This window comes from Cryphonectria parasitica (assembly GCF_011745365.1).
Source record: "Cryphonectria parasitica EP155 unplaced genomic scaffold M406scaffold_2, whole genome shotgun sequence".
NCBI lineage: Eukaryota > Fungi > Ascomycota > Sordariomycetes > Diaporthales > Cryphonectriaceae > Cryphonectria > Cryphonectria parasitica.
Window position 1 is genome coordinate 5,396,606 of NW_024468910.1, and position 131,114 is coordinate 5,527,719.

General features: G+C 46.0%; 28 protein-coding genes across 28 annotated transcripts; 14 read left to right on the plus strand and 14 right to left on the minus strand.

The window, feature by feature from the left end:
* Positions 1-758: 758 nt before the first annotated feature.
* On the plus strand, positions 759-1,721 carry M406DRAFT_327741 (uncharacterized protein; the record flags this gene model as incomplete). The annotated part of the gene is made up of 5 exons (XM_040920247.1): positions 759-811; positions 908-1,203; positions 1,301-1,354; positions 1,415-1,526; positions 1,604-1,721. 5 exons carry the CDS (start codon positions 759-761, stop codon positions 1,719-1,721), a joined length of 633 nt encoding a protein of 210 aa, XP_040780326.1.
* A 458-nt stretch (positions 1,722-2,179) lies between these two features.
* Positions 2,180-5,529, minus strand: M406DRAFT_75846 (uncharacterized protein; the record flags this gene model as incomplete). Its single annotated transcript, XM_040925908.1, has 4 exons — positions 2,180-4,112; positions 4,190-4,906; positions 5,111-5,118; positions 5,338-5,529. The coding sequence occupies 4 exons, from the start codon at positions 5,527-5,529 to the stop codon at positions 2,180-2,182; spliced, it is 2,850 nt and encodes a 949-aa protein (XP_040780327.1).
* Positions 5,530-7,108: 1,579 nt separating this feature from the next.
* Positions 7,109-7,736, minus strand: M406DRAFT_65641 (uncharacterized protein; the record flags this gene model as incomplete). Its single annotated transcript, XM_040924940.1, has 2 exons — positions 7,109-7,411; positions 7,494-7,736. The coding sequence occupies 2 exons, from the start codon at positions 7,734-7,736 to the stop codon at positions 7,109-7,111; spliced, it is 546 nt and encodes a 181-aa protein (XP_040780328.1).
* Positions 7,737-9,028: 1,292 nt separating this feature from the next.
* Positions 9,029-12,651, plus strand: M406DRAFT_287505 (phosphoribosyl transferase domain protein; the record flags this gene model as incomplete). Its single annotated transcript, XM_040918742.1, has 1 exon — positions 9,029-12,651. One exon carries the CDS (start codon positions 9,029-9,031, stop codon positions 12,569-12,571), a length of 3,543 nt encoding a protein of 1,180 aa, XP_040780329.1. The 3' UTR covers positions 12,572-12,651.
* Positions 12,652-13,094: 443 nt separating this feature from the next.
* Positions 13,095-14,138, plus strand: M406DRAFT_52507 (family 8 glycosyltransferase; the record flags this gene model as incomplete). The annotated part of the gene is made up of 2 exons (XM_040924481.1): positions 13,095-13,903; positions 13,982-14,138. 2 exons carry the CDS (start codon positions 13,095-13,097, stop codon positions 14,136-14,138), a joined length of 966 nt encoding a protein of 321 aa, XP_040780330.1.
* An 830-nt stretch (positions 14,139-14,968) lies between these two features.
* M406DRAFT_65644 (uncharacterized protein) lies at positions 14,969-16,261 on the minus strand (the record flags this gene model as incomplete). Its single annotated transcript, XM_040924941.1, has 4 exons — positions 14,969-15,265; positions 15,328-15,819; positions 15,890-16,149; positions 16,195-16,261. The coding sequence occupies 4 exons, from the start codon at positions 16,259-16,261 to the stop codon at positions 14,969-14,971; spliced, it is 1,116 nt and encodes a 371-aa protein (XP_040780331.1).
* A 1,450-nt stretch (positions 16,262-17,711) lies between these two features.
* On the minus strand, positions 17,712-18,827 carry M406DRAFT_65645 (uncharacterized protein; the record flags this gene model as incomplete). The annotated part of the gene is made up of 2 exons (XM_040924942.1): positions 17,712-18,038; positions 18,069-18,827. The coding sequence occupies 2 exons, from the start codon at positions 18,825-18,827 to the stop codon at positions 17,712-17,714; spliced, it is 1,086 nt and encodes a 361-aa protein (XP_040780332.1).
* A 456-nt stretch (positions 18,828-19,283) lies between these two features.
* M406DRAFT_52603 (uncharacterized protein) lies at positions 19,284-20,390 on the minus strand (the record flags this gene model as incomplete). Its single annotated transcript, XM_040924483.1, has 2 exons — positions 19,284-20,108; positions 20,178-20,390. The coding sequence occupies 2 exons, from the start codon at positions 20,388-20,390 to the stop codon at positions 19,284-19,286; spliced, it is 1,038 nt and encodes a 345-aa protein (XP_040780333.1).
* Positions 20,391-21,562: 1,172 nt separating this feature from the next.
* M406DRAFT_337596 (uncharacterized protein) lies at positions 21,563-22,912 on the plus strand (the record flags this gene model as incomplete). Its single annotated transcript, XM_040921272.1, has 2 exons — positions 21,563-22,585; positions 22,658-22,912. 2 exons carry the CDS (start codon positions 21,563-21,565, stop codon positions 22,910-22,912), a joined length of 1,278 nt encoding a protein of 425 aa, XP_040780334.1.
* A 210-nt stretch (positions 22,913-23,122) lies between these two features.
* M406DRAFT_52448 (uncharacterized protein) lies at positions 23,123-24,826 on the minus strand (the record flags this gene model as incomplete). The annotated part of the gene is made up of 3 exons (XM_040924476.1): positions 23,123-23,674; positions 24,069-24,657; positions 24,762-24,826. The coding sequence occupies 3 exons, from the start codon at positions 24,824-24,826 to the stop codon at positions 23,123-23,125; spliced, it is 1,206 nt and encodes a 401-aa protein (XP_040780335.1).
* Positions 24,827-28,915: 4,089 nt separating this feature from the next.
* On the plus strand, positions 28,916-32,809 carry M406DRAFT_52479 (family 1 glycosyltransferase; the record flags this gene model as incomplete). The annotated part of the gene is made up of 1 exon (XM_040924479.1): positions 28,916-32,809. The coding sequence occupies one exon, from the start codon at positions 28,916-28,918 to the stop codon at positions 32,807-32,809; it is 3,894 nt and encodes a 1,297-aa protein (XP_040780336.1).
* A 1,498-nt stretch (positions 32,810-34,307) lies between these two features.
* On the minus strand, positions 34,308-35,387 carry M406DRAFT_75855 (uncharacterized protein; the record flags this gene model as incomplete). Its single annotated transcript, XM_040925909.1, has 3 exons — positions 34,308-34,576; positions 34,638-35,038; positions 35,098-35,387. 3 exons carry the CDS (start codon positions 35,385-35,387, stop codon positions 34,308-34,310), a joined length of 960 nt encoding a protein of 319 aa, XP_040780337.1.
* A 1,090-nt stretch (positions 35,388-36,477) lies between these two features.
* M406DRAFT_337600 (uncharacterized protein) lies at positions 36,478-38,040 on the minus strand (the record flags this gene model as incomplete). The annotated part of the gene is made up of 1 exon (XM_040921273.1): positions 36,478-38,040. One exon carries the CDS (start codon positions 38,038-38,040, stop codon positions 36,478-36,480), a length of 1,563 nt encoding a protein of 520 aa, XP_040780338.1.
* A 2,717-nt stretch (positions 38,041-40,757) lies between these two features.
* On the plus strand, positions 40,758-43,651 carry M406DRAFT_75857 (uncharacterized protein; the record flags this gene model as incomplete). Its single annotated transcript, XM_040925910.1, has 6 exons — positions 40,758-40,848; positions 40,933-41,318; positions 41,511-42,333; positions 42,363-42,521; positions 42,733-43,217; positions 43,289-43,651. The coding sequence occupies 6 exons, from the start codon at positions 40,758-40,760 to the stop codon at positions 43,649-43,651; spliced, it is 2,307 nt and encodes a 768-aa protein (XP_040780339.1).
* Positions 43,652-44,242: 591 nt separating this feature from the next.
* Positions 44,243-45,480, minus strand: M406DRAFT_220882 (uncharacterized protein; the record flags this gene model as incomplete). The annotated part of the gene is made up of 2 exons (XM_040915578.1): positions 44,243-45,311; positions 45,416-45,480. Coding segments are annotated over 2 exons (1,134 nt in total), but the record flags the coding sequence as incomplete, so codon positions are not given.
* Positions 45,481-47,348: 1,868 nt separating this feature from the next.
* On the minus strand, positions 47,349-51,040 carry M406DRAFT_96027 (uncharacterized protein; the record flags this gene model as incomplete). Its single annotated transcript, XM_040926317.1, has 4 exons — positions 47,349-50,109; positions 50,177-50,345; positions 50,430-50,668; positions 50,744-51,040. 4 exons carry the CDS (start codon positions 51,038-51,040, stop codon positions 47,578-47,580), a joined length of 3,237 nt encoding a protein of 1,078 aa, XP_040780341.1. The 3' UTR covers positions 47,349-47,577.
* A 1,098-nt stretch (positions 51,041-52,138) lies between these two features.
* M406DRAFT_75860 (uncharacterized protein) lies at positions 52,139-53,420 on the minus strand (the record flags this gene model as incomplete). Its single annotated transcript, XM_040925911.1, has 3 exons — positions 52,139-52,619; positions 52,681-53,171; positions 53,256-53,420. The coding sequence occupies 3 exons, from the start codon at positions 53,418-53,420 to the stop codon at positions 52,139-52,141; spliced, it is 1,137 nt and encodes a 378-aa protein (XP_040780342.1).
* A 965-nt stretch (positions 53,421-54,385) lies between these two features.
* Positions 54,386-64,014, plus strand: M406DRAFT_85893 (uncharacterized protein; the record flags this gene model as incomplete). The annotated part of the gene is made up of 9 exons (XM_040926070.1): positions 54,386-55,050; positions 55,397-55,628; positions 55,743-55,802; positions 55,884-57,702; positions 57,886-58,926; positions 59,419-61,409; positions 61,496-61,774; positions 62,044-62,636; positions 62,688-64,014. Coding segments are annotated over exons 1-9 (7,977 nt in total), but the record flags the coding sequence as incomplete, so codon positions are not given.
* A 3,198-nt stretch (positions 64,015-67,212) lies between these two features.
* M406DRAFT_75862 (uncharacterized protein) lies at positions 67,213-68,091 on the plus strand (the record flags this gene model as incomplete). The annotated part of the gene is made up of 1 exon (XM_040925912.1): positions 67,213-68,091. The coding sequence occupies one exon, from the start codon at positions 67,213-67,215 to the stop codon at positions 68,089-68,091; it is 879 nt and encodes a 292-aa protein (XP_040780344.1).
* A 207-nt stretch (positions 68,092-68,298) lies between these two features.
* Positions 68,299-71,438, minus strand: M406DRAFT_75863 (uncharacterized protein; the record flags this gene model as incomplete). The annotated part of the gene is made up of 4 exons (XM_040925913.1): positions 68,299-68,547; positions 68,841-69,297; positions 69,358-71,102; positions 71,160-71,438. The coding sequence occupies 4 exons, from the start codon at positions 71,436-71,438 to the stop codon at positions 68,299-68,301; spliced, it is 2,730 nt and encodes a 909-aa protein (XP_040780345.1).
* Positions 71,439-74,931: 3,493 nt separating this feature from the next.
* On the plus strand, positions 74,932-75,942 carry M406DRAFT_250667 (kinase-like protein; the record flags this gene model as incomplete). The annotated part of the gene is made up of 2 exons (XM_040916714.1): positions 74,932-75,725; positions 75,777-75,942. Coding segments are annotated over 2 exons (960 nt in total), but the record flags the coding sequence as incomplete, so codon positions are not given.
* A 1,272-nt stretch (positions 75,943-77,214) lies between these two features.
* Positions 77,215-78,008, plus strand: M406DRAFT_355267 (uncharacterized protein). The gene is made up of 2 exons (XM_040923127.1): positions 77,215-77,621; positions 77,680-78,008. The coding sequence occupies exons 1-2, from the start codon at positions 77,424-77,426 to the stop codon at positions 77,905-77,907; spliced, it is 426 nt and encodes a 141-aa protein (XP_040780347.1). The 5' UTR covers positions 77,215-77,423; the 3' UTR covers positions 77,908-78,008.
* A 3,506-nt stretch (positions 78,009-81,514) lies between these two features.
* M406DRAFT_327760 (uncharacterized protein) lies at positions 81,515-83,273 on the minus strand (the record flags this gene model as incomplete). Its single annotated transcript, XM_040920248.1, has 2 exons — positions 81,515-81,590; positions 81,652-83,273. The coding sequence occupies 2 exons, from the start codon at positions 83,271-83,273 to the stop codon at positions 81,515-81,517; spliced, it is 1,698 nt and encodes a 565-aa protein (XP_040780348.1).
* Positions 83,274-100,471: 17,198 nt separating this feature from the next.
* Positions 100,472-100,666, minus strand: M406DRAFT_249532 (uncharacterized protein; the record flags this gene model as incomplete). Its single annotated transcript, XM_040916619.1, has 1 exon — positions 100,472-100,666. A coding segment is annotated over one exon (195 nt), but the record flags the coding sequence as incomplete, so codon positions are not given.
* Positions 100,667-110,097: 9,431 nt separating this feature from the next.
* On the plus strand, positions 110,098-110,589 carry M406DRAFT_223209 (uncharacterized protein; the record flags this gene model as incomplete). Its single annotated transcript, XM_040915642.1, has 2 exons — positions 110,098-110,263; positions 110,345-110,589. Coding segments are annotated over 2 exons (411 nt in total), but the record flags the coding sequence as incomplete, so codon positions are not given.
* A 7,820-nt stretch (positions 110,590-118,409) lies between these two features.
* M406DRAFT_58513 (uncharacterized protein) lies at positions 118,410-119,763 on the plus strand (the record flags this gene model as incomplete). The annotated part of the gene is given in 3 exon segments (XM_040924606.1): positions 118,410-118,680; positions 118,698-118,846; positions 118,919-119,763. Coding segments are annotated over 2 exon segments (568 nt in total), but the record flags the coding sequence as incomplete, so codon positions are not given.
* A 3,928-nt stretch (positions 119,764-123,691) lies between these two features.
* Positions 123,692-125,365, plus strand: M406DRAFT_327761 (uncharacterized protein; the record flags this gene model as incomplete). Its single annotated transcript, XM_040920249.1, has 3 exons — positions 123,692-124,906; positions 125,007-125,028; positions 125,148-125,365. The coding sequence occupies 3 exons, from the start codon at positions 123,692-123,694 to the stop codon at positions 125,363-125,365; spliced, it is 1,455 nt and encodes a 484-aa protein (XP_040780352.1).
* Positions 125,366-125,650: 285 nt separating this feature from the next.
* Positions 125,651-128,443, plus strand: M406DRAFT_327762 (P-loop containing nucleoside triphosphate hydrolase protein; the record flags this gene model as incomplete). Its single annotated transcript, XM_040920250.1, has 5 exons — positions 125,651-125,969; positions 126,117-126,717; positions 126,784-127,787; positions 127,821-128,248; positions 128,321-128,443. 5 exons carry the CDS (start codon positions 125,651-125,653, stop codon positions 128,441-128,443), a joined length of 2,475 nt encoding a protein of 824 aa, XP_040780353.1.
* Positions 128,444-131,114: the final 2,671 nt, after the last annotated feature.

Below are 131,114 nucleotides of genomic sequence, written 5' to 3' on the forward strand. Positions count from 1 at the left end.
GCTATCGCTGCAAACCTTTTGAGCTCTTCGACAAGACAGTGGCTGTGTCGGAGAGCACCGGGATTTTGTTCTGCGGTGCTTGCTGTCGGGACCCGAGCGAGTCGACGCATGAGAATAGCGACGAGCATCTTGATCGTTGGAGTGAGAGCGATGATGATAATATGTAGATCTATTCGAGGTTACAATTGATAGATAGAATCTATGCAGCTTTATTGCAGACATAACTATTCCCACCTGTGTTGGACGCGTATAGCAGGTAGATCTTGACCCTTTCTTGCTGCAGAAGTAACTGGAAGCACGTCAAATGGCCACTCTTGCGCTGCTGCCCCAGCTGGATCGACTGCAGTATGTGATCAATCTCGTAGCAGCAGAGATCTTGTACCACCCAACGCGCTTTTGTAGGCTATTTCTCGGTTGTTGGTCTTATTATCGCGTCTGGACGCTCCCGAAATGATTCACTTTCAGCTCGAGACAGGTATATTCCGGCGACCTGGCCTGACCCAACTCCGCGCAATGATCTCGGGTTGATGGAAGCTTGTAGCCCATGGTCGGCGTGACTCAGAAGGTGAGCTCGACGACGTGTTTGTTAGACAGCATTCAGCCTTGTGCGAATGCCTGGTATAGATGCCTGTTTTGAGGACTTAAATATTCTGCGCGCCCTCCTCGTGAAGCTTCTTGAAAAGGATGCTATCATACACACAGCCCATCCCATAACGGGGGAAGCCACGGGAGACTCTGGCGAGGGAAAACAAAACAAAATGTGTGCTGTCATGCTGGATCCCAAATACCTCGCCTTTGTGCGCATGTCGGAGTAGGATGTCATGTAACATTTCGTACCCACCTTTCACAGCGACGCTGACTTGAGAACTTACCCATGCTAACGCCCGTCCCCCTTTCACCATTGCAGTCCAGCCGCGCCCAGGCTCTTGTTAGAGCTAGAGGCTTACATGCCTGACCACGGCGCCGAGCTATGCCTTACAATGCCGTACCGAATCCAATTCACCGTCACCCGCTCCGCCGACGATGGTGATAGCCGGCCTCTCCTCTGCAGCTGGTCGCCATGGGGTAGCTGCCTAGCTCTGGGGTGTTTGGTGCTGCTGCACGAGAATGCCGCTGGCGACCTGGAACGCGTCGAAGCGGGCGTGCTGGAGGGGCTCATGGACAGTTTCTACAACGAAGAGAGCAGAAGAGAGCGAAGACCATGTCAATGCCCATGACTCCAGCGTATTCGATATTGGACTTGGGGGCAAAGAGATGCCTGTCTGCTTACGGCGAACTACACAGACGAGGCTCGTGCCAGGCGGGGCCCCGCCGATCATGATCGCAGATTGCGGCTTCTACCGCTTCTGGACAGGTAGGTGGCGAGCGGTCGAGGACCCTAGCATAGGATACTCTTTTCAAGTGGGTTGGCCAGACGTGAATGTCAGGGTTGGCGATGATGATGAGGTCGAGCCAAGTGATCATTTCAAATTTACGCATACGGGTGCAGTCGTGGGCTGGTGGGACTGGGGGAGCAAGGAGAACCAGTAAGTAGTCTCCTCATTTCGACTTCCTCTTCTTCATGCGTGTCAACGTCAGCTAAATTCTGTGTTCTCTCCTCCAGCGTCGATACGGTAGTGAAGCTACCCTCTGAGATTGCTGGCCCGGTAAAAGAGCTGAGTGATAATGGAAGGCGGCCGACGCTCGTGGTCCCTGGCTGTGATACAGCAGAGTTTGTCTAGGGAGGCTCATAAGTGATATGAAAACAAGCTGGGCACTGAAGTAGGCAGACAAGCTTTCTAATAGGGATGATATTGGAGGAAGGGACAACAAAGGTGTTGAAGGCGATTACTTAATGCAGCACGATGCATATTCACGTGTAGCATAAGATTTGTTGAAGCAATAGGGACCGTATTATTTTCATCCTCACCGAGGGTGTGCTTTGTGCTTTCGTGTTGTATTTTGTCCGAGACCTTTAGAGACGGTGCATCTTGATCTCCCTCTCTAGGTAAACGTATTCGCATAAGCCATGTGCGAATGAAATGAGATTTGAGTGCCAGTACAGTACATGCTGCAAACAAAAGAAGGGCTGTAGAGAATGGCCGAGGATATAAAATAAAAGAAGAATCGTTTGGCAGCAGCAACTAGCAACTATGTCTTTGGGTATCACAAGTCCAAACCAAGGAAAACGACGGAAAATCTATGCCTCCACAGCTGTCTCATCCGTAACGTCCACATGCGGCGCTCGTTCATACGGCAACTTGAACTGCTCCACAGGCCAAGTTTTTTCCATCCAAGCTTGAATCATTTGCACCGTCTGGTCGATGTTCTTCTGTGTCCCGGTCATGTCATCATTGATACACATGAATGCGTATCCATCACGGCCACCACCCTTCTCCAGCTTTCCCAGAGATTCCTTGGCGGAACTTGCCCCCTTTATCATTTGAAAACTTTCGGGAGAGTAACCGATGGAGTAAGAGTAGCGCTGAATGAGAAGCATGGCGAACACGCGGCGAGAAAGGCCAGACCAGCCCGTGTGACGAGCCACAGCACCCAGGGAAAAGTCAGCGTCTTGCCAGCGGTCATCGAGTGGTAGATGAGGTGTGGTCTCTGACTTGTCGACCAGGTTTGAAACACGCGAGAAGGTGGTGTCCGCGGCGGGAAGAAATGCGGAAAGGCCTCTCAGGCCGCTTCGAGCGACTAGTAGGGTGATGAGGTAGTCTCCGCAGCGGGGTTTTCCAAAAGCCATGTGCTTGAAGAGCATTATGGGCTGATGGCCGATTGCAGCGTCCCAACACGTGGCCCAGTCGATAATAGCAGCATGCTTGTGGTACTCGGGCCAGACCTTGTCCGCCGGTAGCGCATCGTGTTCCATAGACCCAAGAATGACCAAAGAGTACCCATCGTGACTAGATGTGAGAAGTTGAGTCTTTCCTGGGGTCGAGAACTGAGCCTTTTCGAGATTCCTGTTGACGTTGACGTCTAGAACGGTGTCCCTAGAAGGCAGGGGCACAGCTCCAGGCTCCTGATCCCATATTTTCTTGTTGGCGCCAAAGCCGAGGTCAGTCCAAGCATCTGAGAGCTCCTCGTCACTGTACCAGCCGTCGCCATCTTTGTCTAGCCTCGCGACAAAATACGACCACAGCAACGCCTCGCGGTGTCTCTCGATGTTGAAGTTGTACGACAGCAAGTGAGTGTTGACTGATTTTCCCGAGCCCCGGAAGCGCTGATGGGCAGTCCGTCCAAACTCGTCTCCCCACATCAGCTGAGCTTCCATGATCAGAGGTCGTAATTGCGTCTTCTGAACATGTTTAATATAGTACCTGTCACGATGGCCGAACCGCTCTCCCAACAGCCACGTGGAGTACGAAAGGCTAGCGTGCTCTGCAAGTCCATCTTCAGGAGCTTCTTGAGCCAGTAGGGGAAGAGTATGATCAATGTGGTAAACGGGCCCGTACAATGGGGACGAGAAATCGGCGGTGGTTAGGTTACTTCCAAAGAAAAAGTCATCGTTGCTGTAGAAGAAGGCTTCGGCTAGGTCGGTGACACTGGTGCCTAAGGACGCCTCCATCGCCCCGCTGTTGAATGTCGGCAGAATGTCGAGCTTGTACTGGAGCATCTCTCTCTGGCTCAGGTCATCGGGCAATTCCTGAGTGTCTGGATCGACGTTCCGTAATTCCGAGAAGAGATTCCAGTCGTGATGCATCCGAAAGGCAGGAGCTTCGTCTTCGATGACTCGAGCCCGGTCGCCCAGCCTCACGTCGGGGTGGTCCACATGGAGCCACTGTGGGATTTGGCCATATCTGACCATACCATTTTCAATATGAAATGCATCACTCTGCCCATGGAGGACCGTGTTTGCAGTGACATTGATACCCTCGGACAAGCGTTGAAGCTGCTCGGTGTGTTCTTGGTAGCTTGGGAGACCGCTGGGCCAAAAGTCGGTCGACATGAGATGTATTGTCCTAAGATAGCCTCCCAAACCCGCTGTAGCGCTTCGGAGACTATACCGCAATTCATCGTTGTCCCGAAACCTTGCGGCTGTGTCGGATTCGGAGAATAATTTTGGTGTAGATGGGTCATCCGAGAAGAATCGGCGAGCTGCTGCATGGCGTGGGTCACTACCATTTACCCTAAAATGTGTTAGCATACGCGAGAATGGGAGAGAGAAGCCTAGATCTCTTAGAAGACGTAGAGCAGTCAAGCTTACCAAGACCAAAGCCCATCAATATGGTCGTGTTCTCCCAAGTCCATGCCATCCAGAACTTCCCCTCGGGCAACCCAGGCCTCCAGATATTTCCCTTTATCTCGCAAGAACTCCAGATGAGAGTTTATGGGCATCGGTCGACGGGGTCGCTGGTTGTCTTTCGTGATTCTAGATAGATCGCCGTTCTTCAAGAAGCTTGTCCCTGGAGGCACTGCTATCGTATCTGTGAGGTTGGCTTCAGGACGTGCTGGTGTGATGGTTTGACCGAATACTGTCCAGGACGGATCTGACATGACGATCCAGATGAATTGAACAGCCGAAAGCACAAACAGCACCAAGAGCACACATGGCCGCAGAGCAAAACGCAGCGTCCGCCATCTTGACAAGACCAAAGCCGAGTAGAGGTTCGACCGTTGTTCTTCCTCCCTTGATGCAAGGCCCACTTGCCCCATCGAGTCCGTTATTATGATGGATGTGTCTCCATCGAGATACGGCCCATTCAGCTTTTCATTCGAGGTTTGCCGGTGGTAATCAGGATTGTGAGGGTTGATCTCGTTCTCTGACCAGGAGTGGCGATGTTGGCGGAACGACTCATCCGAGTCAAAGTTTTGCAACAATGGTGTGGAAGTTACACCGCTCTCCTCCGATAACCGTTGGTGTTCTGGTGCCATCTGAAAGGATTTGCTGGTCTTACGGACTGTTCGCGAGCGAAGTTGCCATCTGCATATTCAGGATATGCCGTTTCAAAGACTTAGAGGGTTGGCTCTATCATGACTTTTGTGATGCAAATCAAAAGAATAAAAGGGAGGAAGGAAATTAGTCGAGAAAAAGAATGGTCTGCAAGATGATCCGAGGCTGGATATGGATCTTGAGAGCGACCCTCCCTCTATGTCGCCATCATACCCTAGGAAAGCACACACGTACTCACACGACTACGAAAGGAAAGGCAAGGCTATGCAGGCAGTACGTAGGCAAGGGGAACCGTCCGAAGGCGAAGCAGGGATATTCGAGTGGAAGGATTATGCTCTGAGCAAATGCTAGTTGGGGTTCGCACAGGTCACGCGACACATTTCTTTCTCGGGACGCGGCAAGTCGTCGACTGCATGACGACGTCAATACAAGCCTCTTCGGATTGCGCGTACAGGTCATACCTTATGTTGGATGTGGACTCCACTCTCCAACCATGCCCCACTTATGAGCGGAAGCAAAGGTGCAAAAATCCCAATTCCTATCGAGGTCGCAAATCCAGGCCTCCACCGGTTAATCTTTGGGCAGCTTGTTTCTGTTCTCGCAATAATCTTATGAATGGGGCCCAACGGCGGCGGGCCGATCACTCGCTTCATCGTGCCCTTACTCCATGGAGTATCTGTACATAGTACTATGGTATTACCGGCCTCTGATTTCTAGCCAATTCGAATCAAGGGACTGAGCAAGACCCTACCAGACATTACAATGGGATTTCCAGCCAAGGTATCGGCAGATTAGGCGAAATCTGGAGTTAGCACGATCAAAATAGTACATATTAAATTGGATCTCGAGATTTCTGTGCAGCATTTCCTCCACATTCCGGATAACAAACTCCCAGCATATCTACAGGACGCGTAATAAATCGGCAAATAAAGCGGAGCTTCGAGGAGTCGCATTTACTATGGAACCAGTGGGTTCTAATCAACCTCTGACTGGCTAATAGCGGTAGGTAGGAATTACGCTAGCCCGGTGCAGACTAGCGCCATCTACTCTTCTATTTAGATTCTGCTACCTGGACTGCCAGTACACGCCATAATTACTTGCAACATTCAGGCCGACAATAAATTCGTTTAACAAGAAAAGGTTCCAAGTTGGTAGATAGATCCTGATGTTCTGAGAGAGACTCGTTCATGACGAGCGCAAGTGCAAAAAAGCATTTGGTATAAGTAATGGAAGAAAAAAACATTTTATTCTACGAACATGTGTTGCCCATATGGTGAACTGTGAGAATCATATCCAGAGCTCTGTGATCTATGTGGAAGAGCGAATCCATAACGGTCTTCGGACTCGGATTTCATTAGTCCTCATTTCCTTCTCAAAACGTACGGTACAAAACAGGTCACGAGCAACAATATCCAATGGAGGCCGGTGTTCGATCCAGCATCCTGCACCATACTTATGTAACCAGGGGTAGGGCTACTGGCTGAAGCCCGGTGAGCACCTCTGGGCTTTCGCGAGCAGCTATAAGCCTAGAGGAGATATCAACCGAAACACGATGGACGAGCCGGATATATAAACTCACATTCATTCTCATTAGAAATAGTATGGTGCATAGTTATTGATTTGTCAACATAAATATTCACTTGATACATCTTTTAATAGCCTCAATCCGAATAAAGATTGGCTAACGATAACCGCTAGTTTTATCAAGATTAAGCAAAACGGCCGCGCAGTACACCACAATTCCACAACACGTATTTATATGTTTAACAAGTTCTCATACAATGACTCCAAGGAACTGATATAAAGAAGTCTTCACGCCCAATGTAGGGGGTAACGTTTCAGGAGATTCCTACGGTCTCAAGGTATCAGCTAGGCTACCGCCACAATGGGTTACTGCTTGAAAGACAAGCTAAAGCTATCGCCAACTTCATTGGGGGAGAAGCGGAGGGGAGTGATGAAACTGTATTGATAAGCTCCAAAGACTCACACTAGAACAGAGATGCTTAGGATATCACCAATTAACCTAGCACAACCTGGACAATGATGAGCCCAGTCTATTGAATGCATTGAGTGTGGATTGACTTGTTTATTTGGAGTGTTAACGACGGGAAAGGACATCTCATGCATCACCACAAAACGCAGAAGGTTTCGAAACACCACTGAGACTACTCCACTGTCCCTCCATGGCAAAGTATACTACGTGTATACCAAATGCGATAAAGCCGCACTCTATCAGCTCATATCAACGAGCTTGAAGAAGTCATCTCGTGTCTTGCTACTGCGGTCAAAACATCCCAGCATGCAACGTGTCAATGTCGAAGCACTGGTCTTTTCAACGCCGCGCATTGCCATACACAGGTGGGTGGACTCCATGATGACAGCGACCCCCTGAGGCTTCAGTATTTCCATGATGGCACAGGCAATCTCCCTGGTGAGACGCTCTTGGATCTGCAGGCGACGGGAGAACATTTCGGCGATCCGTGGAAGCTTGGAGAGGCCGATGACTGTGCCAGAAGGGATATAGCCAATATGCATCTGGAAACGCATATCGAAATTTAGCCGGCGTCTCCCAGGATTTCGTCTATACTAGGCATTTGAAAGAAATGAAAGTACGTACCTTTCCGGTAAAGGGCAAGAGATGGTGCTCGCAGAGACTGGAGATGTCAATGTTTTTCACAACGACCATCTCGTCGCGCGCCTCGGAGAAGAGTGCATCGTTGACAATGTCTTGTACATTGACTTGATAGCCTTCAGTAAGGAACAGCAGTGCCTTGGCATACCGTGAAGGCGTATTAAGCAAGCCCTCACGATCAGCCTTCTCGCCGATGCACTCCAATAGAGTTCGCACAGCACCTTGCATCTTCTCCAGCCGCACGGCTGCCTGTTCCTCACTCTCTTCTCGGCGTTCTTCAAGTTCTGTGGTTACAGAGCTCAGACGTCAGCTAGAAATTTTACGCCCTACCCGAATCAGGTCATGGTGGTTCCCGGAAAGACGGGGAGACGAGAACAAAACCCACCAGATTGACTGGAACTCCCAAAATCGATTACCGGACCAGACGCTCGCGTTATGATGTCTTTCTCGGAGACGACAACCCTTTCTCGAGGATCTTCGGTGGTTTTGCAGAAAGAGTTCTTGCACGCTGTGAATTCACCTAGCTTTGAAGTATTCATAGGTAGTCCAACTCCGTCAACATTCGTGTATGTCTTGCTGTTCTGGTGAATCTCACGATCCTCCCGTGTCAAATTGTCGCTGAGCAAGGAAGAGACTCTAGCAATGTCGTGAATTCTCTTCTTGGAGAGGTCGCCGTCATCTTTGGAAGTCATTGTTATGGCGGGAATGAGATGAAATCAGCAATCGCTGCAGACAGAAAGAAAATAGAATCTGGATCGGTCCGACTTGAATGCCCCAACGACCCGGATTTTGGGTTGAGCCACTTTAACAACGCGTCCATAGTGCTTCTGTTCCCAATATGAGGATTAAAACTTCAGTGCGTATGATATCATGAACCAACTCACTCGCCTTCAGCATCGCCCTCGGCGAAATGGAAGCAACACTCAATGCAGGAGGCCGTCCGCAGTGATTTCCACAATACATGCATAGCTCTTCCGCTTTGACAATGCGGGATTCAAACTAAATAGTCTATGCAGGAGGCCATTTGAAACAAATGCACGCCCATCTTTTCTACTTTCCCATTGGGCACCTCGGGCGCTACCACGCTTTTAGTGAGGACGGGAATGATCTTCAGATGACCATGCGAGAGGCCGTCCGCGGTATTTTCGGCCAAACTGGGAATTAGGCGAGTATTTGTCACACTTCGTAGCCTCAACTCGCCTTGAAGTAATAGGATACCTATTAGAACTTCGTGCTTTAGTCTTCAAGGTAACATGACAAGGATTGGAGGGCCTCTTGCAGGGCTCTTGCAGCTTCGGGTACTGCGGAAACAAATCGCATTGAGCTCAATCACAAATAAACACCGATCTTTCATTCCCATATGACATTACAGCAATTAGGTGGTGACTATATATTAACTAAGAATATCATTTACTTTCGTTAAACTTTCCCTTTGCACTGGTAATACATTGCCACTAGTATTCAAAGCAAAAAAGCAAATACTCATTCACTCACACAAAACAACTTCATGCCAAGCTGACATGGCTACTCTCGGCACTCTAAAGCAAGCTCTCAGACAGAAATGTACAGCAGCAAAGTTGCCCTCCACACAACCATTGTCCGACGCACAATACAGCGCTGGCTTCGATATCTTACTGCAAGACTTGGGATGGATGACTTATCAAGACTTCATCATCCCTCAATTATCCCAGCTATTAGCTTCTCTTGTCGACTCGCGCCGCCATATTTCAGTGCTGGAAATCGGACCCGGCCCTAAAAGCGTACTTGGGTATCTTTCTGCTCCTCTGAGAAGGGGAATTAGGAGATACTCTGCAGTTGAGCCTCGTGGCTTGTTTGCTACAAGATTGGAAAAATGGGTTTGTCCTTCCTCGGAGACGGAGTCCCCTCTGCCCTGCCTGGAGAGCCCGCCCGGCATCTACCAAACCTCCTTCAACCTCGACAGCGACTTCACAAGCAGCGGGACCGGCACCAGTCGTGATGATGAGAAGTTTGACATCATCCTATTTTGCCACAGCATGTACGGAATGGAACCAAAGCGCAGCTTTATTGAACGGGCGCTGGAGATGCTTGACGACCGGCTACAAGGCGGAATGGTAGTAGTTTTCCATCGAGACGGAAGCTTACACCTCGACGGCTTAGTGTGCCATCAAACGACCTGCTACCCTATCGGAGTCACTCGGGTGACAGATAACGAGGAGGTGCTGGACTGCTTTGCTCCTTTCATTGCAGGATTCATCATGCTTGATATCGACATGGACAAGAGAGTCCGAGCTGAGTGGCGTGAGGTGTGCCGTGCCTTGGGTCGTCGTGACGAAGACCACCCAGACCATCTTGTGTTCAGCTCTCCCGATGTTATGGCGACCTTTACCAGAGGTGCAACCATGTTGGGGGAGCTGACGGCACAGGTGCCGTTGGTGTCGATCCAAGACAAGACAATCAAGAACCGGGAAGCTCGCCTCCACCGCCCCGCGTCGATTGTTCGGCCGACAGAGATTCTACACGTCCAGAAATGCGTGCGATGGGCTTTGAAGTATAAGGCTAGCCTTACCGTCCTCGGCGGGGGTCACAGCAGCCACTGTGTCTTACCAAATGTAGTCTCGATCGACATGGCCGCATTTGACCAAATACATCTCCACCCGGTCGCGGACGATGAAGCCAAATTCAGTTCCTCTTCCGGCTCCGCTTCCGACAAGTTGGTTGTCGCTGGGGCCGGCTGCAACACTGGTGATATCGTCCGTAAAACCATGGCGGCAGGCGTCATAGTGCCCCTGGGGGGCCGCCCAAGCGTGGGAGCGGGGCTGTGGTTACAAGGCGGCATTGGCCACCTGGCTAGGAAGCATGGGCTCTCATGTGACGCTGTCGTCGGCGCTGTGATGGTCAGCGCGGCCTCTGGTCAGGTCTTGTACATCGGTCGTGTACCAAGCCAATTCCGGCCAGCTGGTGCGGTGCGCCCGGAAAATGAACATGACCAGCTCTGGGGAATAAAAGGTGGAGGAACCAACTTTGGCATCGTCATCAGCGTTATCTTCAAGTCTTACGCGGCTCCAAAATACTCTGTTCGGAACTGGATTGTCTCGTTGAGCGACAGCCAGGCGGCGCGCGTCAAACTCAGCAATTTCGATGAACTCGTCGCTAGGAAGCTGCCACGAAACTGTTCTGCAGATGCGTATCTATACCAGGACGGCGCCGGAAAGCTGCAGCTTGGCGTGACCATGTATGAGTCTTCGACGACGGAGCCCCTCTCAGAAGTACCTGCATCTGTAGTAGGTACGGTGCTGAGGCCGGAAGACAATACCAAGGTTGTAGACAGCGTCGGCTTGTTTGATACCGAGCTGTACATGTCAGGGATGCACGGCGGGCATGGCAGCGGCAAGACCTCTTCGTTCAAGCGATGTGTATTCTTGAAGCACATTGGAGGAGCGACGGTCACCAACAATTTAATTGCAGCTATGGAGACGCGCCCACCGCCGCTCTGCTACCTCCATCTCTTGCAAGGCGGCGGAGCTATAACAGACGTGGCGGCCGATGCGACTGCTTTCGGCTGTCGAGACTGGGACTTTGCCTGCGTCATCACTGGTGTCTGGCCCCGTGACCAAGATGCGACTGAAGTCGCTCGAAGCGCCGTGCGATGGGTTTACAACGTCGCCATGGACTTGTTACCCCTGAGTAGCGGTGTTTACGGAGCTGACTTAGGACCCGACCCCAGAGATACCGCGCTGGCTGTCAAGGCTTTTGGATCGAACCGGCCGCGTCTGGCTCGTCTCAAACAGGTATCGGACCCATTCAATGTACTGGCACATGCTTGTCCGCTCCCGAAAGCTCCTATGGAACCGAAGCTCATCATTCTTGTCACGGGCGAGAGCTGCGCCGGCAAGGACTACTGCGCCGAAGTCTGGGTTTCGGTGTTCACGACCTTGTGCACTCATAATAACAGGGCCTTGACAGCATGCGCTATCAGTATCAGCGATGCAACTAAGCGAGAATATGCGGCAACTACCGGTGCTGACCTGAATCGCCTGCTTGGGGACCGTGCCTACAAAGAACAACACCGCCCCGCGTTGACGGAATTCTTCCAAGACCAAGTGCTTCAACGACCCGGGCTGCCAGAGGAACATTTTCTCAGTGTGGTGCATGACGCTGCCGCCTTGAACGTGGACGTGCTGCTCGTCACTGGGATGAGAGACGAGGCACCGGTCGCAGCCTTGTCGCACCTAGTGCCAGACAGCAAAATGCTTGAGGTTCGGGTTCAAGCTAGCCACGAGACGCAGCGTGCTCGCCATGAAGGCCAGCTCAGCGAAGATAAGAACGGCAAAAGTGTTGATGGCACGGACCACAAGGACAGCAAAGAGGGAAGGTTGGACGTCACAGCCTTAGACTGCTCTCCCACCAGCAGCAGTCTCATCTTCGACAATGACACTACCGGGGATAAGGCAGCAAAGAGTTTTGCCGAACACTACCTGCTTCCGTTCTTGAACGAGGACCTGCAGCGGCTGGCTGATATGATGCGCCCGGTACCTGACTTTCCACGCCCGGGCATCATGTTCCGCCACGTACTCGACATCGCTCAGCAGCCAGGTGGGCTGGCAACGTGCACGAGTCTTCTTCAGAGTCACTTCCTTAGGGATTGGACAAAAGTTGATGTAATTGCTTGTTGCGAAGCCGGCGGTTTTGTCTATGCATCGGCGCTAGCTGCGAGGGTTGACATACCGCTGGCGTTGATTCGCGAAGCTGGCAAGCTCCCACCACCGACCGTATCTGTCATCAAGTCCGCATCGCATATCTCGTCTTGGGCCTCGAACGACTCAAGCGAGAAGCGGATAGAAATGAATCGGGATTTGATATCCAAAGATTCTTCAGTGGTGGTGATAGATGATGTGCTTGCTACGGGGAAGACGCTCTGTGCAGTGCTGCAGTTATTGGTTGATGAAGCTGGTATTAGTGCTGAAGATGTTACTGTTATGGTTGTTGCCGAGTTTCCTGCTCATAGAGGTCGGAAACTGTTGCGCCGACAAGGGTTTGGCCAAGTTCATATTCAAAGCCTTGTAGTCTTGGGTGGTGCATAAGCTGATACGGGGATGATTAATGAAACGCGAGAAATAGAAGGTTGTGTAGAATCTTGGAATTATTGTAGTGTCTATTTCACAATCATGGGGTCGTAATTATGCAGACCAACTCGTTAGTCTTCTCAACTACCTTCGGATTACTGCAACGCTTGTCGCATTGAGGCCGGAACTTCCACTATCCCCTTGAGCGCTCTCTTCCGCTCTAAGCGCTCGCTAGCTGAGCTTACAAACGCCAGTGGAGTTTTAAGGCTTGCAGATCTTCGGATGACTGCAGGGCTTATTACCAGTAGCCAGAGTTTCCGAGTAGCTGAAAACTAGCTCTAGCGACGTGGCGTTTGGGTCTATTGTTTCGCGTAATTAACCAGTTTTGTAAAATCCAGATTGAATAATTTATAATATTTAACCAAGCCCACGAGTAGTTGAAGAGATTTGAATTCTTCCACTATTGTTAGCACTTGTCTACTCACCATACCCTATCTATAATCGTTCGCTAGCTCATACAAACATCACACATATATATACAATGGTAGCTACATCGATCCAACGAGCGTGTTTCGCTACGCTCATCACTGCCGAATCACTCCTTCCTGGGCTGGCCGTATTTTCACACTCTCTGTTGCGCTCGGATTATGCTTCGGCATACCCGCTAGTCGTTATGGTGACGCCGAAGCTTTCCCAGCGTGGACGGACGGCAATTGAACAAATGGGATGCATCATCCGTGATGTATCACCAATCTATGCGCCGCCAACACACAATGGAGAAAGCGTTCTAGCTTATGCGCACTTCTCCGAAGTGTGGACAAAACTACGGGCATTCGACCTGACAGAGTACGACAAGGTTGTGCTCGTCGATAGCGACATGCTCGTGCGTCGCAATATGGACGAATTATTTGACCTACCCGAGACGTTCTGGGAGGCAAAGAAGATTGCGGCTACATTCGCATGCACATGCAACCCTAGAAAAATGGGCACCTACCCAGCTAACTGGATCCCGGAGAATTGCGGCTTTCGATTGCAAACTAGGAACACGCTCAACGTGACCAACAATACGACCCGGCTTGGTACCAGTGCGCCTGAGACGCACAATCTGCTAAACTCGGGCTTGGTTGTGCTGACGCCGGACGCGCAAGTGATGGAGATGATAGTGCATAAGATCAGCACAGATGCAGGCGTGAATGATTACCGTTTTCCTGACCAGGACTTCTTAGCGGACTTGCACAAAGGGAGATGGCATATTCTACCTTGGACTTACAACGCACTCAAGCCGTTGAGATACTGTCAATCGGAGATGTGGGTAGATGAAGAGGTGAAGAATGTGCATTATATTATCGAGTGAGTCGAAAAAGCTCACTTACTGAGGCAGTTCCTCCTTTCGTATTTGCGCTACTAATACCAATTCCAATCTCGCAGTAAACCATGGCTATCAGGTCCACCGCCGCCGTCGTCGGCCGACTTCGTTACTCACTCGTGGTGGTGGGAAGCCTATCGTTCCTTGCAAGCCTCGACACGAAGCAATCTATTAATGGAACTATGGACGGAACTTATCGAGAAGAATGTCAGTGAATGATTTACTGATATGAAGCCGGCGTCGGAGCTCAGTTCCTAGATATGAGAATGCAGGAAAAGAAGACCATTCGGGGTTTTCAATCATGAAAGAAGAATATAGAAGAGAGGGTGCAATAGATTATAAAGCTACTACTTTAACTTTTGTTTGTTTTTGTTTCGTATAATGTGGTGTTATGACCCATCCAACCTGAAGGTCACAAAAGCGGTCACGCGGAAGAATAAATTGAGCTAATATCAGTCAAACTGACGCTTTCGTAATCCAGGTTTAGAATTATGGAGTTAGGTCGTATATATATTCATTATCAGATGTTGAATACATAGAGGCCCCAAATCCAACAGAAATTGATGTATCACTATTCAGTATATACATACTCGAAAGCTGGTCATATAATTTCATATTTATTACCTGTTGGAGCTTTCCCCATCTGCTAACGGTCAAGGCTCCTCTCTTCCGACGCCCCAATCGGGCCCCGCTTTTCCCGGCTGCTTGACAGATGCTAGCACTAGCGGACTGCTCGTGCACTGACCACGACAACAACACACGTATTAGTAAGCAGAAGACCCGCCGAGCAGAGTTTCGATTTTGTAACGACAACACCCCAGGACAAGAAGAGATGTAATATCATTGCAATAAAAGTTGCAGTCCATGCTTCGCCTTCCTATATCTCTCAACTAAAGAATAAAGACGAAATTTTACAAAAACAACTTCATATAATGCCATACTAGCAGATGGGTTTATAGAGGGCGACCTTGCCACCAATTTAAGATAATATATCCCAACAAAACAATGTATGGAAATTTCTTCCTTGCCCGGTTAAACATGAACGCAACCTAATAGTCATACTCGTAGCAAAGAAGACCACCCTGAGCGTTCATAACTTGCTCAATAGGAATGTCCGGTAGAATGTTCGCGACGTTCAGAGTATAGTTGAGGGTCGTGTTGGGGTTTATGCCACTGGGCAGAGTGGTGCCATGCTCCTCAAGATAAGTGTAATTGAAAGCGTTTCCAGACATATCAAACAGCCGAGACGAAGCATTGGCTGTCTGCCAATTCCACCACATACGGTCGATGTGACCGTGGTGCAGAAAGAAGACTGGGTCACCAGGAGATGCCATGATATCCGCCATCTGTGATTGGAAACACCAAAGCAAATTAGCGACGCATTAATCTCATCCACATCACGCCGAACAAAAGCTAACGCCCAGTAGAAGTGTGACTGGTCGGGTGAAGGAGAGTATACAGTCGGATATGACCAAGTACTTACAATCCCACCACTCGAGTTATGTCCAGCAACATGTGGACTTGTGGTAAACTCGACCATGCAGTTCATGAAGGTATAGTAGTCGTTGTGCTGGGTGCACGTCTCGATATTGGCCGTCGTCATCCATTGGATATAATCGGACGTCCAGCTTCGAGTAAAACAGTACTCAGTATCATCCAGCCCAGGACCGATGTGCTCAGTCATGTTGGCAAACGCGCCGTCGATCACGCAGTCATCTAGATCGACAACGCCGTTGGTGCCGAAAGCATCCGCGCTCCACATGTTGGATCGAAACAGGTCACCAGCATTGGCATCGAGCTCCTCATCCCACCAAGGGATGGGACCAGTGTAATTGGCCTGAGTTCGAAGCATAACCTCGTGGGTGTGCAGAAAATAGCGGTGCCAGGGCAGGAATTGGCCCTGCACGGCGCCGTCAGCTCATCAAAGCACCCGTGAAAGCGAAGAGACGCGTTTATCCGTGAGCACATACCACGTTGTGGATGATATCCTGAACATATACACCATCGATAGTCGTGTTAGTCTTGAAGCGGTGTAGGCCTTGCAAGTCGCTGAAGCGGCTAATAACACCATCCAATGCTGTCTGGGCGGGAGCCGTGTTGATAAGGTAGTTCTCAGCATCCAAGAAGGCCTTCTTCTCGTCGTCGCTCAGATTTCGCCACTCCTTACGAATGGTCAGCGTATCAGCATTACAAGAGCCATTAAAAAATGTTGGCCGTGTATCAGATGCTGCTGCTCGTGCGGCCAGCTCAGCAGGTGATGTCAGTTCCCTAGGACTGGGCACCGATGCACCTTCTGTGGCGGCGAGGGCCAGGGAGAAAAAGACAGCAGAAACCTTCATCATGATACCGCTGGCAAAGAATGTTCTGGAAATGAGCAAAGAGAGTGCTAATCGAGGAGGTATCCCAAAAGGCAAGGGATGAAAGTACAAAGGCAGGTCACAAAACACATTGTCGAGTAGGGCGCCGCCCTTTTAAGCTTCGTTGATTGCTCATGCTGTGCTCTGTTGCTTCGTTGCCAAATCCCAATGTTACGTCCGAGCAATATCTCGTAGCTATCCAAAAGACGGATAATGCAGCCCACGGAGTGATTCTGATCAATTCCGATGTGCCGCATGAGCACCAGGAGGGGCGTCATTCCTGGCGGAAATTACAGGATGGATTGGCTCTCTGAGAGTCAACAAAATTATTTTTTCATCCTACTAACATGCACAGAGTCAGGGAGCATCCATTGCGCCATGAAATTTGCCATACTGACTCTGCTATGGTAGGTTGCGCTTCATCCTACCTCAGCTCCCACTTTTGGTCGACCCGGCCCAAACGGTGTGGATGGACAAGGCGAGGACACCCGAAATGTGGTCGAAGAGTAGCAGTATAGCTAGCTTAGGTTTCATTAATCCTAGAAAATTGGCCGCGAAACGTCTCCAAGAATACTTACGTACGCCAACTGGTTACGAAAAGGCGGTGTCTGGGCCAAGAGGGCCAGCTTGCATAGGAGCCGCTCCCATCTGTGAAGAAGCTCCAATGATAGCGCGACCTTCTTTGCTGCTATTTCCAGGCTTGCGTCGCCTGGCCCTTCTATTCTGTCGTTGACTGACGCGATGCCGTTCCTTGCAAACCTTCGGGTAGCGTGCTTTCTACTTTAGGGGCGTTGATCTGACCCAATTTGCCCGCGCACTATAGAACTCTTCGATAGACGAACATGACGTGGCTTCAGCGAGAGACGCTTCCCCCCCTCCCCTCCCAAAAAAGGGGTTCTGCCCTGAAATATACTGCTGAGATGGAGGGTATGGAGTCGTTATCGTCCGCTGTGTTGTGCTGTCACGCGTAGATTTCGGGCAGCCGCCAATCGAGATGGGAGAACACCTCACGGAGAACGCCGCGACGGAGAACACCACGACGGAGAATGCCATGACGGGGACCGCCGTGGCCGACTGACTGGGATTATGAGTCAATTTGTAGATTGTTCCGCTTACTAGGTACTGTATTGACTTGTGCTTGCGGGCTGCTAATGATGACAAACAGAGGGGCAAATAGGCGATACGAGTCTTAAACCGAGTTGGACCCCTGGACCCTGAACGCCGGACCCCACCTGTTCGGTTCTCACCGGTCAACCTTATTCTATCAATGGTAAGCCTACGCGGGAAGCGGTTATACCCGCACCCGAGGCGGAGCGTGGGGCCAATAGTATGCTTGAAAGCCTTGAGACTAAGTGTAATGAGCATAACACGAAGTAACCATGCACGTTCCTGACAAAAAAGAGCGCACTCAACAACAGACATTTTTCATTTATCCTCAATGCCCAGTAATTCCACCATCATTATCGACGCAATCTTGCAAAATCTGAGGAATTGCATCAATCCAGCTATTTACAGTAGAAACAGATAAAGCATCAAAGCCTTCCTGGGCTGAAAGCCTTAATGTATCATCATCCCAATGTGGCTGTTTCCGTACATACATTTTCGGCCCTTGAAAAGCCCTTTCAATAGGGCTTGCGATGAGATCTGGCGATTGAGGACAATTGAAAAGGCTTACAATGCTATTTTCCTCCTTCCACTTGCGTACAATATTATTTCCTCGCGTACCGCCATGCCCTGAATCGTTATCTTCTTCTAATACAAACTAATCTCCTCGCTGAATCCATTCGCTAACAACTGGTTGAAGAATCTTATTGCAATAAACTTGTAAGTTCATCTTGCCATTCTGATTCGATGGAATATTATACCAGTGAAGACCATCCTTGAAGCTATCATAGCCAACTGCTGTCCAGGCATGCAATCGATTCTGTTTTTGATCCATTTCTTTCTCTGGCTGCTGATTTTCAACAAGGCAATCTGCACATGTTCTTTCCCAGGGGCGCCGGCAGATATAGATCTTGCTTTGAGGGCCATATCCGAAGTGAGTCTTATCGGTAAAGCGGAAATGCCTCCAGTGTATTGGATCAGTGCTATATTTCTCAAGCAAGCCACGGCAGTATTTTTCTCTTGTTTCTTTTAACTGTGGCGAGATCCAGGTCTTCGAACAAGCTATACAGAAACGCCAGCTTCGAGTACCAAGCATTCGATGTACTGTACGGCCAGAAACCTCGATATCAAGGCCAGCTGCTGCTGGCATTGCTTCCCAGGAAGTTATACGAGCATCAAAGCCATCAGATTCAAGGAATCTTTCAAGCTGAGCAAGACGTTGATTATCTATCAATCGACGCCTTCCTCTAGTCTCGGAGTATGTCGAATGAAATGTTCGTCCATTTCTTTGCTCAGGCTCACGGAGGGCAGCCCAGCCGGATGACTTGCTAAAGCCGAAATGCCGAAATGCGTCAGATTTAAAGTATGGGATACCATGTGCATCGTTGAATTCACAGGCTCCTTGAAGTTTATTCTTTTTAGGCGTCGAATGGGCCATAGCACCCATCTTGAATGAAGATGATTGAAAAATAACTAAATAAAGAAAAAAAAAAAAAAAAAAAAAAAAAGGAAAGGGATGGAAAAAAGAAAGGGGGTGGCCAAATCCTTGCCTAGGTTTAGTGCAATGACGTATTACTGAGTGCGCTCTTTTTTGTCAGGAACGTGCCATGGTTCGATCCCGACCCCGACGGGCACTCACAAGGCGGGCCAAGCAGAAGAGCCTTTTTTGCCACTCGATAGATACCCACTGTTGCTGTCATGGCTTATTGACGATAAGAAAAGCTTGGTAACATCCAAGGTTTTAAGAACTTCTGCAGGCAATACCAAACATGTGTTGCATTCCTGGTCAAGGATGGCTCGGAACTAACCCGAAACCTATCTACTAATCGACTATCTGTTCGTAAAGTTGAAAGCTATCTGATCCGAGCCGTACTCAGACTCGACCCATAGCCCCTTTTCGTTCTCAGAAACCCGGCAGAGTATAGGAATCAGTATAGTTTGTTGGCCATGCGTTATTATGCAAGCCGCCTCCTGGGAAGTAGATCACTCCGTTGATGTTAACTCCGTTTACTCCATGCCGCGGGACATTCATTGGCGACAGTGAGGTCCACGTCAGGGATGTTGTGTTCAAGACCTCTACCTCGTCCCAGACGCCCAGGCCGTTGCTGCTGTTGTAGTTAACCTCGCCGCCAAACGTGTAGATGAGCTCATCCTGAATGGCGAAGAACGAGCCGGCACGCGCAGTTGGCAGCGGCGCATCGGTGGTGACCCACCCTTGCTCGAGGTTGTCGAGGTCCAAAAAGAACGTCGTGTTGCGCATGTTGGGTTGGCCGTCGATTCGACCGCCCGAGAGCCAGAATTTGTTGTTAATGATGCCTCCGACAGAGTGGTCGCGAGCCTCAGGCAGATTCGCCGCTGCCTCGGGCAGATCCAAGAACGTGTCAGACGTGACATTGTACGCTGTCACGTTACTGGTCGAGAGCTGGTAGCCTCCCACGCCCGGGACCAGAATCTTGACGCCGCCAGCCATCCAGATGATCTCGTCATCCTGGACGGCAGTCACGCAAGCTCCGCGAAAGGTATTTTCCGGGAGAGTGGTAGTCAGGTTGGACCACGTGTCTGCCTCCAGATCATATACGAAGATATTGCCAATACCCTCCCATGCATCCGGGAAAACTTGTAGGCCGCCGATGGAGTAGAACTTTCCCCCGACAAGACCGACATTGAGGTGGTTGAGGGCTAGAGGTAGATCGCTCTTGTTGGACCAAGTGTCGGTTGGAATATCATACTGTTGGAAGCACCAAGATTTAATATTGGCCCGAGTCCACTTTGACATCAGATCACTCACCGACTGGACAATGTTCACTGTGGTGGTAACATTGGGCACCGAGGGGTCAGTTGGGACAATGCCTCCCATGATGTAGAAGGTATCGTTGCCATGAGCAATGACAAAATGCTCTTGGCGAACGTTGTATGGAATTGGCGACAGGGTTTTCCATGTACCATCGGTGATCTCAGAAACACCAACAGCTGCAGATCCTAAAACTGAAAAGAGAGTAGATTGACGCATTTTGAATAGAGCAGGTCCGTTTGTAAGTTTATCAAGTGTAATTGAACAGGCAACTGAAAAGGCAACAGGTAACTTAGACAAGCAGGAGCACAGGGTGAATCAGATATATAGCTATTACCGACAACTCATGTTGCTCTGGCCTTGGAAAGTTGTTTCTTTCATTCAAATATCCGCCTCTAACTCGGCGTCCGGAAAAGGAGATATCGAAAGGTGTTCACGGCGTCGTTATCTCGGAGGTGTTGCGTCAACATGGACAGACATGATTGAATCAAGCAGCGACACCTCGGGAAATACCGTAAAGCCGAGTCAACTACCTGAATGCCCACAAGTGATAGCTCGTCAAATCCCATTCTCCATGTCACCGCATGAGTCGTACGACTGCTATCGTGTTCGCCAGACAAGCAAGACTACGCTGCCAAACATGGATTTGCACCCCAGCCTGAGCCAGGACCCAGAGAGTGGGCTTTCTACGTTGCCTCGAATCAATGATAAGCTTGTCCAATTCTGATTCTCCATATTACTGCATGTAATCTTACGACTGTAGGAAAGTAATTGCGGAAGCTTAATTATATGAACTTGCGTCTCAGCCGTAATGGCCCCTGATCCAGTGAGGGTCCTCGAGCCTCCTCGCGAGTCAGCCCTTTCTGTTACATGCTTACACATCGCCGGAGAACTGCTGAATAACAGGAACTCCAGGTCAAAGAGCATCAGTCTATTGCGACATTCCGAAATTTCATGTCCGAAGAAGGGAGTCAAACTATTATTAATATAACCCGCAACATCCCTCGAAAGTCAAGAGCCGAGCGGGGATAGCCGGTTCAACATTATGATTTCCTCGCTCCGCCTGACTACTATAAAAAAAGCTGGGAACCAGGCGAAGCAGCACACGGGGATGTTCCTAGCGATTACGAAGGTTGTCTTATTCCTAGGCAGGGAAATATGGCCGAGCTTTTGATTGTCAGCTCATGCATCATTTCTCACTGCAAGATTAATGCAGAGCTTCTAGCCAATAGAGTATATGTAGTATCATCGCCATCCGAGACTTTCACTGGGTCCCCATGAGGCCCTCTGTCACATCAGATCTCTGTCTCCCGCTTTCGACCATACGTTTGCATGTCTTGCCACTATAATCGAACATTAGACTCCCTATTATCGGTCGACAAGCTGCCACCATGAGACTTTCTGTTCTCTCTACAGCTGCTGTGCTGTCAATGAGATGTTTTGCCTCAGCACTCGACACTATCCTCCGGACAGACAACGGAACGTACGGACCCGAGATCGAGGAGATTCACTACTACTATAGCCAATGGCCAACCGGCGTAGCTGTCTCATCGACTGGCCGCATTTTTACGTGCTACGTTCGTGGAGGCGGTACATCTGCCTTCACTCTCGGCCAAGTCAGCAACCAGACTGCCGAGGAGGCCTACCCATCAGAGAATTATAGCATCCCGGTATCCGAGGTTAACACAACCATCAATGGGATGCCATTTGGAGTTGCCAATGCCTCAGCACTGCTCAGTGTGCAAGCCTTGTACATCACCTCGGCAACCGCCACTCGCCCAGAGACTCTTTGGGTCCTGGACACAGGCCGGCCAACCATCAAGGACGCCAGCGGTTCCCTCACCATGGTCTATGGCCAGCCTGGCGGTCCTAAGCTCGTTGCAATCAGCCTCACAAACGATACAGTATATGAGACATACACTTTTCCTGTAAGCTGTGTCTACCCAGACAGCTATCTCAACGACGTTCGGTTTGACCTGCGTACCTCAGTCGCATCAGGTGGCCGCGGTGTCGCCTATCTAGTTGATTCGAGCAGCGAGGGCCGACCAGGCTTCATCACACTAGACCTCAGCACGGGTACGTGCTGGCGGCGGCTGGATGGAGATGTGAACGTTTTACGACAGGACAACAATCTACCATCATACAACGGACAGGCGTTTTACCAGCGGCCAGAGGGCGACTTGCCATTCATCCACAACAAGGAAGGAAACAACGGCGTGTCACTGTCGGTTGACCTGGACACACTATATTTCACCACGCTCACAGGCCAATGGCTATATTCAATTCCCGCCGCGAACCTGCGAGTCCGTGACGACGTCGACTGGGCCGAGCAAGCAGCCAAGAATAATATTTCTACGGTGGGGCAAAAAGGAGGGGTATCTAACGGCTCGGAGGGTGATTCTAACGGGCTTATTGTGAGTACTTTAAGTCACGCGCAGATTATTTGTGGTCTTCTGAATAGTCTCGGTATACTAATCCGTTCAAAGTATATGAGCATGCCGGAAAGCAATGCCATCTACTACTACGATCCTCAAGACCTTAAGGTCCACACACTCATCCGTGACCCGAGGCTCTTGTGGGTTGATCCACTCTACGTCGCTGAGGATGGCTACCTGTACATGAACGTGGCTCAGAGCTACTGGAGCCCTAGGTGGAACAATGGTGAAGATCTGAGGCAGCTTCCTGGTGCTTTATTGAGGACAAAACTGCCCAACAACGGGATCAAGATGAAGCTTGACTAATGGGAACATCTTCACCCAAGTTGAGGACAATTATTAGAATGTTGAAATTCAAGGTCAAGAGGGAGTAAACATATTTCGATTTCTTGTGGATATTTTTTCAATTCAATGCCCGATGTCTACGATTTCATGCGCCTAATGATGTCATATTCTCTTTTTACGTTTGGCCCGAGAGCTTCAAACGGAACTCAGCGTTCTCGCGTTGAGAACTGTCTACACTTTGACCCAAAGCCCACGTCCAATCTTCCGGGACTTCACCGTTCGCGCCGCGACCAGAAATCCACCACCAACCAGGAAACAAGACGCCGCGTAGACCTGAGCACCGTAATACTTCCCACCGGAGGCACTAATGATCGCTCCTGCGATAGGATTCCCTGTCAAAGTAGCGAAGCTCACAATAGTAAACACCATGCCCATGCGTACGCCAGCTCTACTCAAGTCTGTCGTCAAACTACTAAGCGCTGCGGGAAAGAGTGACTGCACTCCAGCAGCAATGATACCGTAGCACGAGGTCCAGGCATAAAGACCTGGCTGTGTAGACACAGCTGTCCAGCATGCCGCACAAATAGTCGATGCGAGAAGGATGAGGATAAATACATTGAGGCAACCATAGCGGTCTGCCAAAAAATTTGGTACTATGCGGCCGATGTATCCGATGCCGTTCAGAATCAGTAGTAGGTTGAGTGAATCTGTGTAGGTGAGACCGATGATGTCGCGGGAGAAGGACGCGAGGTAGTAAAAGGCGAAGTAAACTCCTAAGTAGAACTTTGTAACATTGAAGATGTCAGTAAATGGGCCATAAATTGTGCAAAAGCTTAGAAATTCGGGGATGTGCCTTGGGAATGTGTAACTTCATGATGCTGCGGTTGATAGGAGCACCTGATGGTTCAAGAATCGATACGCGTTGTACAAAATACGGGGGTATGTTAATTGAGGTTGCAGAGGGCACCAGCGAGAGCGAGTAGCAGAAGCTCCTGGTGTCACAAAACATAAGAGGAGAATATGGAAGAAATAATAAGCATCACGCCACAGTACAACAGGCTTGACATAGCAATTATAGAGACCTGAAAACCAAATGAAGCGGCAGCGAAGAGAAGAAACCCATTTGTGCTACCGTCATATTCCATTGAGGTGAGGTGTAGAGGCTGGGTATACTTACTATGAAACCCCCCATTGCGTAGAAAGTATAGTCTAACTCTGTGAATGCCGTCCACTCAACGAGAGCTCCAGGTTTTCGCAGCGGACCTTTGGAGCTTTCTTTCAGTGTCAGGTTTGCTACTATCAGTGTAACAAGTTGCACGAAACCCATAGCGCGGATTGTCCAAGGAAACCCGATACTGGGAATCAGTTGTCGAGCCATAGCAGGGAAGACCAAACCCCCCGTCGCGCTACCTGCGGTTGCGATGCCGAGTGCCAGACCACGGTTCTTGCTGAACCATATCGATAAGATGGCGACAGTGGGACAGAAAAGGCAGCCGGCGCCTATGCCTATGCATACGCCCTGGGCGAGAAAGACTTGCCAGTAGGCCTTGTAAACAGAGGTAGTAAAGGTACCAATCATGAAAACAACGGTGCCTGTGACAAAGGTTGGTCGGAAGTAGCCTGCATCCGTAAGACGACCAGTAAAGGTGCCGATAAAAAAGAGAAGAAAGATTTGGATGGAGCCAATCCAGGAGATCGTAGAAGGGGGCAGAAGGAGAGCCGTGGCATAGTATGTCTGGAAGACGCCAAAGGAATTGATAACTCCCCTAAATAAGACATGTCAGCTTCTTGTGGCCCCGCACCTTTCCGGGCGAACTATGGGTGAAGGTTGAGGTGCTTGATCAAACCTAGTATATGCAGTTCTACATACCAGGTATTCATCATGACGAGATGAGCAGCAGCCACTGGCGGAACACCGTTAGCAATAATAAACATCCTGCTAGAGATCGTAAAAGGTACTTCCTCAGTAAGTCTGATCACCCGAGAAGTTGTACATACCAATATACCAAGCGCTTAGACCAGCATCCCCCGGCGGCTGAGATCCATTGGCAGGTCCAGAACGTCCAACATTGGCACCGTCCTCAATAACCTTATCACGGGTTGAAAGCGTGGCGTCACTTGAAATTTGAGCCTGTTCCTCCGAGTTCCATGTGTGTCGGTGGTCGATCTCTTCTTCCTCATCTCTCACTGATGAGTTATTATGAGAGTGCCCATTTGCCTTCCCGCCAGTATTCAAAGTGCATCTGTGCAGAGACAACTGATGAGCCATGGTTTATTTCAGAGTACACTGAATTGAAGCACTCCAAACGCCCAAGTTGTGCTAAATTTTCAGTAAAGAGAAGCCATCTTGGACTTCGTTCAAAAATAGAAACAAATTGCATGAGACAGTGAGCGTAGGTCCGGCTGAGGAGAGCTGCTAACAATCGGCGAAAGTATGGCACTAGTCGCCGCTAAATTCCAGTAGAGGGCGTTTCCCAAGTCCGTCTTTTGTTCTCTTACTGCTTATTTCTTCTTTCTCATTGCGGAGAAAAGGGATGATCCGCTGTCGTTGATTGATAAGCCGTGGGAGTCAGCACCACATCTGACTTAGAGCCGCCTGCTGTAAGGGATGATTCGGAACAGCGGAGGACCGATACGCCGTGGGATTTAGCGCATGGACCCCAGTGGAGTCAAAGCCGCTTGCCGAAGAATTATGGAGCTTTCTTGCAGCTGGAGACTGAGACATCAACAGCCTTCTAAGACGAGTTGCGCTCCTAGTACATATCACGTCAGAGCCCCGCCGCAAAAGTCACATGCCTCCCCAGAACTAGCCTTATGTACCACATAGCTCTTCATGTCCTTTCTCTTTCCAAAATTGTAAAGAAGGGTATGGAGTAACTGTGAGTAGATTGACAAGGATTGCCCCGCGCGATACATCAGGACGCCACTCCGGCCACGTTTGCAAACACATCCCCGCTCTATTGGTTAGGGTGAGAACGTGAAAATTATCGTCGGGCAATCTTCTTCGGGGAGCAAGACATTGTCGTAACCGCCTCAACCCCACGATATCTCAGACCGCAAAGCCATCGCGTGTAAGAAGTAGGGCACCAACTGGACTGACTAAACGCGAGCATGTTACATGGTTGATCAGAATAGAATGTAAGAAAAAAAAATTGAATGCTGATTTCACTACTTCATATATACGAGCAGAGTATCTTACAAGAGCAAGTTAGATATCCAACGTTACTTCTGCTAATCCATACCTTGCTATTGCCAAATATCCTAACATACATATCAGCGTAATCTAGCGAAGAACCAACGAATATCAGCAACAACTTGCTGATGTATAAGATAGACCAACCTCACACAGCTCCCTCAGCGTGCCAGTTTCACTTCTCCTTAAAATGCGTCACATGAATCAACTCGAGCCCCGTCGCCAACATTATTATTCCCTGGGAATCTTTTCTGTCCTTTCTAGATTATTTCAAAACAGAAGAAACGCCCCCTACCTGCCCCCCCACACCTTCTGGAAACTCAAGCTGAATATTGTTAAGCAAAGATCCGTCACATCAGCATTGAAATGCCATCTGAAAAGGTCTTCTGAGCCACACCTTCAAATATTCAACAGGAGCAATACACTTGACCACAGAACGGGATGTTTCTTCCACTTCTTTTCCGACTTTCCTAAGAAAATGCGCAGTCAGATATGGCAAGCTTCGCTAGAACGCGAACGGATCATCAGAATTTCCGTCGCATCTCCCCCGGAAGCAGCAGCCGCTTTCAAAGATCGAACTGTTGCCATGTATGGAGGGGGAGGAGGGCCATCCACCTTGGAAACAGCGGACTCAGGTCTTGCTGGAGTTTCTTCGACCGCTGAAGATCCACTGGCCAGGTGTATCCGCAGTGGACAACAATTTGGAGCTGACGTGCAGGGGCGTAACGTCTTGAGCAAACTCCTACGTATGAATAGAGAGGCGAGAAACGAAACATACGCGTTCTATCGGGTCCATCTCTCCTGCCACTTTACCGAGGACGGGTTTGATCGTGGAATGGGCAGACCGGCAGCTCCTCTGAATACATTGCTCTTCAATCCCGAACACGACTTTACGCACATCCAACCCGATCCTCGTCCGTACTAGACGACTCTAGCAACTTGATGTATCTCAAAACCTCATTTGATCCGCGTCATATCGGAATTCTCAACCTGGCACTTTACCTCGATGATCTGTCTTAAGACCGTCTCAGACGAGGTACCTGAGCCATGGGACATCTGGACTCAATAAGCAAGAGAAATCTTCGTTGAAACTCTTCAAGGTCTCCAAGAGGTCTTCTTCCTTACAAAACTTTCCTGCTGTGTAGGACGTCAGGCCTTCCCCTTCTTTTCCCACGGAGCTCTTGCTACTGAGCTTGTCTTCAATTGTTCAACACCAATGCTCTCTTATACTCCAGCTTTGTCTCGTTCGCCTTACGACCGCGGCCGCTTGAGCGAGATTCGGAGAAAAGTGTATGCCTCTAATACTCGTCCCCAAACTGCACTGCGGCCTTGGCATCCGCTGCTACAATCTCTAGGGGCTGCGTATGGGCAGACCAAGTACAGCTGGGCTTTAGCTTACCAACCCCCAAGCTATGTCAATTATATTCACACTAGGGACGATGCTCAGGTATTTGTGTAGCGGGAGGATGGTGCATGGAATGGGTGGGTGAGAGATATAGTATATCAGATGAACTGAGGCTGAGAATGACATTGTACAACCGCCAGTTCACAAGTGTTACAAGACCATCCTCGCTTCCAAGGCGAAGCCAAGCACAACTCTAACATTATCGATTATCAAGTCTTCGACCGGAAAGAAAAAAGTACAGAAGGTTAATGCACCATAGACGAAGGGGTCAACGGAGTAGTATTTGCAGTCCATCATCATCTCAGGTCTCTTGAGATGATGACGAAGCAAGCTTACGATCGAGTTTCCCCGCTCCTTCAACATCCCGATGCTCAACCCTCTTGCCCGCCCTAATGTCTCAGATATTCCCACTATCAGGTGAGTCTTACACTTTCATCATCTCTATACACTCCTTGTCCAGTCCAATCTTCCATGCATCAAACGGCAAGCCCACGTGAGCACTGTGCCGGCAAATCAAGCTTCCATACCATCCTTAGCTGACTTTTTATAGATGCTATGCCCACCAGGTTCTCTTTCGGGTAGACCTAAACCTCCTTCCAGTCTTACCATAGTTGCTGGCTCTGGCTGATGCTGGTCAACGACTGACAAAGAAGTGATAGCACGAGAGCTTGGTTGCTTGACTATGAGTCCAAGCCAGGCATCGAATTTTGGGTAATGTCAGAGGTGGTTTCCCTGATTTTGGTGGGGACAGAATGCATGATAGTTGTTGCCTCGGAAAATAGGCTGTGAGAGGCTCCTGGCGTTAACCCCTATCTTCAGCACAGTTCTGTATATAAAGAAGTAGCAATTCATTCATGTCATCAACCAGCAGCTTCGCAGGTTGCTTTCCCCACTGTGTGCTGCACACAGAAGGAGTGAGCTGCGTAAGCTGGACAACTCAATTTTGAGACGCTTGATCACAAGCTCCGCCACAACATCTTGGGCAAATTAGAGGAAAGCTTTCCCCTGATTCAGTCTGACTGAATACAGCCTAACACTTTATAAGCTAGCCAGTGCTATAAAAGCTACAAGGGTGTAATGCATAGCCTCAGTATTCACATTACATGGGCCTGATAGGGCGCTACTAGGGGTCCAAGTAAGCCCCTTTGATTGGCTGTTAATGGTCAGTGGAGCCGAGCTCGGTGTTTGTTGAGCTAAGCTGGATTGAGTAAAATTCAAGGCATACGCTGCAATGTACAAAGTACCTCATCATTGTCAAATCGCTGAGAATAGCTGTGGAGGCCATCTTGGTCTTTGGTAGTATAAATAGAGAAGGTGTATGCTACATGCGCATCCCTCTCTCTCCCTGCAGCTCCATCACCTCACCTTGGCCACTCGCCTAAGTTGCTCTCCAGGTGAACATAGCCTGCCTTTTCCCATTCACAACATGACCATCCAAACTCCCTCGGAAAAGGGCCAGCTAGTCCCAGAGAACATCGTGCAGCAATCTATACTTCAGCAAGCAGAAGCTGTCATTGCTGCTCAGACCAATCCCGCAAGACCCACAAGACAGGAGGCCCTCCTGCAAACGACTGACCTCATCGATCCCGATCCGGCCGAGGACGACATTCCCCCTCCTGCGTATGGCAATAGCTATGGCGAGATCCGCAACGAAAAAGACGGCCTGGGCACTATTGCTCACGTCACCGACGACGGCCGTGTAAACATCCACATCAATCAATTCAATCGGCGTTTGTCTCAGATCTTTACGCCTGCTTTACATCAACAAGCCCAGAGTGTCCAAGATAGTCGCCCGTCTCCTCCCCCCTACATTGACCCTTCCTTGGGAGGCAAGGAGGGAGTTTCTCCACCCCCGCACTTGAACGTCGTTATCCAAGTTGTGGGCTCGCGCGGAGACGTTCAACCCTTCGTCGCCTTGGGCAAAGTCCTAAAAAACACCTATGGCCATCGCGTACGTCTGGCAACTCATCCCAACTTCAAAGACTTTGTGCAGGAGAATGGCCTTGAATTCTTCAGCATCGGTGGCGACCCCTCCCAGCTGATGGCATTTATGGTCAAGAATCCCAGCCTGATGCCGGGCTTTCGCAGTCTACTAAGTGGAGATGTTGGTCAGAGAAGAAGAGATGTTGCTGAGTACATTCAAGGCTGTTGGCGATCATGTTACAAAGCCGGTGACGGAATGGATCTTGGTGCTACAGACGATGGCATTTCCGAGCTCTCTGGAAGTGACCTTGGCTTCGAGCCTGCAGCAAGACCCTTTGTTGCCGACTGCATCATTGCCAACCCCCCAAGCTTTGCCCATATCCATTGCGCTGAGAAGCTGGGCATTCCTCTCCACATCATGTTCACTATGCCATATTCTCCCACCCAGGCCTTTCCCCATCCGCTGGCAAACATTAAATCTTCCAATTCCGACCCTCAACTTACTAATTACATAAGCTATGCTATGGTCGAACTCCTCTCGTGGCAAGCCCTAGGCGACATCATCAACCGATTTCGCGCGAAGTGTCTCGGTTTGGATCCTGTGAGTCTGATCTGGGGCCCCGGTATGCTCCATCGTCTCAAGGTTCCTCATACCTACTGCTGGTCTCCGGCCCTGATACCTAAACCGAAAGACTGGGGCCCTCACATATCCATAGCCGGGTTCTACCTTCTCAACTTGGCCTCTAACTACACCCCTACACCTGACCTTCAGGCATTTCTGGACGCCGGTCCACCCCCCGTCTACATAGGATTCGGGAGCATTGTTTTGAGCGATCCAAATGCGATGACGGAGCTCATCTTTGAGGCCGTGAGGAAGACTGGCCAGCGTGTTCTGCTTTCCAAAGGCTGGGGAGGCATGGGCGCGGACGAGCTTCGTATTCCCGGCGGCGTCTTCATGCTAGGCAACGTGCCGCACGATTGGCTTTTCAAGCACGTCTCGTGCGTCGTTCATCATGGCGGCGCAGGAACCACAGCAGCAGGCATTACCGCAGGCCGGCCAACTCTAGTCGTTCCCTTCTTTGGAGACCAGCCTTTCTGGGGCGCCATGGTTGCGCGAGCAGGCGCCGGCCCCGATCCAATCCCTCACAAAGAACTTACAGCGGAAAAGCTAGCCGATGCCATCAACTTATGCCTGAAACCCGAAAGTCTGGATCGCGCCAAAGAACTCGCAAGCAAGATCGCGGCGGAGCGAGGCAGCGACATGGGTGCTCAGTCGTTTCATCAATATCTTGAGGCTGACCGACTCCGTTGCACTCTTGCACCTTCTCGACCTGCTGTTTGGCGCATCAAACGCACCCAGGTCAGGTTGAGTGCTTTTGCTGCCTGTACTTTGGCAAATGCAAATCTTTTGGACTTCCATGACTTGAAGCTCTTTCGACCACAAGAACATTACACTGACGAGGGTCCTTGGGACCCAATATCCGGAGGTACTATGGCATTTGCTGGGGCGTTCGGCAGCATGCTAATGGGGGTGGTCGATTTTCCCTCAGAGACGTTGAAAGCTTTGCATATTCCGTCTGGGTCCAGTCGAAAGCAGTCCCAAGCATCAGTGCCGAAAATCGCAAGGAAAAGCGAGACCTCACATGTGGAGGAATGGTCAACTCCGGCAACTTTGTCCGAACAAAGTCAGACGAGCTTGGATGTGCAGGAATCTCTTGTTCGTGCTCGGAGCCCTCCCGATCTCTCCAGTCTGTCGTCTCCCACTTCCAACATTGGATCAAGCTCTGTGGCCAATATACTGCAAGGCCAGTTGAGTCTCAAACAAGCCGACGCTAGCCGAAGTCGAGTCCGCAGTCGAAATGATTCTGGCTCCGGCCAGGACCGTGACATGCTGCGCCAGACTGGTGCACACACGAGCAAAGGCCTCGGGCGGATCGTAAAGGCGATTGTTCAGGGACCCATGGAAATCTCAGTGAGCTTTACCAAAGGGCTTCACAATGTCCCTAAGCTTTTGGGAGACGATACCGTGCGCCCTCAAGAACAAGTCAGTGATTTCAGGTCAGGCGCCAAAGCAGCAGGAAGAGAGTTTGGTCTTGGCTGGTACGATGGCGTTACTGGGCTGTTTACTCAGCCCTGGAAAGGCGCCCAGAAAGAGGGTACTACCGGCTTCTTAAAAGGAATCGGCAAAGGGATCGGAGGATTTCTGACCAAACCAACCGCAGGTCTCTTTGGCATCCCCGGTTATATGATGAAGGGGGTACACAAAGAGGTACAGAAATTATTCGGCAGCAATGTACAGAATCATATCGTTGCGTCCAGGACAGCTCAAGGATACGACGAGTGGCTGCAGAGCTCCGATGCAGAGAAGCAAGACGTCATCGTTCGGTGGGGGCTGATCCATAAATACCTGAAGAAAAGACTCGATCCTGACGAGATGATGCGAGATGTTCTGGAAGCACAGCGAAAGAAGAACATGGAGGATAAAGAGGACCGCCAAAATTGCGGACGTACCGCGAGTGCCGCTCAGTCCGCCAACAGTGCAGATGCTCCAACTCAAGTTCCCCAAAGTGTCATACTCGCCGCGAACGGTTCACAGTCTCCTCTGCGCCCTGCCAACACGGACTCCGAAGAATCGCTGGGAGCGGTTGACATAAACGAAACCATCCGACTGTCAACTCAGGAAATGTCATGTGGAGACGCAGAAGAAGATGCGGATGTGGAGCGGGCGGTTCAGGGAAATGTGTCTCAGCTTCAGCGCCAACAGCTAGAAGCCGCAGGTCATCAGGCAGACCAAGAGAATCTGTGCCAAGCGGTGGCGGCCAGCGAAGCCGAAGCTCAGCGACATGCAAAGGAAGCAATGGAATATGAGATACAGCTGAAGCGAGTCATGGCGCAGAGTCTAAGGGAACAGAGACAGAGGGGCAGCAACAGTGAGTGGGAGTCGGTTATGGGTATCGATGACGAGGAAGAAGAGGAGTTTCAGCGGGCAAGAGGAAAACCTGAAAAGATGGCGGAGAAGGCGGAAGCCGTGGCTGGTGGGTTATCAGGCTTCCAGCGACTCCCTTTGTATGATCCAGGGCACCTCGCGGGCACCACGCAAAGTGAGTTTGACATGCAACAACAGGGACAGCATAGGGAGAAAACGACACAAGAGAAGACGGAAGAAGAGGTTGTGATGGAGTACGTGAAGAAGCAAAGCCTTTTGGAAGCGCAGCATCAGAACAAGGGCAAGGGTCGTGCCACAGCGACAGAGGCTACAGACGATGAAGACTTGCAAAAGGCATTGAAGTTGAGCATGCAAGAACACGAACATAATGCGGAGTATCGGTACGGGGAAGCTTCAGGGACGTGCGTGGGACCTCACAAGGCAGCCAATACGAGTTGGCCTGCACGGTAGCCTATTGTGGTGTGATGTATCTCAACAAATATACCGGCCCCATACAATTTTAATCTCGAACACAATTTTATTAAGTTGCTTGACCATAGCACGCGCGGTTGATTGATTCTGGCGGCCTTGGCAGGCTCCTGTGCTTGACCATGGGCAATTCAGGCGATCAACGGATCCATATGCACAAGCCCCTATATATCATCTACAAGTTGTCACAGGATCTTATATCTACATAGCAACGGTCGCTCTAGGTAGGAAACGCAGTCCTTGCTCTCCAGTATAAAATTAGGAGCGACTAACATCGATGAGATTCTTGCGCCGCGGCTCTCAACGACTAGGCCGCCAGCCCCAAATACGTCACAGCCAAATTCTTCCAGCTCACCGAGTGGATTTACAAGGTATATTTCGTGCCCAGGAATTGCTATGTAAAGGCGTCCGAGATGTGTACGTCCGGTGGACCAGGTGGCAATCAGTCATCTTTGTGCCTCCGGGTAGCTGCAGCGGTGGCAGACCGCTCGAGCTTTTTGTCCAGTGAGTTAATCGACCCATGCGACGATTCGTCGTTTTCCAGGTGATGGATAGATAGAGTCTTGGCGCGGTACAAGATAGGCCTTATTAAATGGGTCTGCCTTAATGGTCTATGTCATCACTTCTGTATCGTGATACTGTTCAGCTCGTTCCTCGATAGTTCGACGGAAGACGCAGCGGCGGCGGCGATCAGACCCACGGTGACAAGCTGCGGGGCCGGGCATGCTGTACTTGCGTTGACCGTAGCTCTTGCACAGGTTCTTGTCGTTTCTCGCATCGTCACGATCGACTTGGATGATGAAATGAACCCTGTGCTTCTTGACTTGGATCCTTCGAGTCATCCGCATCATAATTAAACGGCTCCGTGTCTCTCATGTTACGGCCAAAGTCTCCCTGCAATGAGAACTACGTCACTTCAATAGCTACCGATGTTTTATTGATCACACAGGATGGCCGCGAAAGCCAGTATGATGGCCAAGGCATCTACTCAATATGTAAAAAATCATAGGAGTCAATGCAACGTACCAATAGCTAGGCTGGCCTTCAGCGCGCATGCCCGCAAAGGCGCCGACGAAGGTACCGATTTGTGCCCTACTCGAGCCGATCGCTAGAATGGCTAAAGAATGGTCTCTCTCTCATTTGAAGCGATCGAGTGATTGGCCGAAAAGGCTCTTTTGGACCAGAACTATGCGAGGGCAAAAGAACTCATATTCAAATACGCTGAAGAGGAAAGAGGAAGAGAGCCACGAGGCCGAGCCATCTGAGGCTATCAACAGGCCTATCTGTTGGCTGGCTGGCGGGGCCGTGTACGGCCCTGAGCCAGTGGGTCACTGACCCTCGCACAAGAATTGTTCACGATGTGTTTCACAATTGTATTTAATGCCAATTCAAATACGTCTACATGTATGGTTATGGTTCTAGATCCCGCCTTCCTGATTGTGAATATGGGGAAGCTCCACAATAGCCTCTATGGTCGTGTTTATCGCCCGGTGTGCACATTTTCTAATTCCACATCTAAAACCGCATCTCGACTCTTTCGCGATACTTGCTTTGGAAGCTTCCACGCTATGTCCAGGCATAAACCAGGATGACCGAAAGTTAAACAGAGACACGCAATAAAGACCATGGTGCTTTCCAATATCATGAATGCCACTTCGTTGCCAGCGAGGGGACTATGAAAACCCCTGCTCAGTTCAGCAACGCGAAAAGCACATCTCACGAAGATTGTGACCGAGGCAATAGCAAGGCCTGAGAGAGTTAGCATATTCTCACCCAAGAAGAGTGAACTATCTGATGTTCTTGAACGTACCAAAGACCAGACTTCTCCACCCGAAACTCATATGTGCAGATGGTAGTCGATGGCGGTAATGGAGTGCAGTTGCAACACGCCATCTCCACGCGTAAATGGCAGCATATAGTATGAATAAGAAGAGCGAAACGACCTGAAATGACAGACCGCCAATCATGATATTAACGCCGTTTTGTCGCATGGCCACTGCCTCTCGAGACTCCCCACTTGATGTGGAAGTGATGGCGCCTCCAGCGGCCTGCAAGACCAGACAAATAAAGTCGCACGCCATGAAGATGATGGAAATTTTGTTTGGTCGGATCCACGAGAGGCGTTCGTCGCATGAGTTGACGACGCGTGCAAATGTGATATAGATAGCGGCGGTAAGGAAAGCCGGTGCAATTGTGAGACAAACGAGATACCTTGCCTATGTGTTAGAGTCTGCTATCTGTCTTTTAGAATGAATATGATTTTGACGTACTCTATGAAAAAGTTGAAGTTGAAAGGGTCATCGTGTAGCTGTATACGCCCGACGTATCCGACGATCTCGAGAATCAGCCCAAAGACCATGGCCACCAGATAGCTCCAGGTCTTGTGTCGGATGCCGAGGCCCAGCTGCACGAGAAGTAGGACACCGAAGAGCGCAGCAAAGAATGCGTTGCCAGCGATGTTGGGCTGATACGTAATGATGCCCTCGGACAGCGAGCACGTATCGAGGGTGCATGGCACGTCCGTCTGTGTGCTGTTGGCGGTACTGGGGTTGGTAGACATGTTGGGGGGACCTTACTGCCTATGCAGATGAAGCCTTGGTTTTTGCAAACAAAAAAAAATAAATGAAAAATGAAATACATCTCCATGAACATCTACGACAAAAGGCCCAGACAACACAATATATACATGCGGCAACAGAAGCAGCTTTGAAATTGCTTACGCAGACATGGGCGCAGCAGCGAAAGCTAGCATCATAAAAAATTAGACTATGGAGGAAGTGTAAGTAAGCTTGCACAGACTTTGTTTTTGATACAGAATCCAGACGAACCAGGAATTGTCAAATCATCAAAGACCGAGATGGCCTCCACAGCTATTTTCAGCATTCAATAGAAATGGGGTACACTTTACGTCGCGCCTTACGCCTCGAATCTTTGCTCAAAACACCGAGCTGGGCTCCACGAGCTCTTAGTAGCCAATCAAATACCTTACTTAGACCCCTGGCAGCATCCCATGTAAGAAAAAGGTGCCAAAAGTCTGACAACGGACCCACCGCCCAGAACGCCTTGAACATGCACGCGCAATTCCAATTGACCACAATTTACGCAATGTGAAGTAATCCATGATCCAAATAGAAGTTTGCTATTTGGGATCGTAAATCTAGGCCTGGCATACGGCTGTATGCCTGTGGGGCAGGGAATCTGTCAGACTCCGGGTCAACATCTGGGAGTTAGTAGCTCACGCCGCGCGCAGGCACTGCTTCAATTCCTCTCCTGAGGCATGACTACCTGCCATATCTTGGAGACAAGGGTATCTTGAGATACATATTACCCTGACGACTTTCTAGGCGTACTCAATTGGGTGCAACACAGGTGAGTGAGGTGGCTACATAATGTACTCAATCCTGTTAATCTGCGGCCAACTTTACGCATCCTCTAAGACTTGGATGTTTGCATTACCCTGCTGAACACGCTGTGTGCAGTTGAAAATGAGAAGATCATCTTAAAGTACCCATAGATAACTCTGAATTGTGTGGCCAGCACGCCTTGATTGCAAATCCGGCTCCATGATAACTAACTCTGTCCTACTGTCTCCATTTATCCCTTCCACACCATAGTGACGACTCTTGCCTTGTTGTAGACTGTGAAGAAGTCTATACATTGATAGTTTCCGACCAGAATGTCCAGTTATCCAGACATGAGTAATCAACATGACCCCACCCTTGCTCGAGGGGTGGGTTTGGCCGGCTGAATTCAACGTCAACGACGCGGCGGCCCTCGCCAATTAATCTTAAAGGAGAAATCCCGTAGCCATGAAGCCTCTGCCTTTCGAGGACGTTGCAGGCAGCTAGCGGAATGCCGGAGGCAGAAGGCACACTGGCAGATGTCTCAAGAGCAGCCAGTCGAGCACCAATTGCCGCCATGATTTGTCCATCGGTAGGCCCCTCGCGGCCTTGTTCCTTGAGCATCGTCGTTGCTAAACCACGCAGCGAAGGATCTCTGCACTTCTCACTCACGATGAAGAGAGAGCTGATAATGCCAGGACGCATTGAGAAGCGTTTGAAAGCGCTGGAATTGGTCCGCCGCCTCAACCGCGCTGACGCTGCAGCATCACTCACGATGCTTCGAAATAGGTCCTGGTGTTCATCATACGCCGTTTGGAATGGTTTGTGAATACAGAGGATGAATATTATAGTCGCCGTCAGCTGTGTGCGAATAGAATAAATCTCAGCCAGCGTCTCCGAATCTCTCCGCGTAGACGTCGTGGACGAATATGTGGATTGCAGTCTCGTGGCAAGCGCCACAAGGCCATCGAGAACCAAACGGCATTGGGTCACCGCATCAGATTGACCTTTGCACATGATAGGATCATGCTCTTTCCAGCTCGGATACGTGTACCGCAGCCGGGCAGCCGACTCTATGAACTGATATGATCGGTGAAGGCAGAGCATCGCAGCGTTAATCGCAAGCTTTGGCTCACGGAGCGCATAATCTCCAGCGGTTTCTTCTTGAGATTCCAGGTGCATAAATATAGGCGTCTGGGACATGGCATAGCTTCCAATCAAGACGTCAAGCTTGAATAGCTCGTCTTTGATTGTTCTGAGAATGCCGGCAGATGGAGCTCTCTGGCGACGCTGGTAGGTCTTGGTCAGGATCTGTACGGCCCCAAGAAAATGGACAAATGCATTTTGTTCGTATTGGCTGAGGATCTCAACGCAGGCTAGAATTATTGATGCCAGAGCTAGGGACTCTGGGCCGGCAGTCTCGTTGTTGAAATCGGATTGAAGCCTTGCAAGGGCTGAGCCGTAGTATCGCCAGGCGGAACGAGGGGCTTTTACGTTGGAGTTATTGAGCGATGATTCGTACGCAGCCCCAAACGCGGCAGCGGCGGCCTTGACACATTCGACTTGATTCGATAGCTGGAGAAATATGTGCCCCCAGGCACCATCTTCTTGCAGAGGACGGCTGTTGTTGTCCAGAGACAGCACATGAGCAGCGAGATAGCTTAGCCTCTCTGTATCGCTGTCCGCTATGACGCCGATCTTCAGAGCAGGCTGCAAAGCCGATGACGACTTGCTTCCGTGCTTATAACCGCCACATAGTCGACCTGCTTGGACGCATCGCCGACACAGAGGCTTTTGCTCGTCACACTTGACCCGGCGTGTCCTGCATCTAGTCAGTCGAATTGGCGCCAAGATGGCAGGGTGAGGACCCATACTTGCAAGTCACGCAGCCTCGTTTTGACTGCGAAACAACGACGCGAGACCGTTTCGGTGTGGGAGTGGAGGATTCACTGCTGGATATCGGACTCGTAGAGGGTTGCGCCTCCATGATGGCCACAGAGCTGATGTGGCAAATGTGATGTAAGAGTAAGGTCCATCAGCTGTGCGCCAGGTCAGCCGCGGCTGGACCTAAGTGCCTCCTCGGACCGAAATCTCTCCGGCTAGTTTACCTGCGCTGAACGGCTGCGCCCTCTGGGTTGGGGGAATAAAAGAAAAAAGAAAAACTGAACTCTGGCCCCTGAATTTTCCCATAACAACCCAGTGCCTTTTTTACTCTTGCTGTTGAAGGTCTGCCGAAAATGGTATCATTACCGTCAGGTGTTATGAGCCATCCAATGTGCAGGTCACAGAACGGGCCACACGCAACAGTGAACCCCCGGAAAGCCAGAAATCAGGATCCAACATCCAGCATGAGGTCTATTTGACCTGGGAATATGATTGCATATCAGTCGGTTGGCGATATCTCATTTCACCCCCTGTCAGCATGGCATCCCTGAAGAAAATAGCTCTACCTTTGGGCCCAACAATTAGAAAAATGTGACCCCTGTTTCCCTTTTCACAGATATATAGCTCAGTAATTACTGTTAAAGATGCAGCAAACTTACCTCGGAAAGATCCAGATGTACAATCTCTATACTAGCCTTTTCCAACTAAGTTCAGCAAGACGTCAGCCAAGTCTGCGACATGAGTGCGTTCCGTCGTTCCACAAAGAGGTAGATCCAGACTCGAGAGTCGGGGGCTGCGGATATCAAACCGCTTACATTTGGTAGCTTTACCAGGCCCTCCGAGGAGAATCCAGTGGAACAAGATGTTCCAGTTGCCACTCGAGTAAAGCGACCACGAGGTCTGGTGATCCTTGACCTTGGATCGCGTCAAAAGATTGAGGTTCAAGTCTAGCTGTCTCTAGTCGAGCTCTTCGACTGTTAACTGGTCTGGAATCGCCGGCTCAACGAACTCGTCGCTCATGGGGCCCAAGGTGCTGTCGGGATGTGGAACCTCATGATCGTCATGACACTCTTAGACTCGAGCCAGCGAATAAGCTTTCCCACGCCTTCCTGGGGTCAACGAAGTCCCACGTAGTTTATATCAGACAGGTGAATAAAGAAGATGGTCTCCTCGCATAGCAAGACTTGCTTTGATTTCATTTTAGAGGTGACGCTGTTCCGAGCGGCATTAGAAACCTGCTTCGCGCTGGACGTCGGATAAGCGGTGTCTGTGTCGCCCTTGGGAGTTTGGTCCTCCGCCTTCAGTCGCTTGTTTTGGGAGTCCTGCAGAGCATTTAGAGCGAAGAGCTGCTTGATGAATTTCCAGGAAGTCGTGGGTAGATTGGTTGAAGTTGGTTATATCGATAGACAGCTCTTTGTCTACGCGTCTGTGAGCGTGCCTTCAGCTTACACCTACTAGATAGAACAAACTTCTTTCCTTAGGCGAACAGTAGTAGGGACGTTTCTCATCATTATCTGCGGGTGCGAACCGAGTCAGTTCCCTTTCTACTCATGATCATGTCTTAGAGGAGAGGGTGACGACCCCAACTTACTCTTAATGCCATAGGGAGCCTTGAGAATGTTGGAATTCCCTTCACTCATTTGAAAATGTATTCCTTCATCTCATTCTAGAGCTTCTAATCATTTTCTTCCCTAGTTGCTTGCCATGAAACGAAAAGTTCTTATAGTGATATAAGTGACAGAAGAACCCAAGCAGCTAGATTCTGGCAATCAACTGATCTAGTTTCTAGGTTCGAAAGTCTCAAAAGACTTAGTTCCTATGAATATTTCAAGAAATTCGAGGCATTGAATGTCATTATTATAAGAGATCGAAGAAGCATGCACTCTATCTAGCTTCGGCGATACTCTTGGAAGAATTATATATCGCAGCATCTTCTATTCATCTAGCACAAACCTTGCATCCTTTGATGTAAGTCTACAATGATTAGCAATCGTTGCATTTGCCGAATATACTAATTATTAATGACTCATTTCCTCGGATTCCTAGTGTTGAAACATTGTCACTTTCCTCACAGCTAATTGATATTGATACTTACCTATCTTGGTATGATGCTGGCTGCTCGGGAGGTACGAGCAAAAGGTGAGCACTGCATGAGTTAGGACTGCTTATAATCGATTAAAACTTTTCTAGGGGACGCGGCGAGCTGTCGCGTAGTCTTGAACTCGGACTAAGAAATGTTAGTAATATTATGTCTGAGAAGTCTAGCCACTCATCCCGCTACGAGCCATACGTTTGGTATCACGCATGCTACCCCTGTGCCAGACCATTATGCCGATTTTTATACACGGGTTAGAAATTCAGAAGAGAGTAACGATCTACGACTTCATGATGAATCTTGGTCGATTCCAAATACTCGGCGCGATTCGCGACAAAGCGATTCGCAATGGCTCAGCCCGTAGATATACTAAAATGTACTGCGTCCCGCTTTTCGCAAGACTCCAGGAGAAACTGCACGCCGTTGAACTCTTTTCTGCATTGAAAAAGCTACGTTACTCATTATTTTATCGGTCATTTTCTTCTTGTTCCCTCTGATGGCATATTGCCGCAACTTCTCCAATAGCGGTACTTTGAATATACAACACGATCCAGGCTTCGACCATGCACCATCAGTATGTTACACTTATGCGACAACCTACCTTGCCACCATGGTGGTCGAGCGTCCCGCTATTACGCAACTTGGAGAGCCGACAGAGGTAGGAAGTGGTGCTGGTCCTGCTATCACGGCAAGTCAGGTTGGTATAGAGTCGGAAAGTGGCAAGGGACGAATCCGGTTCAGATGATCAGCTCCAAACTGGCTAATCAAGAATGATTCCTGAACAGCTTTCAATGCTGCAAGTGCGCCTATGATTATGAACCAAGCACCGCTGCCGCCGGCTGCCACGATTGCGATTGTCAGCATGATAGTTCTGAGCATGTATCGGCCGTCTGTCCCTACATTAATTCCCAGAGTCGCTCTGGCGGATGATAACAGCTACCACCGCAAAAGACAAGCAGCGCTATCAAACTTTGGCATGGGCTACGTATCTGCAAGTGGCACAATGGACGAGTGCAGTAATGCAAAAGTCTACCAACTAATGGGTTACAATTTGACTGATCTCGACACTAATCAGCCGGTTTTGGTCAATCCGGATGTTCCGTATATCAACCTGAGCAATTTGACGATTGGGACTATCACGACACGGTTCGAGGTTGTCAATAGCATGTTAGTGTGGCAGAATTCAGCCTTTTCAACAACACGGCTGGTTTTTGTGAACTGAACGATATACTCCTATGCTACTTTTACAGTCGCCGGCGGTCCTGCCTGCTGTACAACTGTTGAGCTTGTAGTCATAGCTGGTCTGTGTTCTATTCCTGACTTTTGTTGTGGCTCAAGCTGATACTTGGATGTAGAAAACCAGTGTCAGAATATTGTCTCGGATACGTCCCAGTCTCTCATTGCTACTCGAGGCCCCTCTGCGATCAGCAGCATTAGCTCCTCAGCTATCAAGGATTCATCGCTCAGTTCTTTGTCATCTAATGCGATCACCGGCACATTCAGCCAGCCTCAAATAGTCTCGGTAGCATCACCGTCTTCGTCGGAGTCTCCGCTCTCACTGCTAAGCCCGAATCAATTTGAGTCACCATCCGAGAGCAGCATTCCCACCACTAGTTCGTCATCAACTAGCCCGTCGTCCACACCTACTATCTACGTCTATGAAGGTCAGAGCCTAGCTGTTAGCCTCGAGGCCTATCTCCGAGATCCTACGGATTCCGTGGCATCTATATTGTCACCCGAGAATTGGATATACGATTCAGAGACTGGAGGCATTTGGACACTACATGTCGACCCGCCCGCAGATGAAGTCCCAGAGACGTTCAGTATTGCAGTAAACATCAACGGCAGTGGAGAAATCTATTCCGTTTCTTTACTGATCGTGGTTTTGGTGAGCCGTGATCCAAGGATAGGGCCTACACTCTCCTTGAGCACCGTCTTGTCGACTCAATTGTCTGCTTTATCGACAAGCTTACCAACTCCGATCGTTTTTTATGCGTACCCAGGTCAAGAGTTGGTAGCTTCCCTGATTCCTTATCTAAGGAAGCCTACAGACACTCTGTCCCGCGTCCACTCGGATCCTTTCGAAGCTTGGATATATGGAGAGGGAAGGAATTTGATTGCAGATGTTTCTATAGATGCTGCGCCTCAATCTTTCGCAGTCACTGTGTCCATCCTGCCTAGTGATGGTGGGCAGATTTATACTCTGCCTATGCAGCTTGTTATTCTAGCCTAGCTCAGTACCACGACTTTGCCCAGCCTAGCACTACCGCGTTCCTCAAGCTCTTCCGCTATAAGTTCAGCATCTTCTTCTGCATCTGCGGTTGCAAGAACAACAGCGCCAACAATACAGCCGACCAAAACATCACCTACTCCAGTTTCGAGTTCTCAAATTCCGAGTTCTCAAGCTTCGAGCCTGCAAACTTCGAGCCCGCAAATTTCGAGTTCTCGAACGTCGAGTTCGCAAACAACAACAAGTAGCAACTCAGTTCAGGGGAACTACACCACTATCACCACCACATACACTAGTGGCTTCGTGTATGTCACGACTACTGTTGAACAGCCTAGTGGGACTGTACAAGGCACAGTCCTTGTCGAATCGCCATTCCCTACGTGGTCTTGTGATGCCTATGCATATCTAGTTCAGTCCACAACGCTTCTTCAAGTGAATCTCACGACAGGAAGTTACAATACAGTGAGCACAAGTTTGGGCAATGGGAACGACAATCTCAACGCTGTGAGCTACAATCCGACTGATAACTATATCTATGGTGTGACATCCAACGGCTCTTCTAGCAGATTTGTCAGGATATCGGCTCTGGGCACATCTGTTCTTAGCGTACCTCTTAACTTGACAGGAACTGCTAGTTTGCGCGGTGGCGACTTCGACCAGTATGGCGTCTACTGGGGTTTTACACAGTGGAACGCAGTCACGACATTTTACAAGATCGACCTCAACCCGCAGTCTCGGACGTATCTGCAGACCCTTAATTCGAGCACGGCGACTGTGCCTGGTACATGGCAACTTTACGACTGGGCTTTCTCAGCAACGCCCGGAAATGATGCGTATCTTGTAAGTCTTGGTTAACTTGGAACTGCTTTCCTTATTCCTAGCTACTTGTACTAATTTACTATACCTGTTAGTATGGACTTGGTGTAAACCCGACGGGTTATACAAACACTCTATTGAGATTTACTAAAGACCTTGTTGGAGGAGCTACATCCAATAATTGGACTGCTGTTGCTGCTGAAGGCCATACCGCTAACTCGACAAACAATAGCTATGGCGCTATGTTCTCTGTACCTGATGGCTCGCTTTACGGCTGGGAGAATACAGTTGGACAGATCTGGAAGTTTCCCATACCGGGAACCGCTTCAGCATCGATAAATCCCAATGCGACATACGTGAGCCAGGGGCCAGGTCCGGGCACTAATATCGATGGGGGCCATTGCCCTTATACTTTTCTCAACGGCACAGTTTATAGTTTTGCAGGCTATCCGACTTGAAATACTCATCTTTGCTAGTATCTGAAAATAGTTTATCGAGTTACTATTAGCTGGTTTTAGTATAATCTTTGCTAGCTCTTCAGTTATTCAATCTACAGTGAATATTCGAGCAAAGAAAACGGACAGACCACAACAAGACAAAAACCACAGAGGATGGCTAAAGCCCTTCTCCAAGCCCAAGGCGTAGGCTGTGAGTCGTCTTCTCTTCTTGAATCTCCCGACTGACTGTATGTTCTCAAAGGGCGGTGTGTTTGTAGACGAGTCTAGGTACGACCATCTTGCTGGACGGGTACAGCTCCTCATGAAGACTTATTACAAGGTCAGAGCTGACAAGGTGACCAGGACCAGAGGGCAGCACGAATACAAAATATGTGCGAACCGAGAGGACCTTGTAGCTAGAGACGAGCCCTTCGCCCAACCAAGCATCCCGCTCTTCTCTCTTTCCCTTGCTCACCCACAAGACCAACTGCTCGGACCAATTGACCCCGCCCCTCACTCGCTCTCCTTGTTCGTCGTCGACCCGGCCCGCACATGTCGGCGCTGCAGCAACGCCGCATAAAACAGCAGCAGGCTCCCCGCCGCTGTTACCGCCCCCGCGAAGCCAAACATGCCTTCGTACCCCGCCGCCGCGCCCCTCCCCCTCTGCTCGATGGCCCCCGCGATGGGCGGCCCGACTAGCATGGCGAAGCCGGCCACAGAGAAGGACGTTCCGATGCGCGTGCCTAGCGTTGCGACGTCCGGACTGAGGGCGGCGATGGCCGCGGGCGGCAGCGACGAGATGCCGCCGTACGCGAAGCCGTACAGGACCACGACGACCATGAGCCCGGCGTAGTTGCGCACGCCGATCCATGCCAGCGAGATGACACCCGCAAGGGCCATGCAGGCTGGGTAGACCCACAGCGGGCCGAGGCGGTCGCTGGCGAGGGCGGTGAGGAGGCGACCGGGGAGGGAGCCGGCGCCCAGGACGGCTGAGACATAGAAGGCATCGGCCTGGGAGAGGCTAACGACGTTCTGGGCGAAGGCATTGGCGTAGAAGATGGGCGCCTGCAGGCCCACCCAGCCGACGACGTTGGCAAGAGACCAGAAGGCAAAGATAGAACTGCCGTCGCCGCGGAAGGCAGCGCGGTCGAGGAGGCGGCGGCGGGCGGAGGGCAGCCAGAGTGGTCGGACCGCGAGGAGAGGCACGAGGCTGGTGACGAGGACGATGAGGGCGACGGCGCGAACAGCCCAGGGGAACGAGGCGGCTGCGACGAGCTGGCGGAGGACGATGGGGTAGACGATGGCGCCGACGCCGCTCCCAGCCGCAGCGAGCCCTCCTGCGAGACCCCGGCGGCGGGTGAAGTAGGTGCTGATGGAGGTGACGCCCGGGAAGAAGAGGCAGCCCATGCCGATGCCGGTACAGACGCCGAGGGAGAGGAAGACGCTCCAGTACCGGGTGGCGACGCTGGTGAGGGCGACGCCGAGGACGAGGAGGACGGTGCCGACGAGCAGGATGTGGCGGCAGTAGCCCTGGTCGTAGAGCGGGCCGGTGACGACGCCGACCTCGATGAGGAAGAAGGCCTGCATGGTTCCGATCCAGGCGATGGCCGAGGGGGACGAGGCGGCCAGGAGGTGGTCCTGGTAGTAGGTCTGGAAGACGCCAAAGCTGATCATAAGGCCCCTGACTGGCTGTCAGCAACAAGGACAGGACAAGGACGACAAGATCGAAGAGACATCACGCCAGGTCCCGGGAGAAGGAGAGTGGAAACACGAAGCTATACGCACCAGGTGTTAAAGTAGATGACGAAGCCACCCAGCACCTGAAGCCACGCCTGCAGGCCCCCATCTGGCGCCTCGGGGATGGGCGCCTGCTCGGCGGAAGCCTCTAGTCGGGCTTCTTCTTCTCCTTGTCCTCCTCCTGCTTCATCTCTTAGAGGAGTCGAGACTGCCTGTGTGCCCATCTCTACTACCTCGTGGTCTCGCGAGCTGCATAGGGTCTTGGGCATCTCGCCAACGCGCTCTCCTGCGGCGTATGCGCCGGGGCCACTTCCTTCTTCCATTATGGCGTTCCTCACGGGATGCTGAGTGATGCAGATGACATCGGGTCGTGACTGTGAAGTGGTTCGTTCCCTCGTCAGGAGGAAAGGGAGGAATGGCATATAATTTACCAGGGTCAACCCTTCTCGGTCGTCAAATTACGAGCTGTTCCGAGCTGGCCACAACCGCCTCGAGGTTGATTCCTGTGTAGGATATATGCAAGTCGATTAAGTGCGTACACTTCACAAAATGCAATGGCCACGGCTGTCAACAAGACACACACACACACACACACACACACACACACTCTTTCACTCGCAAGCCTCAGAGGAAGCGATCGGGTCCCCACAGCACAGCTCAGCCCACCTTGTGCCTCCCTGGGAACAAGCGAACATGTTTTCCACCAACCTCCCCCCCCCCCCCCCCCCCTCCTAAACCGACTCCCAACTCCAGCGCTATGAACAAAAGTACCACCAACGGGTTCAAACTTGTCCTTTGCAGCAGAGCATAGACATCCCATCCTCTCTCTCCCAAGGACGGCCAGCCCTACGACTGGAGGCCCACTATCAATCAAGGCGTGTGGAACGTATGATGGTTATCTCCAACAGACGAGCGAATGCCTGCTTGTTTGTCTGACCTCCGAGGCAGCGGCGGAAGAATGTTCCCCGGCTTGTCTCACGTGAACTCGTACTGAGGCGATTTACACGTGTGGCCCCCAAATAGCAAAGTTGTCGGTTGGCGTAGATTGTACCCACCTGGTGGCCATATCAACAATCAATCACCCGATGTTCATGTACTACTATGGCATGTCCTTCGTGCGGGAGGCTTGCTTTGGGTTCATGAAACGGCGGTCCACCACCTTCCCCTCCCCTACCTGATCCTTCCGGCGTTACCTTTGGACCTTTGGACAACGTCTTCTCAGCCTGATGCAACGCTGCAATCTGGTGCTGTTGTACAAATCGCGTCTCAATTTCTGGCTTGCCATTATGCCTGCATGCCTGCCTGCCTGCATCCCATTCCTTCTCCTTGACTGCAATGCTGGATCCACCCCGAATGGCGACTTTGCGGGCCATCCAACATGATCATCACCAACATGATCATCACTAACATGATCATTACTAACATCATGATCATCACTAACATGATCATCCTCCCCCATAGCCAATAAACGCACATCAGGGCGTCGCACTGTGTAAGGACGGGAATACCGTGCATGCAATGGTACTCTGTGGGCCCTGCATCGGAAGGATTTCTTAATTCGCGGTAAATACTGCGGCAATGGGCTGACCCGCATGCTCCCTGCCCTGAATGGCTTAGCCCTCCACTTCCCTGGGGCTCTGCTGGTCGGTTCGATCCGGATTACCTTGTCCTCCTCTCCCGTAGAGCCCTCGTGGGATCCAGAGGTTCCCTTGTAGTAAAACATGCCTTAGTTGGACATGATAGCTTGGAATTCCTTTCAAGGGCCATCAAAACATTTGGATAGAAAAAACTTGGATGCTTCTCTTGTTATGTAGGGTGATCCCCAGACACAGACAAGAGGGACGTCTATCCTGGCTTCACGTCACGCCTCCTTCTTGAGGTTCCATGTGCGAGAAGGTCTCGAGGGCTTTTGGTGCCTAGTTCTAAAATATTACATGTGACTGCTGGAGTAGCTAGAGCTCACTAGAGATTAGCTGGGAATGCAGATGATCTTTTCTTCTTTTTTTGTTTTTCTTTTGGTCCTCTTTTATTTTGGCCTTACATAGAGCTGCGAAGCCATCTCACTGTACATCTGAGAGACTGACAGTAATACCTTAACTATACTAGGAGATTTTGAGTGATAGCTTTAATATGCTGTAGTTTTAAATAGTAAGCAGTATTACAGTCACCTCACATTCCAAGAAGCTCCATCGTGACCAAGGATTCGGCTCTCACGCCATCCACTCCTTCACCCACCTTTGCATCCACTCCGGGCCGACCCCCTCCACCCCACGAAGAGCCTCGCTGCGGGCCAGCGCCCGCTCGATCGCCATCGGCGGCGTCTTAGCGCGCTCATCCACACCCCGCACCTCGTCTCGGTAGAAATCGATGAGCCGGATGGCTGGGTTCGTCACGAGTACCGCGTCGTCGGCGGACGTGGACGCCGCCTCCAGCCGCGCCAGCCACGCAGACGGCGGCACAACTTTGGGCACCTGCTGCTGGGGGCCGCGGCTCGCCTTCACCGTCTCAATGATGCAAGGCAGCAGCGACGCCCAGGTCGTGGTGTGGGGGTTGCGCAGGTTGTAGACCTGCGCCCTGTGCGGCTCGCTGGGTTCTTCCGAGTCGGCTTGGTCTGCCGTGGCGAGGTCGGCCAGGACATCGGCCAGCAGGTCCACGGGCAGCCAGTCGATCTCCGAGAACTGAGGGCCAAGCTGCTCGGGGAGGCAGCCCATCGCAAGAGACCCGATGACGAGGCTGGGGAGCCACTCCTTGCGGTTCCACTCGCCGCCGCCTGCCCGCCGGACAGGGCCAGCTACCTGGCCGACGCGGGCGATGGTGATGGGGATCCCGAGGCGTCGTGCTGCAGTATCGCACAGCAGCTCGGACAGGAACTTGCTCCGTGCATAGCCGTTCGAGGTTGGGGCGTCGCTGAGGGGCAGCAACTTCTCGGGCGCAGGAGAGGCCGGCGCGGCTGTAGACAGGCGAGTGCCCACGGCGCCGACCGACGAGATGAAGACAAAAGAGGCGGTGCGCTCTGGGCTGGCGGCTGCGCAGAGGTGAAGCAGGTTGACGAGCCCGACCAGCTCCGGCCGGAAGGCGGTCAGCCCCAGATTGAAGTTGACGGGCCACGCGTTATGCACAACGAGACCGACCTGTGAGCGCAGCCTCTCGTACGTCGCCTCATCGAGCCCGAGCAGCGGCCGCCGCAGGTCGGCCTGGAGGAACGTGGCCCGCTCGCCCAGATCAGCCAGCTCCAGCCCCCTCTCAGCCATCCGCGCCTTCTGTATAGCCTGGCCGCCATCTTCAGAGCGGTTCAGACAGTAGACGCGCCCAATCTCTGGTCGGTCGAGCAGGGCGCGCAGGAGGAATGTCCCCACCGTGCCAGTGGACCCTGTTAGGACGACTGTAAGAGGCTGCTTCTTTCTCTCCCCCTCGGAGCCAGACATATCCATCTTCGGCTTGGGTATCTGCTCGATAAGCGCACGATATGTCTTCAGCATAGGTTCTAGCTGCGAGGCGTCACTGTCCTCCTGTCCAGTCTTGTGCGCTGTGATCGCGTGGCTCAGCTGAGATACTGTCGGATTTGAGTAGACCGTGGACAGGCTAAGCTCAGGGCGCTGTAGGCTATGCCGCAGGCGCCTGACCAGCTGAAGCGCCATGAGGGAGTCCATACCGCGGTCAAAGAAAGTCTCAGCAGTCTCAGCTTGGTCAGGAGCAGGCCAGCCGGTCACATCACTGACAGTCTCTTGTATGAAACGGGCGATGCTCGCAGCATCCGTGAGGTCCCAAGACGCCTCGCCCGGGCGATTCTCGTCGTCTGTGATGACGTCGGCGTTGGCGTATAGGGCCTCGATCTCAGCACTAAACTGCTCGACGCTCGAGGCACGCTGGATTGTGCCTTTCCCAGCCCGTAGCACAGGGCGGTCCAGCACGAGGATCAGGGCCTTCTCAACTCGCGCATGGGCTGGCGCGACGGCATTAGCTTCTTGAACAGACGGCCAGACCCGCTCGATCAGTGCAGCCTGTTCGGATGTTGATAGGGGACCTCTCTCAGCGAGGGCAGCAGGCTCGATCAGTAGAGCAGTCTGGAAGCGCCGAGTACCAACCACCAAGACAGCAGCTAGTTCGTGGTTATGAGCAACGATATGCTGCTCCATGGAGACAGGGTTGGTCTTTTCACCATTCAGCAGGACAATAATATCGTCTGACCGGCTTCGCCAGCACCACGCGTCTGGAACGGTAGGATGAGGCTGGAACAAGTCTTTGGTACGGTATTCTTTGAGTCCTTCCTGGCCCCTGATAGTGAAGGATACCTGAGCCAGGGTTTCATCGCGCCGGATCACGAGCTCGTATGTATCGTCAGAGATCGGGTCAAATACTGCCCCGACTGAGGGGTGGAAGCGCACATATCGCCAGTCCTTGGAACTGAGGCCGGCCGGTATCAGCTGGTGTGGTATGCCCACCTCGGAAGCCCCCCACCAGCATCGCAGTGGGATCTGCGCTGCAACTATATTGCCGACTGCCTGGGGCAGGTCGCCGCCGATATAGAGGATCAGCTTGAGATGGCCCGCGCAGTACGTCAGCAGATGTGGATGCTGGGCGAGGTCGGCCACCACCGAAGGCACGAGGATTGCGACCTCGGCGGGCGTGTGCTTGAGGGCCTCAGCGAGCCCGGAGGCTGTTACGATGCCGACGGCAGCAGGCGCAATTGGAATACAGCCCGCACAGACCGCCCAGCACATGTACTGCAATATGCCAGCTCCCTAGAAACAGTGAGCCGGCGTTCACGCCACCATGAGCACTTTCCTGGAGAGCGAGGACAGGACTCACATGGAAGGACGGCACTGTTACTATCACCCGCTTTCCCCACAAGATATGCTCGACTGATGCCAGGCCTTGCTCGTTGGGGATCGCCTGGCTGGCACAAGCATGATGTCGCACGCACGACTCTTGTGTCCATATCAGGGGTTTGGGTATCCCAGTTGAGCCAGAGGTGTGTCTGCAAGAGAAAGGATGATATCAATTTTTTGGTCAATGATACGAAAAGAACTCGGATATGTTTGATTCGATTTGTGAGACGTACAGCACAAAGAGTGGATCCCAACGTCCTGCCTCGAATGGTTTCTCGTAGGCAAAGGGCGAAGGTGGTACTGCCAGGAGGTCATCGATGGCAGGTACTGTGAGGCAGCGGGGCCCGATGCTCTCAAGAATCGGTAGCACTGACGGGGGTTTGGGGTCAGTCGTGACCAGTGTCTTGCAGTTCAGGGCCGAAAACATGGATTGCTGCGCGGCGGGACTGTTGCGAGGCGACGTCAGGAACAGCTGGGAAGCTTGTTAGCAGGCGAGGGAGGCTTTCTTACTGAAGGTAAGGGGGTCGGGGGGTCTCGTTCGTCTCACCACGTGGTTGGCCTTGACAGCAGCGATGATCATGGCAGTGAGGCGAACATCGTTGGGGCCCACATAGGTCAGGACGCCAGCTTCGCCCTGGCGCGGCCCGAGCTCCCTCGCAATCCACCACGCGAGGTTGTCGACGATAGTCGCAAGCTGACTGTATGTGATGGTGCGGAAGCCCGCATTGTATGAGTCAGTGGCCACTGGCCAGAGGCCGTAGGGCGCACTGGGCTGTTCTCGAGCGAGACGGTCGACGATCTGCGGCCACAGTTCGGTCTGCGTGCTGCCAACTTGAGAGGCCATGGCGACGATAGCTAGACAGCGATGCTCGGCCAGAAAGTGAGCTACGAACGAAGGCAGCACATCTAATGGATAGATTCGTAGAGGTGCAGAGATCCTGAGTGAATCTGGACTGTCTGTCACGAGGGAGGTTGAGTTCTTTTCGAGGGATCAAGGGAAGGCGCGATGATGCTCTATGGCCCCCACCAACCGGAAAGGACGGCGTCACCCTCGGTCGTCACTGCCTCGATCACACCGCATATACTAGTTTTGTACGATGCAACATTAGCGCAGGGTTGATGTACGGACTACTCGTCGCAATTCACTTTTGGTAAGGAGGTCAGACGGGGACTCTTCAGCGCGGTTGGGCCCAGGAGCAGTGGTAAATTGATGTCGGAGGCGCTGAGTACTTGTGTAAGTACTTAGGATTCCTCGAGGTTTCACGGGATGACGTTGCAGCGCACTTGGCGCTAGGGACTTTAATTGGATCTGCCTGGACAAGGGGCTGTATACCCTGTCCCTGTCACAGTGCGGCTCAAACCCACACTCCAGCGGCAGACAAGGGTGTGCTTCCTTCTCATGCGTTCAAGAGGCACGGGAGGAAAATACTAGCCGGGCAGCCGGGGTGAGAAGAAAGAGAGCTAGCTTGCTTGGGTATCGCTCATGTGTTGCTGATAGAGGCTGGAGAACGCCTGTTGCATCTCTCTGTCCCAGCCTGATAGAATACCCAAAGTACGTGCGGTACTTTCGTCGCCGAATTCTGTCCAAGATGTCCAGGAAGGGGAGAGAAAGGAAAAGAGAAACAAGAAAAAAACAAGAGAGAGAGAAGAGGGAAAGAATGTGAGCAACTTTAAATGTAGAAAAAAAGAAAGGCCTCGGAGCCTCGTTAATAGCCAAAGCAGACAAGCCTGTTCTGAGGTGTCTCAATCTCGACTCTATCTATCAATCTTGAATAGTAGGATTACAATATTTTGGTATATGCTCATGCCTGTGAATACGTCGCAGAGTCTGGCAGTCTCACAAGTACAACGAAGCCTATGCAAAAGTTGGCTCCAGCAAAGATCTGACAACATCTAATGAGCACCCGCACAATTATTAACACTGATCACGGCGAGCCAACCGTCACCTAACCTCTTCCCAAGACATGCGAATATTCGTCGTCTTGACGATTCCAGCGCTCGGTAACGCTGGGTCCTCCTCCGGGTCTGCCTCCGGGTCCGAGAGCCGCTCGAACCCCTGATCCCTCGCCCGGATGCTCGACAGCAGGATGCCCCGGTCGCTGCTGAACATGTAGTCGTCTGCAGACAGGCTGAGGGGCGCTCGGTTCGTCGATGTAGCGGGCGACTTTGCCGATGCCTTGGTCCGTGATGCAGCCAAGGAAGATGAAGGCTGCGAGGGGGTTTTCGACTGGCCAGCCTGTGTGCGAAGTCTTGCGCTAGCCCTGTCCAGGAGGGGACGGTAGGTCATGAGGCAGGCCGCTAATAAGTAGATCCCAGGCTCTGCAATCGTCCAGATGATGAGCTCGACGGCGTTCCATGTGGCATCCTCGAACGAGTTGTTGTTCGAGAAGGAGATGAAACGCAGTATGGAGGAGATGAGGCCTCTGGAGGGCGCGTGTGGTCAGCAATATTTCATCTGGCCCGGCAATTCGTCGCCCTACTTACACGCTTCCAATGATAAACGTCAGGGTCAAGGCCAGTTTCATCTTGACTGTTGTGTGCAGCCCCCAGGTGATGGGCAGAGGCAGCACGAGCAGCACCACATCCGTGACGATGTTTGGGAACGAAGCCCATATGTACAGCTTCTCCTTGTCCACACACTTCTCAGCCTGGACCGCCGTCGAGGCCCAGGCAGCCGAGAAGGGTTGGCACGCGGCCAAGTTGGCGACAGTCGTGGCTATAGCCGTGCAGATCAGGATGCTGGCAGTGATGCAGAGGATGACGAGAACGCCTCGTTGTGGGAACAGCGTCCGGTAGAAGACGCAGATAGCCAGCTTGGCTAGGCAGTTGGTCAGGAAATACCACGTTGCGATGGCGACGAGGAACTTCAGGAAGCTGGTGACCAGCTGTGGGCGGTTCTCTGCCAGCCAGCTAACGTGATACCCCACGCCACCTTCCTTTATGGCTCCTTTTATACAGAACCGGAGTCCATCAGCCTTCTTTGTTGCAGTACTTCAGTATAATGCTCTTGTTGCCCGGTACTGACCTATCGATATACCCGTCTGTACGCACTGACTGACCAGGCACGCCAGGACCAGCCAGTCGTCCAAGCCACGGGGACGTGCAGTCATGCGACGCGAGATGAAGCGCAAAAGAACAACTAGGAACTGAAGAGGGGTAAAAAAGGCGATAAAAATAACCAGTCTGTAACCAATAAAATCTGGCTGGGATGCATTGTCCGCCATGATTGAGTAAAAAGATGGATCTCTGGAAAGAGAGGCTGAACGAGCCTTGGGAGTCAACAAAAGCAAGAGAATAATGTTCCACGAAGAAAGAAGAAGGCAAAAAAAAACAAAAAAAAAAAAAAAAGAAAGATGAGAGAGGGATGCCTTTCAGGTGTTCTCGGCTGGTATGCCTCCTCGCACTCGAGGTTTTCACGTGGGTAGATGCCGGTTCATACCCCTTATTCTGAGATATGCAGTCGGTACCAAGGCAGATACCCAAGTAGTACCCTGGAGCTGTGAATGAAAGTACTAAGCGAAGACGAATCTGCACTGCAGGGCCGCGGGGCGCACACTAAAGATGGATTTTCCCTCATGTTACCTTTTGCTGACCTTCCGACGCTTCTCCTAAGAGGGTTGCAATGTCTCACGTATTTGTCTGGGAAGGATCAACCTGCAGTGTGTGGAATCTTTAGCTGCTCCACACTCATTAGCTCAAAATGCTGCGACATGCACAGTTCCTAGTTGTGCATTACTTTTTCGTATTGCCACCCTCGATGTACTACATGGATCCAGTAATGCCTGGCTATGGGGCTCGTCTTTTGACACGTGAAATCCGGTCGCCCACCTGCCGGCCACTGTGCTCCTTTCTTCCTACATAACACAAATCGTAGATACAGCTCATCCCGGCGAATCGCATGACCTTGTGGATACTATAATTTGATATAATGCTACGGTTTACGCAAGCGAATCCTCTGCATTTGGGGGCCAGAACCGGTACATGGGCTAGTCTATAGCATCTGGGACAGACACTGGCTACTGTGTATCCGCGGGTGCGATTGGTTTTGCAAAGAGCTTGTTGACTTAGTCTTGAAGTCGCATGGGAGGCGCAATACATAAAATGTAAAATATGTCTGACTTGGGGAAAAACATGCGGATAAGCCAGCGTCTCTGACTTGCTCTATTGAAGAAACCACCCGCCAGATCCAGCTATTCAACACCCGCACCGAACAACAAACATGGCTGATCCAGGCCCTCCAGTCCCTATCGCCATCGTCGGCCTGTCATGCCGCCTGCCAGGCGGCGCGAACAGCCCAGAGCAGCTGTGGGAGCTGCTCGAGCGGTCGGGCGAGGCCTGGTCCCCGGTGCCAGCCGATAGGTTCAACGAGGCAGCCTTCTACCACCCGAGCGGCGACGACCCAAACGGCACCAACAACCATAGAGGCGGTCACTTCGTCGACGCAGACCTTGAGGAATTCGACCATGCCTTTTTCCGCTTATCACCACAACAGGCGGCAGCCATGGATCCGCAGCAGAGGATGCTGCTCGAGATGTCATATGAGGCTCTCGAGGATGCCGGCTGGACGCTCGAGTTGTGCGCTGGTTCCCAGATTGCCGTCTACGCGGCAAGTTTCACAGCGGACTTTGAGCGGAATCTCTACAGGGATCCCCTCAACTTGCCAGTATACTATCTTACAGGTGTTGAAAAGGCCATACTATCAAATCGAATCTCACATTTCTTTGATTTGCATGGCCCTTCTATGACGATCGATACGGCTTGTTCTGGTGGCTTGGTGGCTGTACATCAGGCCTGCCTGAGTCTTTATGCTGGCGAGTCCGATGCAGCTATTGTTGCCGCTGCCAACTTGACAATGTAAGCATTTCTCTCTGCTTATAAGGTCTGCAGTTCTTTTTCCGCTTGGTATATAAGTAAAAGCTCTTAGATTTCTAGATGGATGGCTAGTCTTCTCTCGTCATTAGATTCTGAAGTCTCGATACTTCTTTAGTCTTCATTTTTTTACTCAGACTTTTCCAACATTGTTAGCAATTTTCCTTTTTTTTTTAAAAAAAAAAGGTTCTGATTTCCTTTACGCTTATCGGAAATTTTTAATTTTTTTCTTTTGGGGAAAAACAAATACTTTTTATACTCTGAAACCTTCTTCCTATTTTCTCTGAAAACTTCTTGTCTCCTTAGAGATTTCTTGTTGACGCGAGATCAGGGGCCCAGACCAGCGCATTGGCATGAGCACACTCCATTTGACCAGTGGTGCCGGTCGTTGCTTTCCATTTGATAAGCGCGGTGATGGTTACGGGCGCGGAGAAGGGGGTGTCGTGCTTGTCATGAAGACTCTTGACAAGGCCCTGCGAGACCGCGATCCCATCCGGGCAGTCATCCGCAGCACGGCCGTGAACCAGGACGGCTACACACCCGCCAGTATCACGTACCCAAGTGTGAGTCATGAACTATTAAGAATTCTCAATTCGAGTGCTAGTATGTTGATGAAGTGTGTGCCATATCGGGGCATGTTTTGATGGCGCTTGCTGACCCAGAACCTTGGCTCTCAGGCAACTGCCCAGGAGCAGCTCATCCGCGAAGCATACGCAAAAGCGGGCTTGTCACCCCTGGTAAGCCACGACAGATATCACCAGAATAAGCACTCGTTATACTCTGTCATTCGATAGCTGATTTGGCAAACGAGTGTCCAGGACGTGTCTTATGTCGAGGCTCATGGGACTGGCACAAGAGCGGGTGATCTCGAGGAGCTCGCAGCCATCGCTAAGGTGTTCACAAGTCCCGATATTGAGCGCTCAACGCCTCTTCATGTGGGCTCCATCAAGGGCAACATTGGGCATACTGAGAATACGAGTGGCCTTGCTGGTCTGGTCAAGGCCATACTTATGCTCGAGCACCTTCAAATTCCAGGTACAGCCGGCCTACGCGACCTCAAAGCCGGCCTACCCACTCAGAAGCTTGTTATTCCCAAGAAACTCGTGCCGTGGCCGCAGGATCCGAGCAGCGAACGAGAGAAAGTGCCTCGTGTGTCTATAAACAGCTTTGGTTTCGGGGGCACAAATGCTCACGCAATACTCGAGCGTGCCCCGCACCAATGTGCTACTCTTGCGCCTTCTCTCCCCCCAAAGGCTATCCACCGTCCATTCCTCTTCACTCTCTCCGCTAATAGCCGTGAATCCCTTCAGTCTTTGCTCAAATCTTATCACACTTGGCTGGGTCGCCCTGAGGAAGCGCTGCTACAAGATATCTCCTATACGCTATGCTGCCGTCGCTCTGCTCTGCCCTGGCGTTTCAGCTGCGTAGCCAGTGACCACGAGTCCTTTCGAGACCAAATTGAGGCTGGCTTGAAGGCTCCTGAAATACAGCCTGCCCGTAAGGCTCCTGTCGTAGTCTTTGTCTTTACAGGCCAAGGTGCTCAGTGGCTTGGCATGGCTCGCGAGCTGTTGTTGCAAGATACGCCTTCCTGTACTTTTCGCGATTCGCTCCGTGCCTCGCGGGATATGCTTCTCGACCTGGGTGCCGACTGGGACCTCGAAAAGGAGCTTCTCCGCCCATCCACGGAGGCCGCCCGACTGAATACCGCACAGGTCTCCCAGCCAGCGACCACAGCCATACAGATTGCACTGGTTGCTCTTCTACAGAGCTTCAGCATCAAACCATGGGCCGTGGTCGGCCACTCCAGCGGAGAGATCGCAGCAGCCTACACAGCCGGCCACTTGAGCGCACGACAGGCGCTCACGTTGGCCTACCACCGCGGCTTCATGGCGGACGCTGCAAAAGCCAAGGGTCTGGGCCCGGGGGCCATGCTATCAGTTGGTCTCGGCGAGGCCGACGCCCTGCCCTTGACAAGAGAGCTCAGAAGAGGCATCGCTAGCATCGCTTGCGTCAACAGTCCTAGCAGTGTCACTATCTCTGGCGATGCTGACGCCGTCGACGAGGTCGTCTCACGCCTCGCAGCTACTGGCAGCCAGAACAGAAGCAGTCACACTTTCTACCGCAGGCTGATCGTTGACACTGCGTACCATTCTCATCACATGCAGGCTGTGGCTGATGACTATCGCTCAAGCCTTGCGGGCCTCAGCTGGGACGAGGAAGCACGTGCTAACCGCAAGGGAATCCTCTTCTTCTCTTCCGTGTCTGGAGATGTCAAGTCGGCCGGCTTCGGACCCGAGTACTGGGTCGACAACCTCGTGTCGCCGGTTCGATTCCACGATGCGATGCAGACGCTGGCAAGAACCGATTCTGGTACTCAACATACCGTCTTTCTCGAGATTGGGCCCCATTCGGCTCTCGCAGGGCCAGTCCGCCAGTGCCTCACGAATACGGAAAGGCCAAAGTTGTCTTTTGACTACTACTCAGTGCTGCAGAGGCACCTTGATGCCCTTACGAGTACACTCGGCACTGCCGGCCGTCTGTTTGAGCGAAACGTGGGTGTTAATCTAAAGGCTGTGTCAGCTTTGTCGATGAACTCGAGTACTGGCGTCGTTCTACCAAACATGCCATCATACATCTGTGAGTAGTCTGCCTCTTTTCGTCTCTCCCTCCTGCTCTCCTCTTATTCTCCCCTCATCCACTCCCTTTGCTCCTTCTTCCCTCTTTCTCTGTCTGAAGCGGGGGCGCTGGTCATACTCCCATACATTACTGCCATGCTATGTCCCTGGTTTAGAAAGGATCAATATTGACGATCCACTCCAGGGGACCATTCCCAGAAGCATCACTTCGAGTCGCGAATCAGCCGCGAGTACCGAATGCGCCGCGAACCGTACCACGACCTCCTAGGCGTGCGTTCCATGGACGACACGTCAATCGAACCCCGCTGGCGACACATGATCGGCCTCAACACACTGCCATGGCTCGGACATCACCTTATCGACTCACAGCCAGTCTTTCCTGGCTCCGGCTACCTCTGCATGGTCATCGAGGCTGTCCGGCAGATCCACAGGGAACGCCACGCTGAGCATCCGCTGGAGATCATAGCGCTAAGAGATGTCTCCTTTCTGCGGGGGCTGGTGGTCCCTAACATCCAGGGGCAGCGGACCGAAGTGCAGCTGAGCTTGACGCCGCAACCGGATACGTTGCTCGCCTTCGATTTTCGGATCACGGCGGAGTGGGATGGAGAGTGGCGCGAACACTGCAGGGGAACTGTTGAAGGGAAATTGGCCACGGCAGAGTATGGCGGCGAGGGGATGGAGAGTGCTCAGTTGGGACGTCTGGCATTGGCTGACCCCAGCGATCTCTTGCTGGAGGACACATCCGTCGACACGGAAGAGCTCTACCGTGAGCTCAGAGAGTCAGGGAATACGTACGGGGCGACGTTCGCCAGCATTCAGTCTTATATCCTGAAAGCTGATGCTTCAAGTGCAACTGCCACGGTCCGAATCCCCAACACCGCAGCTTTCATGCCAGCACAGCACCAACAGCCTCACCTCATCCACCCAGCAACACTCGATACCGTGCTCCACACAAGCCTGCCCATGGCCTTGCAGCATCTAGGCCGGGCGTCGATCATGCCGGTTCATATCCAAGAGATCCTGCTGTGCGCATCGCCTGCGACGCCGCGCGAGCCGGGCTCCACGCTGGACGTGTTGACGGCGATGAGGTCCAGCCGATTTCACACCGCCGTTTCCGACATCTCTGTCACGGCACATGGTGAGGCGGTGCTGTCGGCCTCAGGGATCGAGTTGCGAAGCCTCGCATCTCGATCAGACCGGGGCGTTGAGGACGCGGGCGGCTCTGGTATCTGTCACGAGCTCGACTGGCGCCCGGATGTGTCTTTCCTCCGTATCCAGGACTTCAAGACGGCTTCGAAGCTGACAGAACTGTTTAGTCACGTCCAGTACAAGAAGAAAAGCCCATCAGTGATTGAATTTGGCAGCAGCCGGGCCGAGCTGTCCCTTACCTTTCTGAATTGTCTCGGCGGCGACGAAAGCACCTGGCCCTCGCATGAATACGTGGGCGAGACTCCCGAGTCGCTCGAGAGAGTGCGTAGCCAGCTCGCTGGATACTCTGTGCGCTTCCGTACACTGGCTCCTGGGCTAGACATCTCTGAACAAGGGTTGGAGATGCATTCTTATGATGTGGTTCTCATCTCGACGCCGCAGTCGTTAGAATGGGCTCATCTTCTCGCCAAGCCAGATGGGATTGTGATTGTGGAACTGAGAACAAGAATTTCAGATGAAGACCTGGCCACACGCTTTCATGCAGCTAATCTTGTTACCCAGCTGTCAGTCCACGCCGATGCTCTTGACAGCTTGGTCGTTGTCGCACGGCCCAGGGCCACGGGCCAAGAGTTGCTGAAGTGGCCACTAGGGATTAGACTCCTCACCCGCCGCCACGACGATGCAGAGCAGAAATGGTTGGTCGATCTAGCGGGCCAGTTGCGTGAGCGTTTTGGTCCGGTATCACAGGAGAGCCTCCATGCGAGGACAACATGGCCCACAGCCAACTCTGACGAGCAGAGCACCTCACAGTGCTTTGTTGTGGTTGAGGATCCGATGAAACCCATCCTCTCAGATCCAGACTGCTTCGGTGCTGTTGTCTCCTTGTTAAAGCAGCCGGGACGTACTATCATCTGGCTCAGCCCAGACGAGCCTCTGCCCATGCATCAAATCACCGGCGTGGCACGCACGGCTCACGCCGAGCTCGAAATGCTGCGCCTCACGACCCTCCACGTCGCACCGGACCTGTTGTACGCGGACCACGAGAGCATATGCAGCCGGTTGCTTGATGTGCTGGCCCGCGTCCTTGTCTCTGAGGGCGCTGATCAGGAGCGAGAGTACCGGGTGAACAAGGCTGGGACAGTTCTGGTGCCACGCCTTCTTCCTGAATATTCACTTAACCGGGCTGTTCGCGAAGACGCCACAGCACTCACTGGCGTTGCGTCTCGGCGGTTCCTCGACGATTCCCGGACCTTTGCCATCCTGTCGGGAGGCGATGCAGCTCCAACTCTACATGCGCCTCATGCAACTCAGTCACATGTCTTCCAAGAAATCGAAAGGAGGCCGCTTCAACTTGCCGACAACCAGGTCGAATTCGAGACGGAAGCTTTTGCCTTGTCTGAAGACGGGCTCAGGGCATCTCACCACAACACATACGCAGGCATCATCACCCGAACAGGCGCCACAGTCCATGGCTTGGCCCCAGGAGACCGTATCGTCGCCGTCGGGGAAAGGATCGGTGCCAACCGGCTGGTCGTTCCGCGCACAAAGGCCGGACGATTGCCGCCAGGCATTTCCCCATCATTGGGGTCAACCATGATCCTCCACGCCATAGCGGCGTCCCACGCTCTAAGACAACTAGCACGTTTGCCACGCAAAGGAAATGTCCTGATCCACGGCGCACTCACCGCTGTGGGTAGGGCAACAGTGGCCGTCGCCCGCCACTTGGAGGCAATAGTCAGCGTCAGCGCCGCCAGCTCTCAGGAAGCTCGCCGTATGGTGGATGAGCTCGGCGTCGCAGTCGACCGCGTCGTGGTGATCCACCGGTCGAGATCACCCAAGAATGTCTCTGTCAGAAGCGTTGATATCATTGTACAGGCCCAAGAGGGCCAGGTTCCTACCCAGATCCTGGGCCACCTGAGGCCCTTTGGTTCCGTCGCGGTCCTTGGATCCCAAGACTCTCGTCCGAAGAAGCAGGAAGATCATTCACGCTGGGATATTCCACAAAACTTTACGGTATTCTTCTGTAACGTCCTAGAGCTCCTGCGCGAGTGTCCAGAGGTCCTAGATTCCGACCTTGTGGCACAGGCTGCCGCCGCCCTGTGCTATCTGCCCGTCACAGGCTTCGATTACTGCGTGCGCCCCGTCAAACACATGGCCAAAGCTCTCCGCCTCATCGAGGCAGGCACTTGTGCCACAGTTGCTGTAACAGCAGATGCAGACGCAGTCATACCGGTGGCGATGTGTCACGAGACGCAGGCTTCGGCCTGGAGCACAAGAGGCGCATCTTACCTTGTCTCCGGGGGGCTGGGCGACTTGGGTCGACGGCTGTTGTTTTTGATGGCTCGGCGTGGTGCAAAGCACCTGATAACACTTTCAAGGAGGTCTATCGGCGTCGAAGACCACAGCCGGCTACAGGCTGAGCTCAGGAACATCAGCAAAGACTGCAACCTGTATTGCGTGACTTGCGATATCACTGACTATGACAGCCTTGGACAGGCCGCTGCTCGTATAAACCAGCTCGGAATACCTCCCGTCAGAGGTGTCATTCAGTCCGCCGCTGTGCTTCAGGTGCGTTTCTACTAGAGCCTCTAAGCGATACAGGCCGCACGCATACCCCAAGCTGTACGCTGACCCGGATACTGCAGGACCTGACACTCGACTCGATGACGTACGAGGACTTCCTGCTGGCCACCTGCGTCAAGGTCCAGGGCACGATCGCGCTTGAGAGGACCTTCGAGTCGCCCCACTTGGATTTCTTCATCATGCTGTCCTCGGCGGTCAACATCCTCGGCTCCAGCGGACAGGCTAACTACAACGCCGGTAACAGTGTCCAGGATGCTCTGGCCTATGCCCGGCGGGGACGGAGATGTCGGTACATGTCACTGAGTCCCGGGTGGATCGAAGATGCTGCGTTCACTGTCGATGTCGAATCTCGAATAAAGTAAGTCGATTCTCTCTCATCATACTGCCAGATGCCCTGCCCAGTCGCCTCCTGATCCCGAGAGTGTTGTAGCCTCTCTATTGTGTGAGATGCTGCATGCTCCGATGAGAACATCCTGCCTGGGCGTATTGCACATGGCGGTCTCATACGACGTGGCGCTCTTATGAAAAGAAGAATAGAGCATTCCGTGCTGATATCAAGCGCTGCAGTGGTCTTCGCCGAGCCGGTCTCAGGCCCATCTCCCATGACGAGCTATCCCGCTATCTAGACCACGCCCTCAGCGCCGCTGACGGCGAACCGCGCCCGACACAAGCCGTCATCGGGTTCGACGCCGCCTCCCTCTCGACGGCTACCACCCACAACGGCACCCTGCACTCTCCCCTATTCAGCCACGTCCGTGGTCCGCCTCCGTCCACAGCGGCCGGGCAAATATCCGTATCCTCTCCTACCGACCCGGCGCCCTCCTTCACACAGGCGCTCGCCAGTGGCGACCCGAGCCTGGCCGCGGACATCGCCGCCGCGGCCGTGGCGGGCCAGCTCGCGCGCCTGATCTCTGTGGACGCCAGGCGCATCGATGTCCACAAGACCTCGGTGCTAGACCTGGGCGTGGACTCGCTCATCTCCATCGAGCTGCGCAACTGGGTCATGCGGGAGTTTGATGCGACTCTGCAGTCGTCAGAGATCCTGATGGAGCAGACCATGCATGGACTGGCTGAGAGGATTGTGGCCCGCACCGCGTTGGCGGCGGCGGCGTCTCCGTCTACAGGTCTGGAGAGCACCCAGGACACCGACGAGAAGAGGTCATTTGTTACGACGCTGTCTGGCACCACATCACCCTCGACAAAGTTGGCCGACGGAAAGTCACAGCAGGATGATCCACCGGTGCAGCTGCCAAGTCTCCCTCGACCATCGCTGCAAGATCTGCTGAGCTCCTTCGCCGCATCTAGAGCAGCTGTCGACTCCCCAGAAGAACAAGCCATCACCAACGACGCCATACGCCAGCTCATCAACGAGCACGGCGAGTCCATCCAGCGTGCTCTGCATGATACCCCAGAAAACCTCCTCGACGAGGCCTACGAGCGACAGATCTACCTTGCGCGCCGTGAGCCCCTTCAGGACTACAGCACCTTCTACCTGGCCCACCCGGTCGCCACCACACCCCACACTCAGGTCGACCGCGCCACGCTTCTGACCACCGCAGCCACAAGCTTCGCACGTCGCCTTGCCCTCGGCGAGCTACCACCCGACGAGCTGCACGGCGCGCCGCTGGACCCTGAGGCTCGCCGCTGGCTGTTCCACGCCACCCGACGGCCTGGCCTCGAGGTGGACCACATGGAGCGCCACCCTCCGAGCTACAGCATCGTCGTCCTCCGGCGCGGACACGCCTTTCAGATGACCTTGCCTGGGGTCGAAGAAGCGCTGCAGCCCTCTGCTGTCCGAGCAGCCTACGAGGCTATCATTGACGCTTCGAACGAGCCCACGCCGGCCGTCGGCGCACTCACTGCAGACGACCGCCCGTCATGGGCGCGCGCCCGCGCCCAGCTCGAGCTCGACTCGACCCGGGCAGACGCTCTGGCGGCCATCGACAGGTGCGCCTTTGTCGTCTGCCTGGATGACGAGGCGCCGTCGACGAGCGGAGAGCGGCATATGCAGTTCCTGCTAAACGGCCCCAAGGCGCACCTGTCGAATCGGTGGCTAGACAAGCCGCTGCAGCTGGTCGTGGCCGCCAATGGCTGCTCAGCTGGTGTCTATGAGCATTCCAAGCTCGACGGCATGGATGCTCGCCTGCTACACCACCATCTGACAGAGTCTGTTCTCGCCCACCAGACTCATGAGGAGGTCCAGCCCGACCTCGCCGGCCCAGAACCTCAGCCAGCACATTGCCAGGTCCGTGAGCTGGCCTGGACGCCAACCGATCAGACCCTTCTCCAGCAGATCGACCGCATCCGCCTCCGCGGCCCGTCCTCCTACGGCACCGTCGACCACCGCAGCGTCGAGATCGAGGCCATGGGCTTCGAACGCCTCCGCACCCACCGCGCCGCGCCCAATGCGACGGCACACCTGGCCGCGCTGCTGGCGGTGCGCATCGTCGACAGCTGCGACGGCAGCCGTGAGGTGCTGCGCCCGGCGTGGGAGATCGTCTCGCTGGCTCCCTTCTCATGCGGGCGGATCGACTGGGTGCAGACCGTTACACCGGCAGTGAGGGCTTTTCTCGAGGCGGCGGTGACGACGACAACTTCTGGTGCCAGAGATGCAATGCTGGGTGTTCATCCCCGGGTGGCACAGCTGCGGGCCTTGTTCTATGCCGCCGCCGCTGGGCACACCCGCTTGATATCCACTGCTGCGAGCGGGCGCGGGTACGTGAAGCATATGTACTCGCTCCTCGCAGCCACGAGCGGCCCATCCACCAGCAAGCACGGCGACGACGACGACAACGGTGACGCCCAACTTCTCGCCCTGTTCCGCTCCCAGGCCTGGCAAGCGACGCGCCGCGGGGGCCCGGGCCAGGACCTCAAGATCGGCTTCATGGCTGCCGAGGGGGAGGAGGGCAGCAGTAATAACGAGTGGGACGAGGGCGGCTTCCTCATGCAGGGTGAGCGCGGCGTCTACATCCACTGCAACGTGGACCCGCACCGGGCCCGGTTCGCTGTCTCGGCCCGGCTTGGTTATGCAGCTCGCATCTGCGAGGCTCTGGAGACTGCTGCAGCTATCATTTCATCTGTTCTTAATCGTGACGACCCATCTTGATAGGCTCAGAGTTAAGGGTTCAATCTATTCCCTTGATTATGCGCTCCTGGCCTTTACCCACAGTTCGCTGCATAACACTCCTGCTACCATAATCAATAGGAAGCACATAGCTCGCGCCAACAGTGGCAGCCGTAACTACCTGATGTGAGGGATCAGAATATCAGCAAAGGTCGAACAATCATTTCAGTTGAGAACATCCTCGAGACTCTGACTCACAAGTCCGGCAACTGTTAAGTAGTCATCGATGGAAATAATTTTGCCTTGAAGATGTCGGGTATAGAAATGGGCAATCACTGCTAGGATGGCCAAGAAGAGAAAGGCCGTGCTGACGACAATCTCATTGATGCCGCCCTGCGGCATTTGATGCTCAGTAGACTCCATTTGATGTTATCGCTGTGGTACAGACGCGCAGAAGGTGGAGGGCTGGGTGTCTGTAACAGCACGAAGCTGCAAATCGGAAGTGGATTTAGGACTTGAACAGAAGGCTCTACAACGCAAGATAGAGGGAGAAGAACGCGAGGACTCGTTTATAGATTTCTGAACTGACCTCCAGGAGTATATAAAGGCAGCTCTAGATAATAAAAGCCCAAAGGAAAGAAGAAAAAAACTCTGCGCCGTTGAGTGACTTCTTGGTATTGTCAATATTCAGATAATGTGCGAGGGCCAGTGAGTCACTGGCCCTAGGCCGTGCACAGCCTAGCCAGCCAGCCAACAGCCAAGCCTGTTGATAGCCTCAGATAGTTGCCCCTGTGGCTTTTCTCTTCCTTTCTCTTTTCTTCAGCGCCAGCAATACGAGCCCCTTTTGCCCTCGCATAGATAAAGTACCTGAAAAGCAGGCTCCTTACTCAATCCATACACAGGTACGTACGTGCGGTAAGCATAAGAAATGCCCCGTATCCCTCAGGTAGCACCCAAAGCAGCTCCGACCGTATGATTTTCTTTTGCAAGATAGCACGAGTACATTGTTGCAACCATTTCATTCACGTCAACGGATTTTACTTATCTCCACGGACATCTAAAGAACCTCTGGATTCCTATAAGATCGCTGAATGTTGCTATAACTTTGTAAATATTTCCTACTGTCTTTCCTCTGGTAAGACTCTGGGCCCACCCTATATCGTCAGATCAATGCAGCAGTGTGCCATCTATGTAAGCACTGCAAGCGCAGCTATGAGTAGCTCAGCAGGAGCAACACTAAGTCACTACTAGTGATGGGACGAGAAGAGGACATGCAGATACTCATCACAGGCGGTAGGCATTGCATAGCCGAACCTAGGAGCAAATTCCGAGTGCTCTTCTTGACTGCATCATAGTAAAAAACAGGATATACATGTACGAAAAGCATCCTGCGGCCGCTCTTCACTCCCTTAGGTAGAAGACTGTTGGTGCTTGCTATCGAGGAAAAAAGCGATCGCCAGTCTCTCAGAACTGGATGTACTTATATATTTTCCCATACACCCCCTAAGTTTTCAAAGACTCAGCTTTGGAAAATGAACTTCAAAGCAAATATTACATATTTCATTACAGCAGATCTCTCTGCCTTATATAAGCAATCAATCCTCTGTTTAAACCCTGATTTGAATCTATAATCTCTCGAAATTATAGGTAATGGTAGAGAATTTCCTAGTTACAATCAGATTCAGTTAGAGTGGAATTCCCTTACATCTCAGATGGTAGCGCTTTGCTACGGGCTTGTAGCTCATGGGGGGTACAAAAAAGTTGATGGGGGGTACAAGAAGTTGGTGGGGAGTAGAAAACCTCGGGGATCTTACAAACAGTACCAAATACAGTAAAGATCTATATTTTCATTTTTCAGTAAATAAAAAAGTAATATATACTTAGCATATGCTGAATATATGCTAAAATATTTACTTAAAATTTCTTATAAATATATAAAAAAAAATTTAGTTTTATATTTATTGTGATGATGCACTGCAATATCCGAAGATCCTGAAGTACACAAAGGGTTTATGCTAGCAAGAGCGGTGTCAAAGTGTCAATCCCTGAATACGGAAATATAAACAAGTAATCTGTGCAAGTGCTTCAACTGCCTTTGGGGCTATTCAAGTGTATGACAAATGAATACTTAGATTGACGACTGAAGAGCTATGTCTGGTCTATCTAATGGTAATGAACGTGTCCTTATATATCCAGCTCTTCAGTGTGGACCGCCAGAGTCAATGGCGATAGTTGCGTTGTATCGACAGGACCGCTCGCGGTCCTCGCGGTCCATCCTTGCCATTGTGGAGCCTGTACCCTAACCCTGGATTACCTAATCCTTCTGTAAGCTTGTCTGGTGTTGGGTTGTGGTTACTGGTCTTCCGTTGGCGGGGCCTGTTTCGTGACCTGCGCGTTGGATGGGTCATAACATTTATATATAAATTAAAACCTCGTTTCCCCTGTAGGAGGCAGTTCCGATAGCGGTGCAACCCCGCACTAGTTCGGATAACTGATTGCCTGGCTGAGTATGACGCAAGATCTCAGCTGTACTGCGCGGGTTTTAAACTGTTGTCTCCGAGATCAACAGCACTGCAGCCGAGCTAAGCTATATTATTATCTCATCAGGCTGCCATTTCTGACCGAATTCATAACTTTCCCAGTTATTCAAGATAATCACGATAGGCTGGAGAGCAAGCATCTTCTTAGGCTAATCCTCAGCTTGATTGCGCCAACATGACGACCAAATCGTATGTTATCTCCCCGGGCATGGGATTCTCGTTCCGCCGAGGACCTCCTATCGCCCTAGGCAACGTCTTCGAGGACCCCCTGAAGCTGGACGAGATCCCTATCTCCTTCCGGGACGCCAAAACTCTGCCGCCCAAAGTTGACCCTCCGGCGACGGAAGGGCGCAGGGTCATCATCAAGGACTACAGCTCTCATTCCGGGCTCCAGGCCTGGGTCGAATATCTGAGCACATTCGGGGCCCGGCTCGGCGCCGAGCAGGCCAAGAATACCCTCGTATCATACGTTGTTGAGAGCCTCGAAACGGATGCGTTCACTGGAGAGGGTCTGCGCGCATACTTTACGAAAAGAGAGCGGGACGAGGAGGATCTGCGCCGATGGCTACGCAAGGGGCCGGTATACATGGTAACCGGGATCAAGTATTCAACCGGTCTCGAGTGGAGCGTTCTGCTCGCTAAGAAGAGTTCCGCAGACGGGAAGATTCAAGCAAAGCTGAAGGAAGATCTTCAGGCCGGCATTCAAGCCTGGGCTGCGAGCGACTGGACTAACCTCCAGAGCGGCAGCGTCCCCGTGGAGGCCGTCTTTGCTTACCAAGTGCACCGCCTCTGGTACCGAGGCCTCCTCACAAAAACGCTGGAGTCGAAGCTGAACCGTGCAGGCGTGGGGCTGAGCGATGAGCCCGATGAGGAGGAGGAGGAGCAGGAGGAGGAGGAGGAGGAGGAAGAGGCAGCGGCGGCGGATAGAGAAGAAGCAGCAGCAGCAGAGATACCCGAGATCGAGTGCGAGCTTTTCAAGGACTTTGAAGATGTGGCGAAGGAGAGAGGGATTTCGGTTTTGGCCTCAGACGAGGAATTTGTTTATGTAGTTTGAGCTGAAAAGGAGTTATTGAGAGAGTCTAGCTAGCTCAGGTACGAAATCTACTCAATCCTCTCGACGTCCTCCGCTGTGGTCCGCGGGAGCAGGTTCCGGACAGAATGCACGAGGGAGGCGCACCACTTTTTCTCCATCATGATCCCTTTCGGCTTATAACTACAGAAGAGCTGGGTGGGTTCTACATAGCGTTCTTTGCCCATCCCCTCAGTTGTCGCGGAGAAGAGCCTCACCATGCCTTCTAGTTCGAAAAGCATCTCGACGCTTTGGAAATCGATCTCGTCGCTTCCCATAGCTAGCTTCCAGGACGCGTACTGCAGGTACGTAGCTGCGATGGCGGCCATGATGGGTGCAGCGGCGGAGCAGCCCGATATCGTGAGCGGCTTCACCACGATCGAGTTCTCGTTCCATTGGTGGGTGCAGGGGACCTTGTACCCTAGCGTGCCGAAGGCGTGGCTGTCGTGGATAGTGGGATTGTAGTAGTTATGAAAAGCCCCGCTCGCATTGGTCCCGCGCACCGAGACGACGCGGTGTCGATACGAAGCTGGGAATCTTTCTGGTTCCCTCTTCCCGATGTTATTCGCAGCGGCGAAGAAGATTAGCTTCTTATTCTTTCCCTCCCGGCCCAGAGCTTCGTCGATGGCATCTTCTATGCAGGTTGGCCGATTCAGATACCCGAAGGAGAGCGAGACTATATCAGCCCCCCATCTGGCGGCGGCCAAAATACCCTAGGACACAGTATATTCAACGTTAGCCTCTGCTGCAATGCAACAGGGGATTCCTCCATCCGCGGCACAAATTGAGACGACGAGAACACTTGCCTCTGCGACAGCCTGCTGGGCCTTGGGTGACTCGAAGTCGGATGTTGTTCTAGCGACTCTGGCGATGAAAAGCTCGACGCGGGGGAGCAGCATCAGGAGAAGCGTGGTTATCTTGGTTCCATGGCGATTTGGATCCTCATCGATGGGACCGTCGGGGTGGTCGCCCAAGCAATCTTTCCAGTGTTCGCCCGCGACGCGGTCTTTATCGCCGTGGTGCCACTCCTTGTCGAAGAAGCCGGTATCCAAGCTGCATCCCGTATCGAGTATAGCTAGTTTTATGGGTCTGGGTGGCACTTTCGGTGCTTCTAGGAAGCGGAATACCAGCTCTTCGATCTCCACAAAGTCTTTCAGCCAACTCGCCGCATCCTTGACGTCTGCGCTTTTGCTGTTCGTAATCGCGTTATTAGCTGACCTCTGCCGATGTTATGTGATTTCGTTGACTCACGTCATGCCGGCCAGATAGTCAAGATATTTGGTGTATTTGTACTTTATCCGCCCTTTCCTGGCAGTCCTCTCTACCGCTGTATCAGTTTCCTGGACAACCTTGGTCACAGCTCGGGATGGACTGTCGGAAGCGTGCTCCTCTCTTTGGGATGCGGCTGTATCGACTGCTCCGCGGCTCTCAGGTGGTAGACTAGTCCCCTGTGGGCTAATCTTGTCCAAGACAGCCTCGGATTCTTCGCTATGGTTCACCTCTGCAGCGGCCGGAGACACATGGCTTGGGGTATTCGTCTTCGTGGCCGTATCTGCTGCTGTTGGAGCTGCATCGAGGCGCGAGTCGACTGACTTGGGCACCGTCCTTGTGCGGACAGTAGAGCCATTCGCCAGATTGGAATCAGATTCTTGCTGCCGAGTTGGCCGCTTAAGAGAACCGATGGGTGCTGAGAGAGGTGATATCGCTGGTGTAGAGATGGGCACAATTGCCTGTGGGAGTGCGATTGGAACGAGGACTTCTTGGAAGGTCAAGGTATCCAGTTTGTCGGGGCTGATATTCTCCGTCCTTTGGTCACTGAGAGAGTTTTCTCGTATTAGTTGCTCTTCGAGAGGGCTTATCACGGTCTCGTAGAATGATTCACATTCTTCGAACTCTCCAGGCAGCGAATTAGTCCCCATATCGAAGCAGGCGTTGATGGCATCTACTACGAGCCCGAAATTCTCTTCGTCCTTCCATTCCTCTAGAGTATCATCGATATCGAAGATGATGTTCCACAAGTCCTCCTTCGCTATGGCGCTGCCATCATCCGGCAGCTTTGTCGGATAGACAGTCTGGGTGAATAATTCGAACAGCAAGACACCCAGACCAACTCTTGCCGGCCGGCTGAGATCAAAGTCCATCCGCGGGAGGGGTTTTTTGCCCTCGAGGTCTTCCGTCCCAGGCGGGGAGAGCTGGCTGGGAACAAATGGCAGAAATGGGATGAGCAAGAGCCCGTCTGGGGTGCAGATAAACTGCACCATGTCCGCGCCTAAGCGATGAGGCATCCACGGACCCCCGTAAAGGTGGAGAAACGATGTCGCCAGGTGGATAGCCAGTTGCGTGAGGTACCTGAAGGACAGCTTCGGACCGCCACTTAGTGTTTCCAATAGATGATTCAGAGTGACGATTGTCGGTGAAAAGAGGCTCTGCGTCCCGAGTCGCACTCGCTTGTTGGCTCTGTCTTCTACGAGGCTGCCCTCCTGGGCAAACAAGGTTGCCCGACGGACAGGGACCCCTGCCAGAAAGTTGAAGGAAGAACATATCGAGTCCAAGGTTTTCCTTGCAGCCTTTCTTTGGAACCGGTCGACGTTCCCTTCGGCTAATACTGGCACTTTGACCTGGGTGTCGCACCATCGACGCTCCATCGACTCGGGAGTGCTGATAAGCATGTCGAAGACGATGGTCGCGTCCCTCCCCTCCGAGAAGCCGCGGTGGTTCGCCATGAAGAGCAGGCTATGATGCGGCCGAGAGCAAGCGCATTTCGACTTGAGTGCCTTCTCGAGCGCACGGTAGAGCGTGGTAGCAAGATCGTAAACGCTATGCGAAGGTCGTTGGTTCGAGGAGCGTCTCGGAAGCATATGTTTCAGCTCCGAGATCCAGCCGTCGGTCGTCTCGATCCAGGCGCTGTGGATCCTCTCCTCGAAATGGGGCAGGAGAGCAACCGGGTCATCATGGTCACGGAGGGCCGCGAGACCCGGGAACGCCACCTTAGGGAACTGAGAGGAGGATGTCAGTCCGCAAGATATCCGAATTAGGGGATGGAGAGAACTCACCTTGGCTTGGGTTTTGTCCGCTATCAGAGAATTCAGGGCCTTGGAGATGCTGGTAAGGGTGTTCCGGCAGCCCGTCTCCGACTTGAGGTGCTTGGTCCCAAAATGCGGCCGCAAGCTCTCGATGGCATACATCAAGAGAGTGATGTTGGATTTGAGACGCTTAGGAAACTCCCATGATTCGCCCTGCCTCTGAGCTTCGACTGCCGAGGCTTCGGCTGCGGCCTCGAAGACAGGTAGCACGTCCGCGAGCCGATCGAGAAGGTTCTTGGACGTCTCCATGGAGAGAAGCAGTCAAGACTACACCACATATAATAAGCAATCGCATGCCGCGCCAGATCCCTTGCAGATCGCGCTTGCTGTCGGCGCTGAATGAAGAATTGCGCATTTCCCCATCGCCTGCGCCTGACCTCCCAGTTCAGCTCAGTACGGTTGCTCAGCCCGCCACGTGACATACAGTAAGTCTGCATGCTTTAACTGCTTCGGGCAATCACCAGAACGACTCCTCTTTCCATCAGCCGCTCGGCAATAATTCCACCGGCAGTCCGCAACGTCTCGTCATCGACGCCTCGTGCAGCAATTTACATCGTCGCTTCTTTCGCCTCGCGCTCGCCCCGTCTGATCTGGTCTGAGCTGGCCGCCCCCCTGGGTGCTTGGTTGTTCACTGTATCGTGCCTCGATGGTTTGGCGTCATACCCATGGAAAAGGAGTTGGACGTCCGAGCATGGACGCTGAGGTGCCTCGCCGCCCTGCAGCAATGTGTGCCCCGGCTCGGAGGACACGGCCTCCAGATGGCACAATCTCTGTGCAAGAGGTTCGACAGCTGGATAAGCGGCATCGGTGTGCTTGCGGAATATCATGTTTCTCTGGATTATCGTCTACGAGAAGCTCCGAGGCTCGCCGGAGCCTTGCTGGACATGCTGCAGATCCTTGAACTTCAGATCACTCGCGGTTAGTCTTCCTTTTCCGGCCGGAGCCAGTCTCAGCGTAATTTGTGGCTGACCACTTGCACGCCCAGTAAGCAAGGGGGCTGAGGCCTATGCTCTAGACGAGCCGGACAAACCCGCCGCCGATTACCAGCCGCTCCATGAACTGGACAGTATGAACAATACCATCGGATGGCTCCATAATTTCTCATACATAGTCAGGGGTTCTGGCGTCAGAGACCCTCTGTCTCGCGCTGCGAGATTTAAACTGAAAAAGGAAGAGAGGGAGGCGGTCGATGCACTCGAAAGCGCCGTGCGCGACATTTTAGACAGATTTCCCCTCTGCAGCAGCTTAGCTGACCGCATAGCGAATGCTGTGGTTCTCCGTCGAAAATATTTTCTGCACTGTCGCGCACACCAGGAGAGACTCTCACGTCGGCTGGAAGAATCCCACCACCAAGAGGAGCCTGGGATGTCGGAGCAGGCAGAAGAGCCAGATTCGGAACCCCAGCCACGCGAAGACGCCCAGTCTCCCCAAGCTGCGGCGGGCAGCTCTGGCAATCCGATATCAGCTAGAAACGTATCGTCCACCCACGCAGATTCGAAGACCGAAGTAACTGACGTGCTGGAAGACGGCGCTTACGTGGATGATGCAGCACCCCAGCCGCCGCCAACTGATGCGTCCAGCTGGCTAGGCTACACTGGGGCGGTCGAAATCCCCCGAGCACCAGACATCGAGGGTTCGAAGGAGTACCGATGCCCGTACTGCTGTCTGACGCTACCGGCCGACGTTTTCACCGATGATGAGAGGTGGCGGCGACATATCGTAAAGGATCTGTGGCCCTATGTTTGTGTTCACGAAGACTGCCCATTCCCGGAGGAGCTCTTCAGCTCTTCCAGGGCGTGGCGCGGGCACTTACGCAAGCCTCACAAGTCTGAGTGGGTATGCCCTCTGCACCCTGATACCGGAGCCAACATGTCTGGAGCAGAGCAAGGGGAAGACCTGGCCGGGGTCTTCCGCAGCGAGGAGGCTTTCCAGGCACATATGGACACTCATCACGTCGGTGCTTTCTCTGAGAAGCAGATCAATGCTCTGAAGCGCCGAAGTCATCGAACATTGCGAGCTGTAGTATCATGTCCATTCTGCGATCTCGAGGATCGGCGGGGGCCTGGGGAGACGCAGCATCTTCCGGATGGCGTCAACATCTATCAGCACATCGGAGAGCATCTACTGGCCTTGGCTCTCATGTCGTTGCCACCGAGAGACGACTTGGCCGAGGACGAAAACGACCGGGTCGACCTCGAAGGGGCCAGCGATTTCAAGAGGGCTCTTGCGCAGCTATCTACTTACAATCCTCTGGATCAACTCTCCCTCCAGGGTTCCATCGATCACCTTGCTGATCCATCCAAGGATGATGAGGAGTTTGGTCCAGGGCAGCCTATTGAGGATCCGACAGCCAACGCTTTCTCAGAGTTAGCTTTGTTAGCAACCACTGATAGCGAGCTTGCTCAGGAAGCACCAGCATTAGGAGCCGACGAGACCCCGGCGTCTACAATTGCTCCGCATAGTCCTCAGTGGTTAGATGAAGACAACCAATCGGATGAGGAGGATCAGCACGACCTCAAGAAGAGTATCCTCGAGAGACTAGTCCCCAGCGCGCTTGACAATCTAGAGTTCTTGCCTGCGGGACTTATCGACAAACTTGTCTCTTATGAGGTAGTCACTCGTCATCTGGGATTTGACGACCTGTCTCATAGCTATGCCGAACGGCAGCTATACCAGGGTTCTAGTCCCCTTGCTGCTGCCCCGGAATCCCAGACTCTCCCCGAGAGAATCGAAGGCTCGTATCGTAAAAGACAGCTTGCGACAAGTACAAATCGGTTCACGAAGCAGAACTTTTCTCTCGCCTCTCTGGCCGAAGCCATGCAGCAGCCAGTCGAGAATGGAGGAATTCAATTACAGAACCGCCGATGGCATCTACGCCTGTACATGAATTGCTTCATCGGGTCGGACATGACTACCTGGCTTCTCGAAAACTTCGTAGACTTGGAAGATCGAAGAGAGGCAGAGGCTTTAGGCAACCGCCTGATGGTCCCGGAGGATGACGAGCCAGAAGGCGAGGGGAACGAGGCGACCAAGAAAGCCAAGAAAGAGAGCGATGGCCTCTTCATACATGTCGAAAGGCGGCATCAGTTCAGAGATGGGAACTACTACTACCAATTCAGCAGCGAATATGCTAAGCCAAACCCAGCGGGCTGGTTCACCAAGACGAAGAAAGCCATGGTTGTGCCATCGACGTCAGAGCAACAGGAGCTCGTTGGCTATGTCATCTATGAAGCCAAAAAATTATTCGCCACATGTGTCCTCGCGGGCCTTGGAGGTAAGAGCTTGCACAGAGCAATGTCTCAGTTCAGGCAGCTCGGTTTCAATGATTTATCGCTGCCCATCACCGACGAGATCATGCCCAGGATTCCCTTCTTTGGATCTAAGATGTCCGAATACACGTGGCCGTGGGACAGCTCAAGCATTCTCAATTTCTGCAAGCAGCAGTGGGTATTTTTGGCACCCATCTTTCCGTCCGTCACATACGAGCTAGATCTACAACCTGGCTACATACTGCCTTTTACATTTATCAGCGATATTTTGAATGACGGTACAAGCTCTATTCTGTATCAGGCAACCATTCATCCTGCCCATTGCCGATATAATAGTCCCACGGTAAGCCGCAAACAATCTCCGACCTTTGTGTTTTCTCACAACTGACTGAACCAAAAAGGCTGCCGATGGAAGCCTGAAGGTGGCGTTGAAAGAGATAAAACGTCGCCGCACCGGCGATGCTCAGCTGGCAATGTCGTTGGAACCCGACTGGCAACGAAGCCTCGCCGCACATCGGCAGGCTAGAAGCTTCAACCATCCGAACATCATTCGCCCCCTGGCTGCAATTGTGAGAAACCCCACCGCATACTTGATGTATGAGTGGGCAGACGGTGGAAATCTCCGAGACTACTGGCGTAGTAACAGAAGACCCGACCTCACCCCGAGGTTCATCAAGCTCATGGTAGAACAACTTCGAGGCCTTGCTGATGCTCTCGAAACCCTCCACAATTCTGAAGGGGGCTCCTACCGACATGGAGATATAAAGCCGGAGAATATCCTCCGTCTCAGAGGCGAGGGTCTGGCCGAGGCCCAAGCTGATTTAGGGGTTCTGAAACTGTCTGGATTCGGCATTGCCAGATATCACGAAGAAGTAACCGCAGTGCGACATTCTGCTACTACCACGATGAGTAGCCCTAGAATGTACGAAGCCCCGGGGGCCGCCACTAGCTTCAATCAGCCAAGGTCTAGGCGGTATGATATCTGGTCTATGGGCTGTGTCATCCTTGAGTTTATCGCCTGGGCCTTGTATGGCCACGATGGCCTGGAAGTAATGGATTCCCGGATTGCTGGAGATTTCGGTAGACCGAGTCCCCTCTATGTTATCGACAGGACGGGATTTGCCAACACTGCCAGACTCCACCCAGAAGTGAATACCATCATGAATGTCATAGCAGCCGACAGGGAGTGCCGAGGTCACACCGCCCTCGGAGATCTGCTTCGCCTGGTCAGAGACAGGCTTTTGGTAGTTAACCTAAGCTTGCAGCAGTCACTTCTCTCCGCAAGCAAATCTGAACAACTCCCTTCTATAATTATCAGCGATCCTACTGGTCCTTCCGAGCGGCAGTCTGCCCCGGATTTCGAAGCTGTGCCGCCGGACAATGGAATCGCTCGAGCCGATGCCGGAGAACTACGAGATGCTCTGGAGACAATCATTCGCCGAGGGAATGTAAGCGAAAACTACTGGTTCACCAGGACAAGTCGAGCCGGCACCAGCTTGTCCTTGGGAGTAGGTCCAGAACAGCTCCCAACGTGGTCAGTTAGCGAGAGCCTTCGCTCGGCTCCATCAGGAGGGAAAAGACCGCAGGCCTCGACAATTTCTCAAGGCGGTATTCCGGAGTTCACGTCTAGTGAAGACGTTGACGAACATCTAGACGACGGCTTAGAGCATCGACAAAGAGACCTCAGAGATCAGTTGTTCTCGGCACTTGTGACAACGAGGTCTGGAGAGGATCGGTTCCTACCAAATGGTCTACTTACCTCCCTAATCACCGAGAGTCGTGTGAGGAATGAGCTCTCTATATCTATAAAGCGTTACCAATCCGCTTTCAACATCCCCCAGCTCGCGAGGACTATATGTGAAGGCAACGCAGGGCGGGCTCCTCTCGAAATACATGCAGACCAGCGTGGGTTTCCATCCTTCCGCAGGGTGTTTGCCACGCTAGCTATGATCGATAAAACGAACGAGATTCTTGAGTTCATTACACACGATGTTCGGGACTCCCACCTTCCTCTAACCAGGCTGACGCAGTCTCTGGACTCCCAGGACGGAGAATTTGTTCTTGGAGACCGTGGAACCGCCCTTGAATTCACTCGGAAATGGGGTCCTGTAGCTATAGAACATTTCGAAAGGTTGCAGTGGGCAACGCTCTCTCCATTCTTTAGCAAAAGCGAAATGCGCAGTCAGACGAACCATTACGCTCTACAGGACCAAATTATACTCCCTTTTGTCAAGCAAGACTTGTTCCGGCGAACCGCTTTGGAGGAAACGATGGGAGGTCACAGCGTTGTATTCAAGGTCTATATCCATCCGGACCACCATAACTTCGGAGATGGTTCTCAGGTACTGAAATCCCCCGCTTACCCATGTTCAATATGAGATACACGTATACCGAGGTAAAAATGCTAACATGGCTGACGCAGAAGTTTATGCCATTTGCGATCAAGCAATTGCTGACTGCAAACAAAGAGGCCTTCGAAAAAGAAGTATCAGTGCTTCGGAGATTCAGCCACGATGCCCACCCGCATCTGTTATCACTCTTAGCGACATATCAGCAGTCGGAAAAATTCAATATCATCCTCCCATGGGCTACCGCTGATTTGGAGGAATACTGGCGCACAACCAATCCCCGGCCTCGTTTCGAGCAGGCTACAGTGACTTGGGTCGCCGAACAGTGCTATGGAATCGCCAATGGCCTAGTTCGGATCCATCGCTACGCGGAGAGTGACTACTCCTCTGTGTACAAAGACGATCAATATGTATTCGGGCATCATGGAAACGTCATACCGCAAAATATTCTATGGTTCGCTGCCACCGAGTCCGGCAAGATCGGTGGCACACTTAAGCTGTCTAACTTTGGGACGACTGGGTGGGCGGCCGATGCGACGGAGACGTTAGTAGTCTCCCCCACTTATCGTGCACCCGAGTCGGACCAAAGAGGCTTCCGAATTAGCCGAGCATACGACATGTGGTCCCTGGGCTGTTTGTATCTGGAGTTCGTGACCTGGCTGCTGGGAGGCTGGGAAATGGTCCAGCAGTTTGCAAAGTTGAGAATGTCTGTCGATGCAACGTGGTATGAAATGCAAATCGACACTTTCTTCGACCTCGTCAAGAGTGATGATGGGCACGAGATGGGAGCTCGTGTCAAACCTGCGGTGACTAAGGTTTGTCAAGTATTCAATCTTGGTATGGATGAGCCATTACTAACGTAAACATGTATAGTTCATCGAGCAGCTCCACGGGCACACTTTCTGCTCTGACTTTGTGCACGATTTCCTGGACATCATACAGCATCGCCTACTAGTGGTATTGCCTCAGGATACCGCCAGAAACGATGCGCCAGGTACAGGGCGGGTGAGTTGCGAACAACTCGACCATGAGCTACGAAGGATAAGAAATTTGTGCCAAGAGGACGTCGAGTATGCCAGTAGACCTAGTCCGCGAGTGTAATGTTCATCTGCCAAGGAGAGGAAGTGAAGAAAGGAGAGTATTGATCGCAGATTGACAAATAGTTGCACCGCCAAATCCAAATACATCCAGATTATGCGAACACAGACGATCAGCGGTAGCTCGTGTAGGATGTCCCTTCGTACACCCAAATGACTTCAGAGTCCCGGAAAATGGTCTCAATTCCACCATCCCCTGCCGAATTGCTTCACGAATGGGTAATAACACGCTATTCGTGGACTCAGGGATATGCAGTGAAACATCGTTTCCGCAACTGGCTGTTTTCGCGCATTTTAGCTAGCTCGACTTGATAATAGTATTACATTTCCTTGCTTCAACAGGTTTGCATTGCATGGAGATCGAAGAAAAGGCAGAAGAAGGTGGTCTTGGAAACCCTAGAACTCTAGAATGGCTGTGGGATGTCATTGCAAAGCCAATCATGGACGCTCTTGGGTTTGTCCAGCGTTCGCCTGAGGACGACTGGCCACATATCTGGTGGATTCCGACAGGGTTTTCAGCAAATTTCCCCTCCACGCAGCCGGATACCACAACGCGTATTCCTCTGCGACAATGTTTGATAGAGCTGTATCGTCCTACACTCCTCTGTCAAAGCGATTCTACATAGCCGCCGAAAACCTGTCACGATATTAACCTCATCCCAAGCGCTCTTAATTGTTGTAGAGCACACACCAGACTCTTCTAGTCTCCTTTCTCCAACGAAGGAGATAGATAAAGTCTATGAACTTTATGTTAAAATGGGCTTCAAACCCGTAAAGCTGGGATAATGCAAGCAAGATGTTATAATGCATCTGCCAAACTCCAAAATCCTTCATTTTGCTAGCTATGGCTATACACACAACCCTAATCCTTCTCAGAGCCATTTGCGATTGGAGGGCTGGGGCAGCGATTCACTGACTGTAGCTACTGTCTGACCCCCCCTTGCCAGACACCCGTACCCGCCGGACAGCTAATTTCCGACAGCGCCATACAAATACCAACATCCTCACTTACATATTATTTCCTCAATATTGAAGCTATTCAGAAACTGTTTTGATAGATAGATAGCCCTTTAATTGACGAATCTATTGATATACTTATATCTATGCCTGGACGCCTTATGACGCAATTCTGGCAATGCCGGAAGCTAATATCTGTTCCTTCCTGTCTTCATATCCATGATCCTTTTCCTTCAACAATCTTCTACCTCAAGCAAGCTACAATGCCTTCCCACGCCTGGAATGAGGAGAATATGGCTGATGCTCTCTTCGATATTATAGATAACCATTTATCTTTACGAAAATCAGCTAAGAAACACGGAATCGCCCCCCAAATGCTGTTAGATCGGCTGCATGCAGGGTCCTCAGTTCAAGAAGCAAAGCAACCTCAACAACGCCTTTCTACTACTGAGGAAAAGAAGATATCGAGATGAATCATCAAGCAGGAGAGCCTAGGATATGCTCCATCAGCTTCTGCTGTACGTGATGTTGTAGGAGCCCTCCTCAAGCAGAAGGGAGATCTCAATGCCCTTGGCCGCAAATGGATAGAGGGCTTCAAGAAGAGAAATCCTCAAATTCGCCATAAAATAGGCACTCGCCAGGAAGCCACCAGATACGATGCCTTCATCCCGAAAGCTGTTAACTAGTATTTCGACATTCGCGAGAAGGAATATGGGTGGATCGAGCCACAGCTTACAGTGAATGTGGATGAGGGTGGCATTATGACTGGATATGGTAAATTTCTATGGAATCCTCATCTCAGAGCTCCTGAACTGATACTTTTGATAGGCCTGAACTCGCTGGTTCTTGGATCCTCTGAAAAAAAGAAGGCATTCCTCAAAAGCAGCCAGGACAGAAGCTGGGTTACTCTCATTGAAAGCTGTACAGCCACAGGCCAGCTTCTCGACTCAGGCATCATCTTCAAGGGCAAAGATCTTCAAAAACAGTGGTTTTCTGAAGACATGGAGCAGTCTGTGCCAACCTGGCGCGTGATTACCGGTCAAAACGGCTGAACAAGCAATGAAATCGCGGTAGCGTGGCTTGAGGATCTTTTCCTTCTTCAGATGAATAATCTCCGTGAGAATGATATATCTCGGGCTATCCTCCTCATCCTAGATAGCCATAATAGCCATACATCAGTAAGTTAAGATCTTTTGAAGCTCAAGGTGGTATTTCTCGAGGATAATGTGCTGATATAAAACAGCCGGAGTTCATAGCTTCTTGCTACTTGAATAACGTTTTCCTTTGCTTTCTCCCCGCACACACCTCCCACAGCCTCCAGCCACTAGATAACAGCATATTTGCTATACTAAAAGCAGCCTATCAGAAAGAACTTCAAAAGTTGCAAGATCTCACAGACTCAGCCCCTATTAACAAGATCAACTTTCTACAGTGTCTCATCACAGCCAGAGCAGCAATCACTCCTAAAGTAGTAAAAGGAGGATGGAGACATAGTGGCAACTATCCAATTAATCGCCATAAAGCCCTATCTCATGAGGAAATCCAGGAGGATAAGCAAAAACAAGGAGCAGATGAGTTGGAGGAGAACGAGGAGAATAAGCCCATTTCCCATGAGTTTATTACTGCTATAGGCCGAGACCGAAGCTACAACGAACGCAGCAAGTTGAGGAGGATTGCAAATCACCTTGAAGACCTCCAAGCTGAGATTATCTTGCTCCGACAGCGAAATGCCTCCCTTAAGGCTCAGAACAAGGCCATTTCGAAGACCCGAAAGCGCAAGAAGATCCCCAATCCTAACAAACGCTTTATAACTATTTCAGAGGCACTTTCGGCTGGAGAAGAAGCCAACACAGCCCAGGAAGAGGATAGTTTGCCTGCTGAGGATATTGTGGAGGTTCAAGACGAGGTTAACGAGGAGGACTCTGAGGACGATAATGCAGACATTCCACGTAAGGATTCACCACCAATTCGTCGATCTTCTGGGCGGACTAGCCGTATGCCAACTAGATATTTGGAATGAGGAAATTTAGATCATTTCGATGATATATTTATTATTATTATACGATTTGAAGTGAATTATTTCTATATACTTGAAAAGGTGGCAATTGTGTGGGCCATTTCGCATTTTAGTGTCCGGCGGGTACGGGTGTCCGGCAAGGGGGGGTCAGACAGTACTCTTCTAGAGATGAATCTCCGTGAACATTCACCATTTCTCGCCTAATACGTGTGTAATCGTAGAAATCAGAGCACTGACGAACCCGCTATTACCTGCGCGCTGGAGCTAATGGGAGGCAGCTTGGCAGCAGTCGAAATAGCTAGATGTAATGAGCACTGCAGTAATCCAAAGATTCCTAAGTAACTCAGGAGTTTATGCTAATAAGAGTAGTATCAAGTATAAGCCTTGAATATGGAAATGTAACTGAAGTTTGAATGTAAGTATTTACTGCTTTTAGAGCCATCAGAGTATATATATAATCTGATACTGAGATTGATAACTAAAGAGCTATATACAATAATCTATTTACTATAACTATCTTATAGCCTTTCTATAAGCGCGATATAATGGGAGTTTATTAGTAGCATCTGGGTATTCAAGATATCTAGTATCTATCCAATCTTCCACTCCTTGTATAGCACTTTGACATGTTCTGCTTCTACTCCGCCTGCATACTGTCTTGACCATACTCCTTCCCGGCACTGTCTCCCTCCCACCAGTACAGCAGATGTTCCCTCCAGGATCGTAAGCAGATGTCGCCCGGGTTTTACCCAACCACCTGGGCAGCGTACTGACCATTCCTCGCCGGTTGCCATATTACGCACCACGGCGGAATGCTCACCCTTCAAAGCCACCACTTCCACCTCGGCAGCCTGCACCACCAACTCGCCGTGTACCCCTACTTCCACCGGCGGACCTCTAGTTTCTATCCCGTTGATCAGGTCCCTGAAACTCTTGTTCTGCCATCCCTTGCCGTGATCTGCTCGCACGGTATTGCCAGACATAATTCCAGCACCCAGTATTCCCTTGGCCGCTACCTCGTCCATGACCTCGCCCTCCGTCTTTTTGTAGTCGACCACTATCTCCATTCCGCGTACGACAAGCGCCCGCGTCGCAAAGATTCTGTCCAGTGGGATGCTGCACTGCCGCGTCGCAGCCAATCGCCATATTCGCAGCGGAGGATATACGCGGGCTTTTGCTCTGGCTGCACAAACAAATGGTCTGGTGCTCGGCAACAACGTCTTGTTAATGTTGGTAAGACTTGACGTGGTGCAAGTAACGATCCTGCCGTTCGCAGCGGCCACTGTGGTCCCGACCTGTACCGTCCTCCTTCTCGACAATTCTGCCTCCTCAAAGCCTCCAACAGCAAGGAGACTGCAGAGGTTCGTCGTTCCATGTTCGGAACAGACACAGACGTTGTGAGCTAGCATTGCTTCTTGCAACGTCCACATCCTCGAGTTCCACTTGCTTCCCTTAACTACCTGCGCGAGGCTCCACATCTGCTCCGTCTGCTCTGGAGCAAGTAGGACGTTGGCCGGTAAGACCACGGATGGTCGGAACTCAGGCACGTATGCCAATACGAGGGAGGCCCCGGTGTAGTATTCGGCAAATCTGGCCACCTCCTCGGCCTTCTCGACCTCGTCGTCTTGCTTGATGCAAAGCTGATCAACCCAAAATCTTTCCACCACTCCCGTCAAAAGTTTCCTGAGCGTCGACAGCATAGAATCCAGGTTGCCACTAACGTCGGCCCAACGATAAGACACGGCTGCATATTCACCTTCTTGACCGGGCGTCGAAACTTCCAGCTGCCCTGTGCGGACGTCGATTGTCATCTTGGGCAACTTTGATCGCCGCAGGACGAGACACTCCCGCGTCGTCAGATCGAGTTCCAACTTGTCTGTGACTAACATTCCGCGCGGAGGTGGACTAGTCCGTCGAAAAAGCTCCCATCTTTCCTGGTTCGTTCTTATCACCAGCCAGCCTGCCAAAACGCGAGTACCCGCCTTCGCAGTCCACACTCCCGTCTGGTGACATTCCTGTGCCAGCTGCTCGTCCATCTCCCCTTGGTCCTGGTCAATCGTGCGGTTATTCATAACCAATAGTCTCATGGCGCTGCCGACCCACACCGTCGTCTGCACATGATCGAGCGCTGCCATTGTGTTCAGATGCTCATCCCACTGGCGTACTCCAACAACTTCCTTGAAGGCCTCGATTGCCTGCTTCGACTCGTATGGAAGCGTCTTCAACCCAGCGGCCTGGTTCTCCCCGTCCGCTAATACCTGACAAAATTTGAGCTTTGACGCCGGGCTCAGAGCCTCGCAAACACGGTGGATCCCGAGAGTGAGGCTGGCCACGTGTTCGTGGCTTCTGCACTCGCTGTTGCACTCCGAGCTCTCCATCAGCGGATTCTCATACATGATAAACCTCTGTTGGCGCAATGTTTACGGCTGGTTTTCGGCAACTCGGCTGTTGATCTTGGCGCTGTATCTTGAAGCAAGCGCAGCGGTGCATTAAACTCTTATGGAAAAGTTCCTCCGTTTGATTGTCTCATCGCGAAGGATTTAGGCAGCAGCCCTAGCAGGAAAGAAAAGCGGGGCCGAGAATGAAGTCGATGAGATTCAACCCCTTCTCATCACCTAGGTGCGGTGTGAGTACTGCACAGGAAGTCAATGAAGATTGCAACTGCTACTGTAGTCACTGGTGACAATTCCTCGGCATTCCATAAATTGGAAATGACTGAACAATCTGCAAATCTGCTGCGAAGGCAGGTACCTAGCTAGCGTTATAACAGGACAAAAATAGAAAGGGGAGGGAGGCTTACTCAGGTACTCACTCACCGAGAAAACATGCATGTGATTTGTGATGAAGGTATAACTCCTTATATGCAGAAAGAAGGATTTTCAAGCAGTAAGATATTATCAGATTAACTATACTAGCCAAAATGCAGCTTTAAGCACCTACACTGTAACTCAGCAAAATCTAGAAGCTCCTATCAAATGTACAGTAACAAGTGTTGCTAAATAAGTATAATGAGCACTGTGTAATAAGCACTGCAGTAATCCAAAGATTTCTAAGCACTGAGGGGGTTTATGCTAACAAGAGCAGTGCTAAGTATAAGACCTTGAATACCGGAACGGGTTGAAGTCTGAATGCAAGTATTCACTATCTTTAGAGCTATCAGAGTATATAGATAATCCGATATTTAGATTGATAACTAAAGAGCTATATACAATAGTTTATCTATTAGTAATAAATGTGAGATAATATATTTAGCTTTTCAGTTCTGATGTAATGAGCGCTGCAGTAATCCGAAGATTCCTAAGTACACAAAGAGTTTATGCTAATAAAAGCAATGTCAAGTATTAATTCTTGAATACGGAAATGTAACTGAGTAATTCGTGCAAGTATTCACTGCTTTTGAAGCTATCAGAGTAAGATGTTGTTGTGGTGGCCAGGGTGGTAGTCCGTGGGACGTGGAGTACAGTGGGTCAAGGGTCCTCATACATATAAAGGATACCACCCACTTTTCAAATTCTTTAGCTATAAAAAAACAATAAAGCATCCTTTCTCTTCTTTTCAATTTTGAACCCTTTGAACAGGTCTAAGACAGGTTTTTCACCCTGTTCTTGTGCCCGTGTGGCCTTAGTTTGCTGTTCTCATCTGTACAGGCACGCTTGGGTTGCATGAGCTCTTGCTCATTGCTTCAGCAGCTGTTTGTTCCTTTTTCTTTCGAGAGTGATAGCGCCCTAGTTCTGGTTCAATGGTGCAGTGTGTGCGGACTTAGCTGTTCAGGCTGGTAGCTTAGAGCTGTTTGCGTTATAGTTTGTGAGGATTAGTAAGAGCAGCAAGTTTATTCTATGGATGGATGCATTCTTTTTCTCTGCTGAGCTCTTTTATTTCCTTTATCTATTATGCTTATACAATAGGCTGTATATTATGTCTGAACTCTGGATTATGCCTGAGATCTCTTGTAGAGAAAAGATGGGTGGATAGAGGAGGAGTAATATGAGTTCTGGTTGTAAGCTGGTGAATGATATGCTAAGCTTGTAAGCTAATATTATAAAGAAACGAATTTCTTTTTCCAACATTTCCTATATTAATTAATAATTCTATATAGAAGCTAATACAGCTTAGATCTGTACAAGCTGCAGCGGAAAGTTTAATTATATTAGATGTGAATTTATAATTAAATTATAGAGTAGAATGCTTTTGATGAATAGTATTCTGCAGAGAAAAGTAGTATGATTAATAAGGTTTGTGCTTCTTGCAATAATCCAATTAGTATGCTTTATCTGAATATGTTTAACTATATTGATCTTTTGAATTAAAAGCTTATTAATTATATTATTTCAAAAGTAAAGAATATAAGAAGATAAAGATAAGAAACTATTAGTATATATAAGAAATAAAGATTGAAAATTATAATAATATCATCCAATATTAAACTTTAATCAATGCTTTATATCTAATCAGAAATACTTCTATTGATTAGTAGAATTATTAATAAAGAAAATCTCAGTATAATATAGAATAACTAATTCAATCTCTTGTTATTTATTACAAGACAGACTTTATATATGCTTTATTTACAGACTGAATCTCTTTCAAGCATCTGAACTCTCTCAATTTCTACAGTATTATCTTCTGCAGGATATGGAAAGCATTCCAGCTGTAGCGCTCTTAATTCAAGGATTTCGAACTAGGAAGGCAAAGAAATATCGGAGGAAGCAATAATTAAGAAGGAAGATAGCTTCTATATCTGAAAGCTCTTTCAATCAGATATTCAGTTTAGCTAACTATTTAGCTAATAATCACTATGATTAGAACTTCAGATTTCCTTTCTATAGTGAGCTTGCTGATGATGGGTTGATATTATTTGCTTGTATGAAAGTCTTCTTATAGCTGAAGCAATTCGATTAGTAGTATTAGATTAAAGGAATTAATGATATTTAAGTATTTAATTTTATGAAAAGCTTCTATGCAGATATAATTGTTGCTAGAGAAGTGAAGAGATTTACTACAAGTGCTAAAACTTGAAATGAATAGAAGGAGTGATTGTTAGTTGCTTATTGCTCTTGGAATCATCTTTAGGCATATACTTCCAAGCAGAAGTATCTGAATATTATTAATAATTGTTTTATTATTAATGCTGCTAGCTTCTGATTATTCATTGTAAACTATAATAATGCTCTTATTTATCTTAAGATTAGAAATAATTAATTTATAGCAGAAGCATGAATAAAGCTTTCTTCAATCTGAATTAAGTGCTTCCGAGCTAATTATAGTATTACTGCTGAAAGCGTTAGCAACAAGAAGTAGCTTTATCTTATGGAAAAGCTATTAGAGATTTATTATAAAGCACTTCAGAAGAAAACTCAAGACTAACTTGCTTCTGATGCTACTAATCTTCAATTTCATTAACAAGCTTAATTCCAAGATTCTTCTATACTTTCATCTTAGCTAGTTCTTAACTAAACACAGCTTATTCCTGTTTTATATCTAATACATAATGCTTCCAATCAATCAATGAATTCATTGGAATAAGCAATAGAGCTATTATACTATTAACTGTTTCAATAATCAATTTATAATTAGCAAGCTTAGCCTGAATTAACTAAGCAAATCTTAAAAGCTAAATCTGCTCAAAAGAGCAACTAAGAATATAATTAGTTAGCTTCAATAATAAAGCAACTCTATATTAACCAAATTGCAATAGCAAAATCCTTAAAGCTGCAAACTAATACTTTCAAACAAATATAGAATATTTTATATAACCAAACTAAGGCTCTACAGAAGATCTTACAACTAATCAAGTATTCCCAAACTATTTCTGCAAGGAATTCTTTCCAGAGAAATGCAAATTCCTTGCAAATAAGTATTATCTATATAAGTTCGGAGAACGAGAGGGAGCAGTACTCTGAAGCATAGCAAGCAGAGATTAATAAAATCCTGAAGAAGAACAGAACTCTATGCAGATGCTACAGCTGTAGATTGAAATCCTATAAAGCTTATAAGTATATAAAACTCTGTATTATTATAAACTGTAGCATTTGCTATACTCTAGCATTAGCAAAGCTAAAGTAGTATTTTAGCAATTATTTGGAGTTTCTGAATTCTAGATTAAAACTAGTATTATATAGCTAGATTATATCTGCTCGAGATAACTCCAAAAGCAATATAATTCATCTAATTTTTGATCTCTATAAGAATCAGCAGCTGAAGAGTATTAAGAATTCTTGAATCTCTTAATATATTAGCTTAGTTCAAGAGAATGAGAAATAGCATGAAGATTCTAAGATAGCTAAGAATAAGATACTATGAGAAGAGACTAATTCTGTTTCCAAATGCAATAATTAGTATAGAACTAATAATATTGAGATTCTTAGCAATGCTGATAAGATTCAAGTAGGGAAGTTATATCTTATTTCAGCTTAAGCTGAACTATATTTATCAAAGCTTTTCAGCATTAATACTATAAGTATTGAGCCTGTTCAAGCTTAGATAAATGCAGATAAAGCAAAGAAGTGCTATATTGAGAAGACTGGATATGATAATAGTGAGATTAGAGAAGATGCAAGTATAAGAACTGTTGAGATTTCTATATATTTTAAGAATATTGGATTAGAGAAATCTAATAAGCAATTCAATAGTTTAGATAGAAAGCTAATAGTTCAAGCTATTAGTAATAAGCTTCTGAATTAGTTCCTAGATTACTTGTTAAAGATTTCAGGCTGAGAAATAATAGTTATATTACTAGAATGAAGAGCTTGTCTGATTTACAGTTTTCAAGGAATTAGCTCTGAAGCTCGAAAAGTTATTAATCTTAATAATCAAATCAGCTCAAACCTATATAAGATAGATATTGCTGAATCAGCTAATTTATTGCAGCATAAATCCGGAATCTTGATGCTTTCCTAGCTTGAAAAGCTTATTAATAATCAGATTATTAATACTCGGAATATTACTGAGTATCTTTCGAGACTAGCTTAACTACTTGCAATTTAAGCTTTGTTTCTTATTGCTGAACCTAGCTATATTAAGCTTACTGTTAATATAATTCAAGCTTTTAACAAATCCTTATTTTCTCTTATAATAGCTTTCATAACTGCTTTTAGCAGCATTCGAGATAGAAGCATCGCTTCAGTAGCATATATTCTTCTGCAGCTGGAAAGTAAAGAGAATAAATCTATATAAGCAATGCTAAATACAGATGCTGAAATAAGCTTAGTAGCTTTCTCTCTATATTTAAGTATATGCTTATCTTATATGCTAATATTAAATATTATCTTATATATATACAATGGATTAGATATAATACTTATTAAAGTTCTTGAAACTAATATTTTCTATAGCAGCTTTTCTAAATAGATAATATTCTATATTATTAACAACAGATTAATATTGCTAAATCATTCTGTATTATTAGAAATGCTATTTGTAATACAAACTAAGCTTTTCTTTGATTATTCCATTTCCGGATTTCTTCATATAAGCTTTGCTTTTGGAAGAGTACAACTGATTACTACAATCAGCAGTTAGAAACTCCTTGAAGAGAAGAGTTTATACAGAACTATATCAAAAAACTGAGTACTAGCAGCTATCCTGAGGGATGCAGAGCTATCAGCGGAGAAGTTGTTTCAGAGTGAGTATTGTTGAAGGAGGGAGATATAGCTGTAATATTTATATCTGAACGAGATATTGCAGCTGTTGTGAATAAGTTAATGGTAGAACTGATGAGAAGGAAGTTGAAGAAGGGTTGCTTTATAGTGAATGAGAAAGAAGCGATTCAAGAGTTTTGCCTGTATGGAATGTACAGCAGCTAGCGCTATTTATGCTAGCTATATTGTGTGAGAAAGGAAAGAAAAGATGTTTTAAGCCTGATTAATACTCTTTATAAGCTCAAAAATAAGAAGATTAAGCTAATTAATGATTTCCAGCTTAATGATTCAGTATTGAAAGGGATGATTGGATGGAAGCTTGCTAAGATTAAGAAGATGAAACGAGCTTAGCAATCTATAAAGCTTATTAAATATAATGAGTGAATTGAATCCAAGTTCAGCGATCTGAATTCTGATTAGTACTTAAGATCTAACTAATAAGCTGCTATATAAAAGAAAAACTATAAAGAGTTTTCTAAAGCTGAGAAGGAAATATTCAAATATATATTGAGAAACAGAATTAAAGCTTTTGTATAGAATTTTACTGAGATTGGAAAGATTATTGAGGAAGTAGCTTTCTTGCAAGAAATCAGAACTGTATTTCACAAGATCTTTCAAGCAAGATATATTTCAATTTCCAATGCTTTCAGGCTAAAGTTAATAAAGCTTCTAAAACAATGTATCAAGCGAGAGATTATTAAGAAAAGCTATATATTATACAGAAATAACTGATTTCTAGTTATTAAAAAGAATAGTAGCTTATATCTGATTAATAATGCTTAAAAGTATAATAAGTATAGCTTTAAGAATGCTTTTATGCTGCCTGCTTCAGATAAATTCTCGGAGAAGTTTGCTATATGCAAGATTCTTTTATTGCTTAACTTCTTTTCCGAGTATAACTAAGTGCAACTATATTCTAATAGCAGAGATATAACAATCTTCTTAACACTCTTAAGCTTATTTAGAATGTATACTCTACTCTAGAGTGCTACTAACTCTGTTGCTCAGTTTATGAGAATAATAGTTAGATTTCTATATAATCTTATTTCTTATATATGCTAGCTTTTTCTTAATAACATTTCTATTCGTAGTTCTACAACAATCTATAGAAATGAAGAGATTTTAAGCCTTCTCGAAATGCATAGATATATTGCTAAGCATATCAGAAATCTTAATAAGATTCTTGTAAATGTAGAGCTAGCTGGAGCTATGATCTTAGCATTTAAGTTAGAATAATACTAAGTAAAAGTTGATATAATTGATTATATTATTAGTTCCAGCGAATAACAATCTCAGAATAGAAAGATAGAAAAGCTTCTAGCTTAAATAGAATACAAGAATATTAAAAATGTTTGCTTTTTTATTAGACTGATTATTTATTATGCAGCTTGGATTTGAAACTTCGCAATCATTGCTTAACTATTCTATAATCTTCTCAAGAAAGATACTATATGAAGATAGGAGAAGAAATAGAAAGAAGCTATTGCTATACTTATTCAGATACTTACATCTCATCCAGTTATTATTTCAATTAATTACAGCATTAATACTAGAAAGATCATTCTTATAATAGATGCAAGCTTATTAAGCTGAAATGCTATATTAATGCAGATAGTAGAGAATAAACAAAAGCTAGCATATTTCATTAGCGAAATCTGAATAATTACAGCATAGAAATACAATGCTATCAAGAGAAAGTATTGTGCTATTCTCTATACTCTACAGTTTCTTTAATAGCATTTTTATAGTTACTATTTTATTCTGAAAACCAATACTTGTATTCTAGTAAACTAACTTAATGAAGAAATAAATAATATATTTAATGCTCTTCTAAATAAATGAATAGCAGTAATCAAAATATTTAACTTTATTATTAAATACATTTCCAAATCAAAGAATTCTGTAGCTAATGCTCTTTTTCAATCTTTATACTCAATGCTATTTAAGAAAGATAAAGATAGCAATATTGAGAATTAGTATAATGCTTAGCTTAATAATATAAACTCAGATAGAATTAATCTAATACTACTGCTAAATTCAATTCTTTAATGAATAGAATAATTGAAATAGTATGCAGAGTTCTTATACTATAGAATTATTCTACTAAAACTCTTTAAGAGGAATTGCAAGAACTTTATAATAGAAGCATTAAAGCATTAAATACTTAACCAGACTCTATAGCGCTGCACTGATGCAAAACTTTCATACTAATAAGTAGTAAATAATTCTGATCTTCATTGCTGAATTATCAGAGAATATCATACTAAGTTTGAATATCGAGATTGAAACTCTATAATAGCTTATATTAAGCAACTCTACTACTGAAGAAATCTCTGAATAGATATAGCTAATGCTATCTCGGATTGCAAGAAGTATACAAAATTCGATCCAAAGATATAAAAGAAAGAAATAATCTCAATTCTTCTAAATTAACTCTTTATAAGAATTAGCATTAATATTCAATATATAGCTGAGAATAGCAGTTATAGATATCTTGCAGAAGCTTGCTATAATCTAACTAGCTATATGCTTGCAAGATTTCTTAAGAAAGCTATAGCTGCAGAAATAAGAAAGTTTATTTTGAAAGAAATCATTCTTGTATTCAAATGCTCTTTCAAAATTACTGTTGATAGAGAACTAGAAAACAAAGCTAAGATAGCTAAAACTATTAAAGCTCTTGAAATTCTGCTTATTCAGATCTCTAGTTATAATTCTTATACTTAAGAACAAATAGAAGCTGATTATCTTTTCTTAGCAAATGCTCTTGCTAAGCTAGCTAATGCTCAATTCTGAAAATAAAAACAGTACTTGAGATTTGCACTTTTCGCTAAAAGAATTACAATCCGCTAGTTGCATGAATACAGCTTCTTTTATTTAATTTTCGATTAAAAGCTGCTTATCTCAATTGAAACTGAAATTCTAATGTAGAGAGTTCTTATATAAACTGAAAACCAATCCTTTCAGAAAGCATTTGAAATGCAGTTGAGAATAATTACAGCTAAGGAAGATAATGTACAGAAAGCAATTAAAGCTATCCAAGCATATTATTAAAAGATTGCAGCTAAAAATTAAATGCAAAATCTGATACGAAAATCTCAACTAAATATTGAAGATCTTATGCTTATCTATAATCATATTCGGAAAATAAGCTACTTATGCAATACTAAGATTTCTTATAAGTAGAAGAATTCATATTTAATTGCTCAGATTCTAGATAAACATACTTATAAGCTCAAAATTATAGATGAAGTTCTGCTAAAAAGCATATATTCAGCTATTAATCTCAAAAAGTTTGTATAAAATATGAATAGCATTTGAAAATCTGAGATGCTTATGCTCTGAAAAGAAGATATTGAGCTTCAATCTAGCTAATTATTAGCAGAAAAGCTGGATTTAATAAGAGCTTTTTAGCAAGGAAAATCAAATAATAATATTTTCAAAGTTTAGAAAGCAGATTTAAGCAATAATGCTACATTCTGAGTTTCAGATATTATTGAATACAATTCTATGCTTAGCTAAACTAGTTCTGATTTAAAGATTATTAATCTAGCAACTGAAGCGGATGATAATGCTGAGAATGGAAATGGAATTAATAATAGTAAATATTTCATATAAGTAGCAGAAAAGAAGAAGCAAGAACAGAAGAAAGCAGATAGAAGTAAGATGTTTATACTAATTTCAACTAAATTAGCATTTCTAGCTTGTAAAGAAAGTTGATTTCTTTCTATTCATATTTCCTTTTTGTTTGCAAAATACATTTTCTTTTCATCTTTTCTATTCTATCTCATATATTTTGCTGAAAGAGAAGGAATAAAGTATCATCTGCTACTACTCGCTACAGAACACTGTAAACCTACTTAAAAATTTCAAAGTATTCAGCACAGAGCATGTTAATTAGCTCTGAAGCTATTTTCGTTATTCAAAAATTGCAATATATTGGAATGCAATGCATGAAAAATGCAGAGTGCTGAAGAAATACTGCAATCTATGAAAATCTCTTACTTTTATATATTATTCTTATTATCAGAATATTTGTAAATATTATTCGATAGCTTTCTTCTTATTCTATTCAGATCTATATTATTTATATTATCTGCTAAAGAATCGTTATTAAAAATAGAGGAAGAATCTTGAGACTGAATAAATTTAGCTCGTTTTTCAATACGAGATTCTACTACAGCTTTGCTCTTGCCTTTATTCTTGCTGCAAGATACAGATTATAGAGCTGCTTTGTAATGAGCACTGCAGCAATCCGAAGATTCCTAAGTACACAAAGGGGTTTATGCTAACAAGAGCGGTGTCAAAATGTCAAGTCCTTGAATACGGAACCGTACAAGTCTCAATAAGCGATGCAAGTGTTTACTGCCTTTGGAGCTATTCAGTATATAAAACTGAATACTTAGATTGACAACTGAAGAGCTATATACTGAATCTATCTAATGGTAATAAACGTATCCTTATATATCTAGCTCTTCAGTATGAATAGGTTGAATAGCAACATATCCAAGTTATCCTGCTAGCTCTGAATAGCATATATCCGAAGCTATTCTTCCTGATTAGCTGTACTCATAACCCTAATCCTGGATTATATAACCAATGCTTTGTTAGAACGTTAAGTCCTTAATACCTGATCCCTGTTACTCGTAACCTGTTCTGTAACCTGCATGTTGGATGAGTTATAACATCATTCCCCTTCTATCAATCGTTATTCTCAACAATCTTTTATAAGTATTCTAGCAAATCCTCCGTATACATAATCTTGCTTTTCTAATTGAGATATTGAACAGAATCAACAAATCTCATTCTCGTACCGAGAAGATTAGATAAAAGGATTCTCTCCTTTCCTTAATTCTTCAAAATGCTATTACCATGCCTTCTTATTCCTTCTGTAAAGATTGTAGTATTCAGTCTTATCAAGTCTCTATTGAGAATTCCTCTCGCTGCGCTGAATATATCCGCCTGGGTTGCTCTCGGTGCAACGTTCAAGGGTTGAATGCAGCAGAAATTCGTTGGATAAGCGTTCAATATTAACGCCTGAAGAACCAACTCAAGAGTGCTGAGAAGCAGCTGCGCGATGCTGCTGCGGAGATAGAACGTTTGCGAAAGCAGAAGCGTCTGTAGTTTGAGAGGATGATGAAAGCTATTCATCGAAGCCTTTCTAGTGTAAAGGAGTTGGAACGTGAGAAAGCTGAGGAGGAGTAGGCTTGCATTGCTGCTAGGGTTCGTTCTATGGTTGCAGAGGAATCTGCTATAGTTGCTGGAGATCCTTCTTTTGAGAGTTTTGACTGGAATTCCGTAGATATGAGGAATGCGGTAGTAGATTAGTTGGATTTTCTGGAGGGCGAGATCTCTGAGATTCCTGAGCTTTGGTTCGGGGTGGAGCGATTGTCTTAGATGCTAGCTTTTCTTTTCCAATATTCAGCTATCTTTTCCTGAGCGTTTTCAATGTTTCTCCGTGATTCCCATGAGTTTTCGCTTGCTAGATAGCCTTTCTATTTGATGAGATATTCCCTTGTATTATCTATGCTTCTATGCTTAAGAATCTTCTCTACTTCATATTCTAATTCATTATTTTCTATTTCTGCTGTATTATCTATTGATATTTCCTATACTGCTAGTTCTAGCAATAAGATATGAAAAACTGAGTATATTCTCATCCTATAAGGTAATGCTAATTCATAGTTAACTGGGAAAATCTGTTGCAAGATTCTGAATAGTTCCAACTTCTTGTAATCAAGTTTATTGCTAAGTTTGATTATTTTAATATTTTTTCGAAGTAGATAGATCTTATCTCCTTTCTATAGAATTAGTTTCTCAATTCTTTTAGAGTTTGCATATTATACTATTTATTTCTGAACGAATTGTAGTTCTAATCGGAATTCCTTCTAAACTTTCTTGATCTTTTTAATTCTTTTTTCTGCAGCTTCTGCATTTGCTTCCAGCAATGCTTTATAATAAGCTGTTGAATTATATTTATAGAGTATAAAGAATAATAATTTCTTTATTATGCTTATATCTGCGCTATTATAAGCAAACTGTATGAGAAGCAATAGATCAATTTAGTTGTTCTATTCCTAATTAATGTAATATCGAAAGTATTATTCGATAATCTGATTCATTCTTTCTATTTATTCATTTATCTATAGATGAAATGCTATAAACATTCTATAATGTATTTCAAGCTATTTTATAAGCAAAGTTCAAAACTTTGAATTAAACTTTCTATCTCTATCAGAGATTACTTCTTCTAATATGCTATGATTAGCAATAATCATTCTAAGAAATGCATATGCGAGTTTCTCTGCTATACTGCTTTCCTTATAAAGAAGAAAATAAGCATACTTGCTTAATTTACAAACTATTACTAAAATGCTATTATATTGCATCTTAGTTAAGAATTCTTGTAAAAGAAATAGCTTGATAATGAAATCTAGATTGATAAATTGCTAAATAATTATAAATACTAATAAAGAATGCAGTAGTTCATAAAGCTTGTATCTTTCTACTTTATTCTTCTTATAGCTATTGCATTGTTATAGAATATTCTCAATTCTTTTTCTAAAGCTTAGTAGATTCCAATATCTTTTGATGCATTTATAGATTGCTCTAACTCCCTGATGCTCATATACTGATGCACTATATACATTCTTGATATAATTATCTTATTCATTTGGAATCATCAATTCTGAATCCTTCTCTAAGAGTTCAATTCTGAAGATAGCATTCAGTTCTCTATATATATTAACGAGATTTCCTAACTCATCTTAAGCAAAGATATTCTATATATCTGAGAAGTCTGCATTTCAATAGTCTGATCTTCTACTAAAAGCATCTACTTATCTGTTTTCTAAGCTTTTGCAGTATACAATCTTGAAATCGAACTGTAAAAGAAATTCTGCTTATCTGATTTGTTGCTTATTCAAGATTTTGATTATTATGAATATAATCAAGTTCTTATAATCCGAGTAAATTATAATCGAATGCTATACGCTAATAAAGTAGTATTGCTACTTTTCGAAAGTTTTTACTATTGCTATAAGCTTCTGATCAGGAATTCTGTAATTGATTTCTAAGCTATTCAACTTCTTTGAAAAGTTGCTTATAATCCTTAGATATTCTTGGTTATCTTGCTAGCTAAGTTGTTCTCCAAGTGTATATTCCAATATATTAATCTTAATTTCAAAGGATTTGTAGAAATCTGCTTCATACAGAACTAGCTCTGAGATAATATATTTGATGATCTCATCAAAAGCTCTCTATGCCTTGAGGATCTATTCAAAAGGCTATTTCTTCTTAGTAAGATTTGTAAGAGAGTATGCAATCCAGCTGTAGTTCTTAATAAACTGCTTGTAGAAGTTGATATATCTGAGGAAAAATCTAACATTCCTAACATTTCTAGGAACTGGCTAATTCCTAACAGCTTCTATCTTGTCTTTCTGTAGCTTAATGCATTCTAGCTTGATTGTAAATCCGAGATAATCAACCTTTTATATATGAAAGTGGCTCTTTGCAGGTTTCATAAGAAGTTTTGCATCTTGAAGCATTTGCAATACTATTTCCACATATTTTTTGTATTCTTCCAATATTCGAAAGAAAATAAGGATATTATTGAGATAAGCAATAATGAACTGATTCAGATACTCGCATAGAACGTAATTAATCATTTCCTGAAATAAAGCTAAGGCATTCGTTAAACCAAAGAGTATAACCAAATATTCGTAGTATTTATAGCATATCCTGAAAGCAGTTTTCCATTCTTCTTCTTCTTTTACTCTAATCAGATTGTAAGCTTCTTTCAGATCTAGAACTGTAAACTATTATACTTCTTGCAATCTATCTTGTAATTTCTTAATAAGTAGCAATGGATATCAGTTCTTGATTGTAATATTATTGAGTTATCTATAATTAATATATAGCTTAAGCTTGCTATTTTTCTTAGATACAAACAGAATAGGATATTCTGCTGATAATTGTAATAATTGTATATATTTTTTCTTAAGATTCTCATTGAGATACTTCCTAAGTGCTTCTAGCTGTATCTTATCTAGTTCATAGATAAGAAAGAATTTGAGCTATTTCTCTTCTTGTAGCAGAATCTTGTAGTTGTATAAGCTGTATTCTAGCAATTCTATATTCAATTCTTTCTGGAATAGTTTCTTAAACTTATAATATTCTTATAATATGTTCGCAAGTATTAATTCTGATTCTTATACTATTTCTGCTATCTGGAGGAATAGTAGGTACTATTGAGCATGCTTCTTTTCATTCATTGTTTTTAGTAACGTTTTTGAAAGCTTTAAGCATTTGCTCCGGATCAGACTGAGCGCTCGAGAGCCTGGTTTCGAGATTTTTCTTGTATAGTTTTACAATTCATATTCTAAAGCTTTTCCTTATTGCTCTAAAGCGAACCAACTTGCTAAGAGTCTTGCTTTCATTATTTTGCTAATCTATTAGCGCTCTAGCACTATTTGAGTTCGCTTATTACTAGATTCTTCTTCTTGAACTGCTAGCTCTGCTAGTTTGAAAGTATGTATAAAATCGTCTGAAGCTTCTTTTTCTGAGTATTCTTTAATAACTAGCTTCGATTCTGCGTTATTGATTGCAACTATCTTCTTGAGTATAGCTTGTTCTTATAAGATCTGGCTAGTAGTTCAATCAATTCGAGAATTATGCTTTTTAAGCTATGAAAGCTTCATAATCAGCTCATGCTATGCTATATTCATAATATCAAAGGAAGCTTTAGTTATGCATTCTTGAATTAAAATAGATAAATAATTAGTTTTCTTATTAATTACTTCTTGATTATATGCAACAGATTGTTCTTTTATAATACTGAGAGTATATGAGCATCTTTTTTATCTCTATTGTAATTGTATCTGATTGATGATATATAGGGATATAAAGTTTCTCTAAGCGCTACTGTTTAATAGTATGCTATACTTGTATTCTTGAATATATATATTGAACTTAATATAAGCATAATTTGTTCTAGAAGCTTTATATAAAAACTATTCTAATCTAATCATCTGCAATCTCTTTATAAGCAATTCTATTCTTTTAAGTTTATCAGAAACTATTTATTCTTCTAAGCTTGCTTTGCTGCTTCTTAAGCAAGCTTTTTAGCTTGCTTCTGCTTATATTATTATTATTTCTAATCTTTCTTCTATTAATGCTAATTGCAAATTTTGTTATTAATATGAATCATACAGAGTATTGTTTTGTACTACTATCATTTTATTTTCTTATTTATATATTGTATAAAGCAGTTATTTAGTAGCTTGATGTATGCATTGTAGTATTGCTTATTGAAAATCTTTCTGAAGCAGAGTTCCTATTCTTCAACAGCTTAAAGGATTTGTTCTGATTCTCTAATAGAGAATTATTCGTATTGCATCTTATCTGAGAAATGTATTCTGTAGCTATAATAAATGCAGGAGATTTAAGCTAATTCATGATATAGATTGTAAAGTGAACTAACTTGAGAATTCTTATTTTCTTGTATCTTAATATTCTGCAAGAGAATGCAGATAAAGAGCTTCTCTAACTCTATTCTATAGATAAGATATTCAATTTATATTGTTTCCTTGTTTTATCTAATACTAAAGAGAAATCTTTCTATAAGTTTCTTGGATTTATTATTCATAAGAAACTCTGATGAACTATTGAATCGCTTATTTTAGCTTGATCTTTCTATTGTTTGAGAAGTATTCTTAGTATTATTTAGGTATTTATATTAATAATTAAGAGAGTATCATCTTTTATTCATTTCTCTGATTATGGTATCTGGTATAAGTAATAAGGAATAGCGAAGAGCATTGTTATTAAGCTCTTTTTTCAGCATCTGAATGCTTCGTTCAGTGATATTGAAATAGTTTGAGTTGTTGCTACTTGTAGTTGTGCTGAGCGTATATCCTTGCTCTGCTGTTGCTATCTGCTTGTAGCGCCTAGGTTTCTGAGAGAACTATTCTAAATCTTTCTTACTCGAGAGATATATTAAGCAGTTATTGTTATAGCAGAATGTTCAACTGAGACTTCCGTAATCAATAGAGTTCGATATTTGCTCTGAGGGAGTATTTTTGCTCAGTTAATTGAGTTTCTGTTGCTAAGCAATATTCATCTAGCATTCTTTCTGAACTGATTGCTATTTATTCTTTCGGGATTGATAGCAGTTGCATGCAATGTATTCTTATTTGTTGCAGTTATAGCAAGTAATGCTATTCTTCTTGCTATACTGCTTATTAGCTGCATTAAGTTCTATAGAACTAGCATGTATAGTGCTGCTTTGAGCTATACTGCTATATTGACTGCTATTCTTGTTTTGAAGTTTCTTATTTATATTAGCTAGAAATCTCTAAATCTGATTTTCTTTCTTCTTGAACTTCTTTATCTATTATTCATACAGATAATTGTTAATGCAGATAGCTTGATTAGAGAATATCGCAAAGTTCTCCAGCTAATTCTGCTTAGAGATTTCATCTTTAATGTTATTCTTAAGTTCCTTGTAATAGTATTTCATAAGATTTTTATCTTCCTATGGAAATTATACTGAAAGTTGCTTGAATCTGATTGTATAAGCAGAAGCTGATTTGATCTGCTTGAGATTCATAAGCTGCTAAGCTGTAGTGCATTCTTCGTTAGGATTACCAAAGATGTAATGAGCACTGCAGCAATCCGAAGATTCCTAAGTATATGAAGAGGTTTATGCTAACAAGAGCGGTATTAAAATATTAAGTCCTTGAATACGGAATCATACAAGTTTTAGTAAGCAATGCAAGTATTCACTGCCTTTGAAGCTACTCAATATATGAAACTGAATACTTAGATTAACAACTGAAGAGCTATATACGAGATCTATCTAATGAAAATGAACATATCCTTATATATTCAGCTCTTCAGTTCTGTTAGTAATATTGATTATTGGATCTCTTGGATTACCTAAGTAATCCAACTAATCCGGATTACTATAAATCAGCTACTAATCCATCCTGATCCTATAATCCTAATCCTTGCTTATGTAAGCCTTAGTCCTTGAGATATTGAATCCTTTCCTATCTTTCCGAATAGTTATTCCGAGTATTCTAGCTAGTGATTTGCATATTGAATAAGTTATAACATCATTTCTCTTCTATTGATTATTGTTTCTAACGATCTTTCGTAAGTATTCTAGCAAGTTATTTGCATGCATAATTATGCTTTCCTAATCGAGATATTAAACAGAATCAACAAATTGCATTCTAGCTATTCAGTGAAAACTTCAGAGCATTATCATCTTGCTAAGCTTATTTCTGCTTTTGGTATTGAAATGCCTGCTTATGCTTATTGTTGGGAGATGAGAGCTTTCTGTTGTTTCGCTGAAAACTCTTCTCGTTATAAGAAGTGTATTTCTCTGAATCAAAGCTGTAATACTGGTTGTTTTTCAGCTTCTGCTAATTAGTTTCTTTATTCCTTAGTATTCTTCGTAATTACTGATTTTCTTCTTTAGCAGAGCGTTTGATTCATGAAAAGTGCAAGATTTTAAGCAAGGAAGCTGAAGCAGAGTTAGCAAACGCTGCTGCTCTACAAGCCTTGCTAGCATTGCAAGCTCATCTTGATTGTATACGGAAACAGCGAAAGCTATTGGAGAAACATGCTGCAGAAATGATTCGTTATAGCTTCAATTCCTTGAAGAGATTTGCAGATGAGAAGGATTGCAGTCTTTGTAAAGAGGAGATCTGCCTGATGTTTCAGGAATATCTTGAGATTATCGACTGGAGTTCCTTGGATTTAGGAGGTTCTGTGGTAGATTGGTTGGGCTTTCTGGAGAGTGAGGTTTCTGAGGCTTCGGGGTCTTGGTTCGGAGCGGAGCGATTGTCTTAGATACTGGTTTCCTTTCTTTTCCAATACTCAGCTACTTTTTCTTGAGCATTCTCAATATTCTCTTATGATTTCCATGAATTTTCACTTGCTGAGTAATCTTTTCACTTGATAAGATATTCCCTTGTGCTATCTATGCTTCTATACTTGAGAATCTTTTCTATCTTATACTCTGATTCATTGTTTTCTACTTCTGCTGTATTATCTGCTAATATTTCCTGTGCTACTGATTTCAGCAGTAAGATATGAAAAACTGAGTATATTCTCATCTTATAAGATAATACTAGCTTATAATTAACTGGGAAAATCTGTTGCAAGATTTTGAATGGTTCCAACTTCTTATAATCGAGTTTGTTGCTGAGCTTGATTGTTTTAATGTTTTTTCGAAATAGATAAGCTTTATCTCCCTTTTGTAGGATTGGTCTCTCAATTCTCTTGGAGTTTGTATAATGTGCTATTTATTCCTGAATGAATTATAATTCTGACTGGAGTTCTTTCTGAACTTTCTTGATCTTCTTAATCCTTTTATCTGCAGCTTCTGCATCTGCTTTTAGCAGTACTTTATAGTAAGCTATTGGATTGTATTTATAGAGTATGAAGAATAATAACTTCTTTATTATGCTTATATCTGCGCTATTATAAGTAAACTGTATAAGGAGCAACAGATTAATTCAGTTATTCTATTTCTAGTTGATATAGTATTGAAAATACTATTCAATAATCTGATTTATTCTTTCTATCTATTTATCTATTTGTAAGTGAAATGCTGTAAACATTCTATAATGTATTCCGAGCTGTTTTATAAGCAAAGTTCAAAACTTTGAGTTGAACTTTCTATTTCTATTAGAAATTACTTTCTCTAGTATGCTATAGTTAGCAATAATCGTTCTAAGAAATGCATATACGAATTCCTCTGCTATACTGCTTTCCTTATAGAAGAGAAAATAAGCATATTTGCTTAGTTTACAAATTACTACTAGAATGCTATTATATTATATCTTAGTTAAGAATTCTTATAAGAAAGATAGCTTAATAATAAAGTTTAGACTAATAGATTGCTAAATAGTTGTAAGTACTGATAAGGAATACAATAGTTCATAAGGCTTATATCTTTCTGCTTTATTCTTCTTGCAGCTATTGCATTATTATAAAATATTTTCAATTCTTTTCCTAAGGCTTAATAAATTCCAGTATTTTTTAATGCATTCATAGATTGCTCTAATTCTCTGATATCTATATGCTGATGCACTATATATATTCTTAATGTAATTATCTTATTCATCTGGAATTATTAATTCTGAATTCCTTTCTAAGGATTCAATTCTGAGAGCAGTATTCAGTTCTTTATATGCATTAATAAGATTTTCTAACTTATCTTAAGCAAAGATATTCTGTATATCCGAAGAGTCTGCATCTTAATAATCTAATCTTCTATTAAAAGCATCTGCTTATTCATTCTCCAAGCTTTTGCAGTATACAATCTTGAAGTTGAACTGTAAAAGGAATTCTGCTTATCTAACTTATTGCTTATTCAAAATCTTGATTGTTATGAATGTAATCAGATTCTTATAATCTGAATGAATTATAATTGAGTATTATATGCTAATGAAATAGTATTGCTACTTCTCGAAAGCTTTTACTATTGCTATGAGTTTCTAATCAGGAATTCTATAGTTGATTTCTAAGCTATTCAACTTCTTTGAAAAATTGCTTATAATTCTTAAATATTCTTAGTTATTTTGCTAGCTAAGTTATTCTCTGAATATATATTCTGATGCATTAGTTTTAATTTCAAAGGGTTTGTAGAGATTTGCTTTATACAGAACTGGTTCTGAAGTAATATGCTTGATGATTTCATCGAAGGCTTCTTGTGCCTTGGAAATTCATTCGAAAGGCTATTCTTTTTTAATGAGATTTGTAAGAAAGTATGCAATCCAGCTATAGTTCTTAATAAACTGCTTGTAAAAGTTGATATATTCAAAGAAAGATCTAATATCTCTAATATTCCTAGGAATTAGCTAGTTTCTAACAGCTTTTATCTTATTCTTCTGTAGCTTAATGCATCCTAGCTCGATTGTGAATTCGAGGTAATTAACTTTTTGTATATGAAAGTAGCTCTTTGCAAGTTTCACAAGAAGCTTCACATTCTAAAGCATTTGTAATACTATTTCCATATATTTCTTATATTCTTCTAATGTTTAAGAGTAAATAAAAATGTTATTAAGATAAGCAATAATGAACTAATTCAGATGCTTGTATAGAATATGATTGATTATTTCCTAGAATAAAGCTGGAGTATTCATTAAACCAAAGAGTATAATCAAATATTCATAGTATTTATAGCATATTCTGAAAGCAGTTTTCCATTCTTCTTCTTTCTTTACTCTGATTAGATTATAAGCTTCTTTTAGATTTAGAATTGTAAATCATTATACTTCTTGCAATCTATTTCGTAGTTCCTTAATAAGTAGCAACAGATATCAGTTTTTAATTGTAATATTATTGAATTGCTTATAGTTAATGCATAGCTTGAGCTTACTATTTTTTTTGAATATAAATAGAATAGAGTATTCTGCTAGTAATTATAATAATTATATATATCTCTTCTTAAGATTCTTATTGAGATATTTCTTAAGTGCTTTTAGTTATACTTTGTCTAATTCATAGATAGGAAAGAACTTGGGCTATTTTCCTTTTTGTAGCAGGATTTCATAGTTGTATGAGCTGTATTCTGGCAATCTTGTATTCAATTCTTCTTGGAATAGTTTCTTGAACTTATAATATTCTTATAATATATTCGCAAGTATTAGTTCTGATTCTTGTACTGTTTCTGCTATTTGAAGAAACAGTAGGTACTGCTAAGCATGCTTCTTTTCATTCGTTGTTTTTAGTAATATTTTTGAGAGCTTTGAGCATTTGCTTCAGGCTGGATTGAGCGCTTGAAAGCCTAGTTTCGAAGTTTTTCCTGTATGAATCTACAATTCACTTTCTAAAGCTTTTCCTTATCGCTCCAAAGCGAACTAACTTGCTAAGAATCTTGCTTCTGTTATTTTGCTAACTTATTAGCATTCTAGCACTATTTGAGTTTGCTTATCACTAGATTCTTCTTCTTGAGCTATTAGCTCTGCTAACTTGAAAGTATGTATAAAGTTATATAAAGCTTCTCTTTCTAAGTATTCTTCAATTACTAGCTTCGATCTTGCACTATTGATTGTAACTATTTCTCTGGATACAGCTTGTTCTTATGAAAGCTAGCTAGTAGTTCAATCGATTCAAGAATTATACTTCTTGAGCTATAAAAGCTCTATAATCAGCTTATGCTATACTATATCCATAATATCAAAGGAAGCTCTGATTATATATTCTTGAATCAAAATAGATAGATAATTAGTCTTCTTATCAATTACTTCTTAGTTATATGCAATAGATTATTCTTTTATAGTGCTGAGAATATATAAGCATTTCTTTCATCTTTATTGTAATTATATCTGATTAATGATATATGAGAATATAAAGTTTCTCTGAGCATTACTATTCAATAGTGCGCTATACTTATATTCTTGAATATATATATTGAACTTGATATAAGCATAATCTATTCTAAAAGCTTCATATAGAAACTGTTTCAGTCTGATTATCTGCAGTTCCTTTACAAGCAATTCTATTCTTTTAAATCTATTGAGAACTGCTTATTCTTTTAAGCTTGCTTCACTGCTTCTTAAGCAAGCTTCTTAGCTTGCTTTTGCTTGTATTATTATTATTTCTAATCTTTCTTCTATTAATGCTAATTGCAAATCTTATTATTGATATGAATCGTACAGAGTATCGTCTTGCACTGTTATCATTTTATCTTCTTATTTATATATTGTATGAAATAGTTATCTGATAGCTCAATATATGTATTGTAATGCTATTTATTAAGAACTTCTCTAAAGCAAAGTTTCTTTTCTTCAATAGCTTAAAGGATTTGTTCTAATTCTTTAATGGAAAACTATTTGTATTATATCTTGTTTAAGAAATGCATTCTGCAGCTATAATAGATACAGAAGATTTAAGCTAATTCGTAATATAGATTGTAAAGTAAGCTAATTCGAGAATTCTTATCTTCTTGTATCTTAATGTTTTGCAAGGAGATGCAGATGAAGAGCTCTTCCAGCTCTATTCTGTAAATAAGATATTCGATTTATATTGTTTTCTTATTTTATCTAATGCTGAAGAGAAATCTTTCTTTAAGCTTATTAAGTATGTTGTTTGCAGAGAGCTTCTGCAAGCTGCTAGATTGTTTGTTCTAGCTTAATCCTTCTGTTGCTTAAGAAGCATTCTCTATATTGCTTAGATATTCATATCAGTAGCTAAGAAGGTATTATCTCTTATTCATATTCCTGATTATAGTGCTTAATATAAGCAATAAAGAATATTAAAGGATATTGTTGCTAAGCTCTTCTTTCAATGCTTGAATGCTCTGTTCCATGATATTAGAGCAGTCCGAGTTGCTACTTGTAGAAATGCTGAGCGTGCATTCTTGTTCTGCTGTTGCTATTTGTTTGCAGCGCTTAGGTTTCTGAGGGAACTATTCTGAGCTTTCCTTACTTGAGAGATATATTAAGCAGTTATCATTATAGCAGAATGTTCAGCTGAAACTTCTGTAATCAATAGAGTTCAATACTTGCTCTGAGAGAGTGTTGCTCAGTTGATTGGATTTCTATTGTTGAGCAATATTTATCTAGCATTCTTTCTGAATTAGTTGCTATTTGTTCTTCCGGAATTAATAGCAGTTGTATGCAATATATTCTTGTTTGTTGCAGTTGTAGCAAGTAATGCTATTCCTCTTGCTATACTGTTTATTAGCTGTATTAAGTTTTATAAAATCAGCATGCATAGTGCTGCTCTGAGCTGTACTGCTATATCAACTGCTATTCTTGTTTTGGAGTTTCTTGCTTATATTAGCTGAAAATCTCCAAGTCTAGCTTTCTTTCTTCTTGAATTTCTCTACTTATTATTCATATAAACAGTTATTAATATGAATAGCTTGATTAGAGAATATTGCAAAGTTCTTCAGCTAATTCTGCTTGAAGATTTTATCTTTAATATCGTTCTTAAGTTCCTTGTAATAGTATTCCATAAGATTCTTATCTTTCTATAGGAGTTGCGCTGAGAGTTGCTTGAATCTGATTATATAAGCAGAAGCTGATTTGGTCTGTTTGAGATTCATGAGCTGCTGAGCTGTAGTGCGTTCTTCGTTAGGATTACTAAAGATTTCTTTGAGAGCTTTCTTGAAGCTCTTAAAGGAATCGAATATGTTCTTGATACTCTGAATATATGTGCTAAGGTTATTCTGATGCTTCAAGTAGTTGTATAGAAAAGGCTTATATTAGATAAGAGCATTCTTTTTGAGATAAGTTTCTGCAAGGATAACTTTCTCAGATTCTCTGATAAACTGAGTCTTATAATATAAGAAATATGCTCTGCAGTAGATAAGAAATCCATATAGCGTTTTCTGATTACTATTATATATAGCAAGCTTATTCATCTTATATGCCTTTCTAGCGCTACTGATAGTTGCAGAGATGAACTGCGCTTGTTGAGCTTATTAAGCTAGCTAAGCTTATTAGTTAGCAATAATAGCGCTCTGAGCTTGCTGTTATTCATATAAGTTCTGAATATGCTAAGTAAGCTGATATATCTGATTAATCAGTTCTTTCTGAGTAGAAGCATGCGAGAATAAAGGAGTTTCTAAAGAAGCTATTATATTCCATATTGCTTAAGAAATAATACTGAATTATTCTTGAATAAGAATTATCAAAATATAATGAGTATTGCAGCAATCTGAAGATTTCTAAGTATACAAAGAGGTTTATGCTAACAAGAGCAGTATCAAAGTATTAAGTTTTTGAATACAGAACTATACAAGTTCTAGTAAGCAATACAAGTATTCACTATCTTTGAAGCTACTCAGTATATGAAACTGAATACTTAGATTAACAACTGAAGAGCTATATATGAGATCTATCTAATGGAAATAAATGTGTTCTTATATATTCAGCTCTTCAGTCCTGTTGATAGTATTAGTTGTTGGATTTCTTGGATTATCTGGATAATCCAACTGATCCGGATTATCATGAATCAGCTACTGATCCATCCTAATCCTGTAATTCTAATCCTTGCTTATGTAAGCCTTAGTTCTTGAGATGTTGAATCCTTCCCTGTCTTTCCGGACAGTTGTTCCGGGTGTTCTGGCTGGTGATCTGCATGTTGAATGAGTTATAACAAAAGATCTCTTTGAGAGCTTTTTCAAAGCTTTCAAAGGAATCGAATATGTTCTTAGTATCCTGAATATGTGCATTGGGATTATTCTGATGCTCCAAATGATTGCATAGAAAAGGCTTGTACTAGATAAAAGTATTTTTCTTAAAGCGAGTTTCTGCAAGGATAATCTTCTTAGATTTCTTAGTAAACTGAGTCTTATAATGCAGGAAATACGCTCTGCAGTGGATAAGAAATCCATGCAGCGTTTTTTAGTTGCTATTATATATAGCAAGCTTATTTATCTTGTATGCCTTTTCAGCACTATTAGTAGCTATAGAAATGAATTGCGCTTATTAAGCTTATTAGGCTAGCTAAGCCTGTTAGTTAGCAATGGTAGCGCTTTAAGCCTGCTATTATTCGCACAGATTCTGAATATGCTGAATAAGCTGATATATCTGATTAACTAATTCCTTCTGAGTAGAAGCATGCAAGAATGAAGGGATTCCTGGAGAAGCTATTGTATTCTGTATTGCTTAAGGGAGTAATACTGAATTGTTCTTGAACAAGAATTGTTAAAATGTAATGAGCACTGCAGCAATCCGAAGATTCCTAAGTATATGAAGAGATTTATGCTAATAAGAGCAGTATCAAAATATCAAGTTCTTGAATACGGAACTGTACAAGTCTTAATAAGCGATGCAAGTATTCACTGCCTTTAGAGCTATTCAGTATATGAAACTGAATACTTAGATTGATAACTGAAGAGCTATATACTGAATCTATCTAATGATAATAAACGTATTCTTATATATTCAGCTCTTTAGTATGAATAGATTGGATAGCAACATATTCAAGTTATCCTGCTAGCTCTGAATAGCACATATCCGAAGCTATCCTTCCTGATTGGCCGTGCTCATAACCCTAACCCTGGGTTATGTAACCAATGCTTTGTCAGGATGTTGAGTCCTTGACACCTGATCCCTGTTACTCGTAACCTGTTCTGTAACCTGCATGTTGGATGGGTTATAACACTCAGCTACATTTCAGGCATATATTAATAAAGCGCTAATAAGCTTAATAAATATAATCTGCATCATTTATCTGAATAATATCCTAATTTATAGTAATAATGCTAAGCAGTATACAAGCTATATTCGAGAGATCTTGAAGCAGCTATAGCAATAAGAGCTATATCTCAATCTGAGAAAGTATAAGTTTAATATACAATAGATAGAATTCCTGAGCTTTGTAGTATTCTTAGAAGAAATCAGTATGAACAAGAAGCGTATTGCAGCTATTGCACAGTAGCTGCTCCTGCATATTATCTGCAATATTCAGATATTTCTTGGATTTACTGAATTCTATTATCAATTTATACGAAACTACTTCAAGATTGCTATATCATTAATCAATCTTTTGCAAAGCAGCAGCATAAGCATAATTGCGCTCTCGAACTGCATTTAAGTAGCTTTTAAGACTCTAATTATGCTCTTTATAATAGCTTTATTGCTATGCTACTATAATGCTGCATTACTAATAAGGATTGAAACGAATGCTTCTGCTTTTGCTATAGAAGCTATGCTAGCTCAGCTATTTCAAAGCTGCTAGCATTTAATTGCTTTTCGTTCAAAAAAGCTCTTTCTAACAGAAATATAATATAGCATGAGAGATATTAAGCTATTAGCTATTATAAATACTATATTAAACTAGCAGCATTATTTATTATATCTATCTAAGCTTATACTCATTCTTACAAATCATTTCAACTTGCAATACTAAGAGATTAAACAGAAGCTATCTGCTTGCTAGTTATGCTAGCTAAATAATCTCAGCATGTATAATCTCATCATTCAGTACCATCTCAGCAAATCCAACCCAGCTAATAGGTTGTTCAGATAGCCAGATCACCAGAGAGGAAAGAAAGCTAAGCAGAAGCTGCAAAGCTCCAGCAATTTCGTTACAATAAAGAATCTGGAGAATCAGAGAGAACTTTGTATTGATTATATTCAAAGAATAAGAATGAAACAAGCAGCAGATCTAAATATCTCCTGTTTTCGAGTATATGCTCTTCGCTATTCGAGTAAGAGTGCAGAGTTTGAGCAGACAGCAGACCTGAGTATCTCCTGTTTTCGAGAGTGCGCTCTTTGCTATTCAAGCGAGAATGCAGAGTTGAAGCGGAGTATTTGCTTAGCAACTGATATTGCTTGAATATCGGGTTGCGAACTAATTATCCTTCTGCGCTTAGCAGTAGAGCAAAGCGTAGCAATAGTACTGGAGTAGCTTGCAGAGCTAATAAGAGCGCATCTGCTACAACTGCAACAAGAAAATGTTTTTGTTCAGATGGAAGCTTGGTATAAGAAGCGAATATGCAGCTCTATCCTAAAGTCAAAGTGTCCTCAAGGTAGAGAACAGTTTTTTTGAGTGAGAAATTTTTTGGCGCTAGCAAAAACAGGGGTAAGAGGATCGTTTTTTTCTTCTGTAAACTGTTCTCAACTCAAATTTTAAGCTTTCTGTCTCATTTCAATTTGAAGTCTGATTGCTTTTCTTAAAACTCTATCATTTCTGAATTTCAAGTTCTCATCATCTTTCTTTCTATTTTAATTGCAGGATTTGTATTTCTAGGGTAAAGGATTGAGGTGATCAGACCCGCATTTTTATCCGCATTAAAAACAACCAATTACCTTGCCTTATTTCTAGAGCATATCCTTATCCTAAAGTCAAAGTGTCCTATTCTAAAGTCAAAGTGTTCTCAAGGTAGAGGATAGTTTTTTTGAGTGAGAAATTTTTTAGCGCTAGCAAAAACAGAGGTAAGAGGATTGTTTTTTTCTTCTGTAAACTGTCCTCAACTCAATTTTTAAGCTTTCTATTTCATTTTAATTTGAAGTCTGATCGCTTCCCTTAAAACTCTATTGTAATGAGCACTGCAGCAATCCGAAGATTCCTAAGTACACAAAGGGGTTTATGCTAGCAAGAGCGGTGTCAAAGTGTTAAGTTCTTGAATACGGAACTGTACAAGTCCTAATAAGCGATGCAAGTATTCACTGCCTTTAGAGCTACTCAGTATATGAGACTGAATACTTAGATTGATAACTAAAGAGCTATATACTGAATCCATCTAATAGTAATAATCATATCCTTATATACCTAGCTCTTTAGTATGAATTACTGTTTAGCAGTGCCTTGCGGATCACCGCAGTGATTCGGATAAGCTTAGTAAGCTGTGCTCCTGGTGCTTCTAGTGATCCATTCCTATCTCCTTCCTAGATTATGTAATCAATGCTTTATCAGAACGTTGGATTCTTAACACCTAATCCCTATTACTTGTGATCTGTTTTATAACCTGTATGTTGAATGGGTTATAACATCATCCCTCTTCTATCAGTTGTTATTCTCAATGATCTTCTGTAAGTATTCTAGCAAGTTTTTCCATATGCATAATCTTGCCTTTCTAATTGAGATGTTGAACAGAATTGAGAAATCTTTTTCTAAGAAAACTGAACAGCATAATCGTCTTTTCCTAGCTGTTGATCAGTTTGGTTTTGAGATCATGCCTTGCACCGCCTGCGCTTCCCGGGGCCTGGTATGCAAGATAATGGATAATACAAAGCGTTGTTCTCAGTACATCCATCATGCTTGTTCTTGTAATGGTTGTAGGGTTTCTGTTTCTGCTTATAAGTCTCCTTTTCTCCTTTTCTAACCTCTTTGCTGATATCCCTCTTTCTTTTCCTTAGTTTCGCACATTATAGCGGAGGATAAGAAGCTGGAATCGAAGGAGCGGAAGGCAGAGGCAGAGTTAGAAGGGGCTCATTGTCGAGCGTTAGAGGTTCTTAACGAAGCTTGCACGAAGATCTCGGAATCCGCTGCCCGTCTTGCTCGCCTGCACACCCAGCATAGATCTCTTGCCTCCCAGGATGCTCAAATAGTAAATGCGAGCCTTAAATCCCTTGATAAGCTGGATGAGCGGGAACGTTGTGAGGAGAAGGAATGCAATCTTGCTGCATCGGTTTGTGAGATAGTATTAGCTGAAAGTATTTTAGCTGAGAATTCCTTGTTTAATAGTTTTAACTGAAATTCTGTTAATCCTAGTGGAGCTGTTATGGATTATTCTGGGTTTTTGGGGAGCGAGATTCCTGAGGCTTCTGGATCTCGGTTCGGGGCAGAGCAGTTGTTCTAAGCGCTAGTTTCTTTCTTCTTTCAATACTCAGCTACCTTTTCTTGAGCGTTTTCAACGTTCTCCTGTAATTCCCATGAATTTTCACTTGCTGAGTAATCTTTCCATTTGATAAGGTATTCTCTCGTGTTGCTTATGCTTCTATGCTTGAGAATCTTCTCTACTTCATACTCTGGTTTGTTATTTTCTACTTCTGCTGTATTATTCGCTAGTATTTCCTATGCTGCTGATTCCAGCAGTAAGATATAGAAAACCGGGTATATTCTCATCTCATGAGGTAATGCTAACTTATAGTTAACTAGAGAAATCTGCTGCAAGATTTTGAATAGTTCTAACTTCTTATAATCGAGTTTGTTGCTGAATCTAGTTGTTTTGATGTTTTTTCGAAGTAGGTAGATCTTATCTCCCTTCTATAGGATTAGTTTCTTAATCCTTTTAGAGTTTGTATACTGCGTTATTCGTTCTTGAACGAATTGTAGTTCTAATTGGAGTTTCTTCTGAACTTTCTTGATTTTTTTAATTCTTTTATCTGCAGCTTCTGCATCTGCTTCTAGCAGTATTTTGTAGTAAGCTATTAGGTTATATTCATAGAGTATGAAGAATGATAACTTCTTTATTGTATTCATATCTGCGCTATTATAAGCGAACTATGCAAGAAGCAATAGATTAATTTAGTTATCCTGTTTCTGATTAATATAGTATTAAAAATACTATTCAATAATCTAATTCATTCTTTCCGTTTATTCATCTGTTTGCAAGTAAAATGCTATAAATATTCTGTAATATATTCTAAGCTGTTTTATAAGTAAAGTTTAAAACTTCAAGTTAAACTTTCTATCTTTATCAGAGATTACTTTCTCTAGCATGCTGTAATTAGCAATAATCATTCTAAGGAATGCATATGCAAATTCCTCTGCTATACTGCTTTTCTTATAAGAAAGAAAATAAGCATACTTACTTAATCTGCAAACCACTATTAGAATGCTATTATATTATATCTTAATTAAGAATTCTTATAAGAGAGATAGCTTAATAATAAAGTTTAGACTGATGAATTGCTAAACAATTATAAATATTAGTAAAGAATGCAGTAGTTTGTAAAGCTTGTATCTTTCTGCCTTATTCTTTTTGCAGCTATTGTATTATTATAAAATGCTTTTAATCCTTTTTCTAAGATCTAATAGATTTCAGTATTTTTTAATACATTCATAAATTGCTCTAACTCTCTAATATTCATATGCTGGTATACTGTATATATCTCTGATGTAGCTATCTTGTTCATCTAAAGTTATTAATTCTGAATTCTTTTCCAAGGATTCAATTCTGAAAGTAGTATTTAGTTCTCTGTATACATTAACGAGATTTCCTGACTCGTTTTGAGTAAAGATGTTCTATATATCCGAAGAATCTTCGTTTTGATAGTCTGATCTTCTGCTAAGAGCATCTGCTTATTCGTTTTCTGAGCTTTTGCAGTATATAATCTTAAAATCGAACTGTAAAAGGAATTCTGCTTATCTGATTTGTTGCTTATTTAAGATCTTGATTATTATGAATATAGTTAGATTCTTATAATTCGAATGAATTATAATCGGATGCTATATGCTGATAAGATAGTATTGCTATTTCTTAAAAGCTTTTACTATTGCTATAAGCTTCTGATTAGGAATTCTGTAGTTAATTTCCAAGCTATTCAACTTCTTTGAGAAGTTGCTTACAATCCTTAGATGCTCTTAATCGTTTCATTAATCAAGTTGTTCCCCAAGTGCATATCCTAATGCATCAGTTTCAATTTCAAAGAGTTTGTAGGAGTTTGCTTTATATAGAACTAGCTCTAAGGTAATGTGCTTAATGATCTTATTAAAAGCTTCTTGTACTTTAGAGATTTATTCGAAGGATTGCTTCTTCTTAGTAAGATTTGTAAGAGAATGTACGATCCGATTATAGTTCTTGATGAACTGTTTATAGAAGTTGATATATTCAAGAAAAAATCTAATATCTCTGATATTTCTGGGAATTAGCTAGTTTCTAATAGCTTCTACTTTATTCTTCTATAGCTTGATGCATTCTAGCTCAATTATGAATCCGAAATAGTTAACCTTTTGTATATAAAAGTAGCTCTTTGCAGGTTTTACAAGGAGCTTCGCATTCTGAAGCGTTTGCAATACTGTTTCTACATATTTCTTATATTCTTTCAGTATTCAAGAGAAAATAAGAATATTATCAAGATATGCAATAATGAACTGATTCAGATACTTGTATAGAATATAATTAATCATTTCCTGGAATAAAGCTGGAGTGTTTATTAAGCTGAAGAGCATAATCAAATATTTATAGTATTCGTAGCATATTCTGAAAGCAGTTTTCCATTCTTCTTCTTTCTTTACTCTGATTAGATTATAAGCTTCTTTCAGATTCAGAACTATAAATCACTATACTTCTTACAATCTATCTTATAATTCCTTGATAAGTAGCAATAAGTATTAGTTCTTAATTGTAATATTATTAAATTGCTTGTAATTAATATATAGCTTAAGCTTGCTATTCTTCTTAGATATAAATAGAATAGGATATTCTGCTAATAATTGCAATAATTATATATATTCTTTCTTAAGATTCTTATTAAGATACTTCCTAAGTGCTTCTAGCTGTATCTTGTTCAGTCTGTAGATAGGGAAGAATTTGGGCTGTTTCCCTTTTTATAACAGGATCTCGTGATTGTATGAGCTGTATTCTAGCAATTCTGTATCCAATTCTTTCTGGAATAGTTTCTTGAACTTGTAATATTCTTATAGTATGTTTGCAAGTATTGGTTCTGATTCTTATGCTGTTTCTGCTATCTGGAGAAATAGTAGGTATTATTGAGCATGCTTCTTTTCTAATAGCGTTTTCGAGAGCTTTGAGCGCTCGCTCCGGGCTGGATTGAGCGCTTGAGAGCTTGGTTTCGAGGTTTTTCTCGTATGGATTCATAATTCACATTCTAAAGCTTTTTCTTGTTGCTTCAGAGTGGACTGACTTGCTGAGAATCTCGCTTCTGTTATTCTGCTAATCTGTTAGCGCTCTAGCACTATTTGGGTTCGCTTATTACTAGATTCTTCTTCTTGAACTGCTAGCTCTGCTATCTTGAAAGTATGTATGAAGTTGTATAAAGCTTCTTTTTCTGAATATTCTTCAATCACTAGCTTTGATTCTATGCTATTGATTGTAATTATTTCTCTGGATATAGCTTGTTTCTATAAGATCTGGCTAGTAGTTCAATTGATTCAAGGATTGTACTCTTTGAGCTATGGAAGCTTTATAATCAGCTTATATTATGCTGTATTCATAATATCAAAAGAAGCTCTGATTATATATTCTTGGATTAAGATAGATAGATAATTAGTTTTCTTATTGATTACTTCTTAGTTATATACAACAGATTATTCTTCTATAATGCTGAGGATATATGAGCATTTCTTTCATTTTTATTATAGTTATGCTTAATTAATAATGTATGAGAATATAAAGTTTCTCTAAGCGCTACTATTCAATAATATGCTATACTTATATCCTTGAATATATATATTAAACTTGATATAAGCATAATCTATTCTAAAAGCTTTACATAGGAACTGTTCTGATCTGATTATCTGCAGTTCCTTTACAAGCAATCCTGTTCTTTTGAATTCATTGAAAACTATTTATTCTTCTGAGCCTGCTTTGCTGCTTCTTAAGCAAGCTTCTTAGCTTGCTTTTGCTTATATTATTATTATTTCTAATCTTTCTTCTGTTAATGCTAGTTGCAAATCTTATTATTAATATGAATTGTATAGAATATTGTTTTGTACTGCTATCATTCTATTTTCTTGTTTATACATTATATAAAGCAATTGTTTGGTAGCTTGATATATGCATTGTAATGCTGCTTGTTGAGAATCTTTCTGAAGCAGAATTCCTGTTCTTCAATAGTCTGAAGAATTTATTCTAATTCTCTAATGAGAAATTATTTGTATTGCATCTTGTTTGAGAAATGCGTTCTGCAGCTATAATAGGTGCAGGAGATCCAAGCTAGTTCGTAGTGCAGGTTGTAAAGTGAATCAATCCGAGGATTTTCGTTTTATTATATCTCGATATCTTGTAAAGGAATGCTAATGAAGAGCTCTTCTAATCCTATTCTATAAATGAGATATTTAATTCATATTATTTCCTTGTTCCATTCAATGCTAAAGAGAAATCTTTCTGTAAGCTTCTTGAGTTTATTGTTCATAAGAGACTCTGGTGAAGCATGGAATCGCTTGTTTTAGCTTGATCTTTTTGTTGCTTTAGAAGCATTTTCAGTATTATTTAAGTATTCATACTAATAACTAAGAAAGTATTATCTCTTATTCATATCTCTAATCATAATGCTTAGTATAAATGATAAAGAATGTTAAAGAGTATTATTGCTAAGTTCTTCTTCCAATGCTTGAATGCTCTGTTCTGCAATATTAGAGCAGTTCGAGCTGCTACTTGTAGAAGTGCTAAGCATATACTCTTATTCTGCTATTGCTATTTGTCTGCAGCGCTTAGATTTCTAAAGGAACTATTCTGAACCTTCCTTACTCGAGAAGTATATTAAGCAGTTATTATTATAGCAGAATATTCAGCTAAGATTTTCATAATTAACAGAGTTCAATACTTGCTTCAAGAAAGTATTTTTGCTCAGTTGATTAAGTTTCTGTTATTAAGCAATATTCATCTAGCATTCTTTCTAAATTAGTTGCTATTTGTTTTTCTGAGATTGATAATAGTTGTATACAATATATTCTTGTTTATTATAATTATAGCAAGTAATGCTATTTCTCTTGCTATACTGCTTATTAGCTGTATTGAGTTTTATGGAATTAGCATATATAGTGCTGCTCTGAGCTGTATTGCTATATTAACTGCTATTTTTGTTTTGAAATTTCTTGTTTGTATTAGCTGGAAATCTTTAAATCTAGCTTTCTCTCTTCTTAAACTTCTCTATTCATTGTTTATACAGATAGTTATTAATATAAATAGCTTGATTAGAGAATATTGCAAAGTTTTCTAGCTAATTCTATTTGAAGATTTCATTCTTAATATCATTCTTAAATCTTTTATAATAGTATTCTATAAGATTCTTATCTTTCTATAAAAGTCTTGCTAAGAGCTGCTTAAATCTAACTATATAAGCAGAAGCTAACTTAGTCTATCTGAAATCTATAAGCTGCTAAGCTGTAATATGTTCTTTATTGAGATTATCAAAGATCTCTTTGAAAGCTTTCTTAAAGCTTTCAAAAGAATCAAATATATTCTTGATATTCTGAATACATGCATTGGGATTATTCTGATGCTTCAAGTAGTTGTATAGAGAAAGCTTGTACTAAATGAGAGCATTTTTTTCGAAATGAGTTCCTGCAAGAATAATCTTTTCAGATTTCATGATAAACTGAATTGCATAGTATAAGAAATACGCTCTGCAGTAGATAAGAAATCTATGCAGCATTTTCTGATTGCTATTATATATAGCAAGCTTGTTCATCTTATATATTTTTTCAGCACTACTAATAATTGCAGAGATAAACTGCGCTTGCTAAGCTTATTAAGCTAGCTAAGCTTATTAATTAGCAATAATAGCGCTTTAAGCTTGCTATTATTTATACAGATTCTGAATATGCTAAGTAAGCTAGTATATCTGATTAATTAGTTCTTTCTAAGTAGAAGCATATAAGAACAAAGGAATTCCTAGAGAAACTATTGTATTCCATATTGCTCAAGAGGTAATACTGAACTGTTCTTAAACAAGAGTTATCAAAATATAATAAGCACTGCAGCAATCCGAAGATTTCTAAGTATACAAAAGGGTTTATGCTAGTAAAAGCAGTATTAAAATATCAAATCCTTGAATATGGAACTGTACAAGTTCTAATAAGCGATGCAAGTATTTATTGCTTTTGGAGCTACTCAGTATATAAGACTGAATACTTAAATTAATAATTAAAGAGCTATATACTGAATCCGTCTAATGATAATAACTGTATTCTTATATACTTAGCTCTTTAGTATGAATTACTGTTTAGCAGCGCTCTGCGGATCACTGCAGTGATCCGGGTGAGCTTAGTGAGCTGTGCTTCTGATGCTCCTAGTGATTCATCCCTGTCTCCTTCCTAGATTATGTAATCAATGCTTTGTCAGAACGTTGAGTTCTTAACACCTGGTTCCTGTTACTCGTGACCTGTTTTATGACCTGCATGTTGGATGAGTTATAACATCTATCCTAAAGTCAAAGTGTTCTCAAGATAGAGAACAGTTTTTTTGAGTGAGAAATTTTTTAGCGCTAGCAAAAACAGGGATAAGAGAATCGTTTTTTTCTTCTGTAAACTATTTTCAACTCAAATTTTAAGCTTTCTATTTCATTTCAATTTGAAGTCTGATCGCTTTCCTTAAAACTCTATCATTTCTGAATTTCAAGTTCTCATTATCTTTCTTTCTATTTCAATTGCAGGATTTGTATTTCTAGAGTAAAGAATTGAGATGATCAGATCTGCATTTTTATCCGCATTAAAAACAACCAATTGCTTTGCTTTATTTCTAGAGCATACTCCTATTCTAAAGTTAAAGTGTTCTCAAGGTAGAGGATAGTTTTTTTGAGCGGGAAATTTTTTAGCGCTAGCAAAAACAGGGGTAAGAGGATTGTTTTTTTCTTCTGTAAACTGTTCTCAACTCAATTTTTAAGCTTTCTATCTTATTTCAATTTGAAGTCTGATTGCCTTCCTTAAAACTCTATCATTTCTGAATTTCAAGTTCTTATCATCTTTCTTTCTATTTCAATTGCAGGATTTGTATTTCTAGGATAAAGAATTAAGATAGTCAGACCCGCATTTTTATCTGCATTAAAAACAACCAATTGCCTTGCTTTATTTCTAAAGCATACCCCTATCCTAAAGTCAAAGTGTTCTATTGCTAAATAATATTTATTTAGCGTTTTTTCTAAACTAATTACTATTTATTCTTTCGAGATTAATAATAATTATATAATATATATTCCTATTCTAAAGTCAAAGTGTTTTCAAGATAGAGGACAGTTTTTTTGGGTAGGAGAATTTTCAGCGCTAGCAAATGCAGAGAGTAGCGGATCGTTTTCTTTTCTGCAAACTATTCTCAACTCAAATTTTAAGCTTTCTATCTTATTTCAATTTGAAATCTAATCGCCTCCCTTAAAACTCTATCATTTCTAAATTTCAAGTTCTCATCATCTCTCTTTCTATTTCAATTATAGAATTTATATTTCTAGAGTAAAGATTAAGAAGATCAGATCCGTATTTCTATCTATATTGAAAACAATTAATTATCTAGCATTATTTTTAAAGCTTATTCCAATCTGCATTTCTAATCCGCTATTCTGATTAGAACTCAGCTATAGCTAATTCTATTTATTCTTTGTTTTTCTACTCTTTATTGTATATTGTAATATGTAGAGAATGCTAGTTTAGTATTATAGCTGATAAGATAGCAGCGCATCTAGCTTCAGTATGCTATAGAATGCTTAGGAAAGAGCGATAGGCTATTGCAAGCTGCATTCAGAGCTTGCTTAGTGTCAGGTGGAAAGGTTGCAAAGGCAATGTGGCGAGGTCTTTTCTCTCTTTCAGGGGTATACAACCAGAATAACATTGAGGCCTAAGGAGCTAAGTTCTACTCAGCAGTGCTGACGTGGCTAGAAAGCCGCTTTATAGCCGCATATTGCTTAGTCATCCGTAATCCAGCTGGCTTAGCTAGCCCTGAGCCTTGCTGGCACAATCAGCCCTGACAGATTGTCCCCCCTTATCAGGCCTTGTCCTCAAGGCCTTTGAGGCTTCCGAGCTTTCGTTGCTTTCAGGCTTCCGTTGCTCCCAGGCTTCCGTTGCTCCCAGGCTTCCGTTGCTTCCAGGCTTTCGCTGCTTCCTAGCTGCTCCTACGCTTTCTCAATGCTTCAGGCTCTTAAGATCTCTCAGTGCTTCAGGCTTCTCAAAGCTTCTCAAGATCTCTCAGTGCCTCAGGTTTCTCAAAGCCTCTCAAGATCTCTCAGTGCCTCAGGCTTCTCAAGGCCTTTCAAGATCTCTCAGTGCCTCAGGCTTCTAGGCCACTCAAGGTCTCTCAAGGTCTCTCAGTGCCTCAGGCCTCTCAAGATCTCTCAGTGCTTCAGGTTTCTCAAAGCCTCTCAAGATCTCTCAGTGCTTCAGGCCTCTCAAGGCCTCTCAAGGTCTCTCAGTGCCTCAGGCCTCTCAAGGCCTCTCAAGGTCTCTCAGTGCCTCAGGCCTCTCAAGGCCTCTCAAGATCTCTCAGTGCCTCAGGCTTCTAGGCCACTCAAGGTTTCTCAAGATCTCTCAGTGCCTCAGGCCTCTCAAGGCCTCTCAAGGTCTCTCAGTGCCTCAGGCCTCTCAAGGCCTCTCAAGATCTCTCAGTGCCTCAGGCTTCTAGGCCACTCAAGGTCTCTCAAGATCTCTCAGTGCCTCAGGCCTCTCAAGGCCTCTCAAGATCTCTCAGTGCCTCAGGCCTCTCAAGGCTTCTCAAGGCCTCTCAACCATCTCCCTCCTTCTCTTCTGGCTTCGTCCCCGAAGCCTGTGAAAAAAAAAATCTCTTTTTAATCACATTCCAGATATAAGTCTTCCGAGTGCAATACCCGCGCCATATACGCTGCTCAGTCGCTGCTCCCTCAGCGCTTTATCCAGGCACTCTTCAGAACTTAAAGCTGTTTGATGTAGGTTGCAAGCCTTCCACCAGGGACTTAGTTTGCAGCCAAGAAGCCCAGCATCCAGGACAGCATCCCTGCAGCTATAACGGATAATTACAGCTTTCCGTCTTGAGAGTTGCTCTCTAGCAACTCTGAAGCCATTGCCACGCTTCGCTCCACCGCTAGGCGCAGAAGGATAATTGGTTTGCAACCTAATACCCAAGCAACTTCAGTTGCCAAGCGGATACTCCGCTTCAGCTCTGCGCTCTCGCTCAAATAGCAAAGAGCACACTCTCGAAAACAGAAGATACTCAGATCTACTGCTTGCTCACTCTGCTCTCTCGCTCGAATAGCGAAGAACACACTCTCGAAAACAGAAGATACTCAAATCTACTGCTTACTCACTCTGCTCTCTCGCTCGAATAGCGAAGAATACACTCTCGAAAACAGAAGATACTCAGATCTACTGCTTGCTCACTCTGCTCTCTCGCTCGAATAGCAAAGAACACACTCTCGAAAACAGAAGATACTCAGATCTACTGCTTGCTCACTCTGCTCTCTCGCTCGAATAGCGAAGAACACACTCTCGAAAACAGAAGATATTCAGATCTACTGCTTGCTCACTCTGCTCTCTCGCTCGAATAGCGAAGAACATACTCTCGAAAACAGAAGATACTCAGATCTACTGCTTGCTCACTCTGCTCTCTTGCTCAAATAGCGAAGAACATACTCTCGAAAACAGAAGATACTCAGATCTACTGCTTGCTCACTCTGCTCTCTCGCTCGAATAGCGAAGAACACACTTTGTTCTAGCTTAGCAACTCGAATGCTCTGAATCTCTTCTGAACGCTTCTCGCACGCTGCTTGCACACTGCTTGCTCGCTATTTGCTCTAGCTTAGCGACTCGAATGCTCTGAATCTCTTCTGAACGCTTCTTGCACGCTGCTTGCATACTGCTTGCTTGCTGTTTGCTCTAGCTTAGCGACTCGAATGCTCTGAATCTCTTCTGAACGCTTCTCGCACGCTGCTTGCATACTGCTTGCTCGCTGTTTGCTCTAGCTTAGCGACTCGAATGCTCTGAATCTCTTCTGAACGCTTCTTGCACGCTGCTTGCATACTGCTTGCTCGCTGTTTGCTCTAGCTTAGCGACTCGAATGCTCTGAATCTCTTCTGAACGCTTCTCGCACGCTGCTTGCATACTGCTTGCTCGCTGTTTGCTCTAGCTTAGCGACTCGAATGCTCTGAATCTCTTCTGAACGCTTCTCGCACGCTGCTTGCATACTGCTTGCTCGCTGTTTGCTCTAGCTTAGCGACTCGAATGCTCTGAATCTCTTCTGAACGCTTCTCGCACGCTGCTTGCATACTGCTTGCTCGCTGTTTGCTCTAGCTTAGCGACTCGAATGCTCTGAATCTCTTCTGAACGCTTCTCGTACGCTGCTTGCATACTGCTTGCTCGCTGTTTGCTCTAGCTTAGCGACTCGAATGCTCTGAATCTCTTCTGAACGCTTCTTGCACGCTGCTTGCATACTGCTTGCTCAACACTGCTTGCTCGCTGTATTCAAGGCTCGAAAGCTCGAAAATCGAAGGCTCGAAGGTTAAAGGCTCGAAGGTCAAAGGCTCGAAGGTCAAAGGCTCGAAGGTTCGAAAAGGATAGTGGTCTGATCGTTTGCTCTGCTCCTGCTCAGTGTTAGCGCTGCTCCTAGGGAAAAAAAAAGATAGAAAGCCTCGCCGGATTGCCTCCTTTAAAAGGGCCAGGCCTCAAACTGTCAGGTGGAAAGGTTGCAAAGGCAATGTGGCGAGGTCTTTTCTCTCTTTCAGGGGTATACAACCAGAATAACATTGAGGCCTAAGGAGCTAAGTTCTACTCAGCAGTGCTGACGTGGCTAGAAAGCCGCTTTATAGCCGCATATTGCTTAGTCATCCGTAATCCAGCTGGCTTAGCTAGCCCTGAGCCTTGCTGGCACAATCAGCCCTGACACTTAGCATTTATTGTATTTAATAAGATCTACAGCATTTCCAGTTTCTTAATTCAGCAAGCATTGTTATTCTGCTGCTTAGCAATATTCAAACTGATAGCCTTGCTTATTAAGAATGCTCTTTTATTACTAAGCAGGCTTATAAGATGTGAGATTACTACTGCTTCTTGCATGAATAAGTAAATCTCTGTACAGATAGCTGCTCATCTGCTCAGAAGATAGCTTTTTCCATTCTATAGCGAATGCAAGTATGCTGCTAAAAGCTCTTTCCGAGCTAGCAGGCCAGCAGATAGTTCGAGATTCAACGCCAGAGCAGGCCTAAGAACAGCCAGCCTAACATTCCAGAGAACTTAAGATAGCTGATTACAGTATCCTTCCGCCAGATATAGCAGCAGCTAGCCAATCTAACAGACCGGATTATTCAGAAAGGAAACAACCAGCTGGAGCCCAATCTCTGGCTTCGAAGGGTAAGCTAAGCAACTCATTTACAGAAGCTAGATCTGATCAGAACCAAGGAGCTGGTCTTGCTAATCCGGAACAACAAGCCAACCCTGCAGGCTCTCTAGCAGAGCTTTCAGCGCAATGCTTAGCAGGCCTGCTATACTGCAGTTGCATCTGTTATTAGCTATTCTATTCTCTTTGAAATTAACTGGAAGAATAAGTATATCAAGCTTAAACAGCTATTCAATAGCTAATTCGAAAGCAATTCATAGCAGTAATATACAAAGGTTTGATACTATATTCTAAGCTATATTATATAGATACAAGCTCTTAGCTCTAATCAGAAATCTCTCTATCACTTTACTACCGAATAGAGCGCTCTTTATACCCGCCTTCTGCACTAGCTTGAAAATACAGCTGGGATTCCTCTTGCTACAGCTACAGCGCATCAGAATAAAGCATGCTTGAACTTTATAGTTCAGCTTCTCAATTATTCTCTTCCAGATGCTGAATATAAGAATGCTCTTCTCAGCACTCTTGCTGTTCTCAGTATCTGAGCAGATAATAGATGGAAAATACTGCTTAATTATACTTTTATCTATTCTGCTATTATTAAGCTGGCTTGCATGCTTGTAATCTTTCAGGCTTATCTCGAGCAGGAGAAGAAGGTGAATGAGAAGCTGGCTATACTATCTCAGAGAATCTTGCAGAAAGAAGTACTGAAGCATTGCTACAGGCTCTTCGAACTTCTGCAGCTAAAGATCTCCCGATTTATAATAACTACCAGCTTCGAAACCAAGCCTACTCCTCTCAACTGAATCTTCGAAGCTAGATCCTACAGCTTCAAGATCTGCTATACTACTGCTATTCAGAGTAGAATAGATTAGCGAAGGAATCTTATTTCTTATTATAACATTCAGCTATATACTAATCAGATCTCCGATATAGTTTACAATCTTCTCAGCTTAGCATAGCAGAGCTTTGCTGAGATGCTCGAATTGCTAGATCTGAAAGCTCTGCTCCAGATTAACTAGCTTTTGCTTCAGAATAATTATCATAAAAATCAGATTAGCTATTTCTTTCTTGCTAATTGCTGCAACCAATAGCTTGTAAACAGCTAGCAGTAGCTTCTGAAGCATATCCTGAGCAGCACAGAGCTGTATGCTACATAGTTTGATAAGCATAGCTAACAGCTCCAGGCTTCTGCTATCAGCTAGTTCCGCTTCCGAGCGGAAAGATTTCGTAAGCAGATCCTTCTTCTTCTACATTTCTCTGAAAGCTAGCCAGCTTGCACTACTGAGATCCTTGAGCTCCGATTAGAAAACTCAGCATATGGAAGCCTTCGAAATATCTTTCTTTATAATAAGCTAGTCTGTTTTATTATTTTTTATTACAAGAGCTATTAAGCATCTGATTAGCTTAAGATTATTCACTGATACTTGCTGCGCAAGATAAGCGCTCTTCTTATCTAGTATCTCTAGCTAGCTCTTCCCTAGGCATTATTCTCCGGCGATTTGGGCCAAATCGCTCATACAAAACCGAAAATGTGGCCCGAGCTTTCGGGCTATATTGTGTTGGGCCAAGCCGAGCTCCTGATTGGCTGATACTTTCTAGGGTGGGTTCCCGTTACTCCAACCCCAGGGTTCGCGACAGGGATTCGCGACAAGGGTTTGCGACGAGGGTTCGCGACGAGGGTTCGCGATTAATACGACGACAGAAAAGAAATAGAGAATGTTCTATCATAGCTAGCTATCCAGAGCAGAAGAAAACCAGGTCAAACAGATACAAAGCAAAAGACAGAATGGAGGAAACGGTCGAGTTAAACGAAGAATACCAGATACTGCTCTGCCGCTTATGCAATAATGCTGTCCGCCCGGGAAATAGCATCGAAGGCCACTTCCGCGCTCACAAGATCAAAGGGCAGCTACTAAGGGATATCGTGGACTATTACAGCACAATGGAGCTGCAGGATCCGCTTACTACTGATATTCCGGCCGAGAGATCAAAGCCAGTTCAAGGGCTGCCGCTGCTGCATGGCTTCCGCTGCATACAATGCTGCTTTCTGACGATCGCCAGAGATAATATGACGCGGCACTGGAGGACAGCTGGCTATGCAGCAACAGAGCCGGGCTGGAAAAAAGCACAGCTGCAGTTATGGATATGCTCGCAGCGAAAGTATGTGCGCTACTGGGCTGTTCAGGGAGCAGGCTATCACAGCGATAGAGAGAAGCAGGCTGCTGGAGACAGCATGCTGGAGAAGATAATTGCGAACTATATAGCAGAGCGCAAAGAAGAGGATGAAGCACGGCTCTGCAAGGGCGATACGGAGGAGGGGATCGATCGGGACTCGGCATGGGTGAAGAGGCTAGGCTGGGTATGGCATTTCGGCTCGCGGGATAAGCTCGATATTCACAGGGCTGTCGAGTGGGTGAAGGCACCAGCAGCGGGCGGCAGGGCGGCACAGGAGGCAGACGAGGAGGCACTCCGGGCGCGGGCGCGGCTGGTCAGGCTAGCAGAAAGCTTTGATTGCGAGGTGGACAGGTGCTGCTGGCGGCTGGACAGCGTTCCGGCCAATGCGCTGCGGTGGCTGGCCAGCATCTCCACGGCGGCGCCAAACGGGATGCCATTTGAACGCAAAGGCCAGGAGGCATCGATGGCCAAATACCGGCTCGTTGGGCAGCGCTACTTGGGCTTCTGCTTGCGGGCATATTATGCAGGGCGCGATAAGGCATTTGAGCAGTGGGCTATCAGCTTTACTGATGAGCAGTGGAGCTTGCTGGGGGATGTGGCATACGAGCTCGAGGCGCTGGAGAGCAGCAGCAGCAGCAGCCAGGACAGCGGCTACAGCAGCAACTGGGGCAAAGAGGGCGAAGAAAGCGAGGAGGACAGCGAGGAGGAGGAGGAGGAGGAGGAGGAGGAGGAGGAGAGCGAGAGGGGCAGAGAAGGCGGGAGCCAGCCGACCGGCGCGCTCGACCGAGCTGTCTTCTTGTTTGTGGTGGCTTCTATCAAGCAGCATGTAAGCAGCAGAATCTATGCGAATCCGCTGCTCTGCTTTTGTGCAGCACTAGGCATTAAGAAATTACCAGCAGGCTATATAGAACTACATCTGTATACAGGTATGCTTGCAGCTATACTATGGTGGGCATGGCTGTTCTTTCTGGAAGCTAGCTTCGAGATACAGCTAAGAGAGCGGGAGGAGGTCAGCATAGAAGCTGTGCTTCTATTCGAAAAGGAGCTTGCTAAATGGATGTTCACAGGCACATATACAATCATCAGCACTATTATCGGGTGGATGGCGTATGGCAAGGGCTGGCGGCAGCAGATAAGCGGGCAAGCATCCGTGCGGTGGTCCGAAGACCAGCAGACGCTTTTTCACAACGGAGAGCAGATCGCGGTGCAGGACTTCCAGCAGACAGCATGCAAGCTGGTGGCAGATGCAGAGGCGCTGCTGGACAGGCTGCTGGCCGGCACATGAGCGCAGGCGCGCCGGGAGCTGGCTATGGAGCGGATTGCTGACAGCATAATGCGGCTCGGCGCAGGCCAGTCATTTGTAACAAATGCGAAGAACAGATGGCTGGAGGCAGGGCCAGGCAAGGTGATGCAGCTGATCGGACTATCTGTCTGGGATGCAGCACGGAACCGGTGGAAGCAGGCCGGGGTGAAGAAGTGGCTCCGCTAGCTGCGGCTGTTCCGAGAGGCATTGCTGCTGCTCGTGCATATCTGGGGCGGGCAGCCAGGGCGCGGGCCGGAGCTGATGACCATGCAGTACAGCGATTCGTGGCAGCTGATCTGCAACGTGTTTGTGCTGGACAGCCAGGTGATGCTGGTGACAGACTGCGATAAGATGAAGGCGCTCTGCAACTACGGGCGCAAGGTGGCCTGCTTCTTGCTGGATCAGGTCGGGCGGATGGTTGTCGCATATATTGCATGGCTGCTGCCGGGCGAGGGAATGCTGCGGCACGAATACAAGCTGATAGAGCTGCAGGGCAAGCAGCTCGAGTATATGTGGGCTGATGGCGATTCAAGGAGATGGAATACAGACCGGCTCAGCGTACTGCTAGCACGAGTGATGCAGGCTGGTACGGGGGTCCGGATGAGCATAGCTCGCTATTGGCTGATTGCTATCGAGATGGGGCAGCGGATCCGAGAGCTTGCGATGCAGCAGGCGGAAGCATAGATAGAAGAGGTGGATGAGGATGATAATATAGATGTGGACCCGCTGACAGGCGAGCTGGTGGATGTTGGAGGAAGCTGGAATATCGTATGGGATTTGCAGGCTATGCACAGCACTAAGATTGCTCGGCAGCATTATGCAGTGCATATCGGGTTTCTGGGCAGGCTGCAGCCGGAGATGGTGGCGACGTTCCGGGCCGTCAGCAGGCTGTGGTACCAGTTTCTAGAAGGCAGGGGAGAGAAGAAGGAAAGGGGGAGGATAGAAGAAGTGGTGCAACTAGGGAAAAAGCGAAAAAGTGCAGCGCTGGAGGAGGCAAAGGCGCCCGCAGCAGCAGAGCGCAAGCAGGCAAAGACTACAGCTGCTGCTAGGCGGATGGATACGGATGCTGAGATTACAGCAGGGCTGCGAACGCTGCTGGGGCCTGAGGCGGCGTGGAAGTTCAGCGAGCAGGCCGAGAGCATGCGGACGATCATGCAGCTCGGGCCCGACGGGACAGCCATCTGCGTGCTTCCGACCGGGGCGGGCAAGAGCTTGCTGTTTATGGTGCCAGCGGTGCTGGCCGACAGCGGGACGAGCATTGTAGTTGTGCTGTTTGTAGCGCTGATGGAGGATCTGGTGGCGCGGGCTGTTGCTATGAGCGTAGATTGCATCCGGTACTGACTATCGCTCAGCACAGGGCGGGATGGGCTGCTGCGCGCGGCCCGGATGGTGGTGGCCAGCGCCGACTTGGTGTCTACAGCCGAGTTCACGGCATATGCAGACGGGCTGCTGCTCGCAGGGCTGCTGCAGCGGATCTTCGTGGACGAGTGCCATACAGCGATCACAGATATCAGCTACCGGGCGCAGCTGGGCGAGCTGAAGAGCTTGCGGCGGTTCGGATGCCCGATGGTGCTGCTGACGGCCACGCTGCTGCCGGTGCTGGAGAGCTGGTTCCGGGAGGAGATGCTCGCGCAGGATGCCGTTGCTGTGCGGGCCAGGATCACCAAGGCCAACTGCCGGTACCGTGTTGAGCTGGTGCAGGGAGGGCGAGGCGCAGTCCAGGAGCAAACAGTCGAGATAGCACAGCAGCTCAGGAGGGAGATGACAGGCAACCAGAAGGGGGTGGTCTACTGCCGGTTGAGACAGCAGTGCACAGCTGTGGCCGAGGAGCTGGGCTGCAGCTTCCACCACAGCGGGATGAGCGAGGAGGAGCGGCGGGCGGCGTGCGAAGCATGGGCCGCCGGCCAGGGGCCGCACCGGTGGATCACCGCTACCACCGGGCTCGGGACAGGGGTGGATATCGAGGGCATCGTGGCGGTGGTGCACATGGAGCTCCCGTACGGGCTGGTGGACTTTGTGCAGCAGACAGGGCGGGGCGGGCGGCGGGCGGGCGAGGTGGTGGAATCAGTGATTGTCTACAACGGGCAGCCAGGGCGGAGGAATGAGCACGCAGGCTTTGTGGAGGAGAACAACCAGCTGCAGATGGAGCAGTTTGTATCGATCACAGGGTGCTGGCGGGCGGTGCTGGCCGCGTTTATGGATGGGGTCGGCGGGGAAGGGTGCCAGGATCTCGATGGGGCCGAGCAGTGTGACCAGTGCCAGAAGGAACAGGGGGCGGCGGCGGGCGAGGACAGCAGGCGGCGCAGCAGGGCTGGAGGGGGCCAGATCTGGAAGGCATATGGGCTCGAGGAGGGCAGGCGAGTGCGGCTGCTGCTGCGGTGGCTTGACGAGGTGGCAGGCGAGTGTGCTGCATGCTATATGCGGCGCCATTATTGAGGGCTGCGGCTAGGGCAGATGGAGGCGCGGCAGCAGCATGGGTGTACAGAGGAGGACCACAAGGCGGGCGAGGAGGAGGAGGAGGAGGAGGAGGAGGAGGGAGAGGAGGAGGAGGGGAAGGAGGAGGGCTACAGAGAGGCCTGCAAGAGGGTTCGGTTCGAGGCGCTGGCGTGCTGCTTCCAGTGTAAGCTCCCGCTGGACTGGTGCGAGGAGAGGTGCGAGGGCGGGCAGGAGGGCAGGTGCGCGGATCTGGATAAGGTGCTAGCGGTGGTGCTGGCGGGCTGCCGGTGGATATGGGTGCGCATATTGGCCCGGGAGAGGTTTGGGGTGGATCTGCGGGACCGCGAGGCATTTTATGTGTGGCTGGGCAGGAGCTGTTGGTTTCATGGGATAAAGAGGACGAATGCGCTAGCATTATGGGAGGAGATGGTATGGAAGGCGTATAATAAGGGGCAATACTGGTTTTCATAGATAGAGAGATAGGAGACCCGGGAATTGCAGGCTAGCTGGTGGTTGTTCAGCGCAGGCTATGTGCAACTAGGGCTCCATCAGAGCAAGAAGGCCGGTTTGTGGCGGGGCGAGCTGCGGAGGCAGTGCAAGATGAAAGATAGTTATGAAGAGTAGAGAAAGAAAATTGGTTCGGGGCGGAACGGTGCAGGCTGGGCTGGGAGAGCGATACAGAACAGAAAGTAATCACAGCCAGCAGGGAAAGTCAGCTCGGGGCAGAGCGACGGAGAGAGGCTGAGAAAAAGAGGATGCGCTGTATATAGAATAAATATATATATATATATGTATATGTGTGTATATATGTATATAAGTATAGGTATAAAGTAAGGAGAGAATTAAGATATAATCTGAAAAGGCAAGAATGCAGAAGAAAAGAAAGAGAAAGAAGAGATTAGAAATAAGATAATATTATTATTTAATAAAGAAAATAAGTAAATAAAAGAATAAAGCTAGATTGAAAAGCAAGCTTTGTATAATATATATAGAATAAAAAAGCTTTATTTTTATTATGAAATAAAAGCTAGAGAATTTATAAGATAGAAAATAAAATTATTTATAATAAAGAGAAGATTATATAGATATTAGTAATAAAATATACTAGAAGAAAATTCTAATATTATAATTATAGAATATTATTTATATATTTATATATTATTATAAACTATATAATAAAATAATAAAATATAATAATTTAGAAATAAGTTTAATTTGAATAAAAGTATTTAATAAAAAAGATAAGCTTTTAGAAAAAAGCTAAAAAATATATATAAAATAAGAAATATATAAATAGAAAAGTTTATATAAATTTTTATAAAAAGAAATAAAGAAAATAAGATAATTATGAAAAATATAATATAAAAACTAAGAATTAAAAAATAAAAAAAGAAATAGAAAAAAAATAAAATATTAAAAAAAAATCAAAAAAGAAAATAAAAAAAAATAGAAATAATAAATAAGCAAAGCAAAATATTTAATTAAAAAAAAGAGAAAAGATTAATAGAGGAAAATAGATATTATTATTTAAAAAATTATAAGAAAGAAGAGAAATAAAAAGAATAAAAAAAAAGCAAGAAAAGATAAGAGAGTAAAGGAATATTAAAGCAAAAAAAGCTTAAAAAGCAGAATAGAAAAAGCTAGAAAATAGAAAAAAAAGAAATATATAAAGCAGAAAGAGAAAGCAAGAAATAAGGCGAAAAAAGGAAAGAAAGGAGATAGAAAAAGCTAAAAGAATATATAAAGAAAAGAAAAAAGGAAAAAAAAGGAAAAAAGAAAAGAAAGTAAAAGAAAAAAAGAAGAAAAAGAAGAAAAAGAGAGAAATAAATAAGAAGAAAAGCAAAATAAAGCTAGAAGATAAAAGAGAAGAGGAAATATAGGAAAAAAGAGAAAAGAAAAGCTTATTTAAGAAAGAAAATAAATAAACAAAAAAGAGAAAGAGAGCAGATTTAGTAGAAATAATAATATAGGAGCTATAAAATAGAGATTAGAAATATAAAGATAATAAGAGTTTAATAAGAATTTAAAGGATTTAAAGAAAGAGATTAGAAGAAGAAAAGAAGATAAGGCTTAGAAAAGTAGTAAAAGCATAGATATTCAAAAGCTTATTAAGGAATTGCAAGAAAAATAGAAGAGAGAAAAAAAAAGAAAGAAGAGGAAAAAAGGGAAAGGGGAGAAAGAAGAGAAAGAGAGAGGAAAAAAGAAAGAAAAGAGAGGGAAAGAAAAAAGAGAGAAAAAAAAAGGAGATTTAGAGAAAAAGATAAAGAAAAATAGAGAGTAGAAAGGAAAGAAATAGATTAGTACTAGAAGGGAGAAATAAAAAGAAAAAGCAGAGAGAGAAATAAAGCAAAGCAAAGAGAAGAAAAGGGTAGTAAGAAAAGCAAAAGGAAAAATCAAATATGCAGAAAAGCAAGAGAGCTTTCGAGAGAAGAGGAAAACAGAAAAAGAGCAAAGCAAGATAAAATAAAAAGAGAAAGCAAGGTTAAGAAAGAAACTAGAGAGCAGAAAGAGATTTAGAGAAAAGGCAAGAATAGAAGATAGAATAGGGCTTAGTAAAGGGATTAGAGGCAAAAAGGGAATAGAAAAAGCAGGAAAAAAAAGGAGAAAAGAAAAAAAGGAGAAAAGAAGAAAAGAAAGCAAGAATCAAGGCTTAAAGAGAAGGCAAAGACCAGGATTAGAAGAGAGAGCTTGGGTTAGGGTTAGAAAGATTGGGCGAGGCTTAGGGCTAGCAAGGTAGAAAGAAAGGTAGGATTAGAGAAAATAGAGCAAGAAAGAAGCAGAGTGATTAGAAGAGAATAAGATAGCAGAGGATATAGCTAAGAGAGCATTAGTAGAAAGAAAGCAGGAGAAGATTATACAGAATAAAGCAGGCAGAGAAGAGAAGGAGATTAGAATTAGTCAAAGGGGAAACTAGGGCAGCAGATAGCAGCAAGAGAGGAAAGAGGAGAAAAAGAAAGAAAAGATAGAAAAAAAAAAAGAGCAGCTGGAGAGCATAGAGAAGAAGAAGGCCCCCCCCCCACCCCCCAGGAAAGGAAAAAAAAGAAGCAATAGGAGATTATAGTAGATAGGGAGAGAAAACCCGTGCAAATTAGCTCCCGGCAGGGTCGCGCCGCGCGCAGCGGGGATAGGGTTGGAAAGAAGAAAAAGACAAGATAAAATCAGAAAAAGATGCAGCCAGGCGCAAGAGCTAGGGCTAGGGTTAGGGCTAGGGCTAGGGTTAGGGCTAGGGTTAGGGCTAGGGTTAGGGCTAGGGCTAGGGTTAGGGCTAGGGCTAGGGTTAGGGCTAGGGCTAGGG

Excerpts from the sequence above, each read along its gene's own strand:
- M406DRAFT_355267 (XM_040923127.1), top strand. The coding sequence starts at position 77,424 with ATGTGGTCCCTGGGCTGTTTGTATCTGGAGTTCGTGACCTGGCTGCTG. Across the intron at positions 77,622-77,679 it reads TCAAACCTGCGGTGACTAAG|TTCATCGAGCAGCTCCACGG; the intron begins GTTTGTCAAGTA and ends AAACATGTATAG.